Below are 141,451 nucleotides of genomic sequence, written 5' to 3'. Positions count from 1 at the left end.
CTTATGGTCTGCAGATTTAAACAATAGTGTTGCAAGTGTTGCAGAAGTTACAAACATGCTTTGGAGTAAGAGTTAATTTGTTTTTTATTTAAATGTTTTCAGTCACTAAGAAATACATTCACATGAGCCACTTTATTTGGTACACCTGTCAATTATTGCTCAATTCTGACTGACATTATCAGAGAGGTTGTAGTTTTCAGTGATAATGAAGTGGATGTAGGGGTGGGCGATATGGCAAAAATATCATATCACGATTTATTAAAAATAAAATCACGATTTCGATTTTATCACGATCTTAAATCAAAAAAAGAAAAACAGACAATTTAGGCCAAAGAACCTTTCTGAACAGATTTTAATTTAAATAGTTGCAGTTTTGCCAACATGTGCAAACAACGTAAACATACTAAAAGGTAAACAACAACACTCTGATAAAGTGCACTCTTGCAACATAAAAGGTAACTTTCAATAAACATGAAAGTAAAATATCAATGAAGACATTACTGTTTGTTTTATTCAACACAGTCATTTTAACAGGATTTAAGTATATCAAAACACTAAATAGCTTATTGAAAAGGGTCCGTCAGTGGTCGGACTATCCGACGGGGGGGGGGGGTCGCGGTAATTTGAACACTGTACAATTAGCGCATTTACGGTTTATTAGCGGCCAAGCGCGACCTATCCATGTGTGCGTGCGTGCGTGCGTGCGCACCCGAGAGAGGCGGCAGGTGGAGGGGCTAACTGGCAGAGATGAGAGATGGTGAAACGCTGTTTTTTTGTTTTTTTTAAAAAGCGACCAACTCCTCCGTTTGGCTTTCAGCCATGGCTCTGCATGCGGCTACCGCTACACACATAAACAAGGAGGCGGGTAAGAAGGCGCGTCACTGCCCGTAATTCGCTATGATGGGTCGGTCAGGTTGACGACGTAATACGTTTGGTGCGTCGGTGCATCAGCATAGAACTGCAATGTATAGACTGTGCCCTAGAGACGATCCCTACGATCTCTGCACTTTGGCAGATCGTCTACACATTCTAATCCTTCACGATCTAATATCGTCATATCGCACACCCCTAAGTGGATGGCATCATACTTCTAACATTTTACCCACCCCATTTACAAAAATGCAGTCTAGTACAACAGGCAGAGGTTGAGTCGTGTCAGCAATAATAAAAAATGCCCATACTTGGTAGTAGCACAGATGGCCTCTGTATTTCCAACCTCTAATTCCAGGTTTCTTACAAAGACTGTCTCACTTGCAAGTATTTCAGAAACAATCCTCAAATAAATGCCTCTGTGTGGTGGAAATGTTTTCATTCGGAATGATAGAGAATGACAGGGATTTATTGATTTTGGTATTGTCTTCTTCAGTCACATAAACTATTGAGTCTTGCATTTCTAACAAATGAAATGACATTTACACGATGCATTACCTCCCATTGATAGTTTTCTAAGTTTCTCATCCCCTTGTATATGAAGAAATCAAGTTTCTGTTTCAGTGTGTCCTCTTTAGACATGTAGAAGGTTTCATTGTTTTTTTCATGGCATTTGTAAGAACCACCTCACAATCATGAAAAGCTTGCTGAGGCATGCTGGCCAATGTTGTGTCACACTTCTGTTTCTTTGATCTCATTGTAGATTTTTGAAAATTGTTGCATCCATATGTGTATCAGGCGTGTTTTTCTTTTTTCAGACATACTTAACAGTACATGAAATTAAAGTGTTTGCAGCATTTTAGCCAACTGTGCTAATATGTTTTACCATAGCTGCTCCTGTGTAACATAAACATCTTAATGCAAAGTTGTTGTGGATTCAGTTAATACCTTTATTTGCACAATTAACATAATTATGGTTAAAGTCTCCTTTTTGTGCTCCTTCTTTTGCTGGGTTACTGCTGGGATTTAAAAAAAACTTTGCTAAGGAGTGCTGCTGCGCTTTTTCAATCCACTGAAACTACTGCACTGATTCAACTTAATGTTTGATTAGGTATGAGTAAACAACTATGGGTGTAGTGGCTATTTTCTGTGGAGATTGGTAAGAAATCAACTCGATTAATTGCTTGCTGATTTTAGTATTTGTCAGGACGACTGAGACAAAGTGAACATTTCCTCTGTAAGCAGAGATTGTACAAGAGGACAGGTCTGATGGTCTGGTCTCTAACACCATAGATGAGAGAACTCAGACATCTTGGAAGGATAATAAGACACACATAAAACACAATCTGGAGGGGCAGAAGTATTGTCCTGTCTAGGACCTTTGAGAGAGCTATGAGCATTGGGCTGTATACAGTTGAGCAGAGACTGAGGCCCAGCTGCACCAGATGCAGCAGCAGTGTGTTACGAGCCTTTGAAGCTTTATCTGTGGAGGCTGACCTGGCTACTAAAATCACACCCATATAGGAGCAACTAATTGTCAGACCGGTTGATAGAAACAGACAATAAGTAAAGCATTTGTCATAAAGTTCAGACATTTGATCAAGCAACATGGTTTGTTTGCCACAGAAGCGTTTCATCTGCAGGCTCTGCAGTTCTTCAAATCTGAAATTTAATAGCAAAATAACTTTAGTGAAAATATTTAATGTACTGGAGGTCCAAACCACAATAATAGCAACCTCTGTGTTTCTGATGGTGACGATGGTAGCATGTTTCAGTGGGTAACACACAGCTACACATCTCTCCAGAGACATCACCAACAGTGTGAGAGGAGAGATCACAGTTGTGAGATTGGCGAGCATGATGAGAACACCACACACAGGATATGTCAGTGTTGCTCTAGAAGCAGCCAGTATGTACATTAACTGGCCGTGTACCAGCAGTACAGTGTCTGCAAAAAGGAGGTTATACAGAAGAATGTAACGGGAGGTCTCACGAAACACAGATTTACTCCTCAAGGTGAATAACATGGTGCCATTAATGAAAAGAAACACACAACATGGCACCGTGAACACAGTGGACATCATCACTCTCTCCAGTAACCCCCATCCAACAGTCATGTTGATCTGAGATTGAGTTGCACTTGACATCTTAAAGAAACACTGTAGACATATATAATTGTTAAACTCTTGATGTAATCGAACAGCAAAAACAAAAATAAACCTTGTCTAGTCTGTATTCAGAAAACAGTGAAGATATTTTATCTTTAGAGCAGAGAATGCCACTGATGCAAAACCTTAATTCATCCACTTACTTTCTAGCAGCAAAGAGGCCTGGCTTATGTATATGTGAGCAGATCTGGACTGCAGGGTTTGCCTGCCCTCACATATTGATCATGAGGTCTGTCCTCACTTCTTATAATATAATAACATGTCAGCATTGTAAACTAATTATTCATAGGTGACGCACTCTTTCTACCACCACCCCCTCAATATCCTGATCCACATCAGCATATCCATGATGCAGTAGCACCATCCCAACATGAAATAATTATGAGAAATATACTCTCAGATATACTTGTTCTCTTGTTCTCAGTTTTGAGTGTTTGGGGTTATTTTGCTGTTCAAATTGGCATCTGCCCATTCCCAGAAGTCTGCAATCTTGGTGTCACTCTGGACCCTCTCGTTCAAGTCGCACATCAAATTCATCACCAGATTTAATAACAATAATAATAATAATAATGATACATTTTATTTCGAGGCGCCTTTCATGGCACTCAGGTTCACCTTACAAAACAATAAAACAACAATAACAACAACAAAAAAATAAAAAAAAAATAAAAATAATAATAAAAATACTAAATCACTAAAAACAAATCTGCAATCTTCAATAATGAGAGATGCAGGAGGGGAGTTAGAGGGAGTAGGCCTGTTTAAAAAGCTGGGTTTTCAGATGGGATTTGAAGGTGGAGAATAGGGATGTAATGGTATGAAAATTTCACACCACGGTAATAGTGACCAAAATTATCACGGTTATCGGTATACCGCGGTATTTTTAAAATGTCTTCAAAATGTTGAAAAAACATGGATACACTGATAAATTGAAATAATTTCACCAAGATTTATATTTAAATAGATTTATTATATATTAAAATGGTTAGGGTATAAGCAGCCTGTTTTTGAAACGTGTCCTGTAATGTCTGCGTTACAGAGGTAGAATGAGATGTACTGGCAGTAGCACTCGATTGGCCAGCAGACCCTCTCTGTGAAAAAAATGAATAGAAAATGTCATTATTAATTATTACTGTCATTGTTACTTAATACTAAGGGTGCAACCAACAGATCACAAAACTCACAATCTAGATCATATCACTTTTGTGAGAAACAGGTTGGATAATCTTTTAGATCAAAACAAAAAGGATTATTGTTAAATTAATTATGAATGCTCTATTTTGGCTCTTATCTCTATCTAGACACTTGTTATATTCACCATTTTATATTATTCTTTATATATAGTCTATTCTACAAATAATCCACAAGTATTATATATTTCTGATATTACTTATATATATTGGCTGTCTGTCTCTGTCTGCTTGCTCGTCTGTTGTCAATGGACTCTGTCAATCTGATTGGTCTAATGGCTGCTGAGCCACAGGTGGACGCTGCTCCGGTGAACGGAGCTGAGATGAAAGTCAGTCATCTCAGTCAGTTTGCATTCACTAACTCAGTCCACCCAGTACGTGTTTGTCTCAAATCCTCCTCACTGCAGCTCTGCATCAATATCTGGGTAATTATTAGGTCGACTTTAAAAAGTGAAATCTACAATTAATAAGCGGTTCAGATAACGTGCAAAAACACGGATCAACTTCGTTCAGTTATACCACTATCTGGTCAGTTTACATTAGTGACAACAGCCAATTTGACAGAAAACTCGACATACACACATCATGCACCTGAGCTTAAGGTTAATTTATTTTGCATTCGCTAAGAGAGCTAACAGTTGAGGGTGATGGTTGCGCAAATGAGTAAGTAAATTGGATGTGTTGCCGCCCCTCGCAACAACTTTCTTCTTGCAGCTCCTGCAGATAGGGCTGCCATCCTCGACCAGCTGTCCCTGAGCATTCTTATAATAACCAAAATACGCCCAGACTTCAGATTTGGTTCTCTTTGAAGGCGGAAAAATGCCTTGAGGGCCGCTACTATCACGTCCTCCCTCCGCCATGTCTTCTTCACTACATAACAAGCGCACGTTGCATGCTGTGCCTGCGTAGGGAGACTTGGATAAAGTATTTCGCGAGTTTTCCACACCGTAGTTATCGACCGCGGCGGTTACCATGGTAATTAAAACTTAAAGGGTAACCGTCACCGCCGGGAATTTTACCGTGGTTTACCGTGACACCGGTAACCGTTACATCCCTAGTGGAGAATGAGTCAATGTTCCTGATGCTTGGGGGGAGGGAGTTCCAGAGACGCGGGGCAGAGCGGCTGAAGGCTCTGGCCCCCATGGTGGACAGATGGGCAGGAGGCACAATGAGGCTGATAGATGAGGCGGATCTGAGTGTCTGGGAAGGGGTGTTGATGTGGAGGAGGTCAGAGAGGTATGGGGGAGAGAGGTTATGGATGGCCTTGAAGGTGTGGAGCAGAATTTTGAAGTCCATGCAGAATTTGACTGGAAGCCAGTGAAGCTGTTGCAGAACAGGTGTGATGTGATTGATGGATGGGATCCTGGTGATGATGCGGGTGGCAGAGTTCTGAACCAATTGGAGTTTATGGATGAACTTGTGGGGGAGTCCAAAGAGAAGGGAGTTGCAATAGTCCAGGCGGGATGTGACGAGAGTGTGGACCAGGATGGCAGTGGAGTTGGGAGTAAGGGATGGACGGAGGCGGTTGATGTTGCGTAGATGGTAATAGGCTGACCGGGTAATGTTATTGATGTGGGTTTGGAATGAGAGAGTACTGTCAAGGACAACACCCAGACTCTTAACCTGTTGGGAGGGGCAAACAGAGGAGTTATCGATGGGGACGGTGAAACTTGGAGTGTTAGTGAGAGTGGATTTGGAACCAATGAGGAGAATCTCGGTTTTATCACTGTTGAGTTTCAGGAAATTTGAAGAGAACCAGGTTTTGATTTCTTGTAAACAGTCACAGAGGGAGGAGGGCGGGAAGGTGGAGGTGGGTTTGGAAGAAAGGTAGCGCTGTGTGTCGTCCCCATAACAGTGGAAGTGGATGCTGAATTTACGGAAGATCTGTCCAAAGGGGAGAAGATAGATGATGAACAGGATGGGGCCAAGTACAGAGCCTTGGGAAACACCAGAGGAGAGGGGAGATGGTTGGGATGTGAAGGTTTTCAACTGGATGAACTGAGATTTGCTCTCTACGTCCTCAAAAACGTCTCTAGACTCCAGACTATGAATGCAAATTTTAAGCAATTTTTTGAATTGGTAGTCGGCTGCCTTAACAATCGATTATCTGTTGATCATTAATGGTATTATGTAACAGTTTGAAGCACTGACTTGATTTATGTTTAATGCAAAATCAGAGAAGGCTACATTAGGAGTAAGAAGAACAGATAAAGTAAATGCCAAATTACTTCGAGATAAACTAAAAAACAGGAAATAATGACTTCATTTTAGTTGTGGAGCTCCAATCTGTGACTTTACAATATCCTTTTGTATTTTTTAAATTAGAAATTGCTGGTATTTGATTAAATACATTTTCTCATGCCATTATTTTGTACTTTATTTTGATTTTTTTTTTGATAAGCAAGTATGGTTTAGATAACCGTGATCAAACGTTGGCTTCTTTACAATCCGTCTGCTTGTCTGGCTGCTTGTTCTTCTTGACACGTTGGACTACATTGTAGCAATGTCGCAGCACTGTCATGTCTCAGCAAATACTTTGTCAGCTACCAGAAATGATGGCCAAAGTCAGCAAAGTAAGACCCAAGGATGAAATTAAACAGAATTATCCTTTGTGCATCCTTTCATGGGATTCCAGAAAATCCATTGAATGTAATGGGTTCGTCTCAATCGCTGTGTTTTGTGCATCTTTTGTTGAAAAACAAATCTTTTCTGATTGTTGAAAAACAGGCAAGACTACAGATACCTTAACATGAGAATACTTTTAAAAGGAACATCAAATAATATCTATGGTTTCTTTGGTTTCTCATATAATCACAAACGTTGTGAATGCACTGTGAGTTGTGTGAGGTGATTGAGACAACTTGCTGGTACAGGAAAAGACTTGAGTTTATCTTCTTTTGTGTCCACAGTCTTTTAAATAGCTCACATAGTTTCATTAGTGTAGTTCATTATTTTACAAGTCTGTACAAGTCATTTATTCTAGTGTTTTTAATTGGTGCTACTGTGCTTGAAAAAGAATTTCAACATATTCTTTAATTGTGGACCTTTGTGTTTGTTAAATGAGTTCATGTAGATGTTTGTAAATAGTTTGCAATAAAGTTACACATTTGTAAATATGTAACACATTTTGCATTTGAACCTTATGGTCTGCAGATTTATACAATGGTGTTGCAAGTGTGCAGAAGTTACAAACATGCTTTGGAGTAAGAGTTAATTTGTTTTTTATTTAAATGTTTTCAGTAACTAAGAAATACATTCACATGTGCCACTTTATTTGGTACACCTGTCAATTATTGCTCAATTCTGACTGACATTATCAGAGAGACATCATGTCAACCATACTTTATATTTATTATGAGGTTGTAGTTTACAGTGATAACGAAGTGGATGGCATCATACTTCTAACATTTCCAACCTCAAATTCCAGGTTTCTTACAAAGACTGTCTCACTTGCAAGTATTTCAGAAACAATCCTCAAATAAATGCCTCCGTGTGGTGGAAATGTTTTCATTCGGAATGATAGAGAATCACAGGGATTTATTGATTTTGGTATTGTCTTCTTCAGTCATATAAACTATTGAGTCTTGCATTTCTAACGAATGAAATGACATTTACACGATGCATTACCTCTCATTGATAGTTTTCTAAGTTTCTCATCCCCTTGTATATGAAGAAATCAAGTTTCTGTTTCAGTGTGTCCTCTTTAGACATGTAGAAGGTTTCATTGTTTTTTTCATGGCATTTGTAAGAACCACCTCACAATCATGAAAGGCTTGCTGAGGCATGCTGGCCAATGTTGTGTCACACTTCTGTTTCTTTGATCTCATTGTAGATTTTTGAAAATTGTTGCATCCATATGTGTATCAGGTGTGTTTTTCTTTTAACAGACATACTTAACAGTACATGAAATTAAAGTGTTTGCAGCATTTTAGCCAACTGTGCTAATATGTTTTACCATAGCTGCTCCTGTGTAACATAAACATCTTAATGCAAAGTTGTTGTGGATTCAGTTAATACCTTTATTTGCACAATTAACATTATTGTGGTTAAAGTCTCCTTTTTGTGCTCCTTCTTTTGCTGGGTTACTGCTGGGATTTTAAAAAAAACTTTGCTAAGGAGTGCTGCTGTGCTTTTTCAATCCACTGAAACTACTGCACTGATTCAACTTAATGTTTGATTAGGTATGAGTAAACAACTATGGGTGAAGTGGCTATTTTCTGTGGAGATTGGTAAGAAATCAACTCGATTAATTGCTTGCTGATTTTAGTATTTGTCAGGACGACTGAGACAAAGTGAGCATTTCCTCTGAAAGCAGAGATTGTACAAGAGGACAGGTCTGATGGTCTGGTCTCTAACACCATAGATGAGAGAACTCAGACATCTTGGAAAGATGATAAGACCCACATAAAACACACTCGGGAGGTGCATAAGTATTGTCCTGTCTAGGACCTTTGAGATAGCTATGATAATTGGGCTGTATACAGTTGAGCAGAGACTGAGGCCCAGCTGCACCAGATGCAGCAGCAGTGTGTTACGAGCCTTTGAAGCTTTATCTGTGGAGGCTGACCTGGCTACTAAAATCACACCCATATAGGAGCAACTAACTGTCACACCGGTTGATAGAAACAGACAATAAGTAAAGCATTTGTCATAAAGTTCAGACATTTGATTAAGCAACATGCTTTCTTTGCCACAGAAGCGTTTCATCTGCAGGCTCTGCAGTTCTTCAAATCTGAAATTTAATAGCAAAATAACTTTAGTGAAAATATTTAATGCACTGGAGGTCCAAACCACAATAATAGCAACCTCTGTGTTTCTGATGGTGACGATGGTAGCATGTTTCAGTGGGTAACACACAGCTACACATCTCTCCAGAGACATCACCAACAGTGTGAGAGGAGAGATCACAGTGTTGAGATTGGCGAGCATGATGAGAACACCACACACAGGATATGTCAGTGTTACTTTAAAAGCAGCCAGTATGTACATTAACTGGCCTTGTACCAGCAGTACAGTGTCTGCAAAAAGGAGGTTATACAGAAGAATGTAACGGGAGGTCTCACGAAACACAGATTTACTCCTCAAGGTGAATAACATGGTGCCATTAATGAAAAGAAACACATAACATGGCATCGTGAACACAGTGGACATCATCACTCTCTCCAGTAACCCCCATCCAACAGTGATGTTGATCTGAGATTGAGTTGCACTTGACATCTTAAAGAAACACTGTAGACATATATAATTGTTAAACTCTTGATGTAATCGAACAGCAAAAACAAAAATAAACCTTGTCTAGTCTGTATTCAGAAAACAGTGAAGATATTTTATCTTTAGAGCAGAGAATGCCACTGATGCAAAACCTTAATTCATCCACTTACTTTCTAGCAGCAAAGAGGCCTGGCTTATGTATATGTGAGCAGATCTGGACTGCAGGGTTTGCCTGCCCTCACATATTGATCATGAGGTCTGTCCTCACTTCTTATAATATAATAACATGTCAGCATTGTAAACTTATTATTCATAGGTGACGCACTCTTTCTACCACCACCCCCTCAATACCCTGATCCACGTCAGCATATCCATGATGCAGGAGCACCCTCCCAACATGAAGTAATTATGAGAAATATACTCTCAGATATACTTCTTCTCTTGTTCTCAGTTTTGAGTGTTTGGGGTAGGCCTGTCACGATAATCAATAAATCAATTAATCATAAGATAAATTAAAATGAGCTCGATAATTTTGCCGACCTCGATAATTTCCATTTGCATGCTTGTTTGTTTTCCTCGTGTCTCTCACTAGAACCCTCTTGTCACTGGCCCCATTCACACTGCCGTTTGCATGTGGGGATACCGCGCCAATTCTCCGCAACCGCCTTTGTGTGAAAGTTTCAGATGTGGTGAGGGGTGAAATTTCGCTGCGCCTCCGGAGGTATCAGAGGGGAACCGAGCCGGCGGCGCGGAGCGAGGGCGTGTCGATCTGATGGTGTTGGTGTCTGATAACTTTACAGATGCGTCACTCAACAAAATAAAAATAAATGTCCCACAAAGCAATGTTACAGGACCAAACAACAGGAACGTAGTAACTGGTCGTGTCTTTGGCAACTTATGTGAGGAAAAAAATACCACAGTTATTCGTGGAGAAGCGTCTGTCAGCCTGTCGGTCCGACCGACTCTTCGTCACATTTCTGCCCGAAAAACAGCGTCTGTCCCTGGCAAAAAACTTTAACTCACCATGTGTTTGTCGCGCGACGGTCAGTTACTGTTGTCATGGTGACGGTGAGCCCTCCCGACCAAGACTTAGTGAACTTAGTGAACCCCGAGAGTGAAATAGTCAGACAGCATCCAGTTTACTGATGGCGATTATGTAATTATGTAAATTATAGAAAAACGTAACTTTGTCACTTTCCAGGATGTTTGGTGGGTCAGGATCTCAATCACAACACATTATAACAGCATCCATATGATTATAAACAGTCAGCGGGTACATGTTTAGGTTAACAGGGGGACACCGGGGAAACATCTTGAAAAAAACCACATACGTCATCATCATGACGTGTACCGGCCAGGAGGCACTGTTGGCTTCTGGGCCGTGTAGTTCTTTTGACTTGCGTAACAGTATAGGCTTATGGAAAGAAAACTACAAAGTGGCGGCATGCCTGTCCTATGTTTTTTTGTTGTTGTTGTCCTATTGCTTGGTTCCTGCTCCTGTTAACTTTTTTATCCTGTACCGTCCCAATCGCGTGATTAATAGTAAGGTTGACTCCCATCCCGCAGGATTCCCGCGAGAATCCCGCGACCTGTGGGATTCCCAAACAAATGTCAGCCTCTACTCTGAATGAATAATATATATAAATATATATGTATATATATATATATATATATATATATATATATATATATATATTTATATATATATACACACATATTTTATCATCACTGCTTTAGGCCGACAGTGATTCTTGCATTCTCCTAAACTAAAAATGCGTAGCCTACACACAGAATTGTATCTGTTCTATCAAGTTGTGATTAATTAAATGATCCTGAGTTAACACATTGTGTTTAATGTTTAAGCCCGAGGGTTGATTGCTGTATGTGGCCAAGGATAAAAAAGAAGGATTAACTCACACTGAAATGGACTAAAATAAATTTAAACTGTCCTTTTTTTACTTTTACTGCCTGCCACTATGTGTTTTATTTATTATCAAAAGAGGCTACTTTTTATTTTGTACATTTTCACAAACACAGGGAGGACTTAAGTAGGTCTGCATATATAGTTCTGTATTGCTACTCTATTTCTATTTATTGTAGGTTAGTTCTTCTATTTCACAAATGCACCAAAACATGGCATCATTGAAATGGAAATGCAAAGTTCAAGTACCTTATACTGTAAGCATAAGTAGCCCCCTGCAGAGTTGCCACATCATGTGGAATTATAAATGAACGCTCATTGAGGCTGATTAATAATCTTGATAGGCTAATTTAGACTTTCTAGGCTGTGTTACCTTCATTATAAGACACAAATATGTTTTGTGGCTCCAGACATATTTTTTTGGCGATGGACGGGGGCAAAAATGGCTCTTTTGATCGTAAAGGTTGCTGACCCCTGCTCCAGACTATAAATGCAAATTTTAAGCAATTTTTTGAGTTGATAGTTGGCTGCCTTAACAATCGATTATCTGTTGATCATTAATGGTATTGTGTAACAGTTTGAAGCACTGACTTGATCTATGTTTAATGCAAAATCAGAGAAGGCTACATTAGGAGTGGCCATGGCCGCTGTTGCCCCACACTTTGGCCTTGATGCCCTGTGAAAAAAAAATCATCGTACAGCCACAGTAGCCTTTGTGCCCCTGGTCCTGTCCGATCCTGCGCCAATTCTCCGCATCTGCCTCTGTGTGAAAGTTTCAGATGCAGCAAGGGGTGAAATTTTGCTGCGCCTCTGATGCGCCTCCAGAGGTAGTATCAGAGGCGCAGTATTGGCAAACCGAACCAGTGTGAATGGATAAGCCTTCGGCGCGGAGCGGGGGTGTGTCAATCTGATGGTGTTCACTGTCGGATAACTGTACAGATCCTTCACTCAACAAAATATAGATAAATGTCCCACAAAGCAACATTACATGACCATACAACAGTAACGTAGTAACTGGTCGTGTCTTTGGCAACTTATATGAGGAAAAAAATACCGCAGTTATTCGTGGAAAAGTGTCTGTCCGACCGACTCCTCGTCACATTTCTGCCCGAAAAACAGCGTCTGTCCCCGGCAAAAACTCAACAACTGTTTGTCGTGGTGAAAAAAATCACCGCGATGGTCAGCCCTCCCGACCGAGACTTCAATGAACTTTCCCCCACAAACAGCCTCCCTCCCCGCAAGTGAAAGAGTCAGACAGCGTCTAGTTTACTGATGGCGATTATGTAATTATGAGAAAAACGTAACTTTGTCATTTTCCAGGATGTTTGGTGGGTCAGGATCCCAATCACAACACATTATAACAGCATCCATATGATTATAAACAGTTAGCAGGTACATGTTTAGATTAACAGGAGGACACAGGGGGAAACACTTTGAAAAAAACACACACGTCATCATCTTGACATGTACCGTCACGCCTCTTTTGGAGCAGTGGCGCCGGCTTTCTGTGTGAATTACATTCTGGTTCGTCTTTTACACCGGAGCTGCTCGGCTCTGTGTGAACAACCAACGGCGGAGAATTGGCGAACCACTGCTGCGGCGATAATGTGGCGTCTCTGTGTGAAAAGGGTTTACTGTCTCTCACTCTCTCTCTCACACACACTCTGTTTCTAAATCTTTTGTAAGATTTAATTTGAAAAAAAAAGTTTTTCAATGTACTATTAACTTGATATTTATATAAGATTTAATACATAATATGTATTGCTTATTGCTTTCAAGTAGTAATTCCTTTGTAAGATGTACTTTAAAAAAACTGTTCTCTAATATAACATTAACTTGCTATTGGTATTGAAAAATGATTTAATACATAATCCATGTCTTATTATAAATTAGGATGTTATGGATTCAATCTGAAAGGTAAAACCATCAAATTTTACTCAATGGCCTTTGTGCCCTGTCATGTGGCCTTGGTGCCCCTAAAAAAAAAAAAAAAAGAAGTGAAGGCCAAATGGCCTTGCCCCTAAAATGACGAAATTCCAACCTTGGTGTAGTGGCTATTTTCTGTTGAGATTGATAAGAAATCAACTCGATTAATTGCTTGCTGATTTTAGTATTTGTCAGGATGACTGAGACAAAGTGAGCATTTCCTCTGAAAGCAGAGATTGTACAAGAGGACAGGTCTGATGGTCTGGTCTCTAACACCATAGATGAGAGAACTCAGACATCTTGGAAAGATGATAAGACACACATAAAACACAATCTGGAGGGGCAGAAGTATTGTCCTGTCTAGGACCTTTGAGAGAGCTATGAGCATTGGGCTGTATACAGTTGAGCAGAGACTGAGGCCCAGCTGCACCAGATGCAGCAGCAGTGTGTTACGAGCCTTTGAAGCTTTATCTGTGCAGGCTGACCTGGCTACTAAAATCACACCCATATAGGAGCAACTAACTGTCACACCGGTTGATAGAAACAGACAATAAGTAAAGCATTTGTCATAAAGTTCAGACATTTGATTAAGCAACATTATGTCTCCGCCACAGAAGCGTTTCATCTGCAGGCTCTGCAGTTCTTCAAATCTGAAATTTAATAGCAAAAGAACTTTAGTGAAAATATTTAATGCACTGAAGGTCCAAACCACAATAATAGCAACCTCTGTGTTTCTGATGGTGACGATGGTAGCATGTTTCAGTGGGTAACACACAGCTACACATCTCTCCAGAGACATCACCAACAGTGTGAGAGGAGAGATCACAGTTGTGAGATTGGCGAGCATGATGAGAACACCACACACAGGATATGTCAGTGTTGCTCTAGAAGCAGCCAGTATGTACATTAACTGGCCGTGTACCAGCAGTACAGTGTCTGCAAAAAGGAGGTTATACAGAAGAATGTAACGGGAGGTCTCACGAAACACAGATTTACTCCTCAAGGTGAATAACATGGTGCCATTAATGAAAAGAAACACACAACATGGCACCGTGAACACAGTGGATATCATCACTCTCTCCAGTAACCCCCGTCCAACAGTGATGTTGATCTGAGATTGAGTTGCACTTGACATCTTAAAGAAACACTGTAGATATATATAATTGTTAAACTCTTGATGTAATCGAACAGCAAAAACAAAAATAAACCTTGTCTAGTCTGTATTCAGAAAACAGTGAAGATATTTTATCTTTAGAGCAGAGAATGCCACTGATGCAAAACCTTAATTCATCCACTTACTTTCTAGCAGCAAAGAGGCCTGGCTTATGTATATGTGAGCAGATCTGGACTGCAGGGTTTGCCTGCCCTCACATATTGATCATGAGGTCTGTCCTCACTTCTTATAATACAACAACATGTCAGCATTGTAAACTTATTATTCATAGGTGACGCACTCTTTCTACCACCACCCCCTCAATATCCTGATCCACGTCAGCATATCCATGATGCAGTAGCACCCTCCCAACATGAAGTAATTATGAGAAATATACTCTCAGATATACTTGTTCTCTTGTTCTCAGTTTTGAGTGTTTGGGGTTATTTTGCTGTTCAAATTGGCATTTGCCCATTCCCAGAAGTCTGCAATCTTGGTGTCACTCTGGACCCTCTCGTTCAAGTCGCACATCAAATTCATCAACAGATTTAATAACAATAATAATAATAATGATAATAATGATACATTTTATTTCGAGGCGTCTTTCATGGCACTCAAGGTCACCTCACAAAACAATAAAACAACAATAACAACAACAACAAAAAAATAAAAAATAAAAATAATAATAAAAATACTAAATCACTAAAAACAAATCTGCAATCTTCAATAATGAGAGATGCAGGAGGGGAGTTAGAGGGAGTAGGCCTGTTTAAAAAGGTGGGTTTTCAGATGGGATTTGAAGGTGGAGAATAGGGATGTAATGGTATGAAAATTTCACACCACGGTAATAGTGACCAAAATTATCACGGTTATCGGTATACCGCGGTATTTTTAAAATGTCTTCAAAATGTTGAAAAAACACGGATACACTGATAAATTGAAATAATTTATTTATATTAGATTTATATTTAAATAGATTTATTATATATTAAAAGGGCTAGGGTATAAGCAGCCTGTTTTTGAAACGCGTCCTGTAATGTCTGCGTTACAGAGGTAGAATGAAATGTACTGGCAGTAGCACTCGATTGGCCAGCAGACCCACTCTGTGAAAAAAATGAATAGAAAATGTCATTATTAATTATTACTGTCATTGTTACTTAATACTAAGGGTGCAACCAACAGATCACAAAACTCACAATCTAGATCATATCACTTTTGTGAGAAACAGGTTGGATAATCTTTTAGATCAAAACAAAAAGGATTATTGTTAAATTAATTATGAATGCTCTATTTTGGCTCTTATCTCTATCTAGACACTTGTTATATTCACCATTTTATATTATTCTTTATATATAGTCTATTCTACAAATAATCCACAAGTATTATATATTTCTGATATTACTTATATATATTGGCTGTCTCTGTCTGCTTGCTCGTCTGTTGTCAATGGACTCGGTCAATCTGATTGGTCTAATGGCTGCTGAGCCACAGGTAGATGCTGCTCCGGTGAACGGAGCTGAGATGAAAGTCAGTCATCTCAGTCAGTTTGCATTCACTAACTCAGTCCACCCAGTACGTGTTTGTCTGAAATCCTCCTCACTGCAGCTCTGCATCAATATTTGGGGAATTATTAGGTCGACTTTAAAAAGTGAAATCTACAATTAATAAGCGGTTCAGATAACGTGCAAAAACACGGATCAACTTCGTTCAGTTATACCACTATCTGGTCAGTTTACATTAGTGACAACAGCAAATTAGACAGACAAAACTCGACATACACACATCATGCACCTGAGCTTAAGGTTAATTTATTTTGCATTCGCTAAGAGAGCTAACAGTTGAGGGTGATGGTTGCGCAAATGAGTAAGTAAATTGGATGTGTTGCCGCCCCTCGCAACAACTTTCTTCTTGCAGCTCCTGCAGATAGGGCTGCCATCCTCGACCAGCTGTCCCTGAGCATTCTTATAATAACCAAAATACGCCCAGACTTCAGATTTGGTTCTCTTTGAAGGCGGAAAAATGCCTTGAGGGCCGCTACTATCACGTCCTCCCTCCGCCATGTCTTCTTCACTACATAACAAGCGCATGTTGCACGCTGTGCCTGCGTAGGGAGACTTGGATAAAGTATCTCGCGAGTTTTCCACACCGTGGTTATCGACCGCGGCGGTTACCATGGTAATTAAAACTTAAAGGGTAACCGTCACCGTCGGGAATTTTACCGTGGTTTACCGTGACACCGGTAACCGTTACATCCCTAGTGGAGAATGAGTCAATGTTCCTGATGCTTGGGGGGAGGAAGTTCCAGAGACGGGGGGCAGAGCGGCTGAAGGCTCTGGCCCCCATGGTGGACAGATGGGCAGGAGGCATAATGAGGCTGATAGATGAGGCGGATCTGAGTGTCTGGGAAGGGGTGTTGATGTGGAGGAGGTCAGAGAGGTATGGGGGAGAGAGGTTATGGATGGCCTTGAAGGTGTGGAGCAGAATTTTGAAGTCCATGCAGAATTTGACTGGAAGCCAGTGAAGCTGTTGCAGAACAGGTGTGATGTGATTGATGGATGGGATCCTGGTGATGATGCGGGCGGCAGAGTTCTGAACCAATTGGAGTTTATGGATGAACTTGTGGGGGAGACCAAAGAGAAGGGAGTTGCAATAGTCCAGGCGGGATGTGATGAGAGTGTGGACCAGGATGGCAGTGGAGTTGGGAGTAAGGGATGGATGGAGGTGGTTGATGTTGCGTAGATGGTAATAGGCTGACCCGGTAATGTTATTGATGTGGGTTTGGAATGAGAGAGTACTGTCAAGGACAACACCCAGACTCTTAACCTGTAGGGAGGGGCAAACAGAGGAGTTATCGATGGGGACGGTGAAACTTGGAGTGTTAGTGAGAGTGGATTTGGAACCAATGAGGAGAATCTCGGTTTTATCACCGTTGAGTTTCAGGAAAATTGAAGAGAACCAGGTTTTGATTTCTTGTAAACAGTCACAGAGGGAGGAGGGCGGGAAGGTGGAGGTGGGTTTGGAAGAAAGGTAGCGCTGTGTGTCGTCCCCATAACAGTGGAAGTGGATGCTGAATTTACGGAAGATCTGTCCAAAGGGGAGAAGATAGATGATGAACAGGATGGGGCCAAGTACAGAGCCTTGGGAAACACCAGAGGAGAGGGGAGATGGTTGGGATGTGAAGGTTTTCAACTGGATGAACTGAGATTTGCTCTCTACGTCCTCAAAAATGTCTCTAGACTCCAGACTATGAATGCAAATTTTAAGCAATTTTTTGAATTGGTAGTCGGCTGCCTTAACAATCGATTATCTGTTGATCATTAATGGTATTATGTAACAGTTTGAAGCACTGACTTGATTTATGTTTAATGCAAAATCAGAGAAGGCTACATTAGGAGTAAGAAGAACAGATAAAGTAAATGCCAAATTACTTCGAGATAAACTAAAAAACAGGAAATAATGACTTCATTTTAGTTGTGGAGCTCCAATCTGTGACTTTACAATATCCTTTTGTATTTTTTAAATTAGAAATTGCTGGTATTTGATTAAATACATTTTCTCATGCCATTATTTTGTACTTTATTTTGATTTTTTTTTTGATAAGCAAGTATGGTTTAGATAACCGTGATCAAACGTTGGCTTCTTTACAATCCGTCTGCTTGTCTGGCTGCTTGTTCTTCTTGACACGTTGGACTACATTGTAGCAATGTCGCAGCACTGTCATGTCTCAGCAAATACTTTGTCAGCTACCAGAAATGATGGCCAAAGTCAGCAAAGTAAGACCCAAGGATGAAATTAAACAGAATTATCCTTTGTGCATCCTTTCATGGGATTCCAGAAAATCCATTGAATGTAATGGGTTCGTCTCAATCGCTGTGTTTTGTGCATCTTTTGTTGAAAAACAAATCTTTTCTGATTGTTGAAAAACAGGCAAGACTACAGATACCTTAACATGAGAATACTTTTAAAAGGAACATCAAATAATATCTATGGTTTCTTTGGTTTCTCATATAATCACAAACGTTGTGAATGCACTGTGAGTTGTGTGAGGTGATTGAGACAACTTGCTGGTACAGGAAAAGACTTGAGTTTATCTTCTTTTGTGTCCACAGTCTTTTAAATAGCTCACATAGTTTCATTAGTGTAGTTCATTATTTTACACGTGCAGAAGTTACAAACATGCTTTGGAGTAAGAGTTAATTTGGTTTTTATTTAAATGTTTTCAGTCACTTAGAAATACATTCACATGAGCCACTTTATTTGGTACACCTGTCAATTATTGCTCAATTCTGACTGACATTATCAGAGAGATATCAAGTCAACCATACTTTATATTAATTATGAGGTTGTAGTTTACAGTGATAACGAAGTGGATGGCATCATACTTCTAACATTTCCAACCTCAAATTCCAGGTTTCTTACAAAGACTGTCTCACTTGCAAGTATTTCAGAAACAATCCTCAAATAAATGCCTCCGTGTGGTGGAAATGTTTTCATTCGGAATGATAGAGAATGACAGGGATTTATTGATTTTGGTATTGTCTTCTTCAGTCACATAAACTATTGAGTCTTGCATTTGTAACAAATGAAATGACATTTACACGATGCATTACCTCCCATTGATAGTTTTCTAAGTTTCTCATCCCCTTGTATATGAAGAAATCAAGTTTCTGTTTCAGTGTGTCCTCTTTAGACATGTAGAAGGTTTTTTTGTTTTTTTCATGGCATTTGTAAGAACCACCTCACAATCATGAAAGGCTTGCTGAGGCATGCTGGCCAATGTTGTGTCACACTTCTGTTTCTTTGATCTCATGGTAGATTTTTGAAAATTGTTGCATCCATATGTGTATCAGGCGTGTTTTTCTTTTAACAGACATACTTAACAGTACATGAAATTAAAGTGTTTGCAGCATTTTAGCCAACTGTGCTAATATGTTTTACCATAGCTGCTCCTGTGTAACATAAACATCTTAATGCAAAGTTGTTGTGGTTTCAGTTAATACCTTTATTTGCACAATTAACATAATTATGGTTAAAGTCTCCTTTTTGTGCTCCTTCTTTTGCTGGGTTACTGCTGGGATTTAAAAAAAACTTTGCTAAGGAGTGCTGCTGTGCTTTTTCAATCTTCTGAAACTACTGCACTGATTCAACTTAATGTTTAATTAGGTATGAGTAAACAACTATGGGTGTAGTGGCTATTTTCTGTGGAGATTTGTTAAGAAATCGACTCAGTTAATTGCTTGCTGATTTTAGTATTTGTCAGGACGACTGAGACAAAGTGAGCATTTCCTCTGAAAGCAGAGATTGTACAAGAGGACAGGTCTGATGGTCTGGTCTCTAACACCATAGATGAGAGAACTCAGACATCTTGAAAAGATGACAAGACACACATAAAAAACACTCGGGAGGTGCATAAGTATTGTCCTGTCTAGGACCTTTGAGAGAGCTATGAGAATTGGGCTGTATACAGTTGAGCAGAGACTGAGGCCCAGCTGCACCAGATGCAGCAGCAGTGTGTTACGAGCCTTTGAAGCTTTATCTGTGCAGGCTGACCTGGCTACTAAAATCACACCCATATAGGAGCAACTAACTGTCACACCGGTTGATAGAAACAGACAATAAGTAAAGCATTTGTCATAAATTTCAGACATTTGATCAAGCAACATGCTTTCTTTGCCACAGAAGCGTTTCATCTGCAGGCTCTGCAGTTCTTCAAATCTGAAATTTAATAGCAAAATAACTTTAGTGAAAATATTTAATGCACTGGAGGTCCAAACCACAATAATAGCAACCTCTGTGTTTCTGATGGTGACGATGGTAGCATGTTTCAGTGGGTAACACACAGCTACACATCTCTCCAGAGACATCACCAACAGTGTGAGAGGAGAGATCACAGTGTTGAGATTGGCGAGCATGATGAGAACACCACACACAGGATATGTCAGTGTTACTTTAAAAGCAGCCAGTATGTACATTAACTGGCCGTGTACCAGCAGTACAGTGTCTGCAAAAAGGAGGTTATACAGAAGAATGTAACGGGAGGTCTCACGAAACACAGATTTACTCCTCAAGGTGAATAACATGGTGCCATTAATGAAAAGAAACACACAACATGGCACCGTGAACACAGTGGACATCATCACTCTCTCCAGTAACCCCCATCCAACAGTCATGTTGATCTGAGATTGAGTTGCACTTGACATCTTAAAGAAACACTGTAGATATATATAATTGTTAAACTCTTGATGTAATCGAACAGCAAAAACAAAAATAAACCTTGTCTAGTCTGTATTCAGAAAACAGTGAAGATATTTTATCTTTAGAGCAGAGAATGCCACTGATGCAAAACCTTAATTCATCCACTTACTTTCTAGCAGCAAAGAGGCCTGGCTTATATATATGTGAGCAGATCTGGACTGCATGGTTTGCCTGCCCTCACATATTGATCATGAGGTCTGTCCTCACTTCTTATAATACAACAACATGTCAGCATTGTAAACTAATTATTCATAGGTGACGCACTCTTTCTACCACCACCCCCTCAATATCCTGATCCACGTCAGCATATCCATGATGCAGTAGCACCCTCCCAACATGAAATAATTATGAGAAATATACTCTCAGATATACTTGTTCTCTTGTTCTCAGTTTTGAGTGTTTGGGGTTATTTTGCTGTTCAAATTGGCATCTGCCCATTCCCAGAAGTCTGCAATCTTGGTGTCACTCTGGACTAGAGGGTGACACGGGAGTGGATTTTCACTCCTGTCCCATCCCACAGAAAAAAATCTTGTCCTGTCCCAATCCCGGGCCAGAGTAAAAAAAACATTCCTGTCCCATCCCACTCCTGGTTAAATGACTCCCACTCCCATTCAGAATGACTCCCACTCCTGTACCGCTCCCATTTTTTTTCTTCTTCTAGTGTTTAGGCAATACATTGAATTTGATTTTATCTTCTCCCCATTCTTTTTAGATTACTTTCTGCAGTGTTATTTCAAAAGAGGAACAGTTCATCTGTGGTAATATAGGGAGGCATTTATTGCCTTAATCCAAACAAAAAACCTTCACTAAAGGGCACAAAACATAAATAATACATGGCCTGTGGTCCCTATAGTTTTTCCATGGAGGACCACCTGCTAAGTCCCTGTTTCTAGCTCTTTTGGAGGTCAGTTACAGTAAAAAAACAACAAACAAACAAGAAAACAATACATGGGTCACACCATGCCTTAGTTGAATAAACCCAAACAGAATTTGCCTTGCAAGTGTGCCTCTTATGCATTCCAGATACATGGGAGACCACTCGCCCGAGTTGCAAAGTGGGAAATCTCGCAGCTGTCTCGCAACATTTCACCGAGGCACGCCCCCTTTTGGTCGGAATATCAACTTTCCGACTCGGGGCTCCTGAGAGTACACAGAGTCGGACAGTTGATATTCCGACGGAAAGCAGCAGAAAGCGGCGGCCAGAAGCACTGTTGGCTTCTGGGCCGTGTAGTTCTTTTGACTTGCGTAACAGTATAGGCTTATGGAAAGAAAACTACAAAGTGGCGGCGCGCCTGTCCTATGTTTTTTGTTGTTGATGTCCTATTGGTTGGTCCGTCTGCTCCTGTTAACTTTTTTATCCTGTACCATCCCAATCACGTGATTAATAGTAAGGTTGACTCCCATCCCGCGGGATTCCAGCGGGAATCCCGTGACCTGTGGGATTCCCGAACAAATGTCAGCCTCTACTCTGGACCCTCTCGCTCAAGTCGCACATAAAATTCATCACCAGATTTGCTTTCTATGTCCTCAAAAACGACTCCAGACTCCAGACCAGGGGTCTGCAACCTGCGGCTCTGGAGCCACATGTGGCTCTTTTGCCCCACTGCAGTGGCTCCCTGTGGCTTTGACATTTTACATGAAAATGAATAATATATGTATGTATGTATGTATGTATGTATGTATATATATATATATATATATATATATATATATATATATATATATATATATATATATATATATATATATATATGTGTGTATATATATGTGTGTGTATATATATATGTGTGTGTATGTGTATATATATATACATATTTTATCATCATCACTGCTTTAGGCCGACAGTGATTCCTGCATTCTCCTAAAGTAAAAATGCGTAGCCTACACACAGAATTGTATCTGTTCTATCAAGTTGTGATTAATTGAATGATCCTGAGTTAACACATTGTGTTTAATGTTTAAGCCCGAGGGTTGATTGCTGTATGTGGCCGAGGATAAAAAAGAAGGATTAACTCACACTGAAATGGACTAAAATAAATTTAAACTGTCCTTTTTTTACTTTTACTGCCTGCCACTATGTGTTTTATTTATTATCAAAAGAGGCTACTTTTTATTTTGTACATTTTCACAAACACAGGGAGGACTTAAGTAGGTCTGCATATATAGTTCTGTATTGCTACTCTATTTCTATTTATTGTAGGTTAGTTCTTCTATTTCATAAATGCACCAAAACATGGCATCATTGAAATGGAAATGCAAAGTTCAAGTACCTTATACTGTAAGCATAAGTAGCCCCCTGCAGAGTTGCCACATCATGTGGAATTATAAATGAACGCTCATTGAGGCTGATTAATAATCTTGATAGGCTAATTTAGACTTTCTAGGCTGTGTTACCTTCATTATAAGACACAAATATGTTTTGTGGCTCCAGACATATTTTTTTGGCGATGGACGGGGGCTAAAATGGCTCTTTTGATCGTAAAGGTTGCTGACCCCTGCTCCAGACTATGAATGCAAATTTTAAGCAATTTTTTGAGTTGATAGTTGGCTGCCTTAACAATCGATTATCTGTTGATCATTAATGGTATTGTGTAACAGTTTGAAGCACTGACTTGATCTATGTTTAATGCAAAATCAGAGAAGGCTACATAAGGAGTGGCCATGGCCGCTGTTGCCCCACACTTTGGCCTTGATGCCCTGTGAAAAAAAAATCATCGTACAGCCACAGTAGCCTTTGTGCCCCTGGTCCTGTCCGATCCTGCGCCAATTCTCCGCATCTGCCTCTGTGTGAAAGTTTCAGATGCAGCAAGGGGTGAAATTTTGCTGCGCCTCTGATGCGCCTCCAGAGGTAGTATCAGAGGCGCAGTATTGGCAAACCGAACCAGTGTGAATGGATAAGCCTTCGGCGCGGAGCGGGGGTGTGTCAATCTGATGGTGTTCACTGTCGGATAACTGTACAGATCCTTCACTCAACAAAATATAGATAAATGTCCCACAAAGCAACATTACATGACCATACAACAGTAACGTAGTAACTGGTCGTGTCTTTGGCAACTTATATGAGGAAAAAAATACCACAGTTATTCGTGGAAAAGTGTCTGTCCGACCGACTCCTCGTCACATTTCTGCCCGAAAAACAGCGTCTGTCCCCGGCAAAAACTCAACAACTGTTTGTCGTGGTGAAAAAAATCACCGCGATGGTCAGCCCTCCCGACCGAGACTTCAATGAACTTTCGCCCACAAACAGCCTCCCTCCCCGCAAGTGAAAGAGTCAGACAGCGTCTAGTTTACTGATGGCGATTATGTAATTATGAGAAAAACGTAACTTTGTCATTTTCCAGGATGTTTGGTGGGTCAGGATCCCAATCACAACACATTATAACAGCAGCCATATGATTATAAACAGTTAGCAGGTACATGTTTAGATTAACAGGAGGACACAGGGGGAAACACTTTGAAAAAAACACACACGTCATCATCTTGACATGCACCGTCACGCCTCTTTTGGAGCAGTGGCGCCGGCTTTCTGTGTGAATTACACTCTGGTTTGTCTTTTACACCGGAGCTGCTCGGCTCTGTGTGAACAACCAACGGCGGAGAATTGGCGAACCACTGCTGCGGCGATAATGCGGCGTCTCTGTGTGAAAAGGGTTTACTGTCTCTCACTCTCTCTCTCACACACTCACTCACATTCTCTCTCTCTCTTTCTCTCTCTCTCTCACTCTCTCTCTCACACACACTCTGTTTCTAAATCTTTTGTAAGATGTAATTTGAAAAAAAAAAGTTTTTCAATGTACTGTTAACTTGATATTTATATAAGATTTAATACATAATATGTATTGCTTATTGCTTTCAAGTAGTAATTCCTTTGTAAGATGTACTTTAAAAAAACTGTTCTCTAATATAACATTAACTTGCTATTGGTATTGAAAAATGATTTAATACATAATCCATGTCTTATTATAAATTAGGATGTTATGGATTCAATCTGAATCAGAAGTGAAGGCCAAATGGCCTTGCCCCTAAAATGACGAAATTCCAACCTTGGTGTAGTGGCTATTTTCTGTTGAGATTGGTAAGAAATCAACTTGATTAATTGCTTGCTGATTTTAGTATTTGTCAGGATGACTGAGACAAAGTGAGCATTTCCTCTGAAAGCAGAGATTGTACAAGAGGACAGGTCTGATGGTCTGGTCTCTAACACCATAGATGAGAGAACTCAGACATCTTGGAAAGATGATAAGACACACATAAAAAACATTCTGGAGGGGCAGAAGTATTTTCCTGTCTAGGACCTTTGAGAGAGCTATGAGCATTGGGCTGTATACAGTTGAGGAGAGACTGAGGCCCAGCTGCACCAGATGCAGCAGCAGTGTGTTACGAGCCTTTGAAGCTTTATCTGTGCAGGCTGACCTGGCAACTAAAATCACACCCATATAGGAGCAACTAACTGTCACACCGGTTGATAGAAACAGACAATAAGTAAAGCATTTGTCATAAAGTTCAGACATTTGATTAAGCAACATTATGTCTCCGCCACAGAAGCGTTTCATCTGCAGGCTCTGCAGTTCTTCAAATCTGAAATTTAATAGCAAAAGAACTCTAGTGAAAATATTTAATGCACTGAAGGTCCAAACCACAATAATAGCAACCTCTGTGTTTCTGATGGTGACGATGGTAGCATGTTTCAGTGGGTAACACACAGCTACACATCTCTCCAGAGACATCACCAACAGTGTGAGAGGAGAGATCACAGTTGTGAGATTGGCGAGCATGATGAGAACACCACACACAGGATATGTCAGTGTTGCTCTAGAAGCAGCCAGTATGTACATTAACTGGCCGTGTACCAGCAGTACAGTGTCTGCAAAAAGGAGGTTATACAGAAGAATGTAACGGGAGGTCTCACGAAACACAGATTTACTCCTCAAGGTGAATAACATGGTGCCATTAATGAATAGAAACACACAACATGGCACCGTGAACACAGTGGACATCATCACTCTCTCCAGTAACCCCCATCCAACAGTCATGTTGATCTGAGATTGAGTTGCACTTGACATCTTAAAGAAACACTGTAGATATATATAATTGTTAAACTCTTGATGTAATCGAACAGCAAAAACAAAAATAAACCTTGTCTAGTCTGTATTCAGAAAACAGTGAAGATATTTTATCTTTAGAGCAGAGAATGCCACTGATGCAAAACCTTAATTCATCCACTTACTTTCTAGCAGCAAAGAGGCCTGGCTTATGTATATGTGAGCAGATCTGGACTGCAGGGTTTGCCTGCCCTCACATATTGATCATGAGGTCTGTCCTCACTTCTTATAATACAACAACATGTCAGCATTGTAAACTTATTATTCATAGGTGACGCACTCTTTCTACCACCACCCCCTCAATACCCTGATCCACGTGAGCATATCCATGATGCAGTAGCACCCTCCCAACATGAAATAATTATGAGAAATATACTCTCAGATATACTTGTTCTCTTGTTCTCAGTTTTGAGTGTTTGGGGTTATTTTGCTGTTCAAATTGGCATCTGCCCATTCCCAGAAGTCTGCAATCTTGGTGTCACTCTGGACCCTCTCGTTCAAGTCACACATCAAATTCATCAACAGATTTAATAACAATAATAATAATAATAATGATACATTTTATTTCGAGGCGCCTTTCATGGCACTCAAGGTCACCTCACAAAACAATAAAACAACAATAACAACAACAACAACAACAACAACAACAACAAAAATAAAAATAAATAAAAATAATAATAAAAATACTAAATCACTAAAAACAAATCTGCAATCTTCAATAATGAGAGATGCAGGAGGGGAGTTAGAGGGAGTAGGCCTGTTTAAAAAGGTGGGTTTTCAGATGGGATTTGAAGGTGGAGAATAGGGATGTAATGGTATGAAAATTTCACACCACGGTAATAGTGACCAAAATTATCACGGTTATCGGTATACCGCGGTATTTTTAAAATGTCTTCAAAATGTTGAAAAAACACGGATACACTGATAAATTGAAATAATTTCACCAAGATTTATATTTAAATAGATTTATTATATATTAAAAGGGTTAGGGTATAAGCAGCCTGTTTTTGAAACGCGTCCTGTAATGTCTGCGTTACAGAGGTAGAATGAGATGTACTGGCAGTAGCACTCGATTGGCCAGCAGACCCTCTCTGTGAAAAAAATGAATAGAAAATGTCATTATTAATTATTACTGTCATTGTTACTTAATACTAAGGGTGCAACCAACAGATCACAAAACTCACAATCTAGATCATATCACTTTTGTGAGAAACAGGTTGGATAATCTTTTAGATCAAAACAAAAAGGATTATTGTTAAATTAATTATGAACGCTCTATTTTGGCTCTTATCTCTATCTAGACACTTGTTATATTCACCATTTTATATTATTCTTTATATATAGTCTATTCTACAAATAATCCACAAGTATTATATATTTCTGATATTACTTATATATATTGGCTGTCTGTCTCTGTCTGCTTGCTCGTCTGTTGTCAATGGACTCGGTCAATCTGATTGGTCTAATGGCTGCTGAGCCACAGGTAGATGCTGCTCCGGTGAACGGAGCTGAGATGAAAGTCAGTCATCTCAGTCAGTTTGCATTCACTAACTCAGTCCACCCAGTACGTGTTTGTCTCAAATCCTCCTCACTGCAGCTCTGCATCAATATTTGGGGAATTATTAGGTCGACTTTAAAAAGTGAAATCTACAATTAATAAGCGGTTCAGATAACGTGCAAAAACACGGATCAACTTCGTTCAGTTATACCACTATCTGGTCAGTTTACATTAGTGACAACAGCAAATTAGACAGAGAAAACTCGACATACACACATCATGCACCGGAGCTTAAGGTTAATTTACTTTGCATTCGCTAATAGAGCTAACAGTTGAGGGTGATGGTTGCGCAAATGAGTAAGTAAATTGGATGTGTTGCCGCCCCTCGCAACAACTTTCTTCTTGCAGCTCCTGCAGATAGGGCTGCCATCCTCGACCAGCTGTCCCTGAGCATTCTTATAATAACCAAAATACGCCCAGACTTCAGATTTGGTTCTCTTTGAAGGCGGAAAAATGCCTTGAGGGCCGCTACTATCACGTCCTCCCTCCGCCATGTCTTCTTCACTACATAACAAGCGCACGTTGCATGCTGTGCCTGCGTAGGGAGACTTGGATAAAGTATCTCGCGAGTTTTCCACACCGTAGTTATCGACCGCGGCGGTTACCATGGTAATTAAAACTTAAAGGGTAACCGTCACCGTCGGGAATTTTACCGTGGTTTACCGTGACACCGGTAACCGTTACATCCCTAGTGGAGAATGAGTCAATGTTCCTGATGCTTGGGGGGAGGGAGTTCCAGAGACGGGGGGCAGAGCGGCTGAAGGCTCTGGCCCCCATGGTGGACAGATGGGCAGGAGGCACAATGAGGCTGATAGATGAGGCGGATCTGAGTGTCTGGGAAGGGGTGTTGATGTGGAGGAGGTCAGAGAGGTATGGGGGAGAGAGGTTATGGATGGCCTTGAAGGTGTGGAGCAGAATTTTGAAGTCCATGCAGAATTTGACTGGAAGCCAGTGAAGCTGTTGCAGAACAGGTGTGATGTGATTGATGGATGGGATCCTGGTGATGATGCAGGCGGCAGAGTTCTGAACCAATTGGAGTTTATGGATGAACTTGTGGGGGAGACCAAAGAGAAGGGAGTTGCAATAGTCCAGGCGGGATGTGACGAGAGTGTGGACCAGGATGGCAGTGGAGTTGGGAGTAAGGGATGGATGGAGGCGGTTGATGTTGCGTAGATGGTAATAGGCTGACCCGGTAATGTTATTGATGTGGGTTTGGAATGAGAGAGTACTGTCAAGGGACAACACCCAGACTCTTAACCTGTTGGAAGGGGCAAACAGAGGAGTTAGCGATGGGGACGGTGAAACTTGGAGTGTTAGTGAGAGTGGATTTGGAACCAATGAGGAGAATCTCGGTTTTGTCACTGTTGAGTTTCAGGAAATTTGAAGAGAACCAGGTTTTGATTTCTTGTAAACAGTCACAGAGGGAGGAGGGCGGGAAGGTGGAGGTGGGTTTGGAAGAAAGGTAGCGCTGTGTGTCGTCCCCATAACAGTGGAAGTGGATGCTGAATTTACGGAAGATCTGTCCAAAGGGGAGAAGATAGATGATGAACAGGATGGGGCCAAGTACAGAGCCTTGGGAAACACCAGAGGAGAGGGGAGATGGTTGGGATGTGAAGGTTTTCAACTGGATGAACTGAGATTTGCTCTCTACGTCCTCAAAAACGTCTCTAGACTCCAGACTATGAATGCAAATTTTAAGCAATTTTTTGAATTGGTAGTCGGCTGCCTTAACAATCGATTATCTGTTGATCATTAATGGTATTATGTAACAGTTTGAAGCACTGACTTGATTTATGTTTAATGCAAAATCAGAGAAGGCTACATTAGGAGTAAGAAGAACAGATAAAGTAAATGCCAAATTACTTCGAGATAAACTAAAAAACAGGAAATAATGACTTCATTTTAGTTGTGGAGCTCCAATCTGTGACTTTACAATATCCTTTTGTATTTTTTAAATTAGAAATTGCTGGTATTTGATTAAATACATTTTCTCATGCCATTATTTTGTACTTTATTTTGATTTTTTTTTGATAAGCAAGTATGGTTTAGATAACCGTGATCAAACGTTGGCTTCTTTACAATCCGTCTGCTTGTCTGGCTGCTTGTTCTTCTTGACACGTTGGACTACATTGTAGCAATGTCGCAGCACTGTCATGTCTCAGCAAATACTTTGTCAGCTACCAGAAATGATGGCCAAAGTCAGCAAAGTAAGACCCAAGGATGAAATTAAACAGAATTATCCTTTGTGCATCCTTTCATGGGATTCCAGAAAATCCATTGAATGTAATGGGTTCGTCTCAATCGCTGTGTTTTGTGCATCTTTTGTTGAAAACAAATCTTTTCTGATTGTTGAAAAACAGGCAAGACTACAGATACCTTAACATGAGAATACTTTTAAAAGGAACATCAAATAATATCTATGGTTTCTTTGGTTTCTCATATAATCACAAACGTTGTGAATGCACTGTGAGTTGTGTGAGGTGATTGAGACAACTTGCTGGTACAGGAAAAGACTTGAGTTTATCTTCTTTTGTGTCCACAGTCTTTTAAATAGCTCACATAGTTTCATTAGTGTAGTTCATTATTTTACACGTCCGTACAAGTCATTTATTCTAGTGTTTTTAATTTGTGCTACTGTGATTGCAGATTTATACAATGGTGTTGCAAGTGTGCAGAAGTTACAAACATGCTTTGGAGTAAGAGTTAATTTGTTTTTTATTTAAATGTTTTCAGTCACTAAGAAATACATTCACATGAGCCACTTTATTTGGTACACCTGTCAATTATTGCTCAATTCTGACTGACATTATCAGAGAGACATCAAGTCAACCATACTTTAAATTAATTATGAGGTTGTAGTTTACAGTGATAACTAAGTGGATGGCATCATACTTCTAACATTTCCAACCTCAAATTCCAGGTTTCTTACAAAGACTGTCTCACTTGCAAGTATTTCAGAAACAATCCACAAATAAATGCCTCCGTGTGGTGGAAATGTTTTCATTCGGAATGATAGAGAATGACAGGGATTTATTGATTTTGGTATTGTCTTCTTCAGTCACATAAACTATTGAGTCTTGCATTTCTAACAAATGAAATGACATTTACACGATGCATTACCTCCCATTGATAGTTTTCTAAGTTTCTCATCCCCTTGTATATGAAGAAATCAAGTTTCTGTTTCAGTGTGTCCTCTTTAGACATGTAGAAGGTTTTATTGTTTTTTTCATGGCATTTGTAAGAACCACCTCACAATCATGAAAGGCTTGCTGAGGCATGCTGGCCAATGTTGTGTCACACTTCTGTTTCTTTGATCTCATGGTAGATTTTTGAAAATTGTTGCATCCATATGTGTATCAGGCGTGTTTTTCTTTTAACAGACATACTTAACAGTACATGAAATTAAAGTGTTTGCAGCATTTTAGCCAACTGTGCTAATATGTTTTACCATAGCTGCTCCTGTGTAACATAAACATCTTAATGCAAAGTTGTTGTGGTTTCAGTTAATACCTTTATTTGCACAATTAACATAATTATGGTTAAAGTCTCCTTTTTGTGCTCCTTCTTTTGCTGGGTTACTGCTGGGATTTAAAAAAAACTTTGCTAAGGAGTGCTGCTGTGCTTTTTCAATCCACTGAAACTACTGCACTGATTCAACTTAATGTTTGATTAGGTATGAGTAAACAACTATGGGTGTAGTGGCTATTTTCTGTGGAGATTTGTTAAGAAATCGACTCAGTTAATTGCTTGCTGATTTTAGTATTTGTCAGGACGACTGAGACAAAGTGAGCATTTCCTCTGAAAGCAGAGATTGTACAAGAGGACAGGTCTGATGGTCTGGTCTCTAACACCATAGATGAGAGAACTCAGACATCTTGAAAAGATGACAAGACACACATAAAAAACACTCGGGAGGTGCATAAGTATTGTCCTGTCTAGGACCTTTGAGAGAGCTATGAGAATTGGGCTGTATACAGTTGAGCAGAGACTGAGGCCCAGCTGCACCAGATGCAGCAGCAGTGTGTTACGAGCCTTTGAAGCTTTATCTGTGCAGGCTGACCTGGCTACTAAAATCACACCCATATAGGAGCAACTAACTGTCACACCGGTTGATAGAAACAGACAATAAGTAAAGCATTTGTCATAAATTTCAGACATTTGATCAAGCAACATGCTTTCTTTGCCACAGAAGCGTTTCATCTGCAGGCTCTGCAGTTCTTCAAATCTGAAATTTAATAGCAAAATAACTTTAGTGAAAATATTTAATGCACTGAAGGTCCAAACCACAATAATAGCAACCTCTGTGTTTCTGATGGTGACGATGGTAGCATGTTTCAGTGGGTAACACACAGCTACACATCTCTCCAGAGACATCACCAACAGTGTGAGAGGAGAGATCACAGTGTTGAGATTGGCGAGCATGATGAGAACACCACACACAGGATATGTCAGTGTTACTTTAAAAGCAGCCAGTATGTACATTAACTGGCCGTGTACCAGCAGTACAGTGTCTGCAAAAAGGAGGTTATACAGAAGAATGTAACGGGAGGTCTCACGAAACACAGATTTACTCCTCAAGGTGAATAACATGGTGCCATTAATGAAAAGAAACACACAACATGGCACCGTGAACACAGTGGACATCATCACTCTCTCCAGTAACCCCCATCCAACAGTCATGTTGATCTGAGATTGAGTTGCACTTGACATCTTAAAGAAACACTGTAGATATATATAATTGTTAAACTCTTGATGTAATCGAACAGCAAAAACAAAAATAAACCTTGTCTAGTCTGTATTCAGAAAACAGTGAAGATATTTTATCTTTAGAGCAGAGAATGCCACTGATGCAAAACCTTAATTCATCCACTTACTTTCTAGCAGCAAAGAGGCCTGGCTTATGTATATGTGAGCAGATCTGGACTGCAGGGTTTGCCTGCCCTCACATATTGATCATGAGGTCTGTCCTCACTTCTTATAATACAACAACATGTCAGCATTGTAAACTAATTATTCATAGGTGACGCACTCTTTCTACCACCACCCCCTCAATATCCTGATCAACGTCAGCATATCCATGATGCAGTAGCACCCTCCCAACATGAAATAATTATGAGAAATATACTCTCAGATATACTTGTTCTCTTGTTCTCAGTTTTGAGTGTTTGGGGTTATTTTGCTGTTCAAATTGGCATCTGCCCATTCCCAGAAGTCTGCAATCTTGGTGTCACTCTGGACCCTCTCGTTCAAGTCACACATCAAATTCATCACCAGATTTGCTTTCTACGTCCTCAGAAATGTCTCTAGACTCCAGACTATGAATGCAAATTTTAAGCAATTTTTTGAATTGATAGACAGCTGCCTTAACAATCGATTATCTGTTGATCATTAATGGTATTATGTAACAGTTTGAAGCACTGACTTGATCTATGTTTAATGCAAAATCAGAGAAGGCTACATTAGGAGTGAGAAGAACAGATAAAGTAAACGCCAAATTACTTCGAGATAAACTAAAAAACAGGAAATAATGACTTCATTTCAGTTGTGGAGCTCCAATCTGTGACTTTACAATATCCTTTTGTATTTTTTAAATTAGAAATTGTTTTTATTTGATTAAATACATTTTCTCATGCCATTATTTTGTACTTTATTTTGGGGTTTTTTTGATAAGCAACTATGGTTTAGATAACCGTGATCAAACGTTGGCTTCTTTACAATCCGTCTGCTTGTCTGGCTGCTTGTTCTTCTTGACACGTTGGACTACATTGTAGCAATGTCACAGCACTCTCATGTTTCAGCAAATACTTTGTCAGCTACCAGAAATGATGGCCAAAGTCAGCAAAGTAAGACCCAAGGATGAAATTAAACAGAATTATCCTTTGTGCATCCTTTCATGGGATTCCAGAAAATCCATTGAATGTAATGGGTTCGTCTAAATCGCTGTGTTTTGTGCATCTTTTATTGAAAACAAATCTTTTCTGATTGTTGAAAAACAGGCAAGACTACAGATACCTTAACATGAGAATACTTTTAAAAGGAACATCAAATAATATCTATGGTTTCTTTGGTTTCTCATATAATCACAAACGTTGTGAATGCACTGTGAGTTGTGTGAGGTGATTGAGACAACTTGCTGGTACAGGAAAAGACTTGAGTTTATCTTCTTTTGTGTCCACAGTCTTTTAAATAGCTCACATAGTTTCATTAGTGTAGTTCATTATTTTACACGTCTGTACAAGTCATTTATTCTAATGTTTTTAATTCGTGCTACTGTGTTTGCAGATTTAAACAATGATGTTGCAAGTGTGCAGAAGTTACAAACATGCTTTGGAGTAAGAGTTAATTTGTTTTTTATTTAAATGTTTTCAGTCACTAAGAAATACATTCACATGAGCCACTTTATTTGGTACACCTGTCAATTATTGCTCAATTCTGACTGACATTATCAGAGAGACATCAAGTCAACCATACTTTATATTTATTATGAGGTTGTAGTTTACAGTGATAACGAAGTGGATGGCATCATACTTCTAACATTTCCAACCTCAAATTCCAGGTTTCTTACAAAGACTGTCTCACTTGCAAGTATTTCATAAACTATTGAGTCTTGCATTTCTAACAAATGAAATGACATTTACACGATGCATTACCTCCCATTGATAGTTTTCTAAGTTTCTCATCCCCTTGTATATGAAGAAATCAAGTTTCTGTTTCAGTGTGTCCTCTTTAGACATGTAGAAGGTTTCATTGTTTTTTTTCATGGCATTTGTAAGAACCACCTCACAATCATGAAAGGCTTGCTGAGGCATGCTGGCCAATGTTGTGTCACACTTCTGTTTCTTTGATTTCATTGTAGATTTTTGAAAATTGTTGCATCCATATGTGTATCAGGCGTGTTTTTCTTTTAACAGACATACTTAACAGTACATGAAATTAAAGTGTTTGCAGCATTTTAGCCAACTGTGCTAATATGTTTTACCATAGCTGCTCCGGTGTAACATAAACATCTTAATCCAAAGTTGTTGTGGTTTCAGTTAATACCTTTGTTTGCACAATTAACATAATTATGGTTAAAGTCTCCTTTTTGTGCTCCTTCTTTTGCTGGGTTACTGCTGGGATTTAAAAAAAACTTTGCTAAGGAGTGCTGCTGTGCTTTTTCAATCCACTGAAACTACTGCACTGATTCAACTTAATGTTTGATTAGGTATGAGTAAACAACTATGGGTGAAGTGGCTATTTTCTGTGGAGATTTGTTAAGAAATCAACTCGATTAATTGCTTGCTGATTTTAGTATTTGTCAGGACGACTGAGACAAAGTGAGCATTTCCTCTGTAAGCAGAGATTGTACAAGAGGACAGGTCTGATGGTCTGGTCTCTAACACCATAGATGAGAGAACTCAGACATCTTGGAAAGATGATAAGACACACATAAAAAACATTCTGGAGGGGCAGAAGTATTGTCCTGTCTAGGACCTTTGAGATAGCTATGAGCATTGGGCTGTATACAGTTGAGGAGAGACTGAGGCCCAGCTGCACCAGATGCAGCAGCAGTGTGTTACGAGCCTTTGAAGCTTTATCTGTGCAGGCTGACCTGGCTACTAAAATCACACCCATATAGGAGCAACTAACTGTCACACCGGTTGATAGAAACAGACAATAAGTAAAGCATTTGTCATAAAGTTCAGACATTTGATTAAGCAACATGCTTTCTTTGCCACAGAAGCGTTTTATCTGCAGGCTCTGCAGTTCTTCAAACCTGAAATTTAATAGCAAAATAACTTTAGTGAAAATATTTAATGCACTGAAGGTCCAAACCACAATAATAGCAACCTCTGTGTTTCTGATGGTGACGATGGTAGCATGTTTCAGTGGGTAACACACAGCTACACATCTCTCCAGAGACATCACCAACAGTGTGAGAGGAGAGATCACAGTGTTGAGATTGGCGAGCATGATGAGAACACCACACACAGGATATGTCAGTGTTGCTCTAGAAGCAGCCAGTATGTACATTAACTGGCCATATACCAGCAGTACAGTGTCTGCAAAAAGGAGGTTATACAGAAGAATGTAACGGGAGGTCTCACGAAACACAGATTTACTCCTCAAGGTGAATAACATGGTGCCATTAATGAAAAGAAACACACAACATGGCACCGTGAACACAGTGGACATCATCACTCTCTCCAGTAACCCCCATCCAACAGTCATGTTGATCTGAGATTGAGTTGCACTTGACATCTTAAAGAAACACTGTAGATATATATAATTGTTAAACTCTTGATGTAATCGAACAGCAAAAACAAAAATAAACCTTGTCTAGTCTGTATTCAGAAAACAGTGAAGATATTTTATCTTTAGAGCAGAGAATGCCACTGATGCAAAACCTTAATTCATCCACTTACTTTCTAGCAGCAAAGAGGCCTGGCTTATGTATATGTGAGCAGATCTGGACTGCAGGGTTTGCCTGCCCTCACATATTGATCATGAGGTCTGTCCTCACTTCTTATAATATAATAACATGTCAGCATTGTAAACTAATTATTCATAGGTGACGCACTCTTTCTACCACCACCCCCTCAATATCCTGATCAACGTCAGCATATCCATGATGCAGTAGCACCCTCCCAACATGAAATAATTATGAGAAATATACTCTCAGATATACTTGTTCTCTTGTTCTCAGTTTTGAGTGTTTGGGGTTATTTTGCTGTTCAAATTGGCATCTGCCCATTCCCAGAAGTCTGCAATCTTGGTGTCACTCTGGACCCTCTCGTTCAAGTCACACATCAAATTCATCACCAGATTTGCTTTCTACGTCCTCAAAAATGTCTCTAGACTCCAGACTATGAATGCAAATTTTAAGCAATTTTTTGAATTGATAGACAGCTGCCTTAACAATCGATTATCTGTTGATCATTAATGGTATTATGTAACAGTTTGAAGCACTGACTTGATCTATGTTTAATGCAAAATCAGAGAAGGCTACATTAGGAGTGAGAAGAACAGATAAAGTAAACGCCAAATTACTTCGAGATAAACTAAAAAACAGGAAATAATGACTTCATTTCAGTTGTGGAGCTCCAATCTGTGACTTTACAATATCCTTTTGTATTTTTTAAATTAGAAATTGTTTTTATTTGATTAAATACATTTTCTCATGCCATTATTTTGTACTTTATTTTGGGGTTTTTTTGATAAGCAACTATGGTTTAGATAACCGTGATCAAACGTTGGCTTCTTTACAATCCGTCTGCTTGTCTGGCTGCTTGTTCTTCTTGACACGTTGGACTACATTGTAGCAATGTCACAGCACTCTCATGTTTCAGCAAATACTTTGTCAGCTACCAGAAATGATGGCCAAAGTCAGCAAAGTAAGACCCAAGGATGAAATTAAACAGAATTATCCTTTGTGCATCCTTTCATGGGATTACAGAAAATCCATTGAATGTAATGGGTTCGTCTCAATCGCTGTGTTTTGTGCATCTTTTATTGAAAACAAATCTTTTCTGATTGTTGAAAAACAGGCAAGACTACAGATACCTTAACATGAGAATACTTTTAAAAGGAACATCAAATAATATCTATGGTTTCTTTGGTTTCTCATATAATCACAAACGTTGTGAATGCACTGTGAGTTGTGTGAGGTGATTGAGACAACTTGCTGGTACAGGAAAAGACTTGAGTTTATCTTCTTTTGTGTCCACAGTCTTTTAAATAGCTCACATAGTTTCATTAGTGTAGTTCATTATTTTACACGTCTGTACAAGTCATTTATTCTAATGTTTTTAATTCGTGCTACTGTGTTTGCAGATTTAAACAATGATGTTGCAAGTGTGCAGAAGTTACAAACATGCTTTGGAGTAAGAGTTAATTTGTTTTTTATTTAAATGTTTTCAGTCACTAAGAAATACATTCACATGAGCCACTTTATTTGGTACACCTGTCAATTATTGCTCAATTCTGACTGACATTATCAGAGAGACATCAAGTCAACCATACTTTATATTTATTATGAGGTTGTAGTTTACAGTGATAACGAAGTGGATGGCATCATACTTCTAACATTTCCAACCTCAAATTCCAGGTTTCTTACAAAGACTGTCTCACTTGCAAGTATTTCATAAACTATTGAGTCTTGCATTTCTAACAAATGAAATGACATTTACACGATGCATTACCTCCCATTGATAGTTTTCTAAGTTTCTCATCCCCTTGTATATGAAGAAATCAAGTTTCTGTTTCAGTGTGTCCTCTTTAGACATGTAGAAGGTTTCATTGTTTTTTTTCATGGCATTTGTAAGAACCACCTCACAATCATGAAAGGCTTGCTGAGGCATGCTGGCCAATGTTGTGTCACACTTCTGTTTCTTTGATTTCATTGTAGATTTTTGAAAATTGTTGCATCCATATGTGTATCAGGCGTGTTTTTCTTTTAACAGACATACTTAACAGTACATGAAATTAAAGTGTTTGCAGCATTTTAGCCAACTGTGCTAATATGTTTTACCATAGCTGCTCCGGTGTAACATAAACATCTTAATCCAAAGTTGTTGTGGTTTCAGTTAATACCTTTGTTTGCACAATTAACATAATTATGGTTAAAGTCTCCTTTTTGTGCTCCTTCTTTTGCTGGGTTACTGCTGGGATTTAAAAAAAACTTTGCTAAGGAGTGCTGCTGTGCTTTTTCAATCCACTGAAACTACTGCACTGATTCAACTTAATGTTTGATTAGGTATGAGTAAACAACTATGGGTGTAGTGGCTATTTCTGTGGAGATTGGTAAGAAATCAACCCGATTAATTGCTTGTTGATTTTAGTATTTGTCAGGACGACTGAGACAAAGTGAGCATTTCCTCTGAAAGCAGAGATTGTACAAGAGGACAGGTCTGATGGTCTGGTCTCTAACACCATAGATGAGAGAACTCAGACATCTTGGAAAGATGATAAGACCCACATAAAACACACTCGGGAGGTGCATAAGTATTGTCCTGTCTAGGACCTTTGAGAGAGCTATGAGAATTGGGCTGTATACAGTTGAGCAGAGACTGAGGCCCAGCTGCACCAGATGCAGCAGCAGTGTGTTACGAGCCTTTGAAGCTTTATCTGTGCAGGCTGACCTGGCTACTAAAATCACACCCATATAGGAGCAACTAACTGTCACACCGGTTGATAGAAACAGACAATAAGTAAAGCATTTGTCATAAAGTTCAGACATTTCATCAAGCAAAATGCTTTCTTTGCCACAGAAGCGTTTCATCTGCAGGCTCTGCAGTTCTTCAAATCTGAAATTTAATAGCAAAATAACTTTAGTGAAAATATTTAATGCACTGAAGGTCCAAACCACAATAATAGCAACCTCTGTGTTTCTGATGGTGACGATGGTAGCATGTTTCAGTGGGTAACACACAGCTACACATCTCTCCAGAGACATCACCAACAGTGTGAGAGGAGAGATCACAGTGTTGAGATTGGCGAGCATGATGAGAACACCACACACAGGATATGTCAGTGTTGCTCTAGAAGCAGCCAGTATGTACATTAACTGGCCATATACCAGCAGTACAGTGTCTGCAAAAAGGAGGTTATACAGAAGAATGTAACGGGAGGTCTCACGAAACACAGATTTACTCCTCAAGGTGAATAACATGGTGCCATTAATGAAAAGAAACACACAACATGGCACCGTGAACACAGTGGACATCATCACTCTCTCCAGTAACCCCCATCCAACAGTGATGTTGATCTGAGATTGAGTTGCATTTGACATCTTAAAGAAACACTGTAGACATATATAATTGTTAAACTCTTGATGTAATCGAACAGCAAAAACAAAAATAAACCTTGTCTAGTCTATATTCAGAAAACAGTGAAGATATTTTATCTTTAGAGCAGAGAATGCCACTGATGCAAAACCTTAATTCATCCACTTACTTTCTAGCAGCAAAGAGGCCTGGCTTATGTATATGTGAGCAGATCTGGACTGCAGGGTTTGCCTGCCCTCACATATTGATCATGAGGTCTGTCCTCACTTCTTATAATACAACATTATGTCAGCATTGTAAACTTATTATTCATAGGTGACGCACTCTTTCTACCACCACCCCCTCAATATCCTGATCCACGTCAGCATATCCATGATGCAGTAGCACCCTCCCAACATGAAATAATTATGAGAAATATACTCTCAGATATACTTGTTCTCTTGTTCTCAGTTTTGAGTGTTTGAGGTTATTTTGCTGTTCAAATTGGCATCTGTTAGAGACCATAAATATGATATATGGGAAATATACATAGATACACACACACACACATATATATATATATGTAGGAGATACACTAATAATAAATGTAATTTATTAATCACTGGCGATTAATAAAACACTCGTTAATGGGGCACCACCTCCGTTGTTTTGTCTATTTGAATAATCTGGAGGTAATTAATCAAATTCGACTGGACGAGTTTAACTTGTATCAATTCTAATCAATTTCAGGTCAATCTCATAAATGAAGTAGTGAATCCTACACATATCCATCGGTTCTCCACATTAAAAACAAACCTGCACAGACAACGACATACGGTTAAATATGTTTATTAACTAAATAATTCAGATTAAATAAATGAAATGGCAATTTAAATGAATAACAACAGGTAACAGGAAATGTGGAATAACTAAGTAATGGGTTACTGGTGGAATATGGGCTGATGGTGAGATCACGAGTTAGGTTGAAGCATTTAAATATTACGGGAGTAATTTTAATACTACCAAAATCCTAACCGAATTTCTCTTAAACTAAAAGATCAGAATCAGAGCCTTAGACACCATCTCATGTATCATGTGTGAATCCAGCTGTTGTGAGTGATGGAGAGCCTACTTTCTTAGCAGAGTTGCAGAGTCCGCGGCGGCGGATTCCCTCGGGTGATTTGCGGCTCTAGCTGGCAGTCCCGGTCCAATGGCCAAGGGTCAGCTCGTCCGGTATCAGTCGGTTGGGCACCTCGGTCCGATGTCTTAGGAAGAGAGCAGCTGGTCCCGTACCGATCCGATGAGATCTTGGCTCAATGCCCAGCGGGATGGTACTGCTAGCGAGCGCTGGGGGCTTGTCAAAGAGTCTGTCTTTCGTTGGAAACCTCTTGCACGGTTTCGGACACAGCAAGTTGCTGTAGTGTCGTGATGATGATTTTGATAAAGATGTTCTTCGTTTCTTCGAGTGGTTCTCAGGCTCTGACTTTGTAAACTAAATTTAACTTCTTGAATAAAATAACTGAGGATGATACGTTGATCAGGCGGATCTTCCGTTGTTAGTTAATGCAAGATAATCTAGATTGAGTTCACTTCTTCCAAAGCAGGTTACGATACTTAACTGTATAAAACAAATTAAAACAGAACTTCATTCTGGCACAAACTTAATAAAAGAAGCTAATCAAAAGCGAAAAATATAAAAGTGAGAAAAATCAACGCATGAGCACTTCTGCCGAGATAGCTGTCTTGAGGCGTGAGCTTCAAAAATAAGTTACAAAAAACAAACAAACTGGAAAACCAAAACTTAAAACTGACTAAAACTAAAAACCAAAGAAAAACTGACACGAGAGAAGCGATGTCTCCCTGTTTTATTATCTCCAAATGGCGGGCGTGCTGTGGGCTGGACTTGCCGGCTTTTGTCTCCAAGATTTAGTGGAAGTGTGAAAATTCACAGAAACTCACTAAACTAAACTTATAGTTTTAAACGTTTCAAAACCGTGCTTCACCTTTTCACAGAATCTCACCATGGCTCAATAGATGTACTTTGTCTATCATGAAAAGGATTATGACGTGATTAAACATTAATTATACATATTTCTCCTAGTTCTAGCTTAATACTTGTTGAAACAAAGACATATCAGAGACATTTACTGGTTATAACCATAAACATATTAAACAGAATATTTCTCGTCCAACTGTACCAGGACTCACCATCAGGAGGTGCTGTGGTTCCACCGAACACAGGACAGATTAAACATTAAAACTTGATCTCAGTCAATCTTAATCGTAGAGAAACGGGGAAAAGATCAGTTTTATGAACTTCTTTTACTGTTCCTTAATTTGTTAGAATTAAGAGGGTGAGATACTGACTTAGTGGTTAATTATAAATGGTCTGAAATCTGGAAGAATACAGAGGCCATTTGAATGGAATGTCCCACAGATAGTGAGACCAGATGTGTCGTAAATAACAAAAGACAGAGTAAGAGCATAGAACAACAAGTCAGAAGGTGTCTGGTGTCCACTCTGGAGAGTGTGTTTGTGGATCAGAAGTCAGAGAGACAGAGAGGGTGAGAGAGAGAAAGACATCAGACGTGTTACTTAATTTGCAAATGTAAAGACATTAGTAATAACACAGTCTCTGATGACCAGATAGCTCCGGTCCCTCCTGATGTGGAGAGAGTAGGTGACTCCATGCTCACTCAGACTGACCTGTGAGGGAAGAATTTATCTGTTTGGAGGGGAAAGAAAGTTCAAAAATGGGAGTTTAGATTGTAAATCAATTAAAACTATCCTCATCTGAAGACTTTATGGTCCAGGAAAACACTGTCCTCTCTGCCAGGAGATAAGGTGGCAGACTTTAGGGCGCCTTCTTCCTGTGAATAGTCTTCATCCTGATGAAAAGAGTTAACAAGAAAAACAGGGCCTCAATGTAATGCAGAGGCGATGGACATGTGTTCCTACACATATATATATATATATATATATATATATATATATATATATATAGCCCTTTGAGTCCGATCATCAGAGGGAGGAGTTGTAAAGTTTAATGGCCACAGGTAGGAATGACTCCCTGTGGCGCTCAGTGATGTATTTGGGAGCAATTAGTGCTCCTCTGTTTGACCAGAGCGTTGTGGAGAGGGTGAGAGCCATACTGCAGTATCGCCCGCAACTTCGACAGCATCCTCCTGTCTGACACTGCTCTCAAAGTGTCCAGCTCCACACCCACAACGTCACTGGCCTTCTTGATCAGCTTGTTGAGTCTGTTGGCGTCTGCTACTCTCAGTCTGCTGCCCCAGCACACAACAGCAAACAGAATAGCACTGGCCACCACAGACTCATAAAACATCCTCAGCATAGTCCGGCAGATGTTAAAGGAGCGGAGCCTCCTCAGAAAATAGAGGCGGCTCTGTCCCTTCTTGTAAAGGACTTCAGTATTCTTAGTCCAGTCCAGTTTATTGTCGATGAACACCCCCAGATATTTGTAGTGTTCAACGATGTCCACGTTATGCCCCAGGATAGTAACTGGGGTCACTGGTGTCCTGGTTCTCCTCAGATCCACCACCAGCTCTTTGGTCTTTGTTGTGTTGGGCTGCAGGTGGTTCACCTCACACCATGTGACAAAGTTGTCCACCACAGCCCTGTATTCAGCCTCCTCACCCTTGCTGATACATCCAATGACAGCAGAGTCATCAGAAAACTTCTGAAGATGGCAAGACTCTGTCTGGTAGCTGAAGTCCGTGGTGTAAAGGGTGAATAGGAAAGGAGAGAGGACAGTCCCTTGTGGGGCCCCGGTGTTGCTGACCACAGCATCTGACACACAGTGCCGCAAGCGCACGTACTGTGGTCGGCCAGTGAGGTAATCCACTATCCAGGACACAAGGGGGGATCCACCAGCATCGCCGTCAGCTTGTCACCCAGTAGAGCAGGCCTGATGGTATTGAAAGCACTGGAGAAGTCAAAGAACGTGACCCTCACAGTGCTCCCCGGCTTGTCCAGGTGGGCCTAGACACGGTTCAGCTGGTAGATAATGGCATCCTCAACTCCAATCTGGCTGGTAAGCGAACTGGAGGGGATCCAGGTGCGGCCTGACCATAGGCCTGAGCTGCTCCAGGACGAGTCTCTCCAGGGTCTTCATGATATGTGACGTCAGTGCCACCGGTCGGTAGTCCGAGAAACCATTGGGCTGCGGCGTCTTTGGCACTGGAATGAGGCAGGACGTCTTTCATATCACAGGGACCCTCTGGAGGCTCAGGCTCATGTTGAAAACACGATGAAGCACTCCACAGAGCTGTTCGGCGCAGGCTCTGAGAACCCGTGGGCTGACACCATCAGGGCCTGCAACCTTACCGGCGGGGAGTTTGCTCAGCTGTCTCCTAACATGAAGCGGTGTAAACAGTGCAGGTCAAGGAGGGGGAGAGTTGGAGTCCATAGTGAGAGGAGGGCAGGTAGCATGGGAGCCAGAGGAGGTGTGAGGAGTGGGGGATAGGTGTGAGGGGCTCATAAAGTTGGATGGGGTGCTATCAGGAGGAGGAGGGGGGGTCAGAAGCGGTGGTGGCTGGAGACAGTCAACAGGAGAGCCAGCAGGGGCCAGGGCTGCAGTATCAAACCTATTGAAGAACAGATTCAACTCATTGGCCCTAGCCACACTACCATCAGCTCCACTGCTAGTTGGTCTGAAACAGGTGATGGTCCTCGTACAACTCCAGACCTCCCTCATGTTATTCTCCTGGAGTTTCCACTCCAGCTTCCTTCTGTAGCCGCCCTTAGCCTCTTTGATCTTGGCATTCAGGTCCCTCTGAATGTCCCTCAGCTCCTCCCTGTTGCCACCTCTGAAAGCCCTCTGACTATCTCTCCACCTAGCTACATATTCCATATGTACTCTTTGGTCGCAAAATAAGAGTGTGACCATATATGTATATGAAATACACACTACCCTATATATGAAATGATAAATAAATAAAAAGAAGAAGATGGAAATGGCAAAAGGTCACCCAAGTGCAGGCTGGGGTGTGCATGTGCCTGCAGGAGCTGGGCAGGAATAATAATAATGAGAAACTTTTTTTCTGTAGCAGCTTTGTGAATGTTTGTCTTGCCTCGGCAGCCAGGCCATGACAGCCCGTAAGGACCCTGCCTCCTGCATGAATTGCTTTATCATGCCAGCAAAGTCACATCAGGGAGGCAAGGTGCCCCTTGTTTAAAGGGAAAAGGCCTGCCTTTTCCACTCCAGTAGCTCAGCAAGCTAAGCGTCCCAAGAAGAGCTAAATGAGCTAAGCTCGCAATGACGGCCAGGGTCACAGGCAGTTACTGAAGCTTACCTTCAAAGACAAAGTTTACTATTCTGCTGTAAACGAGTCCTCCCCCTCTGAGATGGAGGAAATCTCGATGGCCCCCCGTACCCTCACGGAAAAGACAGGTGCATGGATGCAGCCTTTGGGCCTCTGAGGTGAGAAGGGACTCAGAATTCTAAACTGCCCGGACGATTGGCTGATATGGGCTCGGAGAGGAGACCAGGGTCACTACCATGTAGCCAAACTCTTAGAGCATATTCAGGGCCTAGGTCTTCACCTCAACCATGAGAAGAGAAGCTGGTACCATGTCAGGTTAAACATTTGCTGGGCATGGTTATAGACCTGGGGCCTCCACAGTGGCTCTGACCCTCGAGAGACAGGAGACTTTCAGGGCCTGTCTAGCACACTTTCGCTAGACACTGTTTGTCACCTGGAAATGGTGCCTACGGCTCTTGGGCGGCAGGATTCCAAATAGTTCCATTGGCCCTTTTTACATGCACCCAGTACAGAGATGCCTCCTCAGCCATAGGCCCCACCAACAGGTGCGGCTGCAGGCCAAAGTGTGAGTCGCTCACATGTTACATCTGGTGCTCCACTGGTGAGACACTCAAGAAATCATGCCAGGAGGAGCAGGCTGGGTCCAGTGGCCAGTCGCTGACTGGTGTCGTCCAACATGTCCCTGGTAGGCTGGGCTGCACAAAGGCAAAGGGATATTGGGCAGTTGGGATAGCCTGCTTGAGACTGCTTCATAACCAGTTAAAAGTTGTTTGTAGTACATTTAAATTCCACTAACAAAACAATGCTTTCATTTATGTATAACTTCTGTGCTAAGACTCACGTGTCACTATTAAACACACTGTCAGACAAATTTAATTAATGTAGCAAATGAAGCTGTACACCTTGCAGGCCTCTTTTGAGGACTTAATTTTGATAAGACTAAAGGCAGGTCTAGCACAAACAAAGTCTTAAATATATTTCTTCTGTCAACAAAGGGCTGTAGCCTCCAACAGAAAATAACTGCTAATACCAAAACAACAAAAAATATCCTTCACATATCAACAGACTGCAGCCAAGCACAGCTTCATAGAACCACAAGCTGGCTGTTAAACCTACATGCTGCCCTTGTGTTGTTTTTCCTTCTATCACAGTACTGTAATAATACTAATTATTATTATTATAATTAGAATCAGAATTAGAATTAGAATTGTGATTAATTCATAGAAAACATAAAACAATAGTATTTTACATGATACAGTACATTGGACAACATCAACATTAAATGTAAAACAAATTCAGTCACACAACAACAATACCAATGCAATACTGGGGGAACTGGACAGATTTTTTTATTGTCATTTTTACTGTATACTGACACAAAGCATGTTGTGTCATAGAGATAGACTGGCAAATGTTATACAAACATACTTCCATGCATTCATACATGCATATATAAATGTAATGTCAGTACATTTGATTACTTGAATACAAGTACTGTACTTGAGTACAATTTTAAGGAACTTTTATTTTACTTGTAACTTGTATTTTATTATTTCCATTTTCTGCTACCACTCCATTACACTCTGAAAGCAAATATTGTACTTTTTACTCAAATACATTTATTTGATAACTTTAGTTAGTTACTTTGCTGCTTACATGCAGCATCAGAGCCAAAGCAAACCATTTTTAAAATAATTTATCTGCAACCTTATAATGAAAAAAAAAACAGATAGTTTAGGTTTAATTTACTTGTACTTATATTTTTGATACTTAAGTACACTTACTGCCATAATGTTACAAGATAAATACATTTAATATGTTTCCCCTGCATAGATGACTTAGGTGGGCTGACCAGGTATATCAGTGGCTGCCCACGTATATTTGGCGACCCAAATACTTGTACATACTTCTTCCACAATTTTACATTTGTATTTTCATCTGTACAGAGTCATAACTCTCTGAGGACAGCTGGCAGACAAACAGAAATAGTGACTGATGTGACATTATACAAGAACTAACTAATCATCACTTTTGTAAATGGTAGGCTGCATAAACACAGAATATTATTATTGTTGTTGTTATTATTAATATCATTATTATTATTATTGTCATTTTGAATATGTAGTAAAAGTTGGGTGTATTGAAAAGCATTCGCGTGAAATTGTTACTGGTTCTTGTTTCGGAAAAGTGAGCATCTCCATCGACAGCACAGATTTTGCATGAGGGCAGGCCTGATGGTTTGATCCCTGAGGCCATAAATGAGAGCACTCAGACATCTTGGTAAGATATTCAGGCACACAAAGCATAAATTGTAAACCCGCATGAGGGCTAATCTCCCTACTGTTCTTGCGATGGCTACCATGATGGTGGTGTTCAAGGTGGAGGTAAGAATCAGGCTCAGCTGAATCAGGTGAAGCAGAAGTGTTTGAAGAGCCTTTCTAGCTGAGGCTTTGTCTGTTGAGGCAGACCTGGCTACCAGCGCTACACCAATGTAAGAGGCAAAGATTACTACACCAACTGACAGAAAGAGAATGCTGGCATACACTTCTTCAAAATCATTAAAGATTGGTGCAAAAAACATTGCTTCCTTACTGCAAAAGTCATTCATATGCAGATCAGGGGAGCTTGTTGTGAACACATATAACAGCATAAAAACTCGAATGAGGATGTGAATAAAACTGAAGGCCCACACCAGAGCGATGATGATGCTCATGCTTCTCATGGTAAAGATGGTAGCATGCCTCAGTGGATAGCACACAGCCACAAATCTCTCAAGTGACATCACAGCCAAGGTGAGAGGGGAGATGGTGACAGTGAAAACTGAGAGCAGAATGAGGGTACCACATGCATAATATGAAATTCTTATCCGTAAAGAAGACAGAAAGTAGAGCACAAGGTTGGATACCAGTGCAGCAGTGTCTGCGAAGAGCAGGTTGAACAGCAGGATGTAACGGGATGTCTCACAAAACACCTGCTTAGACCTCAGGGTGAACAGCAAAACACTGTTAATGTAGAAGAAAGAGCAGCTTGATCCCACAGATAATGTGCCAAACAACATTATCTCATGTGATTCTAGATACTGAAAATAGGTGGTGACATTGGTCTTAGGCTGCAACACAGACAACATTACAGAAGGATATGTGAAGAAAAAAAGACTATTGGCTTGTACCAGTAAACTGCAACACATACAAAGTAAAGTTCATCATGTCAAAGAAGCTCAAAATTATTCATCAAAGTTGAACAGTCAAGTCAGCAAGTTAGAGGACGTTTGTTTGCACAGAGAGCAGAAGTGGTGTGCTGCTGGTGTTTCCCTCAACACAAGGTATATATGCTTTGTCCTCAGGTCAGTCCCACATGATATCATTACATCAGCATGGTGTTCAGATTAGAAATTTGTAATGTAACTCTTTACCACTGTCTTTTTCACACTTGCCCCATTTTCTCCCACTACATACAAGATCAAGGTCATCTTTATTATACCGTAGGGGGCAATTTGTTTCATCACCAGCAGTAATAAAATCATTACACTAAACTGCAGACAAACAATTTACTCAAAAACAAGAAAACATACTGTTATAATGCCATAAAATTGGCACAGTGTTTTTCTCCACATTCTGTTGATAATATCAGTTCATGTTTTGAATGTTTTAAAGGTCCTATTTGTAAGAAAAGTAGATTTTTGAGTTTTATTCCCAACTCATCAAATACTGACATTTTGGGGGCGACCTACCATTCCAAAGCGTCAGTATTTGACGAGTAGTTAATGACACTCAAAAATGTACTTTTCTTAAGAATCGGACCTTTAAACTATAATTCTGGCCATGAAAATGCTGAAAATCGCACCTGATAATTGGCCAGGACCATAATCGGTCATCCTATAATATACAATATTACAAACATGTAAATATATGTATAGTTTACTTTAGTGGTACTTTTGATACTAAGGTACATTTATTGCCAGAAAAATTACTTTTAATACTCAAGTACATTTAATATCAGATACTTAAAGACTTCACTCAAGTATGACCATTGGGTACTTTATACAACACTGAGTAAATGAAGCCGTACGCCTTGCAGGCCTCTTTTGGGAACATACATTTGATTAGACTCAAAATACCTGGCAGATCTAGCATAAACAAAGCCTAACCCATATTTCTTGTGTCAACAAAGGGCTGTAGCCTTCAACAGAAAATAACTGTCATCACCAAGTAAATATGAAATATCCTATACAGATCAACAGATTTTAATCTTGATTTCTTGCTCGTTTATAGTATCTCAGACTAATTTCTACACTTCTCTACATGCGTAGGTAAAATCTGTCTCAATTTGAAATCAGAGAATATTTGAAGGTACTTGTACATACTTTTTACACAATTTAACATTTGTGTTTTTCATCTGTTCTGTTTTGTTTCACCGTCTGATTGTCATGATCATAACTGTCTGAGGATATTTCACAGACAAACATAAATAAACCACTGTTACATTATGCAAGAAAAACAAATTTATTGAATGAATAATTAAGAGACATGTAGTCATGGGTGCAGATCCCGGGGGGACATGTCCCCCCCAATTTCTGAAAAACATGAATTGTCCCCCCCAATAAAAAATACCCTGAATTATTCAAAATTGAACAAATGTATTTTCAGATGTCACATTCTTCACATTTTAGATTCACATCTAAAAAGAAATGATTGAAATGGTGGAACATTCATCCATATCAATTAATCATGCATAAAGTAGTCCCATACACTGGGAGAAAAGGAAGATGGTGAGAAGAATTGGGGATCTGGGAGGGTTGGACGGAGACGAAAGATAAGAACATGAGTAGACATTACATGCCCGAGACCCTTAAAATTATGATTTACTAATATAACAGTTAAGTAAGCAGTGATAGGCGCTGTTGGCTGTTGAGGACAAATAAACAAGAAAGGTAAGCACAATAAATGATTCCCTGTGCAGTACTTTTTGAATGATATGGCGAGCCTTTACGAAGTTGTGATTTATGGTGGCATGGTATGAGTTGCATACGGGCAAAAAAAAAAAATCACTTTTGTGTCCCCCCCAATCATTAATTAAAATAATAATAATAATAATTATTATTATTATTATTATTATTATTATTATTATTATCATCATTGTCATTTTGAATATGTAGCAACACGGTGTAACATGTTGAAAATAGAGTGTATTAAAAAGCATTCACTTGAAATTGTTACTGGCTCTTGTTTCGGAAAAGTGAGCATCTCCATCGACAGCACAGATTTTGCATGAGGGCAGGCCTGATGGTTTGATCCCTGAGCCCATAGATGAGAGCACTCAGACATCTTGGGACGATAGTCAGGCACACAAAGCATACATTGTAAATTTGCATGAGGGCTAATCTCCCTACTGTTCTTGTGATGGCTACCATGATGGTGGTGTACAAGGTGGAAGTAAGAATCAGGCTCAGCTGAATCAGGTGAAGCAGAAGTGTTTGAAGAGCCTTTCTAGCTGAGGCTTTGTCTGTTGAGGCAGACCTGGCTACCAGCGCTACACCAATGTAAGAGGCAAAGATTACTACACCAACTGACAGAAAGAGAATGCTGGCATACGCTTCTTCAAAATCATTAAAGATTGGTGCAAAAAACATTGCTTCCTTACTGCAAAAGTCATTCATATGCAGATCAGGGGAGCTTGTTGTGAACACATGCAACAGCATAAAAACTCGAATGAGGATGTGAATAAAACTGAAGGCCCACACCAGAGCAATGATGATGCTCATGCTTCTCATGGTAAAGATGGTAGCATGCCTCAGTGGATAGCACACAGCCACAAATCTCTCAAGTGACATCACAGCCAAGGTGAGAGGGGAGATGGTGACAGTGAAAACTGAGAGCAGAATGAGGGTACCACATGCATAATATAAAATTCTTATCTGTAAAAAAGCCAGAATGTAAAGCACAAGGTTGGATACCAGTGCAGCAGTGTCTGCGAAGAGCAGGTTGAACAGCAGGATGTAACGGGATGTCTCACAAAACACCTGCTTAGACCTCAGGGTGAACAAAACACTGTTAATGTAGAAGAAAGAGCAGCTTGATCCCACAGATAACATGCCAAACAACATTATCTCATGTGATTCTAGATACTGAAAATAGGTGGTGACATTGGCCTTAGGCTGCAACACAGACAACATTACAGAAGGATATGTGAAGAAAAAAAGACTATTGGCTTGTACCAGTAAACTGCAACACATACAAAGTAAAGTTCATCATGTCACCACAAACACCTGTTGAGTTCAGAACAACGAATTATTTGAACTTTTTTTTATTATATAACATAATATATAATAATTATTTTTAAATAATTGTATATCATGCCCGCCCCATTTTCTCCCACTGCTTACAAGGTCAAGGTCATCTTTATGATCCCTGACTGGTGATCCAGTCAGCCTTCATTTTCATGTAAGATTTTGTGGCAGACAGAATAGTAAAGTGAAATTGTGGTTTATAGGGAACCAATCTAACCGCCGATGGTATAGATGATGGGACGAGAGTACTGGCAGCTTATGTGAAGTGCCGGTACACAAAAAAAAGTCAGTCGAGCCAAAGTTTGTGAAAGAGCAAAATGTAAAAGTGCTGGTCCACTTCGAACACTAGCCCCATTCACACTTCCCTTTGAGTGCAGGGATCCTGCGCCAATTCTCCGCATCCTCCTCTGTGAGAAAGTCTCAAAAATACCGCAGTTTTACGTGGAGAAGTGTCTGTCCTCCTGTCTGTCTGTCCTACCGACTCTGTGTCACATTTCTGCCCGAAAAACAGCGTCTGTCCACGGCAAAAAACTTTAACTCACCATGTGTTTGTCTCCTTCCACTATTGTGTTGTTGTAGTTACTGTCGACTGCGACGGTCAGCCTTCCCGACCCGAGACTTCAGTAAAACAGCATCCCTCCCCGCAAGTGAGAGAGTCAGACAGCGTCCTGTTTACTGATGGCGATTATGTAATTAAGTAATTTAGAGCGAAAAATGTAACTTTGTCACCAGGATGTTTGGTGGGTCAGGATCTCAACGACAACACATTATAACAGCACCCATATGATTATAAACAGTCAGTGGCTACATGTCTACATTAACAGGAGGACACCGGGGGAAACGCGTTGAAAAAAATACACAGACGTCATCATCATGACGCGTACCGTCATGCCTCTTTTTGATCTGGAGCGCCGGCTTTCTGTGTGAATTGCACACTGGTGCGTCTGTACGCCGGAGCTGCTTGTCTCTGTGTGAACAAACAACGGTGGAGAATTGGCGAACCGCCGCCGCTGCGGCGATAATGCGGCGTCTCTGTGTGAAAAGGGCTACTGGCAGGGACCCATCAGTGTTTGAATCTATTGGTTCTGCATCTCAGCCGATTATATCTGCAACAAGGTGAAAGCAATTTAAACTCACAGAGCAATGGGTGACCAGAGTCAGCCAGGATTGACTGTGCTTTCTTCTTGGCCCAAATGATGCAGTGCGTCTATACCTAAAATTCACGTCATTGCTAGGCTAGGCAATGGCTAGTTGAAAATTTCAAGAAAAAAATGTAATGTGTTGTGTGTGGAGGACCAGGAGCGACAGCTTCTGCTCAGCTGCTCAAAGCTGTCAGGCTCTGGAGGTGTCTGGTGCAGAGCCAGAACTTCTGGAGGAATAAACATACAAGACATACAACCGCAAAACATTAATTCTAGTTTGTCAGTTGTAATTGTGTTTTCTGCTGTTATTTATGACTTTGTTGTGCTGAAAACCCAAGTCTGCACAGGGTCTTTCATTTTGAAAATGTACCAAATGCTCTATTTCCGTTTTTCCATTACATCTGCTAGTGCTGGGCGGTATGACCAAAAATGTATATCACGGTATTTTTCAAAATTCTAACGGTTTCACGGTATATGGCGGTATTTTTTTTTTCATGCATAATCAGGTGTTCACAGCATTTTCTACTGGTTGAGAGAGGAATTACTACAGTAGATTGACTAAGGATGGCCTATTTTACTGTCATGATGAGTGAATATTGTAGAATAATTCCACACTAGTAGTGATACAGGTTTGCATGGCCCCAGGAAATGATGCTGTTTACAAAAAAAGAGCCACTCATGATTCTAATGAAGTGAGGAATCAGAATGCAAAGACAACTGCAGTCAAAATACAGAATTTTGACTGTGCAAATCTCACAGACATCTTTTATAAAACCAATACAAAAAGTAGTGCAACTTGTAATAATTATACTTTTGCTTCAAGTTCAAGCCCAGGTACATTACACAGTATTCAAGTAAATCTAAAAAGGAAATATAAAACAAGTGTGACTTAGTGAAGAGGCTGCGGCTCCAAAGGAGGCGTGACGGTGACGTCATGATGATGACGTATGTGTTTTTTTCAAGGTGTTTTCCCGGTGTCCTCCTGTTAATCTAAACATGTACCTACTGACTGTTTATAATCATATGGATGCTGTTATAATGTGCTGTTATTGGGATCCTGACACACCAAACACCCTGGAAAATGACAAAGTTACATTTTTCTCTTAATTACATAATTACATCGCCATCAGTAAACGGGACACTGTCTGACTCATTCACTTGCGGGGAGGGAGGCTGTTTATGGGGGAAAGTTAACTGAAGTCTCGGTCGGGACGGCTGACCATCGTGGTGATTTTTTTCACCACGACAAACAGTTGGTGAGTTAAAGTTTTTTGCCGGGGACAGACGCTGTTTTTCAGGCAGAAATAGTCGGTCGGACAGACACTTCTCCACGAATAACTGCGGTATTTTTTTCCTCATATAAGTTGCCAAAGACACGACCAGTTACCACGTTACTGTTGTATGGTCATGTAACGTTGCTTTGTGGGACATTTATCTATATTTTGTTGAGTGATGGACCTGTACAGTTATCAGACAGCGAACACCATTAGACCGACACACCCTTGTGCCGTGGCGCCGGCTTATCCATTCACACTGGTTCGGTTCGCCAATACTGCGCCTCTGATACTACCTCCTGAGCCGCATCAGAGGCGCAGCGAAATTTCACCCCTCGCCGCATCTGAAACTTTCACACAAAGGAGGATGCGGAGAATTGACGCAGGATCCCCGCACATAAACGGCAGTGTGAATGAGGCTAATGTCCATCCTATCCATCTTCACCGTAACGTAACACCAGAGCACTACTGTTTTCCCTCACCACGCCTCGCAGTCGCACCATGCGTGTTTACAAGCGCAACATTGAAAAGGGTCCGGTCTGAAACAGTGTCGCGCGGCGCAGCGTAGCGTTCCGAACGTTGTGTAATCAATTACACTGGTATGGCGGTACATTAAAAATTCATATCATAACTAAAATATACACCGGTATTCGGTGTGAACCGGTATACCGCCCAGCACTAACATCTGCCTGCCTGGCTCTACTTGGTTTGACTCGCAGCGGCTTGAAGGTGTGTCTTAAATCAATGACGTGCTTGTCCCGATCCCGTTGTACTTTCGAAGACTCAAAAATAACAAAGTGGCTCTGCTAATTCAGTTACAAACATGTTTAATTTATTATAACTTCTTCACATTAAAAGCCCCCCATTATTTAGTCATTTAAAAACTTTTATTATGAACGTTGTGTTTTCACCAGCAGTAACTAAACTGTAAACATGATTCAGTTTCAGTTAGAAGCTACAAAAGTATTGAGAGCTGAACACACTGACTTTTAAAAACCTCTTTCTTCCAGGTGTCCTGCACAGACATGAGGTGATTATCAATTTCGGGTTGAGACGGTTATTGTTACAGGTTGGCTGCAGTAGTGAGACGTCACCGCAGCCCGCTTAGAGACAAGCTGGCCACGACTTGGCCCTACTCCGGAGCAGGTCCATCACTAGTGCGGCGCCAGTAAAACTGGTGTTGCAAAAGGAAATCAGCGCAGCTTGGTTTGACTCGGTGCGGCCAAAAGTGCTAGTGGAAAAACAACATTATACTCCTGTGCATGGGGCGGGAGGTCACCCTCCAACGGCATATGTCATTCCTGTGTCTGACTTCCTGCTTGGCTCAATCTGCTCTTTGCTGCTTGATGCGGCTATTGTCTGCTTCTCTCAGAAATAAATCTAGCAAGTCTTCTCCGCAGAGCAGAGTGGAGAGCAGCTTCTGGAATATTTCTGAAACGCGCTGTTGAGGGTATGGTGGAACCACAAGCATCGAAGACAATGGGCGTGTTGTTATGAATATTATATTCCCTTTCTGCCATCAGATCTCCCTAAATCCTCCACACTGGTCCTTTAAACACATGTACTTGATTGACAGGTGCCTCAGCAAAACCATTTCATTTTCTGGGGCCAAATTTGGATATGATATCTGATGGCCATGTGTTGTTCCTCCACCAGTCTTAAAAATGCAATGCTACTTTATAGCTGTAGAATGTCTACATTTCTACATTAGGTTTTATTTTATTCTACTTGAACATCTGATACCCAAAACAAAACAGAAAACTGAGATGCAAGATAGTAAAAGTAAAACTTTGGTGAACTAGAAATAATGAGGAGTGTTTTTGTTGTTATGGAAATATTGTTTTTAGTTTGGTGAAATACTCTGAGGTACCACAGAGAGAAATCCCCACATCTCAACCAATCCCCTGATAACTCATTTAGAGGCATTAAACATTCAGACCTGTACATGTAAATGTTTTCATTAAATATTGATATAATTAATGCCTCCTGTGTTTGTCTTTCAGTAATCTCAGTGGAAAGGGGATGATGTGTACCTGTGTGGAGACACTATGGCAAAGTTCAACAAGCATAAACAAGTCCAAAGTTATTAGAGAAAACTTCTATCGTGTCCTACGAAAGTTAATTTGAATCTTAAATGTCTGAACTCGTAAATAAGCATGACCGTGATTAACTTTTTTATATTATGTAAATAATGTTTCACATTTCAAGCTGCCCTTCGTTAGACTATTGTTGAAAAATAAAAACTGTCCTCTAAGCCCTAAGTAGGGCTTGGACAGAGACAAACATTTGCTGCGTCTGACTGTTCATCGTCTGTTTGCCAGCCCAACACGCTGTAGTGCACAATTCGGTAAACTCTACAAAGTAATGAAAGCATAGCATGTGTTATTTGGAGTTAGTAGGATACAGTATTTATGAATATAACAGTGGCTGCATAGTTTTTTCCTTGATAATCCTTTAGATATACAACAAAACAATATCACAAAGTCATAAAGGCTCTTCTGAGCTGTACCGCCTTCAAGTCAGATCCAGTGAGAACAGGCTTACCCAAAGAAAATGAGACACACCAAGGTCTTCTAATCCTTGGCTTACTTTGTTTTTTTCTTCATTGTTCTACACATTTGCACCACTGATCTGGATTTCTGAGTAGTGAGACTTATAGTGATGTGTGTCTATGCAAGATTATGACATACACTTAGTACATGTATTATCATACCTGAACAATCTCTCGTAACCTTTGTTTATTTTGTTTTGTTACAAAAGTGCACCATTTCCCACTGAACTGCTAATTATGTGCCACAATCCCTCATAGTAAGTAGTAAAGGTCTGTGTAGGATTTATTGGCATCTGGCGTTGATGTACACTCCTGGTCTCACCCTCTCCCACAGTGGCCACTAAAAAAGCAAAAGGCCTTCTAGTGTCAGTGTTCGGTTTATGGATTTATTTTCACTCCTGTAATGTACTTAAGCTCTCTCTTATTTGACTGCTGAGTGGAGGGGAAATGCACTTTACTTTACTTAATGAACGTACGAATAACGTGATTCACATGAGGCGTAATTTGCTAATCTTTCTTTGTGAATACAGATAGCTTGTTAGCCTTAGCTAGTAGCCGTAGCTTCCTGTTAGGTGGGCTTGGTTAATGAGCTAGGTTCACTTCAGCTCCAACCACCCTCCACCACTTTGCCCATTTTGATTAGCTGGGAGTTAGATGGTGTCAGGCACTGCCAAGATGGCGACGGCTGCTACCACCAACTTTGAGCTTCATTTTGGCTCTAAAGAAACCCGTGGATGACGTCACGGTGGCTCTGTCCACTATTTTTACAAAAACACAATTATTTTGTGTATTTTACATTTCTGCCCTTAAATCCACCTGCTCATGGGTGAAACTGTTACAATACAGCTGTAACAGTTTTTTGGATTAGCATTTTTTGTATCATCCATATCAAATAAACATGAATAAATGCAAATTTTAATGAAAAGAAAAGAATTGCCTCCCACTTAAACACTGACCCCTGCCGTATTACCTCTAATCTTCTTACAAAATATCTACAACTGCAACTGAGTGTTGAAACCACTGCTGTAAAGGTGTAGATCCTCTAATGGCCAGTGGGCACTTTAATCAATCAAAACATCTTTTGAATAATATCTTGAAATACATAATAAAAAAAATTAAAGGGAAGGTGTAGGTGTCTGTAGTTGATTTCACTTCTGCCCATGTGTCTTTTTTCCCAAAGTTTAGAATCGCTGGTCTTCATGTTCTGGGACATGTTTCTTTAATTGACCAGAGCCCTTTCCTGAATCTCAGTGTAACTGTTGTTGCTGCAATGTTGTTTTTCAGCTTCTGAAAACACTCTGAGGTGATAAATCCCTCCCATCTGACCTAGTCTCCTGATAACTCATTTAGACACATTAAATATTCAAACCCTAGCTCATTAATGTTTTCAGTAAATATTGACATGATTAATGATTCCTGTGGGTGTTTATCAGGACTCTTCTTGGAGACATGATGACATACCTCTGCGGAGACAAATGATGGCAAAGTTTACCAAGTTAATCAAGTCCAAAGTAAATAGAGAAAACTTAACTTCAGTCTTCAAGACATGAACATAACACCTTTTTGTTCAAAATTGTACACCAAGCTGCACTTGACCAGATTTTCATAAAAAATAAAGTGTTGGTACAACACGACATTTGGTATATTTTACACAGTAATACATGAGTTTTTTTATTGAAGCCTTTATCTAACCAGGCTTGTCCCACTGAGATCAAGGATCTCTTTAACAAGGGAGACCTGGCCAAGAATAGCAGTGACACAGAGTTGGAACAGTAAATGAACAGACAAACACATAGATTTAGGTAACATTAAAATAATCAAAATAAAACATTTGCACAAGGACACATTCGAGTATGGATTTCACTATTGAATGTATTGAGGGTTACAATGTTTTTGAGTTTAAGATGTCGTATCTTCAGTGGTGATGCAGTCGAAGATGTTTGAAGAAAAACTCCGCCAACACTGTCTTAGTTGTATAACAAATTTATTACAATAAGTTCAGTATCGTAAACAAGTAACTCGTTACTTGAAGAGTCTCCAGCCGAATAATGAAACTCCGACGACAATATGCAGACAGCTCCTTATATACCGAGCTTGTTTTGGTCAAAAACCTGTTTATAACATATGGTTCATGTTAAGAGAAGGACAGAAAAATAGGAGAGGCCCCTCAGTTTGGGTGTCTCCACATATTGCTCTCGACCTCTGACCTAGGGTCTCCATGCCTCTGCTGATCTAAAACCTGGTATATATTAACTTGACAGCAGCACCATCATGTCAATATTCTGGTACCCCTAACCAAACAACCTCCAAGTCAGGAAGGCCCAAACAGCAACTAACATTCCAATATATTCTCCTAATACATACCATTTGTATAAATATGCTGCATCTAACAGCAGACACCTCAAAGATAAGTCGGTATATTGTTCTGTGCAGTAGGTGAGGAACAATATACCGACTTATCTTGAGCTGGACCAGACCATGTCCCAGAAAACTTAAAAGCTTTCATTCCCAGTTCAGTTTTGAATTTTGGAAAACAACAAATTAGGAACAATTTATACTACACATCTCCATAATCGCTCTCGGTGTGAAAGATAGACTCAACCAATTGCTGTTTCACACCAAGAGAACAACAGGACTTTTTTCAATACTAAAATCTTAGAAATACCTTTAGCTCAGGGCGGTGGTTAGCTCAGTTGGTAGAGCAGGGGTCCCACGTACAGAAGTCCTCGCTGCAGCAGCCCAGGGTTCGGGTCCAATCTGTGGTCCTTTGCTGCGTGTCGTCCCCCCTCGCTTTCATCCCATTTCCTTTCACCTCTCTGAGCTGTCCTGTAAAAATAAAGCCATAAAGGGCAAAAAAAAACATTACTAAAAAAAAAAGAAAACCTTCAGCTTATCGTTACATGCTGAATATACGCCTTTAAGAGGCTTCAGCCACTGAATCAACATTTTGTGCCAAAACTGCTGGGAGGTCTGGGGGTACGCCACAGCAGAATTGCGAGATAGTTTGCAATTACTCTAATACACATGAAATATTTAAGTGAAAAAATGTTGGCTCGTGAAGAGTTTTGGGAGACCACAGAGAAACATTTGTTTGGCTTCAAAGAGCCTCTGGCAAGCTTACGGATGAGAACTATTCAACCTCAATAATCTTATGCTTGGACAGATGAAGGAACACTATCGGGAACTCCTAAACCCGATCACACCCTTACTAAGGAAGCTGAGTTGGAAGAAATGGGGGAATGGTAGCCAGTCTCTCAGAAATAGGTCAGTGAGGCAGTCAAAAAGCTCCTTGCCAAGGTTATATGATCATTAGTGCACAGTGGAGAGGTCGTCATACTGTGTGGCAGTTAGGGGGCTTAGTTCTGAGGAAGCCTCTTGGATGAGAGGTGAAATGTCAGAAGAAACTGAAAGAACTGGACTGCAAGAAACTGAAGTCCAGTTGTCTACGATACAGCACTTAGATTTACCATGACCTGGATGACTGAGAACCTTCATCAACATCCACCATAATGATAACTCTCACCATCCTGGAAAAGGATGTTCACAGACTGTTCAAGAGACAGAACCCTTGCAAAGGGGTGTCTTGTGTTCAACCACCTCAAAGCCATAACTGACCTACTCCTGGATGCCCTGCAGTTCAACTTTGTGTGTAGAAAGGAGCTAGTTTAGCTGGTTCAGCATGGGATTTGGATGCCTTCTGGATTGTATTCTGTGGAGCTATTCCTTGCATGTCCAGCTCAGAGCCCTGACACACCAGTCCAACAGTCTGCCGTTGAGCCATCAGTGTGCATCTGTGGTCCTAGTAGTTGCGGTGTGTCCGTTGGCACAATCAGCCATTTAGACCAACTGAGCATGTTGGATCAGGGCGGAGCCAGATGGTGAGATCGATCTATCGATCTATCGATCTATCTATCTATCAATCTACTTTAAGACACCTCAGCATCTGCTTAGTCTGATCCTGCAATTATATTTATATTTATCTTTACTGGACATTTAACAAAGTAGGCTTACAATGCATTACACATTTGTTTTATTAACTGTTTTATCTACTAACCCTCTCTCTATCTCCAGGAAGTAGACTGACAAGATGGAAGCAGTGAGGAAAAAAAACAAAAACAAACTACTAGCTTCCTCATTATTTCTTAAAGTTGGGCAAAGGCTGTTCTCTTCTGACGTGATTGTGTCACGTGAATTTGGTGTGAGGACAGAGATCATAAAAAATACATGAGGTCTGGGAAACCATGCAGAACAGCTCTGCCTATTCATGGCATCCAACCTGCTACCTCTCTGCACAGAATAGTATGTTTGTGGATGTGTTTTAATTTTGCTCCAAAGACCAATCTTCAATGTTTTACCAATATAAACTGGACAGAATTCATTGTGCTTTTATGCTCCATAAGTAAGTATCGCTTGAAGATGTCATATACAGATCAGTCTCAGATGAACGTCACTGTTGGAGTGCAGTATCATGGGTTACTGGGATTACTGTTTTTTTCCACTGTGACTACGGTGTTATGTTGTGCATTCCTCTTTATTAATGGAACTTTAATTTTCACCTTGAGGAGTAAATCTGTGTTTTGTGAGACCTCCCGTTACATTCTTCTGTATAACCTCCTTTTTGCAGACACTGTACTGCTGGCACTGAGTCAGTTACTGTTCATACTGGCTGCTTGTAGAATTACACTGACATATCCTGTCTGTGGTGTCCTTACCTTGTTCTCTAATCTCACAAGTGAAATCTCTCCTCTCACACTGGTGGTGATGTCTCTGGAAAGATATGTAGCTGTGTGTTACCCACTGAGGCATGCTACCATCATCACCATCAGAAACACAGGGGTGGCTATCAGCGTTGTTTGGGCCTTCAGTTCACTAAATGTCCTCACTCGACTTCTTCTGCTGATACATTTTCCATTTGAAGACCTGAGGATGAAAAATTTCTGTTCTAAAGTAGCTATGTTTCCTGGGCCAATATCTGATCTTTATGACAAAGCCTACACTTGTTTCTTGTTTGTATTAGCTGGTGTGGCAGTCATTTCCTCCTATATTGCCGTGATGGTAGCAGCCAAGTCAGCCTCCGAAGACAGAGCTTCAGCCCAAAAGGCTCGTAACACACTGCTGCTGCATCTGGTGCAGCTGGGCCTCAGTCTCTCCTCAACTATACATAACCCAATGCTCATAGCTATCTCAAAAAATGCAACAAGGATGGAACAGGCGCATATCCAGGTTATTTTGTATGTGTGTGTTTCGCTCCTCCCCAGATGTTTGAGTTCTCTCGTTTATGGCATAAGAGATCCAACCATCCGACCGGTCCTCATGTACCATCTCTGCTGTCGAATGAAACGATCACCCATCTCAGCAAAGGCTAAGAAATGAAGCTTTGTCAAGTCTTCAGGGAGGCCTTTTTTAGTGGCTGTTGTGCTTGAGCAAGACAGACTCAGTTCCATTGTTCTGAGAAGAACTTTGATCGTTTGTTTAACAACTACTGTTTGAAATTCCCTGAGGCTGCATCCAGCTCTCTAAATACATATACTGCAAATCATTGTGTGTGGTAATCAGTTTTAATTTATCACATTTTTATAGTTCAGTATAGACAGAATTATTATTTTTTAATTAAAGTTGTTTTGGTACACCAAACCGGTTTATGTTTCAGTTTACATTATTTATGATTAAAGGAAACAACAACACGAAAGAAGCACTTATATCGTCAAAGAACATAAAAGTTAAGTTATTGGTAATACTTTATTCGAAGGTGTGTGCATAAGACTGACACAACACCTGCCATGAACATAAAAGAGTCTTAACAATGTTTATATTGGTTGTCATTATGAGTCATTCGGTCAGTTATGTTATTTTTAATACAAAGTTTACATTGTTCGAGATGTCTTTTTTGACACCCTGACATTAACTAAGACAACAGAACCTGTCATAGCAGGCCTAATTATAGTTAGCTGTCATGAGACCATTATAACTGTGTCATGAATAATTTTCTTGACCTCACATAGTTTGACAGTTTGGACTTAACATGAAGAAGTCATTAAATGTTACACACAAATTGTTATGTATGTTATATGCATAGTTGTAACTTCTAACATATATTACTATGGGTCAAATGCTTTAGTAGGAGGGCACTTGAAGACTTACTAGATATTTATACGAAAAGAAACTGAAGAAGAACTGAAGGGTAAGACATTGGGAAAGTTATTCAGCAAACATCCTTGAGCAGTTGCAAACTGAGAACATTATGTTTCAGGATCAGCGCCAAAACGTCGTCAGTGCACTTCAGAACATGTATTAATTTTGATCATATACTGTTGTATAATGATAAAATTGATTAAAATTATATGGTTTATAAGTGTAACGGATTATTAAAAGGATTATTGACACAGAATTGTCACTCTGCAGCATTCATCTGTCGTGGTAATAAGAGCCTGGCCAACATAGGCCGCCCCCAGTTTGCTTTAGGTGCAGCTAGAATTAACGAAACTGTACAGGATAGGAAATAACACATTCAGATTATATACTGTTAACACTTTGCAGTAAAATGTCAAGAATTTTCTGAGACACTTTAATGTAAAAGAAATATTTTAGATAAAAATTAGATATCTTAAAGATAAGTCTGCAAACTCATGAGACTCGTGGACTAATAAAATCAGAAACTAAAACAAAACAATAACAGAAACCACAGCTAACCCTAGCCCTCTATCCCAACAAGAATTGAAGCACCTGACCTCTAGGCACGAACATGCAAAATGGAGGGGTAGGGTCAAGTGGTGGAGGCAAGGGGTGTACTGGGATTGGGCCTTGGACTCAGGGATGAACTGATAAGATTTAGGTGGTCAAAGGTAAAGGTCGCTGTGACCATACAATGATTATGACAAACATTTCAAACAAATGTCTAACAGGATGAAATGATGCAGTGATTCAATTTCACATCTATCCATATAAGGTCAAAGGTCAACTTGACATCATAACATACTGCATAAACACTTTTCTCTGCCGGAAAACAGTAGATTTCTCCCTCCTAGTATGCTGCCCTAGTATTTGCGGTGTGTCCGTTGGCACAATCGGCCCTTTTGACCGACTGAGCATGTTGGATCAGGGCATAGCCAGATGGTGAGAAAATCACTTTGACTGTTCAGTCCGCAAGAAGTGAAATGGAAAAAAAGAATAGAAAGCCTGAGCCTGTCATTATAGTATCCATGATTTCACCAATTTTTAGTGCTTTTTCTTTATGTTTTGCCTCTACCTCTGCCAGTGCCATTTCCAGCTCTTTATCAGACACGGTTAATATAGTGTGTACAGAATACGGTTACCTGGTGGTATGGACAGTGCAGGAGAGTCCTTTAGTGGTTTGAGTAAATGGGTAAAGAGAATAGAAGGATTGGACCAAATTCGGACTCCCTCTCTCTATCTCCAGGAAGTAGACTGACAAGATGGAAGCAGTGAGGAAACAAAAACAAACTACTAGCTTCCTCATTATTTCTCAAAGTTGGGCAAAGGCTGTTCTCTTCTGACGTGATTGTGTCACGTGAATTTGATGTGAGGACAGAGATCATAAAAAATACATGAGGTCTGGGAAACCATGCAGAACAGCTCTGCCTATTCATGGCATCCAACCTGCTACCTCTCTGCACAGAATAGTATGTTTGTGGATGTGTTTTGATTTTGCTCCAAAGACCAATCTTCAATGTTTTACCAATATAAACTGGACAGAATTCATTGTGCTTTTATGCTCCATAAGGAAGTATCGCTTGAAGATGTCAGATACAGATCAGTCTCAGATGAACGTCACTGTTGGAGTGCAGTATCATGGGTTACTGGGATTACTGTTTTTTTCCACTGTGACTACGGTGCCATGTTGTGCATTCCTCTTTATTAATGGAACTTTAATTTTCACCTTGAGGAGTAAATCTGTGTTTCGTGAGACCTCCCGTTACATCCTTCTGTATAACCTCCTTTTTGCAGACACTGTACTGCTGGTACACGGCCAGTTAATGTTCATACTGGCTGCTTGTAGAATTACACTGACATATCCTGTGTGTGGTGTTTTCAGCATGCTCGGCGAGCTCATAACTGTGATCTCTCCTCTCACACTGGTGGTGATGTCTCTGGAAAGATACGTAGCTGTGTGTTACCCACTGAGGCATGCTACCATCATCACCATCAGAAACACAGAGATGGCTATTGTTGTGATTTGGGCCTTCAGTTCACTAAATGTTCTCATTCAAGTACTTCTTGTGTTAAACTTTCCATTTAAAGACCTACAGGACCTGCAGATGACAGACTTCTGTGACAAAGAAAGCATGATGCTTGATTCAATTTCTGATCTTTATGACAAATCCTTTACTTATTTTCTGTTTCTTTCAGCTGGTGTGGCAGTCAGTTTCTCCTATATTGGTGTGATGGTAGCAGCCATGTTAGCCTCCACAGATAAAGCTGCAGCCCGAAAAGCTCATAACACACTGCTGCTGCATCTGGTGCAGCTGGGCCTCAGTCTCTCCTCAACTATACACAATGCCCTGCTGGACTATGTCTCCCAAAACACGGACAGGATAAAAATTGTGCGTATCCAGATTGTGTTTTATGTTTGTCTTATTATCCTTCCAAGATGTCTGAGTTCTCTCATCTATGGTGTTAGAGACCAGACCATCAGACCTGTTCTCTTGTACAATCTCTGCTTTCAGAGGAAATGCTCACTTTGTCTCAGTCGTCCTGACAAATACTAAAATCAGCAAGCAATTAATCAAGTTGATTTCTTAACAAATCTCCACAGAAAATAGCCACTACACTCATAGTTGTTTACTCATACTTAATCAAACATTAAGTTGAATCAGTGCAGTAGTTTCAGTGGATTGAAGAAGCACAGCAGCACTCCTTAGCAATGCACTCAGGGATGAACTGATCAGATTTAGGTGGTTTAAAGGTAACAATTGCTGTGACCATACAATGATTATGACAAAAATTTCAAACAAATGTCTAACAGGATAAAATGATTAAGTTTTACATCTGTCCATATAAGGTCAAAGGTCAACTTGACTGTGACATCATAACGTTCTGCAAAAACACTTTTCTCTGCAGGACAACAGTGACCTCCCGCCTCATGTGTAGGAGTGTAATGTGGTTTTTTCACTAGCACTTTTGGCCGCACTGAGTCAAACTGAGCCGTGCTGATTTCTTTTTGCATCACAAGTTTTACTGGTGCCGCACCAGTGATGGACCTGCTCCGGAGTAGGGCCAAGCTGTGGCCGCACTGCCTCCAAGTGGGCCGCAGTGATGAATCACGACTGTGACCAACCCGTAACGAGTACCTGTCTCCCCCTCAGATGGATACGCACCTCATGTCTGTGCAGGAAACCTGAGAGAGAAAGGTTTTAAAAAGTCAGTGTTTTCAGCTCTCAGTACTTTTGTAGCTTCAGTAACTGAAACTGAATCTGTTTCATCGTGTTCACTTTCAGCTGTTTCAGGAGTCATATCGTGTTCAGCTCTCAGTACTTTTGTAGCTTCTAACTGAATCTATTTAGTTTCTCGTCCTGTTTGTTCTTTCGAACATTTTACTGTTTCATCATGTTCACTTTGTGCCGTTTCAGGAGTCATTTTATTGTGAAGAAGTAAGAGAAATTTAAATGTGTTTGTAACTGAATAAACAGAGCCACTTTGTTAGTGGTGATTCTGCACTAGTACTACGGGGATCGGGACAAGCACATCATTGGTTTAAGACACACCTTCAAGCAGGTAGTCCAGTTGTGGTGGAAATGCAAATCCCTTCTGTGCTGGGATTTCACATAATGGAACAAGCAGAAACTTAAAGTAAGCAACATAAACATTTTCACATTAAAGAAACAAGCTTTTGACTTAAAACAATCAGCAAATTACATCAATGCAATGAGTTTACCTGTGTTCATTAACACCCTTTTTTAAGCCAAAACCTTGTAGTGTAAGTGTAACTGCTAAGCCAAAACACACCACGTTTGAAGTAGCTTCACGAGCTTGAACGTACGTTGGGGGTGTAAATAAAACCTTTTCAAATCTGTTTTGGGAGACTGGGGCTTTTAGAGAGTAGGATTACTAAAACCTTCAAATCAGACTAAGATAAAGACGTTGTCACATTACAACCACAAACGTAAATGTATTTTATTGGCAAATTTTTTTACAAATAAAAAACTGAAGAGTGTGGTGTGCAAAAGCATACAGCCCCCCTGAGTCAATACTTTTGTTGAAATTCAATGGGGAATATTAATTGATTATTGACTATTAATCAAGTTATTAATGTTAATCAATGAAATGTATGTTATCACTATTCATTAATAATCACCAGAGCACCACCCTGACTTCAGGGATCAATAATCAAATGATATGCTTTTAGTCCGAATGCCTGAAGTTTATCAACAATTGTTTATATTACAGAAATATCAATAATTAAAGAAATAGAAGGCGTAAACCTGAACACTGAACTTCTCAACCAGCTGTTATTATAACATCAAATTGTGAAAAATAATCACAGAAAACCGCTCAATTATAATCAACAGTGTTTATTAACGCTCGTCCTCAATCCACAAACCACTTACTTTAACAAACAACAGTCGCTTACTACAACTAGCAGTTCTACAAAACAACATAAGCAAGCACAGATATATGAATGGATGTAGATCTGTGTGTGTGTGTGTGTGTGTGTGTGTGTGTGTGTGTGTGTGTGTGTGTGTGTGTGTGTGTGTGTGTGTGTGTGTGTGTGTGTGTGTGTGTGTGTGTGTGTGGCTGTGTCCAAATTCAGGGGCTGCATCCTTCGAAGGACCCAGCCTTTGTGGACTCTGAAGGCCGGGTCCTTCGGAGAGACCTTCAACGGCCGCGTCAACCATTGTTAAATGGGACGGTCTCGCCTTTGGAGTATTTCCTGGTTGCGTTACTAGATGTTCCTGCCCTTACCCTTACGTCACGATTGCTGCTGCCCAGGACCGCGAAAGAGAGTTGACTGAATGGATTTTATGGTTTTCTGAACATCTAACATTTTGAAAGTGAAGGCTTTTAAGGCTTTATTTCCAACAGCATAATGCTAATTTATGCTGTATGCTAATGCATTACCAGCGTCACGTATTTTAACTGAAAGTCCGCTGAAGTTTAACATATCTGGCGTTGGATGTTCAAATGACTAAAAACCGAGTATAAACCCAATACTTACATTTAAATGTCAAGTCTGCGCCACTTGATGTCGCCATTTTTCTTGCTTTCCCTCTTCTTTTTTGGGACTGAGGAGTGGCGCGCAAAGGATCTTGGGATATGGGAGGCCGCGAAGGATAGTAGCGGTGCGTCCTCCGACAAGAGGGAAAAGAAGGCTGCATTTGAAGGAGCCTTCGAATTTGGACAGCCTTTGCACGGCGTTGTGACGAATTGGCCTTCAAATGCGTCCTTCGAAGGATGCAGCCCCTGAATTTGGACACAGCTAGTGTGTGTGTGTGAAAATGGCCGACAGTGAGTCCCTTGAAAAGACTACAAAAAAAGGCCGAATGTGATTTTCGAAGTCATGTTAGTCGGACTACAAATTTGCATGACGTGACTATGGGGAAGTCACGTTCGTAAGACTACCAAAATGGCCAAACGCACGGATACGAATTCAAAGAGGATGATATTGATTTTGCTGAATCGTGTACCTTGAATTCAAAAATGGCGGACTGAATACATCAACCAAAGGTAGTCACTTTAACGAGCGCGTGAGATTTGAAACAACAGTGATGGTTACACCACCATTGGCCTCATATGCACTTTGATTGGACACAAGATGAATTTGGAGGGAAAGTGACTCACTGTTTCAGAAAGTTAGCTGTGCTACCATGAGGCGTCCGCCTCTAAAGTTATGAATGGAAGATATCACGAGACACACGTATCTTATGTTATAGCGAGGTTATTAACCGTAAGTCTCCAACACGTCGCTCATAAGATTACGTCATCCCGAATATGTATATATGGATGTGTGTGTGTGTGTGTGGAGGTTAGTAAAAGGGAAAGAAGATAAGCAAACGCTTAGCAGACAACAAAGAATAACACAGCAGCCGTTTCTCACTCAATCGGAGGTCGGCAAGCGGACTGCCCAAACAAAAGCCTCTTACTTGGGTCGCTTGTTGCGACTAGCGTGTGTCCCGTCCAACTCGAAACTCCAACTTGTTTTGGACGCGAGCGCGGGATCAGCTGCAGCGTCCTGGCAGCGAATGATGGCAGGCTGTTCTCCCGTTAGTGGAAGCAAAACAGCGGGATCGATCAGTTTGAAGGACCGGACCTCGTGGTTCTGTCTCCTTCTGAAGAAAAATGTTCTTCCTTCCGCAGGCGGTGAAGAATGGCTGGGTTGTGCAGGGTTCATCTATGGATCTGAAAAAAAGTAATAAAGAATATTCTTACAAAAAGAAAAAGAAACACAGTCTCTGTCTCATCCAGTGAGTTAGGAACTGTAGCCTAGGTCATCGCTTTTTCTTGGAAATGCGACGGGCAGCGGGGCTCCCTGACCTTTAAGCCCTGAGTGTCGTCATGGTCGTCTTGCCGGAGTTTTATGGCTTGCGGCAACTTTGGTCCAATAGGGAGCGGATTAGAGTTTTGGGACGGACAGTACCTCGAAGCACAGTTTTGCCAGACCTGTGGGCGTTGGCTCAGTTCCTTTGTTCTAAAAAAATCATGCTGGTTTAAGAGGGCCTAGTAGTAAGGCTTCTGGTTTTCCTTACGGGCCTCTCCTTTGTTTGCAATATCTGGTGGAGGCCCAACACTTTGTAGAACCACCTTTCGCTGCAATGACAGCTGCAAGTCTTTTGGGGTGTGTCTCTACCAGCTTTGCACATGTAGAGACTGAAATTTTTGCCCATTCTTCCTTGCAAAATAGCTCAAGCTCAGTCAGATTGGAGAGCGTCTGTGAACAGCAATTTTCAAGTCTTGCCAGAGATTCTCAATTGGATTTAGGTCTGGACTTTGACTGGGCCATTCTACCACATGAATATGTTTTGATCTAAACCTTTCCATTGTAGCTCTGGCTGTATGTTTAGGGTCGTTGTCCTGCTGGAAGGTGAACCTCCACCCCAGTCTCAAGTCTTTTGCAGACTCTAACAGGTTTTCTTCCAAGATTGCCCTGTATTTGCCTCCATCCATCTTCCCATCAACTTTGACCAGCTTCCCTGCCCCTGCTGAAGAAAAGCATCCCCACAGCATGATGCTGCCACCACCACGTTTCACGGTGGGGATTGTGTGTTCAGGGTGATGTGCAGTGTTAGTTTTCTGCATCACATAGCGTTTTGCATTTAGGCCAAAAACTTTCATTTTGGTCTCATCTGACCAGAGCACCTTCCTCCACACGTTTGCTGTGTCCCCCACATGGCTTGTGGCAAACTGCAAACAGGACTTCTTATAGCTTTGTTTCAACAATGGCTTGCACGAGTGCACGACTAATATTTGTCCTGTGGACAGACTCTCTCACCTGAGCTGTGGATCTCTGCAGCTCCTCCAGAGTTACCATGGGCCTCTTGGCTGCTTCTGTGATCAATGCTGTCCTTGCCTGGCCTGTCAGTTTAGGTGGACTGCCATGTCTTGGTAGGTTTGCAGTTGTGCCATACTCTTTCCATTTTCAGATGATGGATTGAACAGTGCTCCATGAGATGTTCAAAGCTAGGGATATTTTTTCATAACCTAACCCTGCTTTAAACTTCGCCACATCTTTATCCCTGACCTGTCTGGTGTGTTCCCTGGGCTTCATGATGCTGTTTGTTCACTAATGTTCTCTAACAAACCTCTGAGGCCTTCACAGAACAGCTGTATTTCTGAGATTAGATTACACACAGGTGGACTCTAACCCTAACCCTACTAATTAGGTGACTTCTGAAGGCAATTGGTCGCACTGGATTTTATTTAGGGGTATCAGAGTAAAGGGGGCTGAATACTTTTGCATGCCACACTTTTCAGTTTCTTATTTGTAAAAGAATTTGAAAACCATGTATCATTCTCCTTCCACTTCACAATTATGCGCCACTTTTGTGTTGGTCTATCACATAAAATCCCAATAAAATAAATTTACTTTTGTGGTTGTAACGTGACAAAATGTGGAACAGTTCAATGGGTATGATTTATTTTTGCAAGCCACTGTATCTACCTGTCATTGACGCGATAGAAGATATGTTTCAATATTGTGTGAAATTCTGTTCCCCAGTCAAATGATGCCACGATGTAAGAATTGTGTTTCCTGCAAAGCCGCCCAGCGGTGCAGGTTAGGGCAGGTAAATGATTCAAACAAATTCAGGACAACAGCAGATAGAAATAAAGTCAGATAAATAAAGAATAAAATGTCATTTAACTCCGTTGTTTAATCAATTCTGATTACTTTTTTAAGTGTAAACATTTAATTATCAAACATTTTTATGGTCATTTAAATTAATGACAAATTAAAAATTTTAAGTTTTTATTATTGTTTACTGGCCTCTTTGCCATAGGCCACACTTCATACAAATAAAGTTTACTTGCTTATATGCTCACTAAGTTCACACTTTATAAGACATGATCACATCAACCAGGGCCTGGGGAAATAGACAACAGATTACGTCATGTATTACTGATAACCCTGCTGACATGTGATGGTGTGACGCGTTGTGTTGTTGTAGGGCAAAGCTGATATACAATAAGTGATTGCAGGTTAGATCTGCTGTGATCACACTGATAACAGGCAAAGACTCTAATCTGCCAATGAGGGAAAATGTTTGTGGATGATTTGAGGTTGTGGACGGGAATCAACAGGAATCTGTGCTTAAAAGACTTTTTCATTTTCTTTTCACTGTTTTCAGAATACAAACTGGAAGATATTTATTGGGCTTTTGGGTTTCGATAACATCAACAGGTTCATATTTCTCGTGTCTTAAATGCTTCTCTGAGATGTCCTATGCAACTCCATCTCACACCAATATCACTGTTGGCCTGGGATTTCTGGAGAGGGTGATGCTTTCCACTCTGACTACAGTACCCTGCTGCCTATTCCTCTTCATTAATGGCACCATGTTATTCACCTTGAGGAGTAAATCTGTGTTTTGTGAGACCTCCCGTTACATTCTTCTGTATAACCTCCTTTTTGCAGACACTGTACAGGTGGCACTGAGTCAGTTACTGTACATACTGTCTGCTTGTAGAATGAGACTGACATATCCTGTGTGTGGACTTCTAGTCATGCTCGCCAATCTCACAAATGAAGTCTCTCCTCTCACACTGGTGGTGATGTCTCTGGAGAGATATGTAGCTGTGTGTTACCCACTGAGGCATGCTACCATCATCACCATCAGAAACACAGGGGTGGCTATTGTTGTGGTTTGGACCTTCTGTTCACTAAATGTCCTCACTCGGGTTCTCTTACTGTTAAATTTTCCATTTGAAAACTTGGAGAGCCTGCAGATGAAAGAATTTTGTAGTACACTTATCATGTTTCTTGATACAATATCTGATCTTTATGATAAAGCCTACACTTGTTTTCTGTTTGTATCAGCTGGTGTGGCAGTCATTTCCTCCTATATCGGCGTGATTGTAGCAGCCAGGTCAGCTTCCACAGACAAAGCTTTAGCCCGTAAGGCTCGTAACACACTGCTGCTGCATCTGGTGCAGCTGGGCCTCAGTCTCTCCTCAACTATACATAACCCAATGCTCATAGCTATCTCAAAAGTAGTAAAGAGGATAGATCTTGTACGCATACAGAATATTTTCTATGTGTGTATCATCCTTTTCCCCAGATGTCTGAGTGCTCTCATCTACGGACTAAGAGACCAGACTATCAGACCTGTTCTTGTGCACTATTTATGCTGTCGACTGACACGTCCCAGTTAAGGCTGAGGCCTAAAATACATGGATTGAATTAATGAAAGTCTATATATTTGTTCAACTCGTGCTGTCCTCAGACAGGTCTTCAGCATATCCAAAAATCTTAACAGAGCAGGAAAGAAATGGAAACTCATTTGCCTAAAGATTTGTCTTTTTGATGTTCAGTTGTAGTTGTATCAGTATTCATTTAAGTCGACTTACAGAAGCCTGTCAAAATGATCATTCTGACAACATGCAGAAGCTGATAATCACAATGATTTAAAAGGATTTGTTCAGTCTGCTTTCATTTCACATTAAATTATATCCTAAAATGTGTGGTGTAGTTGCAACTCCTCTATTTCAAGGAATATTAGGATATTAGGGCACATAGAGCAAATGCATTACTTTCTTGATAAAAGACAGTGATAAAACAATAAATAACAATGATTTAATTTATATATATATGTATATATATATATATATATATATATATATATATATATATATATATATATATATATATATATATAATCAAAAGCATTTTGCTTTGTTCATGGTCTTTACAGATAGCATCACATGTTGTTTGCACTGTCACCTCACAGCAAGAAGGTTCTGGATTTGATTCCCTGGGTCTGGGCTTTTCTGTGTGCCGTTTGCATGCGTCCTCGGCCACCATCAAAAACATGTATGCTAAGTTAATTCTGCTTAGGATCGGCTAAAAGCAGAGAAAGATTGTCAGTATAGATTTTAATGTGTATGATTGTGTATGTGACAATAAACACGATTTGATTTTAAGAACATAAACTCAAATTTTAAAGTACTATCTATTTTAAGCTTCTTTATACTTCTCTTCTATGATGTTTCAGAGTGAAATAATGTACTCACTACATTTATTTGATGATTTAAGTAACTAGATATTTTCCAGATTTCAATTATAGAACAAAATCTATTCAGAAAAATGATGATGTAATATTATAATTGAACTACCCAGCAGTATATAACATAAATTAAAATCAGCTCCACCTTCACCAGCTCATAATTCTTAGAATGCGTATACTTTTTTACTTTCAAAGAAAGCACAGAACTTTCTTTTGAATTCATGACTTTTATTTGAAACAGAGTATTTCTACACTGTTGTATCGCCGGTTATAATATCTTAGTAGTTCTTCCTTCACTGCTCATCTGCCTGGAGGAGACAGGAGTCAGGATTATACAGGCAGCCCCTGGCCACCGATATTCAACAACACCGGCTGCATCCAAAAGACACTGACCTCCCCTTCCATAAAAACTGCTTTTTTTCTTTGACACTGTAAAAGAAAGTATGTTGTAGTATAAAGGTTTGGTCCACAGTGGCTACTCACCAATGAACAATCTACTAAACATAATTTACACGTAAGTGATAAAAGTGTAATTCAGTGAAGTTGTTGATCTCAAAATAGCATCACTGATGTACAGCGTATACAACAACATGTTGCCGGACTGTATCCAGAGGTTGTTCCAAATAAGAAAATGTCCATATGAACTGAGAGGGAACTGCATATTCACAAACAAAAGAAAAAGACCAGAACGTGATGTAATGTAAAACAAAGATGTGTCTCAGCACATGGAGTAAACTTGTGGAATGATTTGGAAAAGGAAATGAAAGAGTGTAATACCCATAATAGATAAAAAAATAAATGAAACACAAGATGATTCACAAAAATAAAACAGAAGTATGAACAGAGTGTACATGAAATGAGTTTGGTGTTTTTGTATTTAAAAATGTGTATATTCTTAGTTGCTGTTATTTTCTTTTATTGCTCTGTATTATTTAAAGGCAGCTGACAAAATATAATTCATGTTAGGGTAGGTTTAATAAACTAAAACTTCAGCCTGCACCTTTTTGGTCCTGTTTTGTTTATTTGTTTGTTTGTTTGTTTGACTTGTTTTTCTGAAGCTAGAAAGCATTAAGTTAATTATTGTCTAAATACCAGTGTATCTGGGTTTTTATAAGTTGGAAAATGACTGAAATAAACTAAACTAAACTAAGTGTGCATGATGGTACTGTTGACCTACACTCTGCACGTATACACCAGAAGGTGGAGGAAGAGAGCCACTGTGGTTGTGAAAATAGTCCAGCTTCTATGTTTAGAAGATACATCCAACGCAGAGAGACACAGAAAAGCTTCCTCCTTGAGGCGGTCAGGATGGTGCACGCTGACCTCTGCACCTTTGTCTTGTCTAACATGTTGTCTTCACTGAGTCCTTTTCACTGACCTTCACAATGTATTTTTACCCCTGTGACATGTCAATTTTAAAACATATTTTTCTGTGCTGAACATCGGATCCAGGCCGATAATCGGTCAACCAATGGTCTACAATATTTACATATGTGTAAATATATGTATAATTAACTTTTTATACTTAAGCACATTTAATATCAGATACTTAAAGACTTTTTTTTACTCTTCATCTGGATGAATTTCACTTTTAACAAAGTCATATCTTAACACCATATTTTTGCTTTTACTCAAGTATGAATTTGGGGTACTTTATACAACACTATACATAAAATGCTGCTATGACCAACATCATACAATGTCCATCTACAATTAAACTGTTGCTGTAAATTGTAAACAATCACAAATAGTGCGTGAGGTAATTATCTATTCTTTGAAACACAGATGAAGGTCTTCTTTACAATGATAATACGATCAAACTGACTTGAATAAATATTAATTAAACTGAAAGAAATGCAGCAATAATTCAACAAATAAAGGTTTTTTGGTTTTCAAACGCAGCACTCGTAACATCGACGTCATGACGTATGACGTTTGAAAGTGCGTCGTGACGGCAGAGACGTTAGTCGACAGTTTTCCCTCCTCGCGACAAAGCTATCCGGCTATGCCGACGTTTAGCTAAAGACACTTTTATCGCTGAACACTTGTGACTCTGTACATTTAACACTGTAGGAGGAAGGTCGACACGAAACCGAACATCCGTAGCAACGTAGTTAAAGGTAAATGTTTGTAATTACAAGTATTCTTTGTCTGTCTTGCTTTTTGTTTTGCTAACGTTTACGTAGCAACGCTAAGTAGTTAGCGGGAGAGCTAGTTGCTAACTTAACATTAGCTTGACACACGTAACTTCTAACTAGTAACTGTCTGTTAAATAATAACTGTCCCATAGCAGGATGTTTGTTTATTGGTTTAAAAGCTCATTCCTCCCATTAGTAAGGAGCAGTGGACTCGCTGATAGCCCTCTTTGTGCGGTGAAATAGCGCTAACGTTGTCATGTTGTTAGCTGACGCGGACATTACGCTACGGGCATGTCGGTGTTCGCTGTCTCTGCCTGTGTTGATTTGCGGTTCATAACTGGTTTTGTCTGGCTTTGACTTGCTAATGAACGGGCTTGATTTCCATGTAGATTAAACTCTAACATCTACCACGGCCTGTCGTTAGGGTTATATTTCGGATTAACGGCTCTGACTAATGGCACAGCCTGGTTAGCTGCACGTGGAGCTGGGGGTCAGGTAACCGAGCGAGGGTCGGCTGGTGTTGTCTTCTGCGATAACTTTACTTTGTGCTCCCAGAGTTCAGGCCATGGCATCCTGCTTTCATCTTCAAACAGTGTTGGGCTCATTTCTTTTCACCTCATCCAGTCACCATCATACAGCCACACCTTCTACACCTCAGTTCAAAGTTGGCTTAAAAGCAGATCCAGCCATATGTGTTTGACAGTGAAGAAATAAGACAAGCAGTTTTTAAAAACCTCACTTTTTATTGTTTTTTAATAGACTTCTATAGTATCTGTATAGTATATATATATACAGTATATAGTATCTGTGGAAAGAGGAGCAGCCATAGCATCAGTTGTGAAAGAAAGATTTACAAAATACCAACCAGATTTAATGAAATACCAAATTCAAGTTTTGTTTTTGAGCCCACAGCCGCACTTCAGATGTGTGGTCCAACTGAGAAATCCCACTTCAGCAGAGAGAAAGTGATTAATTCTACAGATCTAAACTGTTTTTCTGTTTGGTACAGATGCAGGTCGTGTTTACTCTTTCCCTACATCTACAAGACAAGATCCCATGCACTAGAATTATTGCGATTTTGTTGCCCAAAACTTCATGTAATCCTCTGGCTGTAATAATTCTTGGCCTTTTCCAAACACATCATTTATTGCATTAAGAAACTGTAAATTGACTGAGATTCATTTCTTAGCAGAGAAGTGTTTTGATTTGAGTTCAGAATGTGAAACGATTATTTTGATTTGGGATTTAATCTTCTTGGGGATTCTGTCTTCCATTCTGGGCTGGATAAGGAAAAACTTCATGACTGCAGTTGTCAAGTCTTACAGTGTTTATAATCTGAAATTATGTATAATCATGTACTATAATTGTCAGTTTGGCCAAATGTAAACTGTTCTACTGACTACTTTTGACTGTTGATTTTATTGTCTTACAGTTTTCGTCTGCCAAATGTCAACAGAGCAGACGTTGCTACAGAAAAATGCCGCTGTTTAACTTGCTATTTATATTGTTTGTCTTCACACAGAAGACATATGCGGTCCTGCTAGCAGGGCAAGATGTTCAACAAGTCATTTGGTACTCCCTTCGGTGGAGGAACAGGGGGGTTTGGGACCTCATCGACCTTTGGAGCACAAAGTAAGTCATTTCATTTATTTGTTTAAGCTTTAAAATTTTGGGAATTACTAACCAAATAATTTTCTTGTGGACCTAAATGTACTAAATTTGTATCTTTCACTCATCATCATCAGATGATGGTCCAAACGGTAGCCATACCAATTAAACATAACATGCCATTTTCTGTGTGAAATGGCACGTTACTCAGATTGAAGTTGATATTTTATGTCATACAGCCAAAACTGAATTTAACACAACATCACAACAAGCAATGATATCTGATTGCGATCAAATTTATGTAAATTTCAGTGATAAGCCTCTTTTATTTTTAATCTATGGAGAGATCGAAGAGCCTATCACTTGACAAAAATAAACGCGACTGCAGCCATGGACCAAGCGGGCTAACTTCCGGTTTAGTGCCGGGCTATCTCGAATGAGGGTAAAATAACTTAATCTGGCTGCTTTTCTACACTTTCCAAATTTTATTGGACCAACTGGCTCAAATTCTGCCAGTAAAACGAGTCATTTCACAGGGTTGTGAGGCTCAAACACAATACTGACTGTTCTGCAGACGCTTCTGTCACAGTGTTAGCTTCTGGGCCCGAGTGCATCACGCACAATGTAATTACACGGTTTGGCCACTAAGAAAACTGGCTTCAATGCCTGGCGCTCTTCCTTGATCTCGACGATGAGGCCAATCACGTCTTTGCAGAGGAAGTTCTGGTCAAGCCAACAGCGTTTAATGCTACTCCTCCTCTTCTTCATTGGTTTTACCGGAGGACTAAAAACCACACCGCCATCCACTGTATAGGATTATATAACGTCATGCTATTCACTGACGGGTGCGCTGTGTTGAGTGAATGAGAACAGGATAGAAAATCAATAAGTGGTGGCCGATGTAGATATTGTGGCAGACCGCCACAAATATCTTTATTTTATTTTACAGTTGTCCTTAAATATGCCAGGACTTTTGTGATCCACTTTTTTTGTCTAGGTTGTAGAAACATTTGCGATGTTTGCTGCCCTGCCAAAAGTACTTGTTATGGCAGTCAAAGGTTTTAGTTCTTTAAGTTAGTAAAGTTACAAGGCAAGCGAACGTCTATTGTTTTCTAAAGGGAGATGTTTGCACGGATAAATGTTTACATCATGCAATTTTTTCACACTTTTTACTCAGATTTATAGCTCTGAAACATTTAAGAGTTGAAAACTTAGCAGGATAAATATTTTATAAACCTCCTGGTTTCTTCAGACTTCAGTCATTATAGTCTTCCAACTGGAAGCAAGATCAAATAATATGTTGTGATAAATAATATATCGATCAATATGGGGGGGATTTAGATTTTTTTGCCATATCAGCCGGCCCTAAACCAGAATGAGGAAAGCAATAACGTACTTCTTCCTTTTCTTCCTCTAATATTTTTTCTACTGATGAGAATTTGACATTTTTCTGTGATGTAGATTTCAGGTTTCAGTATTCTAGGTTTTATTCCTGGTGAATGAAGTTGCAACAGTGAGTCTGTCATGTCGCCTCTCCTCACGTGAACTCTGTAACTACAGATGCAGGTTTTGGGACGGCAGGAGCCTTTGGGACGTCTGCGTTCGGGGCCACCACCAACGCTGGAGGACTGTTTGGCACCACACAGAATAAGCCTGGTTACGTTTTGCTAATAAAACAATCCAATGTCTGTATTTCAATGTCTGGGTAAAGTTTCATGTGCTGAAATGACATCAGCCTGCAACTTGTCTGAATCCAGTCCTGCAGTGAGGATTAGATTTATCAAACCTTCTGTTCTATATTCAAGCGCTGAGTAGTTATTTAAAAGACAGTTCAGTTATATCGTGCAGAAAAATGTATTTTAATATAAAAAAAAACTTTTCAAGATTTATAAATAAATGTTTTGCTCTAATCTGTCACTGTTTTCTTTCCTGCAGGCGGTCTGTTTGGATCCAGTACATTCAGTCAGCCAGCGACTTCCTCCACCAGCACCGGTTTCGGTTTTGGTGCAGCGAGCGGCACTTCAACAAGCCTGTTTGGCAGCAGCGCAACAGGCACCACTGGGGGACTCTTTTCCCAACAGAACAATGCTTTTGGAGCCAACAAACCCACCTCGTTCGGAAGTGAGAACCCTTTTTATGTCACTGTTTTTCTGTACAGATTGCACCTTTTAGAAGTATCAGAGAAAAATGTATGAACTCCGTTGGGTTCATCAGAATATCCATGAACAGAGGTGAATATCAGAAACCTAAAAGATAAAAGCACCAGGGAAATTAAGCAAATGTGAAAGTATGTAATAGTATAAGTAGTTTTATAAGTATGAAATAACACCACAAAAAGCAACGTCTTCATGCTTGAAATATGTCTGTTTAGAAAAACAATGTTGCACAACTACAGGTTTGTTTCCAAACTGCTCAGTTGAGTTGTCACTCACTTTTTTTTTTATCTAATGAAAGTCTGCTTCACTTTGTGTCCTTAAGGCTTTGGGACAAGCACCAGCAGCGGCGGGCTGTTTGGGTCGACCAACACCACCTCCAACCCTTTTGGTGGAGCAACCTCCCTGTTTGGAGGCTCTGGGTTCTCCGCCGCACAGCAGCCAGGAACGACCGTAAAATTCAACGTGAGTAATTTGTGGACGGGATGCAGAAGCACGTTTCCTTCCTGCTGTAAAGTGACGTATTGTCTGTAGCCGTGACTCAGTTCCAAACTCCAAAAAAAATTTACCTTGTTTTTATTGGACATTATTTTGCTCACAAGTCAATTCTCAGAGGAATTGGAGCTGCTGCTCATAGCTGGACAGCATTATGGCTGAACTGAAAGTTTTGTGAAAACATTTTTCAGTCTCTTTTTAAAGATTAATTGGCAGCTGCGTTCTGAATTTGCAGTTTGACTTCTGACATTCGTATTTTTATAACTTCCTGTCAGTAACAAATCATAAGTATGTTGATTAGTATGTAGGTTTTTAAAAAAAATGTTTAATGGACACGAACACTCAAGTGTGTTTATATATTTTAAACTTTTTACTTTTCTTTCCCCTTCAGCCTCCAACAGGAAGTGACACAATGGTGAAAGCAGGCGTGACCACAAGCATCAACACCAAGCACCAGTGCATCACAGCCATGAAGGAGTACGAGAATAAATCTCTGGAGGTGAGTTTGGCGCCGCACCTGACCAAATCCTGTTCTGAGCTTTGCAAACTGCTGTTTGTTTTTAAATAGTGCTGTAGTTTTTGCATTGTCCCTTTTTTATGAAATTGTAAAAGTAGAATTTCAGCTAAGAAACCTGCAGAGCTCCCAGCTAGCAAGAGAGGAGCAGGCAGACGTTTCGGTCCCTAGTCGGCTGGTTGCTGCTCATTAAGTTAACGTGAAGATGTAGAGATGAGTCGAAGTGAAATTGATGTCATAGAGTGGAGACGTGTGGAAAAGGTTTTGCCAAAGATTTTTGTCGGAGCAGCTGAGAACAGATCAGTTTTGGTGATTTGCAGGTGATAAAGACATCTACCCATCTGTTGATCTGGACTACATTTCATTTTGTTAAAATAAAACTTATTTGTTTTTAGTTCATGGCTTGTTTTTTGGTTGCATTCTCTCAATTGTTGCATTTCTCTTTGTGTCTGTTTGCAGGAGTTGAGGCTGGAGGACTACCAGGCGGGCAGGAAGGGTCCGACCAACCCGATGGCTGCAGGAACGGGCAGTTTGTTTGGATCAGCCCCGGCCACATCCAGCACCGCTACCGGCCTGTTCGGCTCCGCTGCCCCCAACGCCAGCTTCTCCTTCGGACAGAACAAGAGCACCTTTGGAGCAGCACGTACGTGGTGACGAGAACAAAAAACCAACAACAATAAGTGCTAACTGGAGTGAGTGAAGCAACATGCTGTGTGTTTGTTGTCTCTCTAGCTGCAGCCACCGCCGGGTTTGGTACAGCCACAGGTGGTCTGTTTGGACAGACTGCGCAGCCACAAGCCGCCAGCCTCTTCAAGCCCTTCGGTCAGGCCACCACTACACAGAGCACCGGCTTCTCCTTTGGCAACACCAATACGATGGGACAGGCCAACACTAGCAGCATGGTGAGTTGTTTTGTTTTCTCTACACAGCTTCGCTCACAAACACTTCGAGGGTTTAACTGTCTACAAGTCCTTGGAAAATATGTATTTTTTTTAAATGTGTATCTTAAATTCAGTTTCCGAGGACAACATATTTTTAACCTCAACACTGGATCTGTCCCATAGATATCCATTAATGAACTCTGACTCCAATTTAACAACTAGGCACCTTTTCTAGCTGCCTGCAGAAAAGTGAATGCATTCATGACTTTGATTCTGCAGGAGATGAAGAAAAAAGATGAAACTGTCTAAATCTGCAGTTTTAATGCAGTATGAGTCAAAAAGCACTTACTCCTCATTATGAGTTTTGAGGATGTTTTATATCTCACCCATCCGCTCCTGTGATTCAGGGTCTGTTTGGGAACACGGCAGCACCTCAGTCGAGTGGGTTGTTTGGCGCCGCTCAGACGAGCACCGCCACCGGCTTTGGGACAGGCACCGGGCTGTTCGGGCAAACCAACACTGGATTTGGAAACGTCGGCACTCAGGTATGAAACGCAATGCTGTTGCAATTAAATAAGAAATAAATAACCCAGCACATACCCAAACAAAACGAGACATTTTATAACCTGTAATGACGTCACTTGACCCAGACGGTCAGGTTTACTGTGGGTGTTCTCTCACAATCTCATGGAAAAACTCAGCTTCATAAAATGGAGTAGATAAACTCATAAAGATGTTCTTGGATCTCTGAAAGCAGGGAACTAAACTATAAACTGAAACGTCGACAACAGCAACATTTGAAATGCAATTTTCACACAGAGGGGAACAGAATAGAGACCCTGTAGTTCAGTGTTGATGCTTATTGATGTTAGAAAACATAACTGCTGCAAAACACTCACTGTGTGTGAACATCGTTGTAATGTTTCTCTGTGTGTTTGTCGTCTATTACAGCAGAGTTTATTTAATAAGACAGCTGGGTTCGGCACCACCACCACCAGCGCTCCGTCCTTTGGCACCGGCACCGGGCTGTTTGGCAACAAGCCCACCCTCACTCTTGGGACTGGAACCAACACCTCCACCTTTGGTGAGTCTGCTGGTGTTCAGAGAGGAGATGGGTGTACACCAGCAAAGTGAAACACCTAAAACACCTGATGGTAAACTGTACAGATGCTTCAGGCTGCTTTAGTATTAAAGTTGATTTATTTTGATAATTGATGAGTATTTTTGTGTTTTGCAGGTTTTGGTGCAAACCCTGCTGCAGGGAGTCTGTTTGGGAACAAGCCGGCCACCGGAGGACTGGGGACCGGACTGGGAACCAGCTTTGGAACAGGTACTGGAGCCGGCGTAAAATCGGGAAGGGTTAAATCCTGTGTATGTAAAATAAAATGTACTTAGGACTTCTTCCCTGGTATTGCATGACTGCTTCACATCTAGAGGATGATTAGAAACCGTGGCGATCAGTAGTTGAACCTTTTGTGCCTCCGACTGCGATAGCCAGGCCGGAGGCATTATGTTTACGGATTGTCCATAAGTATGATGAAAATGAAATTTGGCACAAACCCACACTCGGACTCAACGATGAACTGATTACATTTTGGAGGTCAAAGGTCAAGCTCACTGTGACGTTGCATATTATGAAAGCAGAATCTCAAGAACGCTTTGAGGGAGTTTCTTCAAATTTGGCACAAATGTTGACTTCGACTCGAGGCTGAACTGACTACATATGGAGGTCAAAGGTCACTGTGACCTCAAATATTGTGAAGACAATATTTCAAGAATGCTTTGAGGGATTTTTTTGTCAAATTTAGCAGAAACCTGCACTTGGACTCGAGGGTGAACTAATTACATTTTGGAGGTCAAAGTGCACTGCAACCTTACATATTGTGAGTTCGCAGTGACCTTGTACCATATTGTAGCTTCTTAGGAGCTTTACCTTCTTTAGAGCGGAGGCATATAACCGCCAGGCGGTAATTCTAGTTTGTTTTGTTTCTTTGCCTCGCTCTGGTTATTCTTATTTCTCCCAGATAAATCTCCTTTAACTGGTTACAATGTGCAGCAGACCTGTCAATCAGGCAGGTGCAGGTTACAAATGAGGAGAGACTGTGGTAACACACTGAGAGAGTCCTCACAAAAATGTTGATGTTTTGTGTGATCAGCAGTGGGCACAGGACAGACGACTCTGTTTGGGAACAACCAGAACAAACTGGGCTCCACACTGGGAGCGATTGGAACGTTTGGAGCGACCGGATTCAACAGCGGAGCGAGTACGCTGGGCTTTGGAGCTCCACAGCAACCCATTGGTGAGCAGCTGACAACTGACTGTCTGATCCGATCAGAAAAGCTGAAAGGCTTCCATAGCTACAGTTGCATGAGATTCATTGTGGGAGTTTAGGATGCATCCTGTTCGTTGTTTCCATGTTTATCAACACTCAGAGCACTGAGGAAGACTTTCCTCGAAGCGTCTTTTAGCTTTGTGCTTCTAAACATCAGGAACAAACTTCAACTTCATGTCACAGGTCTGTTGACCTTCTTTAGCTCCTCCCAACGATCACACCTTACACCTGTGTGACTGTTTGATCTCAAGTTTTTATGTGAGAACTATTCCTTCTCCTTCCTGCTGAACCAGCTGCTGGGAATTAAAACTCCAACCAATAAAACCAGCCAAAATTTAAAATCGCCCTTGTTCTCCCGTCAAACAACATCTCCTTGATTGACTGAAACCATCAGTGTTTATGCTACAGTTGACCTCTCCCAGGACAGGTGAAGCAGTGTTGATCTGTTTTTCCATTTCTCTTCTGCAGCTCTCACAGATCCGAGTGCAGCTGCTGCCCAACAGGCCGTGCTTCAGCAGCAGCTCAGTATTCTGGCGTACTCACCGTATGGAGACTCGCCACTGTTCAGAAACCAGCTGTCAGACCCCAAGAAGAAAGAGGAGGTGAGCCAACTGCAGTCTGCTGGTTTATTCACCATGTTGTTGTTGTAGTTTGTCTTCAGTAACTGAAGCAGCTGCTCTTGTTTGTACTTTCTTCTCTAATGAAGTGTTCACGTAATGTAGGTCATCTCTCTGAAAACAAACAAGATGTAAGAATACATTTCTGCTGATTCAGTATTCAATCACAACTTCTGTGCTCTGACAGCGTTTGAAACCAACAAATCCCACGGCCCAGAAGGCTCTGACCACGCCCACTCACTACAAGTTGACCCCCCGACCTGCGACCAGAGTCCGGCCCAAAGCGTTGTCGTCGTCAGGCGCCTCCAAGTCGCAGCTGTTCGACGGCCTCGATGACGACGAGCCGTCTCTGACAAACGGAGCCTTCGTACCCAGGTAACCATCTGATCACCATGGTGACAGTGTCCGAATGTGCTCTCGGACATCATCTGGTAACACGCTCACTTGTTTTATCACTCAGCCTGTCATGATAAAGTATGAATAGACATTACTCGGATCATTTTTGTTGACCTTTTTTGCTCATTGCGTCTACATGTGTGAAAGAATCTCGCCAACATGAGGCGGAAATGACTTGCAGGGTTTTCCCACCATTATAACACTTTCACATTTCAGTTATTGTTTTGGTTGTGTGGTTTTATTTATTTATATTTTATTTTATTTGGGGTATTTTAATGTTTTTAATGTCTGAGTTTAAACAATTGAAAGTTTAATGCTGGTTGACGGGGTGCACTTGCGTCAATATCATATTTTCTTTATTTTCATAATGTTAAACTGACAGAAACTTTGTATATCGCGGTTATTTCTGGGACAATAAATCGTCCCAACACTTTAAACTAGCAAATTTTAAAGAAAGTACAATCATTTGTAATGAAATAAAATCCTACACAACTAGTGTCTGACACACCAAACCAGCCAGTGTGTTGTGGTGACCGAGTTTGTGTTTTGTTTACAGGAAGAGCATCAAGAAACTGGTGCTGAAGAACCTGAACAGCAGTCAGTACAGCAGTCCAATCAACAAAGAGACAGACGACCTCGCCTCACCGTCAGACTATCCACAGAACGGACACAGGTCTGAACACACACACACACACACACACACACACACACACAGGTCTCTGCTCTTTGATTGATGCTTTGGGGCTTCGAACTCAGCAGCACAGTGACATCTGCTGGTTTGTAGGAGGTATTGCAGCGCTTGAAGATTGAAGCTGCACAGTAACAAGACCTCTGATTTTAATAGTTTTAATCTTAAATGTGAGCAGTAGGGTTAGTCTGCGTGTTTTTAATAAATCTGTAATATATTTGTTCAAAAGTGCTGCAGTAAATGTAGATGCTATCATTCAGCATTTTACAATAAAATAATATATTTCTTGTCAAAGGGTCTAGGTCAGACCTAAACAACTGGTGGCCTGTGGACTGTATGCGGCCCTTTAACAACCTTGTCCCAGTCCTGTGATCATTTTACTAGTAGGTTTATAAGCCCATTCATCAGTTTATGTCTGCTGGTAATCACAAAAATTCTCATTAAAAGTATTAACAGACGCTGTTTAAGTTGAGGGAGTTTATGCCGATCAAACTGAAAACCAACTTCTAAGTTTCATAAAATGAAGTGTTATTTTGACACATTTAAATTCAGAGCTTTACAGGTCCGACATGGAGAATGTAAAAGTCCGGCCCTTTGGTGCTGTACTTCAAGTAGTTGAGTAGATGTGGTCAAGTATATAAAGTATTTTTATACTGACATTAAATAATAATGTACCTTATTGGTGTAGACTTTTTGCCTATAAATTAGCCGTGGGTGGAAATGTTCTCACTTGGTTTTCTTCGTTCCAATTATCTAAGACAGTGACTTCACAGGAGAGAAACGAGCCTTCACCTTCTAAACAGACAGACGACAGACACACTGCAGAATATGCAGGATGATTCAAACAGCCTTTTTATTCTGCAGTCATATGGAGGAGGAGGAGGAGCTGAGGGAGGAGCCGGGCCCCAGCCGGGCAGACGACGACCCAGAGGTCACCCAGTTCTACGTCAACCCCATCGCTAAGCCCATCCCGCAGGGCCGCGTCCAGACCAGCCTGCAGGACACCATCAGTGACCTCAACATGCACAAACCGGCCAGGAACGGACTCGAGGTCAGCAGCCAGAGTTTCTGATGTTCATGTGTCGGTTCAAAAAGCACATTGCCTGTAACAGTTTGATGAGCAGAGGCAGCTCAGAAGGCAGCGTGACAACAGCTGACATCCTTATTTTTATTCTGTTCTCATTCAAGATATTTAAATATTCTCCTGATACAAACAGACATTTTATATCATCATCATAGAAAAACCACAGATCAAGTTTTCACATATGATGGATCTTTATCGAGTCGGAAACATTAAAAGTCCAGAAGGTTCGACTGTTCTGAAACTTCAGTCTCACTCTCAGATCTCAGAGATTGTAGATTTAAATCATGCGTTGTGTGCTGATTTTTACTGTCGTTATGATTTTTCCACAGCTGAGCAGTGAGGACGTGTCGGCGTCCCTGGGGGAGGAGTCCCTGCAGGAGGACAGAGAGGAGGAGCAGCAGGAGTCCCAACAGGCTCCTCACCCAGCAGGTCAGAAACACTTGACACTCCTGTTAAACTGTAAAAAAAATTAAGACCACCTTTACCCGAACAATAAGAATGACGGGGCGAAGTATTTATCTTTTAAAAGACCTGATCTTCTTCGAGTGGTTGCAGAATGAATTAGGTTTTCTTTTTCTGTTTTTTCAGGCATCGTTCTGAACCGTGTTGGTTATTACACCATCCCCTCCATGGAGGATCTGGCTGACATGGTGGATGAAAACGGAGACTGTGTGGTGGAAAACTTCTCTGTTGGCAGGAAAGGTAACGTCTTCACCTGACGTCCAACTTTAAAGATATTTCTGCTCTAAACTCAAAGTTCAATCCAAACAGAACAGCTCAAAATGTTATAAGAAATGCAGATAAGATTAACTCCAGTTTACCTGCTGGGCCTCAGTTAAACTGAGCCACTTGTTGTCATGCAACTCTTAACTGGACAGACGTGTTCTGATTGGTCCGAACAGGCTACGGCTCCATCTTTTTCCCCGGCGAGGTGAACGTGACAGGACTGAACCTCGACGAGATTGTTCACTTCAGACGCAAGGAGGTCATCGTGTACCCAGACGACAAGAACAAGCCGGTGGAGGGGGAGGGGCTTAATAGGTGAGCAACAGGAGAGCAGGTGAAGCCAGCGGCTGTAACGCAACACGCTTGTGATGGTTGACTGGGTCGTCTGTAGGATAAAAGAATTTACCTCATGCTGGCCAGTTACATGTTGCTAATCTAGTTCCTGATCCTATCGTAGGCGGGCCGAGGTGACTCTGGACGGCGTTTGGCCAAATGACAAGACGACCTGCACTCAGATCAGGAGCCCCGAGCGTCTGACTGAGATGAACTACGAGGGTCGGCTGGAGAAAGCCTCACGCAAACAGGGAGCTCGTTTCCTGGAGTACAGACCTGAGACCGGATCCTGGGTGTTTGAGGTCAGTTACTGCCACTCACACACCTTTCAGAAAATAACACCTCAGCTTATTTACATCCAGTGATAACGTGTCACCTAAAGTTGTATTTTTACTGTGACTGAGATGACAGAAGAAGCTGAGAACACTGTGAATATGGATGTTATTTAAATTAAGATCAGTCAGATCAATCAGTTCTACTGGTGCTCAGGTGTAACCGACTCCTCCCTCTCTCTCAGGTGGCCCACTTTTCCAAATATGGGCTCCAGGACTCTGACGAGGAGGAGGACGTCCCGCCAAAAACTGACCCCAAGAAGCTGAAGACGATGACACTTCCTCCCTCCAGGCTGCAGCAGCAACTGCCCACCACCCAGCAGCAGGTGGCGCCACAGGCTCAGGTAGAGCAGCCTGCCACCATCAACACTCATCATCATCATCATCCTCACTGACACATCTGATGATTAAAGGAGCATTTCACTCAAACTTGTGCTTATATTCAGCTGTTTGGTCGTAGTGGGGGACCATTAGTCAGTGGTTCACCTGCAGCTGCAAAAACATAAAAAAGATTCATCTGCTTTCCTCTCCAGTGACGGCACTTTCTATCCTTTAAATAGCTTCCTAGTTATGTCATTTTCATGAACAATGCTAATCCAAAGGCAAGTGTCTTGAGTTTTCCCACAAAAGCTTGAGACTTTTCAGAACATGAAATCTTCTGACGTGTTTATAACACTGGTTTTTGTGATTAGGAGCTTTTTTTTCGGTCATCAACCAAATAATGATCAGTTTAGTATCGATTAGTCAACCAGCTTGAAAAGACGAGATATTTAAGAGAACTGGGGTTTCCAAAGGTGGAGGTTTTTCTGATGCAGATTGAGATTTTTTGAAAGTTTGATAGGTGTCAGAATGTCGTAAGCAAACAGAATAGTGAACAGAGTGAGAGCTGTAAATGAGCTGAGGTCAGACTGCCGGACAGGATTTTACAGATGCACTTTGCACTAGCAAAGGTGTTGTTCTGTTTCCAGCAGGTTTACAGGAGTCTGTCTTGCAGTTCTGATGTCTTTAAGTTAAGGCTGAACAATCAATTGGAATTGTGCAATATACAAATCAGCAGAGCAACATGTTTTTATAAAGGAAAAATGTGTCACAACATGTTAAAGTTCTTAGTCCGGACAGAAGGGAGCATTCTGGTTTGTTACAGACTGCAGTAAAAAAAACATTTTTATATTTTTTTACAGTGGAAATGATGCTGCATAAGTTACCTTTCCTGCTAAAATTGTGATTTATCACAATATCGATCGATATAATCAGAATATGATGTTATAATCGTTATTATTATTATTATTATTCTGCGTTACTTTGAGTCAAATGTATTGAAAGTAAAAACAATTCAGTGTTTGAACAGAGATTGTAGAGAGAAGGACGGCACAGAAAACTGCAAGAGAAATTACAGACGGTGTTTCTGTGATGTGAGAATCAATCATCTCTTTACAGAACATGTTGGGAGTCTTGTGTCTGTGGCTGATTCATATTTGGTGAAAATGTTCCTCTGGTTAAACCCACGGCTGCAAGGAACAATTATTTCTCTGTACCAATTAAAATGTAGATTAATTGTTGGCATCGAACTGAACATGACTCCTTCAAATGCCTTCAACTCAAAGATAATCAGTTTACTGTGATATAAAACAGAGACGCAACAAATCTTCACATTTAACAGGATGGAAGATTTAAATTTCTCAGTATGTTGCTTAAAAATGAATTAAAGTAATCGACTACTGGTTTCACCTTTAGTTAGAACCACACATCCATCTGTTACATCAAACATGAGTTCTGGTTTCTGCAGTTGAACCACAACGAGATTTCAGTCTTTGAGTCACTTCAGTCGTGTGAACAGAGGAGAGGAAAATTAACTAAATGTTTGGATTCGTTTGTCAGCAGACAGAAGAATTTACTGTTTCTGTCGTCATAGCTCTGAATTCTGTCTCCACATCTGACGTTGTTTTGGTGCCAGCTGTTCTGTTGCAGATCTGACACTGTTCTACTGTCACAACATGAATAATGAGTATTGAGGGAATGATTTCTTATATTATTGTAAAACTAACAGTTTAGCTTTGTGTCTCTGCAGAATGAACAGAGGAAACAGTTTATAACTGGATCTAATGTGTTCATCAGATACTTTCTGTGAGTCCAGCAGCTCTGATTTCGACGCTGCTTCAGCTTTAACTTGAACAGAGAAAAAGAGGAAATATTTTCAGTATTTAGGAAACTAATGAGATGCTTAATGTTGAGGTTTGTGCATGAGTTCTTACAAAGAATGTCTGTGTTGGTGTTTTATTAGTACATTATAGTGAGCTTATATCCTGTTTAAAGTTGGTGGATAATATTAGACTCTAACATGCTTCAAGATGTGTGACATAATCTGTACTTATTTTCATTTTTCAAGAAAAACTAATAAAGTTAATGAAGATGATAATTTAATCTTTGGTCTGTTAAGTTTCTGTGAAGAGCAGCTTCTCTTTGTGGTCGTAAACAACCAGAAATCTGAGCTGGTGGGAGTTCAACTTTCAGCCTAAACAGTTTTCTTGCTAAACTTTGAGATTTTTAGTTTTTTAAAGTATAAAATGTGAGTTTTTAATCTGGATCAGGACATGTATCTAATCTAGAGGAGGGTTTATACTCTGACCTCCATCAACAATCAGCAAACAATACAACTAATGACTCTAAACACAGTCAAAGGATCTGTGAGTTGATGCAGGTCAAGCAGAAATTAATGTAATGTCTGTTACATGTTAAATAAAGTTGTTCTATTGCAAAGAACAAGCCAGCAAGAGTTAATAATGAAAGGAAATAATGAGTCTTTGATGATCGTTGATAAACTGTTGGGTTTAATTTTTGTCTGTCAGACTGAAATGACTCATAATGAAGCAACTTTTTCGTCATTCACTCTGATTGTGTGTGTGTTCAGTCCACCATTGTCGTGGATCTTCCGGGTGGCATGGCGGAGCTGGACAGCGACATGGCCGACATCACCCAGAGCTTCCCGACAGAGAGCATGTTGGGAGGAGAGGAGGACGGCGAGCTGCTGGCGGGGGAGATGGACACATCAGGCGGAAAGCTTGGAGGTTTGATCTCTACGGAGCACGACGGCATCTCTGCCTCCAGCCACATCGCATCCTCTCTGGGGATCAACCCGCACACCCTCCAGGTAGAGCCGCAGTCCTTGTCGACAGACATGAAGTGCATCGCTTCATCACACTGCTGTCGGAATTAAACCATCAAATCTTCTCTCTCTTTGTCGGCAGATCATGAAGGCCTCTTTGTTTGCGGAGGATGAGGAGGAGAGCGAGATGTTTCAGGATCACGGAGCAATGAAGGTCACCCCTGACGTCTCGTCTCCCCGCATCATCCTGCCAGGAACCCAGAGCCGACCGTCCGGTAGGAAACACAGATCTCCCTCACCTTCGTCTGTTTTTCCATTGGAAACCCTTCATTTTCTTTCACAGAGTCTTAAACTCTGTTTTGAGGCAGTTAAGGGGAAAAGTGATGGTAATAAGGCCACCGTCCCCACCCAGAACCATCCTGTTTTCATTATGTAAATGAATAAAGTGCTCTACAGATGATACAGAGATCATCCTGTTAAATGTCCGGCGGTGTTATCATAAGTTTCTTAACTGGTGAGAAAATTTCCTCTGTTATCCCGACCTGCTACTGTTGTGGTTAAAACACTAACATGAACAGTTTTCCAACCAACAATCAAAAATTCTTGTTAACTAAAATAATCAATGATCAGAAATGTTGCTGACTAAAAGATTTGGCTATAATTCAGTCCTTGAATTTGTTGTTTGTGCAGGTGAGAATGAGTTCATGAAAACATGACAACATGTCCTTTTATTAGACAACAACCACATCACAGATATTTAATTTATTCAGCAAAGTTAAACTACATGAAAAATAATCAGGATGAGCAGGTTTTTGTCTTGAACCAAAAGAAAAACTTCTTATCAAGCAAACATATTATTAACATGTTATATTACTTTAGAAAAACATGATAAAGGAGAATATTCACAAGACAAATCTCTCTCTCTCTCTCTCTCTCTCTCTCTCTAAGTGGGAGGTCTCCTCCAGGCTCGTTTTACCTCCGGCCTCCTTTCTCAGCTGTCAGATTCTCCCCGCCCACCTCCGTCTCGGGGGTCTCCAGCAGCTGTCGAACCCCCTCGGCAGTTACACTGGGCTGGACCGGGCCCATCGTCCTTCGTGCTGCCCCCTCGAGCTCCAGAGCCTTCGATCAGGACAGTTGGCGTCCGGCGGCTGGGCGGCCCCGTCCCCTTCAAAGAGTCGGTGACTCAGGGGAAGGTTGGTACTGATTCATATCTATCTGATGTCTGAGTCGGCCTCGGATGTTCCTCTGGGAAGTTTACTCTGACCTGAAACATGACACAAAATGACAAAGAAAACGAAATAATTCATGTTGTGTTGTTGTTGTTGTGTAGGGGAGTTTGTTGATGGACGCTGGACTGTTTGTGGGTCGTTCCTTTCGGGTCGGGTGGGGTCCTGGCTGGACACTGGCACACTGTGGCCAGCGGCTGAGCTCGCCACTGGGCAAACAGCTCGAGCACCAGGAGCTGATGGCCAAAACTGACTTCAGCTTCCCACCAAAACCTGCCAGGAGCAAACCGTAAGACACTGACCTGGCCTTTAAAAAAAATTCTTCTGAGCACCTGATGTGTAGATGTGAAGCATGAAAAAGTTCTGTAAAGACAAAAAAATATATAAATCGCAGTAAATGAAACGGGCTGTAAGTTCATGTTGAGTCGTCTCCTCCTGCAGACTGATAGAGAGCTCCTATAAGGTGGTGTTGGAGCAGCTGGTGGGTCTGGAGCCTTCAGCAGTGAAGACCAGTGAGGAAGAGGAGGAGGACGAGTGCCAGGCGGTGCTGCAGCGCCCCCTGGAGATCTGTCTGAAGCACAGCACCGTCGACACAACAGACGCCTCCACCTGCCCTCTGGTTCGACCGCAGACCGGCGTGGCGGCACTGCACGAATACGCCGAGTGGATCACCGAACTGAACGACAAGCAGGGTGACGCAGACTGTAAGAGAGAAATGATCTGGACAAGTTAGAAACTAGTTCATGTACATAAGTTGACACAGTAAAATAATTGGTTTGAAGTTCATGTTGAAATAATGTTTCTTCAGAATTTCTGAATATTTTGTTTTGTATTCAGTATTGTTGTGTGTTGGTCATAGCTTTAAGAGTTTTACTCAAAATAACACTTAAATAACACTGACGGCTTCTTCTGATCCTCCATCCTGCAACATATACTCTTAATGTTTAGTTGTAATAGTTTAAATGAGTCTTGACTCGATTTTACCCTGTATACTATCAACAGACACACGGCCGAACACAAATAAACAATCTACCAGCAGGTCTTTTTTTTGGGAAACACGAGCTGTTTTTGACCCGTCTCTCTCTCCTTCAGCCGTCCTGGGTTACTGGTCTGAGGTCTGGACCTTGTGTGAGGCCTTGTGGGGCCGGTTGGGCCCCACAGATCAGGAGCCAGATGTCGAGACGCCCAGCGAGTATGAGCAGCAGCTGGAGAGGAGGCGGACCTTCTCGGCCTGGCTGTCCCGCGGAGCAACCTCCAGGGTGGAGGAGGAGGTGGCGCTGGCGGGGAAGGGCAGCCACACGGAGGCCATCTTCAGCTACCTGACGGGCAACCGCATCAGTGAGGCGTGTCGACTCGCACAGAAGGAAGGTGAGATTTATAACGAGACGAGAGAGAGGAGCTGGTTCAAAGCTAAACAGATTTCACAAACATTTTTTATAAATTCAGCACAAAGAAAGTGTCAAAGGTAGACTGTGGATAGTAATAAACTGACAGATATGTAGCATAAGCTGCTGTCACAGTGAATCTGTTCAACTTCACATGATGCTTTAAGAAGCAGCACAAGCTGGAGGTGCTACATGATAAACAGACAAACACGAGGGGGGTAGTTAGTAAAATGTTTCATCAACTGTCTCTGTTAAAACTACCAGCTCTGCTAACACGCAACTGTTTGTCCTCAGGAGACCACCGTCTGTCCCTGCTGCTGTCTCAGGCTGTCGGCTCTCAGTACTGCCGGGACCTGCTCGCGCTTCAGCTCGCTGACTGGAACCGCATGCAGACCGACTGCTACCTGCCCGAGGAACGACTGCGCATCTTTGCGCTGCTCGCCGGGAAACCTGTACGACAACTAGCCAAACAGAAACGCTTTTACTGGCTCAGAGAGATTCACAACACACGTTTGTTGTAGTTTGATGCTGATTGTGTCTCCTGTCCGTCCCTGCAGGTGTGGCAGTCGTCTGACTCTGTGGTGAACGTCTGCTCCGAGTTGGACTGGAAACGCTCCGTGGCCGTCCACCTCTGGTTCATGTTGCCTCCGACCGCCTCAGTGGCCGACGCCCTCGCCAAATATGAAGCTGCCTTCCAGGTGAGCTGCTGCCTCTCAAACTGCAGTCACATGATAGTTTTACTTTTATTTTGTCTTTTACTGTGTTGTTTCACTCTGTTGACCCTCCTGCCGTCCACTGAACATCATTATTTCTGTCCTGCAGGGCTCATGTGAGGGGGGAAAGTATGCCTGCGCCCCCCTTCCTCCGTACATGGAGGCGGAGCAGCTGGACATGGAGGACGAGGAGGAGGAGGAGTCTAAACGACCACTGCACGACCTCTGCTTCCACCTGCTCAAACTCTACAGTGACAGGTAAACCAGCCTCATCATCACTCACCTGCAGCAGGAACAAAGTTCATATGAATGAGGATGTAAGACGCATTATTATTATTATTATTATTATGATTATTATTAACAACAGATTTGTGTTTTCCTGAACTGGATAAAAATTCTGAATGATGAAGAAACCCAACATGAATTTAAAACAGACGTTCATCTCGTCTCATCCATCAGATTTAAGTTCTCCTCTTTCAGGCTCAACTGGTTTGGAGGTTCAGGTCAGCACATAAAAACATTCAATACTAGAAATCGGATGGGTGGGCGCAAAAGATCTCCAACAGGTGGAAACTTCTCAGAAAGGTTCTTCGAAAAGACAAAAATACAACTCCAGCATTTTTTTAAATGAGCGCAATACAGACTTTTGGCAGCAGCCATGGTGGAAAATCTGATCTCAGAGCTGCTCAAACTGCAGAACGTCTGACCTGCTAGAAAACCATCAGATTGCTGATCAGAGATGTGGTTAATCAGAAGGTGTGACCTCAAACTGAACATCCAGCATCAACTGATCTGACTGAAATTCAGCCTGATTCTAAAGTAACTTTATAGTGAAGGTATTTTATTTTATTTTATAAAGAAGTTTTACTCATGATAGTCAGATTATAACAATGCATGTTTGATTTCTGTGCAGCAGAGGCCGACAATATTAGCTTTTAGTCCCTGATATGATTCAAACTAAATCAAATATACTGGAAGTATACTGGAAGAAGTAAAACAACTAGTCATTAAATGTAACAAATCCCCAAATCACTTGTTGAGAACAAGCTAAACTGCTAAAAATAAATAAATACAAACTCTTTGATTCCTTCTTCTGAGATGTTTCTTGCTTCTTTGTCTCATCTGATGAAAAAGTGACTGTTGGCCCAACGTTTGAAAACATTTTTGACTATTTTCTTACATTTTATAGACAAAAAACTAAATCAATTAATCAAGAAAATATCCAGCAAAATAATTGAAAATGAAAAAAATTGCGAATTGCATCTCCCACTTTTTGCCTTAATGCAGCTTAAAGTTTGTCTCATAACCTCCAATTTGTTTTTTGTTTTTTTATACGATTTTATTAAGATTTTCGATATATACAACAAACAACCACAGGCTTGATGACAGAACAAAACAATAAAGGCCAAAAATACAACAAAACCAAACAAAGACACACGACAATACATTGCTCCACACATCCAACAGGTTCAATATCAGTGTCGTCATCTAAACCTTCAATACAGGTAGGAGTACATTTGCACCAAATATCATTCCTCTTTATGGAACACCTCAATTTGTAACGCAGGCCTGCTGTTACTAATCGTTAGTTTCAACACCAAAGATGACGTGACTGAGGACATCTCTAAAACATCATCAGGGTTATTTTCTCCTTCAGAATATGATGATGAATTATAAACAGATCTCTGATGCTCCAGTTGTCTCTGTGTCGTCCTGCAGACATTACAGCCTGCAGCAGCTGTTGGACCCGCTGACCGTCACCTGGGAGCGGCTGGATTACCGTCTGAGCTGGCACCTGTGGGGCGTCCTGCAGGCGCTGCACTACAGCCACCTGAGCGCCCCACGGCAGGGACTCCTCCACGCCAGCTACGCCGCACAGCTGGAGAGTGCTGGGCTGTGGCACATGGCCATCTTCATCCTCCTGCACATCCCCGACCACACGTACGTTCAAATGTTCAAACTGGATTAAACAGTTGTTCTGTTTTCTTTCATCTTTCAACACCTGTCCCTTCTACATTTGTTAAATTGTAATTTGGATTAAATCCTAAATGTATCTGCTGATGCGTGAAGCATATTGATCACTTTATTATCGATGTGTCGAGAGGAGTGTTTCTGAAGTTTACAAACTGTAACCAGAATAATGTCGGTTTAATATGAGCGTCAGTTGTAGTGAGAATGTTCCAGCAGCAGTGAGATTCAGTCTCATCTTCTTCACCTCCTCCTTTGTCTGATTCTTCATGATTTGGTATTATTTCAACGTCTTTAGCTTTTATCAGCCTCTGTCGTCTCCACTCATCCTCCCTGATGAAAAAACAATCTTCATTCTTCTTCACTGTGATGTTTGTGTCTTCAGTCAGCGGGAGAGAGCGGTGAGGGAGATGCTGACCCTCCACTGCCCCCTGCAGGAGACTGACGAGTCGGTCCGGAGGGAGCGCTTCCTGACCGAGAGGCTCCTGATCCCGGAGCAGTGGATCCACGAGGCCAAAGCTACCCGAGCCCGCCGCGACAGCGACAGACACCAGGAAGCGCTGCACCTGTACCGGGCCGGGTACTGGAGCCAGTGTCACCGGCTGCTGATCCAACACCTGGCCTCAGGTCTGCACACTCTGAGGGACTCTGTGTACCCTGGTTTTAATGGACAATACAGAAAAACTGATCAGTTTCAACTGGTTTTCAGTTTTTAATGTTCGTATGTCGTGTTTCTAACTGTCAGGAGACACGTCTGAACTCGGTTTACAGGAATCAAGGTTTTCTTGTGATGAAAAAACCTCAATAAGTGTCTGTTTCTGCAGCAAAAAGTGTTTATTGTAATTCAGTAGATTCAATCTATCATCTGTATAATCCCTCTGTAGACTGCATCATCAACGACAACCATGACTACCTGCTGGAGTTCCTGGAGGGGCTGGCGATCCCTGAACACAGCGCCACCATCCAGGACTGGGACACTGCAGGGAGGGTTTACCTGGACTACATCCGGGTCATCAAGACTCTGCAGGACATCCAGCAGGTACGGACGCCGTCTCTGTTTCTAAATGCTTCAAATATAAACGTTATTCTTTATTTGAGTTGTCACAGTGTCACATGAGCAAAACAGACTTTTATATTTGTTTCTGTGCAAAATGATGAACATAAAACTTATAAGATGGAGGAGTAGTTTAGTTTTAAGTCTGTCGCCGGCTAACATGTTAGCATGCTGCTAATGCAGTGTTGAGTGGTCACTGAGTACTTCAGGTTAGTAAGGTTATAACTTGTATTTATTATTTTTTTCTTACTTATTATTTAAAAGAGTAGAAATAAAAGTTTGATGAAGACAAGATGGCAGCCGTACGCTTCAGATTATTTACTTGAGTAAAGGTGACAAAACAAAACTAATAAAAATAAGTCGTTCCTTCAAAAATGAACTTAATTTATAGCTCAGAAGTGTTGGCAGCAAAATGTACTTCAACAACAAAGCTACTTTTACATAACACAGAATGAATACTTTATATATTTTTATCAGTATTATTTAAGTACTTTATTGACTTTTGGCTGGTTTGACCTTTAATGATGTGACATGTTTAGTAAAGTGATCTTGTGTTTTATATGGAAAACTTTAATCTGTAAACTAATGACAGCTGTGAAATAAATATAGGACAATATAAAGTACAACATATAAACGTGTAATGTACCATAAAATGAAAATACTCAGTTAAAGTCAGAGTACCTGAGTAAATGTACTTAAAGAAGCGACTGTTGATGTCTGATGTTTGTGTCCTCGCTGACAGATGGACAACGCTGGTTACGAGCTGGAGCGTCTTCACACCGACGTGACGTCTCTCTGCAGCAGAATCGAGCTGCTGCCCTGCAGCACCGCCAGAGACCGGCTCGCCCAATCAGGTGAGAGCACGACTGCTTCATGTTCATCAAGTTTAACCAGTGACGACACGCTGACGTCCAGAAACAACAGCAGCTGGATTCACTCACACATCTGTCCTCTGATTGGCTGGCGTCTGATTTAAGACTCATGTCTTTGTGAGATTATGTTAAACTCTCTGTCCTCAGTTGATCTGACGGCTTTTGAAAACAGATCAGAAGTAGATCATCTGAAAACAGTGTCACAACATGAGGCTGCAGTGTCTGAAGTGATAGAATATGAGTTTATATGTGAGAAGGAGATATGATGGCGAGTATTTGCTCTCTGAGGAGGTTCTGCAGGTCTAGAAGTGATTTTTGAAGACAGGAAAGGATTCAGCTGACTGATTCGAGTTCATTCACTCGAGGGAACACAGAAGAAGAGTTTGTGTTGAGACTTCCTGCCTCACAGTGACGGCAGGAAGTCGTCATTTGTTTGCAGATCGTAGTAAACAAGAAGTTCAGGTAGGTGAGTGAAGTCAGCTCTTGTTGTTGGATAAGAATGAAAACCTGCAGACGTTTCCCACAACACACAACCTAACCAAGCCCCGCCCCCACCCCCGGCCCTCCCTCCCTCCCTCCCTCCCTGCAGAAATGGCGAAGCGTGTGGCCAACATCCTGCGCGTGGTGCTGAGCCTTCAGCAGGGCGACGTGGCGTCCGACTCCCTCAGCATCCCGCTCACCCAGCTGGCGCCGCACATCACCCGCCTGCCGATGCCGGAGGACTACACGCTGGAGGAGCTGCGAGGCCTCACGCAGTCGTACCTGCGCCAGCTCATCGTCAGCCAATGAGAGCGCACATTGACAGGTGTTTTTTTTTGTGTTGAGATTTAAGACGCTCAAACATCACGAAACTCTGATGCAGAAAAGGAGCGCGAAGAAAGTCTGTCGTCTTCAACCGAGGAGGAGAACAGTTTGAGAACTTTAACCTGGAGAGTTTATTTACTTTGAGCTTCTGCGGCGCCTTCAGTTTGTCCAGAAAACAGCAGAGAGCTTCGATACGTCATTCCTCATCGTGTGTGTGTGTGTGTTTGTGTGGGTGTGTGTTTGTGCGTGTGTGTGTGGCTTCAGAGGAGCATTTGAAAATGAAACAACAGTCAATGTAATGACTCCTGATTTAAACCTCCAGACCAGTGAAGTTTTATTTACTACAGTCTACAAATCTCATATTCTGAACATCACAGTCAACTTTTAAAACCATTTTACTGGTTCCCAACCTGAAGGTGCAGACCCCCAACAAGACACGTCTGTGGGGTCGTTTACCAAATCATCTTTAATTTTTCAGATTCTAAGTTCATGATTTACAGGATTCTTTTACCCAAAACATTTAAAAACAATTTGAGAAACTGTGTAAACTGAATCACTCAAACTCGAACTGATCGTAACTGACTGGTTTCATCTTGAAGGGGTCACAAGACATTTAAATGTTTTTTTGGTTTGGATTACAGCTGCAACTAAAGATTATTTTCATTGTCGACCATTTTCTGGATTAATCGACAAAAAAAAATCACAAAATGGTGAAAAATGTCGATCAATGTTTTTGTCCTCAAACGTCTTGTTTTGTCCAAAACTCAAAGATGTTCACTTTACTGTCACAGAGGAAAGAAACCAGAAAATATTCACAATAACAAACTGGAGTCACAAACATTTGGACATCACTAATTGATTATCAATTAGTTGATGATTAATTACGTTTTGAGTTTGAATTTCAGACTAATCAATCAACTATCTTCCCCCAGAATCACCGTTCCTACCTTTTAAATAGTTGACAACTAATCGATTAACCGGCTGATCATTGCTCCTCCAGTTTCTCTTCAGTATGAAAATCAATCAGTGTTTATGGAGTCCATCATTTTATATCAATGTAAAAAAAAACACTGACAGAAAATAATCATTCAACTGTAAACGTGAGACCAAACGAAAAGAAAGGGCAGATTAAAGTCTTCACAGCCTGCAGATCTTCTGTTCACACCTGAGCTTTTATATATTTTGACACAGATTTGAACCAAGATTCAAGAGCAGAAATTAAAGGAAACCAAATGATGATGTCAGGAAAAGGATGTGAAATATGAAGCATGTGGAGTTTGTAGACACGCTGGTACGGCCCTTCTTTATCACTTTATTTGACCTGAAGAGGTCGGACTGAAAGTAAATTCACACTGAAAGTCATTTCTGTTCCGTCGTTGTTTATTATTTTGAAATGCTCCCTGAAAACAGAATTATCTCCATCTTTAGCAGTTTCTTTCTGTTTGAATAGCGTCTTTGACACTGTGCATGTGAGTGTGTAAATGTGACCCTCAGTCACTCGTTTGATCTCCGACCCCAAAGAAAGCTCCAAGATGTTGATTAGCTCTGACAAAAAGAGGTTGGAGGGCAAAAATCCTCTCTGACTGCTTGTTTTTCATTTAAAGATTTGGATTTGATAAGCAAATAAAAGCAGGCGTTAGCTTAGCATAGTGTGACCGTAGCATCTGTTCATCTGTCGATATGTGAATAAAGACGATTATCTTAATATTAAAGCCGAGCGGTGATGTCGTACAAACGGGTTCGATGTGCACAAAGTTTCATTTTTGGAGACGACTCAGAGGAAAGCTCAACATGCAAAGTGTAAAATGCCTAATGGTCTATTTTTGTAGATTTCTTGTTCTTCTGTTTGATTTGAATGTAAATCAGAAGTGTGTGCGTGCGCGTGTGTGCACGTAAACCAGAGAAACGACAACAAACAAGCGTGTTATTTTTTATTAGCACTTCATCAGAGTTAGTGAAGAGTTTCCTTCCAAAACGAGCTGCCAACCAGAGATTTCGCTGCATGTAATTATATAAATATTGTATATTTTTGGAAAATCAAACAGGGAATATCAGGTCGTTTTTATCCTCCACCTTTAATTATTAATAAATTGGATGCAAAGAGTTTTGGAATGAAACCCTTCACTGATCGATCGATCAATGGATCATCTTTCTTTTGTCCTGTAGAGTAACTGTCCGCTTGCCAAGAATGTTTTTTTTTCTTCTTCAAAATAAAATCAGTTTAGTTGTTTCTCGACAAACAGGAAGCTCTATATGATGTCTGTTTTTTCTCCTGTTCAACAGAAACAGTGTATGTGTGTGTATGTATGTGTGTAGTTTATATGGATGGATACTGCTTTGTGTGGTTGTGTGTGTGCGTGTGCGTGTGCATGTTTCTGGATGATTTTGTTGATGATATTTTTTAATAAAGTCAAGTAGAAATAAAGTTGTTTTTTCATGTCTTTTCTTTCCAGTCTCAACAACTATTAAACTGTCTGAAGCTCTGAACCATGAAGACGAAGATGAAAACTCAACAAGTCGAAACTAAACTCAAATTTTATTATTTTATAAAAACTGAAAGATTTTCTTCCACTGCAGTAACTTTTCGATGGGACCAAGAACTTTCTGTGCTGCTTCATTTATAAAACAAGAAAGTTCAGCTTCTTACTAGAATTCGCATTAGGACAGGAACTGGACTTTTATTGTTGTTTCTAAACTTAGTCGAGTGTATACCTCCGCCAAAGCTCAACAGTCCCCTTTAATTCAATCACGTCTAATCCATCATCAATAAAACATATTTTAATCCGCTAGATCCAAATTGTAGTAGCCCCGAGTCAAGTTGTACTCACTAAGAGATACCAGCCACCTAAATATACCTCATTTTCTTCCTGATGATCCGTGTGTCATTTCCTGAGTAAAAATTCCTGGATCCGTCCCTCCACACCAAAAGTTATTGGGCTCTATTCTGAGACTTATTGTTTTTTCTGTGAAGCTGCTGACAAACCAACCAAAACGAACTAGTGAGTGTAAATTTATTGTATGATTGTTTTAAAAACAGTTGAATATATTTTCCTCCAAACACTCGACAGCTCGTCATCTGTTGTGGAGACTGAAGTTTTCAGCCAGGTGCACAAATTTACAGAAAATCAGAAAAGTGATCTCGATCTCTGTCATCGTTCTTCACGGGTCGTTAAATGTGGCAGAAACAAAACCGTGTTAAAGGGGTTCTCTTAGTATCTCCTACGAGCGTCATTTACACTCTGGACTGAGAATTTTAAAGAACCTACCATTGATACTTCTACTGTGCATTTGTTTTGAATGTAATACTAAATCTTTTTCTTTTTACTACAATTGATATCAGCTTAACAGTCTGAGTCGTCATCTTTGGAAAATGTCCATGAATGTGAGAATAAATGTGTACTTGGTTTGTCCCACTTTGCTTGTTATGACAGCACGTACTCGAGCTGGCATGGACTCCACAAGTTGGCACAAAACCAGATGAATGTTTGGCTTTCTCCATCTTCAAGTGCCCCCTGTAAATGTTCACTGTTACCCATGTCCCAACATCCCTCACTCATTTTGAATAATGCAGTGAAATCTTTCATTTAATCTTTATCACAGAGGAACTGTGCTGAGAGTTTGACAGTCTGGAGTTTTGTTTTTGATAGACGAGTTTCCAGTTCCAATTTTTGTGTGTTCACGGTGGAGAAAAAACTGAAATAAAACTTGAGTTTAAAACCTCCAGAGCTCTGCCTCCAGGCGGGCGCTCTTCTAAATGGCCTTTTTGATTCCTGCAGTTTTCTTTGTTCCAGGCTGGACAGCAGCACTCTGAGCCTGCAGGAGGACAGATTGAGATTCATGGTGAAGGTTTGAGACCAGCTGACAGGTACAGAAGAAAACTCACTCATATAAAATGGTGGAATAGTTCACTGGTTCCCAGAGTGGGTGTGTTAAGGGCGAGCCACAGGAGGTTTTAAAACATATCCAAACAGGAAATAAGCGATAGAAATTGACATCACAGTGAAAATGTGCTGATAGGTGAGATGTTGAGAGTCCATCTCAGCCCTGATAACAGTCTGAGACATGCAAACCTCAAAATATTAACAGCTCAACTCTTTTGGTCGACTGTCTTTCTTCTGGAAGTTACATTTTCTTGCTTTAAAAACTTTACTTAACAGGTATTTATTTAAAATGTTTTGGTAAACTCTGTCGGTTGATTAGTACAATACGTTTTTTAAATTAAAACACATTTCAGCTTCAGTAGAACAGAGACGACCTGCAACTACCTTGGAGGTTTTGGTGGATCCGTTTGACTCTTGCTTCTCGGTCTTCTTCTGTTTGGGCTTCACAGGTTCAACAGGATCAGCCTGAACAAACCAGAGACACAACATTTGAATATAATGACATATATCATGTTCATTGATGATGACCTTTAAACAACGCAGGTCGTCAATGGAGGGTTTTACTTTTAAAGTACTGGCGGAGACCCTGCTGTGAAAAATGGGACACCTCAGGGAAGTGTGTTCAGTCCTCAAATCTTCTGATTAAGACCGATGTTAACGATAATAAACAACCAAAGCTGACTGGAGAGGAAATCAGACAGATGTTAACATCAGGAGAACAGAGGTGTTCTGCTGTGACCTTGGAGGTTTTGGTGGATCCAGCTGGTTTCAGGGACAAATCTTGCTTCTGGGTCTTCTTCTGTTTGGGCTTCACAGGTTCAACAGGATCAGCCTGAACAAACCAGAGACACAAAATTTAAACACTACTATGAAGAATATTTCCAAAACTTGAAAAAGTTAAATAAAATATAATTCAACAGAACCACAGACTACAGATGGTTTGTGGTTCTGTTGAATTATACAAAGAGTTTCAACAAAACTGATCGTTAAAACCTTGATGAAGACAGAACTTCTGTCAGGGATGTTTAGTTTTAGCTCTGTGTGGTCAATAAACTGTTAACTGATCCAAAAGTTTAATTAGAGAGATACTGCTGCCATTCTTTCTCTCCCGAGACCGATTCAGAGCTGAACTTTGTGTATCAGCTGATAAAATACAGAAAATACACATTATTATATTTTAAGAGCTGTATACTATGAGCCCTGTATGGATGTGCTTCAAGGTCCAGTTTGTACGAAAGTGGATTTTTGAGTCTCGTTCCCAACTTGTCAAATACTGACTGATTGTAGGTCAGGTCGCTCACCAACCCACAGGGTCAGTATTCGACGAGTTTGAAAGATTCGACTTTTCTTACAAAGTGGAGCTTTTAGTTACACGAGTCACTTGCTGTTTATGAATATTGGCTACTTGTGCAGTTAGAAGAAATCTTAAGTTGTATTCAGGTGTAAAGGACACTGCTGCGAAGTGGCCATTTCTAATTAATACTGTAAATGATTTGGTATCAGATCAGTGCTTAGATTTGTGTTCTCGACTTGACCTGATTTCAGTATTTTGGCAGCATCGAAGGCGTTTTGAATATCGGGTTTTACTTTTAAAGTACTGACGGAGACCCTGCTGTGAAAAATGGGACACCTCAGGGAAGTGTGTTCAGTCCTCAAATCTTCTGATTAAGACTGATGTTAACAATAATAAACAACCAATCTCCGCCATCTTGTGCAATATTTATATTTTATATTTTTTCTGTCTACTTGCTACTGTCACAAGTGAATTTCCCCGATGTGGGATGAATAAAAGTCAAAAGTCAAAGCTGACTGGAGAGGAAATCAGACAGATGTTAACATCAGGAGAACAGAGGTGTTCTGCTGTGACCTTGGAGGTTTCTGTGGATCCAGCTGGTTTCAGGGACAAATCTTGCTTCTGGGTCTTCTTCTGTTTGGGCTTCACAGGTTCAACAGGATCAGCCTGAACAAACCAGAGACACAAGACAAAAACGGTTTGATAACAGATACTGGTTTGTTGATAGACAACTGGACACATACAGAGTAATCAAACTACTTTAGCTGTTAACACTCACAGACAGATAAAAACTCTACATCTGACACTCTCTTCTGGTGTCTCGTCTTGTCACTGTTCTTCCTGGAGCCAATCACATTTTTGTAATGTAGCTATGTGGTTTGGGAAAAAGATCAGAAAAATAACCGAAGTACTTTTATTGCCTGAACTGAACCAAAGTGCAACAGACAACTAACAAAAAGTAAAACATAAACTAAATGTTTTTCACAGAAACCCGAGGGAAGGTGTTTTAATTCTCTCGTCAGGTGTCATGTCCTGATGAGTGTGATTAAACATGACTGTTGACTTTAAAGCTGAGTTCACTGCCGCCTCTCAGATTACTGATGGTTTCCTTCTGGATACAAAAGGAGAAGGTAAAGAAACAATAATTCTAATTAAAATAATAAAATATTTTAATATCAGAGAAAAGAATGAGACTGTGTAAAGTGTTTTTTAATAATCTCATGCTTTCTTTCACTCTCACCTTCTTAGGTTTGCAGCTCTTCTGTTGATCTTTAAGAAAAGAAACAAACATCAGTGTGTTGATGGTCTTCAGGTAAAACTGTTTCTGTGTGTCGTGTGTTTAATTTAAAAGATTTCAGCTGATGATTCATGTTATTTATTTGTCTTGCAGGTCACAGAACAGACTGCAGGTATTAATGACGTCCTTCTTTCCTCAGTGTGTCCTTAATACTCTGTCACAGTGATACAGAACAGACACACTCATGATGTGTTCACTGTCCTGTCAGAGTATTTGATTTCTGAAGTGGTTCAGTGTGTTTTGACTCACCAGCTGCAGGTTTTTGCTTCTTGTCCACTGATCCTGAGGCAGCTGCAGCTGCAGCTTTGCTCGCTGCCTCTGAAAAAGATGTTTTAAAAGTTAAACACAGGAATTAAAAGTGTCTGACGGATGTCGAGTCTAAATAAAACCATAGTCTGCGAGAACATCCAAACTCTGGACCTGATGATACAAACTCACCCTTTTTTTTCTGCTGTTGTTTCTTCAGTTTGTCCACAAAGGGCCGCAGCAGGTCCTGGACTGCAGCGTCCATCCTCGGTATCTGCTTCATTTGTTTTTCTATCACAGTGATGGACTGCTCAGTCCCAAAGTGCTCGATGATGATCTGAGGGATCTCTTCTCTCACCTTATCACTCTTCACACCCTGGGGGATTTTGTCGAGATCGAACAGCATCTTCTTGAACTGTGACTCGGTCAGCTCCTCCAGGATGGAGGTCAGGGCTGTTTTCCACTTTGACTCTAAAGTCTTTACTGACATCTGCAACACAAATTAAGAAGCAGTGATGGATTAACCAAATAACTACAGAAGTAAAGTGTTTAATAAACTCTTACCGTCACTTTCCTCTCAGATCTTTTGTTCTTCGACGTCCTCAGGAGCGGTTTTTTATGGCGGGAAGATTTAATTGTCTTCCGGGGTTGAATACAGGTAACAGACTCCAACTTAAAATATCTCACCGACATGATTGCAGCTCTCTTTATCTTGAATTTATTTTTGAAAAATATGTGGACAGATTTTTCATCATCAAACATTTATTTTTTCTACCTTTGATTGCTAATCCTCTTAATATCCAGTTTCAAAGTTCACGTCACCCCTCCAGTTAACAATGGTTTAGCCCGCTCTGCCTCACTACAAGTCAATGCGAGAATCAACCACAGACATTAAAAATAACTAATTAACTCCTGCTTTCACTTTCCGTTAGTGTGAAGTCACCAACTAACTTTCAGTTAGTGTGAAGTCATTACTAGTCATTACTACAGCAGGTTGTCTTTAAAAATACACTGTTAAAAGTACTATATTAAAAATGGAGATTACGTAGTGTAGTGTAGTGTAGAAGTATTGGCAATAAAATATATTTGAAATATGAAAAAGTATTTTTATACAGAATGGCCTATTGTCAAATCAAATCAGATCTCTCCTTCTCAGTCACATGTATGCAGGCAGCAGCATGTTAATGTTGTAGCTTGTCTCTTTTCTTTCACTTTATTTCAGACAGAACAGTCACAGTGAAGAGAACGACCTGCTCTTATGACAACAGATGGACAAAAGGGAATGTCATTTTAAAGAAATGATATTTAATGCTCATCATACAGATATAAAAAAATGACAACTACAAACAAACTTACACACAAACACACCCTTAAAAATCAACACGACAGTAGTCCCCCCAAAAAAGATCTAAGACAACAATGTTTTGGCTCAGATAAAATGTGAAGAACGACACGACTGAGTGTCACATAGCAGTGACTTAAATGTGCGCTGTGTAGTTCTGGAGAAGAAATCAAACTGAGAATTTTAATATTTACAATATTAATGAGGTAATAATAAAAACACATATTTATTATATCATAAATTAATAAACAAACTGTTCTCAGAGGAAAATAAGGTCCCAGAACCTTATATATGTTTGTTTATATGTGGTGGACCCCGCCACCTTTTCTACCTTCAAAGTAATTACGTGTCCTGTTTGTTCAGATTGTTTAAGCGGGAAAAAAATCGGTCTGTGAAGATCTTTCTCTTCTCATTAAAATCACTTCAACAAAACTACAGAGAGCTCCTTTAAGCGTCCAAGAAACGAGAGAATTAAAGTGTCTCAAATTTATCATAAAACTCATTTGTGTTCCTCGGAGCCTCTCGAGATGGATCCCTCAGACTACTTCCCGAACCCACCTAGAAATGCAAAGAGCAGTGGTGGCCTCCTCTCCTGTACAATTATTCTCTGTGCCACTAAAATACCAAACATCAGAGTCTCCTGTGAAGAACTACATGAGGGAATCAATGCATCAGGTTCAACCTGTAAATCATACATACAGGTAAAAGGTACATCAGGACACACAATGCAGATTTTTTAACTGAAGGAAACACAATTTAAAATAAAACAAAGAAAGAAAAATAACATTATTTATAAAAACAGTTAGCACTAGGGGGCGACAAAGATCTGTACAAAAGTTCATAACACAGACGTTACAGTTTTAAGTGCTTTTTGTTTTTGATTGTTAAATTGAACAAATGTTGTTGGAACTGATTGCTTTAAGCAGAAGCTTCTGTAAATTTACACTGATGACATTTAGCAATCATAATAATAATACACTTAATCATGATATCGTGAGGTTTTCTCTTATGTGTTATTTTCCAGGAGACAGAACAACAACCTTCACTTGTAGCTCGTCTTTATGGAGCCGATGCCTTCACTTTAGTTAAAACTGTTTTCAGACACACGACAAGATCGATCGTAGCAGAAAGACAAACAGAACAATAATCAATACATTTTTCATGATGACGGATCGATTCTTCAAAAAGTGAACATAATAAAAAGTATGAGTATAAAATAAGTTGCTGATTTGAAAACACTTCCATAGTTTACATATAAAAGCACTTTACATAAATCTGCACTGAGATTTTCAGAACATTAATATAAATGTTGCACCCGTATGTTTAACACAACGACAGAAAACAAGAAGAGAAAATGTGTCACAATACTTTGTACTGAAACACAAACAGTTATTATTATTATGATTGTGGAGAAGGGGGGGATCTTAAAAAGCATCATTATTTATACCACTGAAGCAGCCGTAAGTTTTTTAATTTTACCTCCTTGTATTACTGCGTCTGCTGAGACAGGAATCATGTCAAGGAGCGTTTCTTTTATATCACCGTCCAGTTCGAAGCCAAAAGCCTCTGCCAGAAGTCGAGAAGCCACAACACACCCACGCATCTTGTCTCCAAAAAATGCGTCCAGGTGAGTCTTCGTCTTTGTGGCTTTTGTGATTCCTTCAATCTTAATTCTCACGCTCTGGCTGCCAGCACTTTGAACCTGTGTAAAGATTAACAGTCATGGTTCAGGAGATGCTTAAGAAAACCTTTAAAGTCATTCAAGAGATTTAACAGTTGCCCACTCAGAAACTTTGCAGTGAGGTCGTATCGAAGACCATCAGTGACATTGTTGGTGCCCAACCACCGTCGTTATTAACCTTTTGTGTTTTTCACTATGATTTTTCACTATGAAACAGGATGTTGTTGCAACTCAAATACACAGTGTTTATTCTAATCTGACCCCAAATTTCACATGTTTGATGAGAATCCCAGCCTGAGGACAGCGATGTGTCAATTAAGAGTGGTAGTACTCGCAGCGTGCTCATGTTTTTCCAACGCTACATGTAGATGTGCCTCATTCCTCCCACATAAACAACAAACAGCTGACTTGTGACTGCAGAGAGCAGCAGCTACCTTCTGAATTTTGGTGTATCCAGTTGAGTTCAGTGAGATTATGTCATGGTACCGGTTGATCTTCATGTTGGTAGCCTGGATGACGTCACCAACTGATAATCCTTTGCACTGCTTGGTGTCTTCACCCCACATGCAGATGCTGATGGAATCGGAGTCATCTTTTATCTGGAAACGCTGCGTCTTCTTCTGTTTGTTCTTCCCTGCAGCTGGTTCGATAGGATCAATCTGAACAAACCAACAGCACGTGATTAAAACAACAATTGAAAGAAAAGACCAAGTTTTTTTTCAGATTAAAAAACAATTTGTTTGGTAAAGATGTGGCTCCATTAGTGCTGCACTTTCAGATCAGGTATCGTGTGTAATCAACAACTTTGTCTTAGTTTTCACTTCAAATAGAAAAAGTATCTTTTTTGGTGTTGGTCTGTGTATCATCTGTTCATTCAAAGCCAGTGTACACGACCTGCTGAACAGCAAACCGCAGACAGACAGAACGAGACGAGCTGGTGAACATAGAGGAGCAAAGAGGCAGATGTTTCCCTCAGGAGCTGCTGGAGGCTGAAATCAGCTGAAATCAGCTGAAATCAGCTGAAATCAGCTGAAACAGAGAATGTTGAGTTCTCCAGTTTTGACTCACCTCTGTAATGGTGCCTTTAACAGTCACACGGCTGTCAGATAGTTTGGCATCAGCAATGGAGTAATCTGGACTCTTGGGATAAATTAGCTCCTGAGCTTCCACCTGGAGCTCGACTGGAACTTGAACAGATCTCGTCTGTGAGAATTTACTCTGTGAGTGAAACTTAACAAAACCATTCTCATCTTTCGTTAACTGTCTGAACAAGTAGGTCTTCTCTTCCAAGATTTGTTTATACAACGGTTTTCCATACACCATCAACTTAATGCTGGCCGTCTCATCGGCGACTGCCACGTAAAAAAAAAACTTTTTTACATTTTCTTTGGTTTGATATCTGCGCACACCGGACTTCTGAACAACTTTCCCAACAATGACGTCAGTGTCGAGAAGGGTACTGCTGGATTTCAGATCACGGATGGATTTCTTCTGCACACAAACAAGAGAAAAAAATCTCAAAGAAACATCAATACAAACATTAAAGTTGTGACCACTGAAAGAAAATTCAAAGAAAACCACTTACCCAAGGATCCGTGTTCGCCTCCTGGAAAACAAACGTTTCGTTGATGCTCAGTTCTCAGTAATGAAGAAACAAACCATTCAAACCACCAATCATTCCTCCTTTTCAGCTACACAGTCAGAGGCATCATGTGTTTGAAATATTTGGATATCATATCTTTTATATATGCATCTGAAAATGCATGCAAGTGGATTAATTCAGCAATAAACTAACAGGTTTATTTAAAAAGTCCTACCTTGACAGGTTGACTGCTCTTCTCTTGATCTGTAAAGGAGAAACAAACATCAGTCAGTGTTTCTGACAGTGTGAGGCTGTAGCATATTAAAGCTGAGCTAAAATCAACTTTAATACACTACAGCCTCACATGCTGATTCAAAAAACTGGTTTGTTAACGAGCTGGCTGGTCGTCTGACTGCTCGTGATCTCAGATCTCAGATATTAATATTAACTTGAGCACATTTGTATTATTACTGGTAGAAATTATGGATATAGCTACAAAAATGAGACCCTGGTTGACATTAATCAGAGTTTTCCATCGTTAAATATCTAAGAAATTACACAAACTACCCAGGAGTGTAAAGAGACGTGGGGCCAGATCTTAGTGTTGACCCCTTCGTACCTTCTGCAGGCGTTTTTTTCTTCTCCACTGGATCACATTTCCTCTTCCCTGAAAATAAAACATAAACTATAAATGTAAACACAAACGCAGAGTGGATACTACACCAAAAGTAGTTTCAGTAGAAATGACACTAAAATAAAGAAACGGGAAAGCTGATTTTCAACCAGCTTAGATTCACTACAGTGTTGGTAATATATGCAACTGAACAATGCTAAAATTCTCATCTCCTCACATCCTCCCAAATGACATGTTTTACATCATCTGGTGGATTTTAGGGCCGTTGTATCAACCACAGATCGACGGACTCAAAGAGTACCGTCGGATCGAGAGAGGGCTGCCAGGTTGTCTAAACTAGGTCGTGCAGAAAAACTATGAACCAAGATTGTGTTCCTGAACTGCCCACTTCTGCCCACAGTGTTTTCAGAAACATACTTTGGTGTTCTGATTAGATTCAGTAGAGAAAGATGTGGGCCTGATCAAATATTTACTGTGACTGTTTCTGGGGACGTTTTAGCTTCGATGTTTGTTACCAGCCAGCTGACTACGAGCCAAAACCAAGCACCAAATTCATAGTATGCCATCCGTCAGCCGAAGTGTTTTTTGGTCCGGTGCAGTGAATTCTGGTTTTCTATCTTTGGAGCAGCAGCGAATACCACAGCCCTTTATCTCTGTCCTCTCTGGTCATAAAGTGCCAATTTCAAACACATTTGTGTCTTTCTGCTGCAGAGACAGACCAGTTTCATGCAAGAGCCAGCAGTGAAATACTTCTTTAAGTGATGTGGTCTGTTAACCTACCTGCTGGAGGATTTTCTTCCTTCTCCACTGGATCACATTTTCTCTTCTCTCCTGTAAATAGATTTGACACTGAATGTAAGTAAAGTTCCTGAGACACCTGCTGTCCACTCAGTGTCCACACTTCACCCTGACAGTGTGGACAGTTTAGTCGCTTCACAGCTGTGACCTGCAGCCGGAGGTGTCTCTGCTAAATAAAGCCTGAAGGGGGTGAATACTTCATCATTTATTGTTCAATATTTATATTTATTGTTTAGATATTGGTTTACATCTTGACATTAAAGTATTTCTACATCCTCCATCTGTGATCCATTGAAACATTTAAAAAGTCCAATATTTCAAAACTTATATTATATGAACTCACCTTTTCTCCCTTTTTCTTTGTTCCTCAGTTCTTCAACAAAGGGGCTCAACAGATCCTGCATTTTGTCGTCCTTCCTTGGTAACTCCTCCATGATATCATGTATTTCAGAGATTGATCCGTCACGTCCGTAGTGCTCAATGATTCTTTGGGCCATCGTTGCTTTAGATCTGCCTCTCTGCTGACTTCTGGGGATTTTTTCCAGATATTCCATCGTCTCTCTGTACTGTTTGTTGTCCAGCTCTCCCAGGATTTTAGTCAGAATTGGTTTCCACTTTTTCTCTGAAGTAACCGACATCTCTGTCACACAGAAACATGAGTGAACAGAAATGAGACCGTTCCTGCTGTTTTTTCCGATGTGATGTGAACATCCTCAAATTAAAGATGAACGTTGGTACATTATCGCTGTCGTCTTGATTTATTTCACAGAGCTCAGCCAACAGTCTGCTGTATTTACTGTACACACACGTTGTGCTGTTCTTACCTTACATGTGTACTGAAGTACAGAACTTGAGTAATGTTTTAAGTTAAAATTACAGTTAAAGGTTTTTTTGGACTTCATTATGTCCTCGTTACTTTTTAAATCTTTGCCCTGTAGCTTAAAGTCAACAAACAAGTCAGCACCAGCAACGACCACCAGACCTGTAACTGTTGAACATTAACAAGTAAAGACGAGATAAGACGACACCAACGATGAACCGTCTGCTCCTTCAACCTTTAATATGATCTTAGTACAGCTAACAGCTAACAGAGAGCTAACAGGGAGCTAACAGGAAGCTAACAGGAAGCTAACAGGGAGCTAACAGAGAGCTAACAGGGAGCTAGCGTCAGCCACCATTAAAACAAACAACAAACTAACCCTCCTCACAGTCCGTTCAATGTTCAGCACAAATATTTGTGTTGTCATTAAAGTTATAAAGTGGTTTAAAAAGGTTTTACCTCACAGTGGATTCACTTTTCAAAATAAACGAGTCTTAAATTAATACTTATTATTAGTCTTTATTAATGATTCATACTCACTTCATCAACAGGCTGTTTGCATCCGAGACCTGTGAAGGCTGTAGGTCTGTCAGTGGCGGGAACAGGAAACACGGCACATACCAACTTAAATCATGTGTCACCGACCCGCCTGCAGCTCTGGTATCTACAATACATCTAGAAATATATATGAAGACAGTTTTTAATCACCATAGATTTGATTTTTTCCAACTTTGATTCTTAATCGTCATTACATCCAGTTTCCAAGTTCACAGGCCACCCCTCCAGTGAGCAATGGTTCGGCCCGCTCCCTCCCGCCCAGAAACAGGGCTGAACCAGAACACCACAAGTGGACAAACTGCCGCAGAGCAACAACAGAGATCATTTACAGCCGTGTAAAATGATTTAAAGCTCATTTATAACTGCTGTAAGTTTGACTTTTAGAGGAGAGGAGCTGTAGGATGGAACAGAAAGCTTTTATTATCATTGTACAGAAGAACACAACAGCACCAGGATCAGTACTCCTGATCGGTGCAGCACAGGAAACATACAAATATAAATAAGTATACAAATATAATATGGATATAAGTATAAAAACTGCCACAGTAAACAAACATACAGCTGACTGGTTGTCCTGGAATATATCTCATAATCAAGAGTAAGAAAATCAATAATAAACACAGTGTGTGTTGAATATGTGTTTTAATCCTCCAGAATAGTTGCAGTATTTGAATGTACTTAATACACAGAGAAATATAGGTATTTTAGAGAAATATCACAATTTTCATATAACCGTGATATTAAAAAAATGAAATGGTATTATGTTAATAACACACACATGATTTTATAGTATAAATAATCCAGTGAAGATGCTCGGCCTCAGTCAGTGAGTTAATCTGGTTTTCTTTTCACTTGTGATTGAGTGTAGTTGTTGTTTTTGTACACCTTTTTTTTTAAAAAGAGACAAAACACAGTTAATAAAGTTACAGATAGATTTGATTTCTTGTATATTTTTCTGATTATATCGTTACCATGAATTCGTTTGGCCTCGATAGTCGTGTAGTGAAAGTCTGATACAGTAGTTCAACCCTGACGCTGTGTAAAACATAAATAAAACAATGTGATCATTTCTATTCAACTGAAAAGTTAACATATTTCATATTTTTATATATTCAGTGATTTTTTTGTATTTATCTGCTTATTCTGACTTTGACGGCAGCAAATCAAACAAGTTGTGACTGAAACAACTAAAGACTGAAAGTTGAGCAATTCTTTGTTTTTAATGAGGTTTTAAACAAAGTTTATTAACTACAAAATGTAAGTTAACAGAACTTCTTATGAGCGGCTGGTTTGAACTTCGGTGGTGGAAAGTAATGATTTACTTCAGTACAATATTGAAATATTTGTATTTCCATTTTCTTCTACGTTTTACTTGTACTGCTCCACTACATTTACTTGACACCTTTGGAGATCGTGTTACTTTATATAGAGACACGATTCTGCTTCAGACTCCAGACTGAACTTTAAACTCATAACTGCTTCCTGGTGAAACATTCAGTGTTTATTATGAACAAGTTCATTGTTGGTTAACTTTTACACCTGAAGTTAATTATTGAGCCATTAAATCAAAAACCAGTTTAAGTTCCTGTCCCGACTTATTCACTTAAATGTAATTAACAGGAGACTTTGCACCAAACTTCATTCAAATAAAGAACAATTTCTACAGTTCTAAAAATAAAGACAATTATCTCTTAGTTACATTCACACACACTTTATTGCAAAGGATCATCCACCATAATTTTTGTAACATTAAACATCTTTCAGTTTGATCCACAGTCGCATTAATAACAAACAGTCTGAACACACTTTAATATTTTTATTTCTTCTGGAGGTTGTTTCACAGAGTCGACACCCTGACGCGTTCGTTTCAACAGGTACAAAATAAACACTGACCCAGTTTACAGCGTCGAGGCGTCGACAGGATGTTCAGTCAGCCGACAGAAAATCTAACATTTACTTTTATTTCTTATTTTCCCCGTTAATTTAAATCCAATTCAGTGATGATACAAATGTGATGTTTCAGGAGTTTTGAAGCCAAAGTGAATCAACGTTTGGTCGTTTTCATGAGAAAGGAATGATGCAACGTTTCATTCAACAACAACAACAACAACACATCACAGCAGACGACAAACACATCGAGGATTTCATCTTTAAAATAAATAATTCAGGTGCCGCCTGACCACCATCACAAACGACTCTCCGGTGACTTCAGCTGCTGATCGGTCGGCTTTAAAGGAAACGTAAACTTTATGGACAGAAAACGACCTCCAGCTGCTGACGTCAGGTCCTCGGGGGGGTCAGAGGTCAGATCCCGGCCGATTATGTCACCATGTACTCCTGGCGTTTGTTGAGCCGGACCTGGCAGAGCGACACGGCGCCCACCGCCACGTAGATGCCCGCCGCGATGAAGCAGTTGATGCCGACCTGGTTGTAGAGACCGTAGATGTTCCCGGGAGGATTTTGACTGCAGCAGAGAAAAGAGACGAGTTACTGAAACTGAACGTCTGAAAACCTTCAGCTGAAGTCAGACACAAAAAATATGATGAAGACTCCTTTAATGTGTTTACTGAAGAACTGTAGACGAGCTGAATTATGTCTCGTGTGGTCGGCTGCAACGAGCGATTACTAACATGATGATTATTTTCTCAATTAATCGTTTCGTCTATAAAATAACAAAAAAGAAACAGTCTTCAAACATCTGTTGAATAGTACAAACACATTCAGACAAAGAAAAGAGTTAAATCTGTTTAAGAAGCTGCAGCCATTCAACATTTTGTGTTTTTGGTTAAAAAATGATGAGAAATGTTTCGTTTTCTTTTTTTTGTTTCGATCCACATGAAAAATTGCATGTGGATTTTCCGTATTGTTTGTAAACAACTTTAAACTTTTATACAGATATTTATCACAGCTGAAAGCACCGACGCATGTTGGAGCTGATGGAAACAGTACTTTGTTTCATTCTGTGTTTGTAAAAACTCAGTGAATCTGAATCTAAACGCTGCAGCTCACGGAAAAAAAATGCTTTGGATATTTTATAAAGAATTAAATTCCCAGTGAAGTTTCCTGCTGTGAGACGTCCTGCCTCTGTTTGACAACAACATCTGAGGAATCGCTGCCAAAACGTGCGTGTGTGTCGTCCAATATATTAATATGTTGGAATTTTTTTAACTTCCTCATATCAGCGTTGGCATTTCATGTGGACTCACTCGTTGCGGATGTCCTCCTCAGTGAACGGGACGTCCTCGATCAGGACAGCCGACTTCGCGCTGAAGAAGATTCCCAACATCGCCTGGAAGAAAAGAGCAGAGCGGATCAACACCAGGTTTCACTTTACATCAGCTGCTTGTGGTCGTTTATTTGGAAAAGTAAGTCCCATCTGGTGTTTTATAAAGAAGCTTCATGGATTAAAAGGTCAATAAAATAATCAGAGTCACATCCTCTGACCTCTCTACAGGTGAACACAAGGTCCAAACATGATCAATATTTCAGAACTTCTTCATCTCCGTGTTGATTTCAATGATCAGAACTTTATTATCAGTTTTCTTTCAGGATCAAACAGCTGATGGACGTGTGACGAGTTCAACACGTGAAAATGAAGCCTGATGAACAAATAATTCACATTTTATCCAAGATGGCCTCACGACGCGCCGAGTGAAACGAGTTCCTAATTAGAAATGAAATCATTACGATTAATCTGCAACAGTTTTAATAATCAATGATATTTATTTAGTGCTTTTCATGACACTTTACAAGATTACATTAAAAAAAAGCTGCTGAAGTCATTTTCATGTCTATTTTTTTGCCTTTATTCTACTTTAGTCATCGTTCAGCCTTTTATTTGTAGTTTATGGTTTCAGCCTCCAAGACGCTTAATATGAAAAATAATAAACATATGAATTCATAATGAAACTAATCATTAGTTGCATCTCAGATGTAAAGAAAACACTTTATGATCTGAGGCTCAGCTGCTCTGACTAACGTCCTCCTGACTTCCTGCTCTGAACATCACGAGGCATCAGTCACATGATTCACTCAAACATGAACAGAAAATAACTTTACATGCTTTAATATTCTGTCATCAGCTGATCAGGATGCTTCTGATCAGAAGTCCTGCTGATCGATAACAGCAGCGCGTGCGTGTGTCAGTGACAGCTGTCTGTCTGTAACACAAACACTCCTGTCAGTAACATCATGTGTCCTCACGTTTCACCACCTGTCTGACTGAAGCTCCAGGCTGTAGTCGGCTCCATCACGTTAATTACACAGGCACAGACGCCTTAATTCAAGCTAATCGATCCAAGTAGTCATGTATTGATCACTGGTGCAGTGTTGTTACCGAACACACACTTAGCTCGGCCTGCTCGGGCTCCGTCTATGCACCGGAGACGGGATTACTTTAAGACAGACGCTTTGTTTTCGCCATTTTCATCGTCTCACGAGCTGCAACACGCACATGAAGTCGCAGGAATGATCTTTAATGATATTTGTGTTTTATTTTTAGCTTTAATGAGACCTGAGGTTTGTTTTTAAGGAACAAGTCGACGTCACCGTGAGCGCTTCGCTATCTGACCAGTATGATCCGGGAAGTAGTCGCCCCCCGGCCCGAGTCCGTCTCTTACCAGCATGATGACGCCCCAGATGCTGATCACGATCCCGCACGCGGCCATCTTCGGCCCGCAGAACAGCAGCGACGGCATGTCTGTGTCGGAACCAGCCGATGGATCAGAGAAGCTTTTTATCTTTGAGTCACTGAACTGAGAAACGATCCATCGAAGGACGAGCGCGTCTCCCGTCAGCTGATCCGCGTCACTCGGTTACACTCGGCGACCGTCGACTAATGTCGTGACGCGCAGCGCAGCGACCAATGACAGCGTCCGACGCGCTGGCCCCGCCTTTTCCGGTGAGACTGACCAATGGCGTTGAACCTCCAAACTGGCGCAGCGCTTCCTTTCTCCCGTCACCTTTGTTGCACGATATTAATATTTTTCTTCTGAATATGTTGAATATAAATAATCCCGACGTGTTTCACGGTGTTTAGCCGCACGCGGACCCTCCGAAGCTCCGTCTGTTCAAACCGCATCGAGTTTCATATGGAAGCGCGCTAACAGCAGCGAGCTAGCTAACGTTACAGGAGCTAACTGTAGCTAGCGGCTAGCTGTGTGTTTTCCTGTCTGTTTTGAGTGAAAACAAGTTTAAAGAAAAGAGCTTCGACTCTTTCACTAAAATGACGTCTGCCTCAGCGAAGGTGAGTTCTTACCTGGTCGTTACCTGGATATATGGACTTAGTTGTAAGTAAATCTTAACTGTCGGAGAGCAGGTCATACATCTGTACACAAAACTCCGTTCAAAAATCTGATGATTTTAAGCGTTTGCTTATAACTCAAATAAAGACGTAATGAAAAGTGCTTTAGCTTGTTTCTCGTTGATAAACCATGTGTAGTGGTGGATTCGGCATATAGAAATGCACCAAACATTTAATATGAAACAGAAATCCAAACTTTATTGATTAGTTGTACTAGCGAGCTGTGGTCTGATGTGTATACTGTCATTTCCTATGTGGTTTGCTGCTCTTGTATTTATTTATTATATTGATTTTGTTTTTATGTGCTGTGTAAAGTGTCTTCAGGTGACTTGAAGGCACTTATAAATTAAGTGTGTTATTTTTATTATTATTATTATTGTTGTTGTTGTTGTTGTTATCCCATCAGATTATTCCAGCACAGATACAATAATAAAGTCACATCTGTCTGTTGAGGCCGTCTTGTGACCTGAACTGTTGCTCTGATGAAACAAACCAACACTTCGTCCTCTTCACTGCAGGTGGGAGAGATTTTCTCAGCAGCAGGAGCTGCTTTCACCAAACTGGGAGAGCTGACCATGCAGCTGCACCCGGTGTCAGACTCCAGCCCTGCAGGGTGAGACACGCACACACGCACACACACGCACACACACACACACCTTTTTTCCTCTAGTTTATTTATTACTTGAATATCTGTCTGCATCTTATATAAGGTATCTTAAAGCTTGACACTTTGTCAGCATCCCTTTTCAGGTTAGGTTGTGTTTATCTGCCATTTTATGAGATTATCAGTTAAATGTGATCTCATCCTGACCTGAACTCGTCACACACAGTCCCTGCTGTAGATTACTGGTGTTGTGAGCAGACAGACCTGGACTGCATTAGTTTGAGCAGGTGTACCTAATAATCAGGACTCCGGGTGTTTGCTGTGTGTAGCAGTTCAGATTGTGATCAGAGTGTGATGACGTGTTAATGTGACGATGAAGCTGAAGAAATGTTCTTGTTGCACAGTAATTCTGTCCTCAGTGATGACACAACGCCGACACATTTATTCAGTAAGTAATGAGCTGAGAGTGAAACAGAAACGGTAGCAGACGTCCTCTCTGTGTCTTCGTCCTCAGAGCCAAATGGACGGAGACAGAGATCGAAATGCTGCGTTTGGCGGTGCGTCGATTTGGAGACGACCTCAACAACATCAGCACTGTGATCAAAGAGCGCACCGTGTAAGTCATAAAGGAGCAGTTCGTCTACCATTCATCATGTGTTTTAAGGTATTTTGAATGAGGTTTCTGCACATTTAAGGTGAAGATGCAGCGATGGCTTCAGCTCTGTTTGATAAATCTCAGATGGTTTGTTCAACGACCTCTATATAAAAGAATGGGTTCAGTTTGAAACTTTTACAGAGTGTTAAATCCACCTCTGAACACTTTAATAAAATATATAATTGGTAAATTATTTAAGTTTTAAGTCTCTAATTAATGTATTTTGAAATACATTAGTTGCTTGTTAAAAAACCACAAAACTGGGGACCACCGTGTAACATTTGACCAAATCTGTCCCTAGAAAATGAAAATAACTTTGAGGAGAAATTCAGAGATTTAATGTTAATGTGAAGAATATTTGTCCCCATTTTAGAGCCTGAAGATCTGTGCTCAGGTCCTGATTCAAACTTTATATCTCATGTGTTGAATTAGTACAAATACTGAAGTGTAAAAATGAGTATAGATAGAAAGGTTTTGTGCCAGGCTATTTATTGGCTGGAAACAGTTGCCAGGCAACCAGCGGTGACTCCAGGAAGAACAGACCAAAAAATCCTCTTAAAATGTTGAATTGTTGTGTTTGTCAGTGAGCGTCGGAGCTGCTGGTCGGTGGACTTTTGTCTCTGTTGGACAGAGCCAGGCTAGCTGTTTCCAGTCTTTATGCTAAGCTAAGCTAAATGCTATCTAGCTAACTAGCTGCTGCTGTGTTTACTGAACACATGAGATTTCAATCTGAACATCTAACTCTGCAAGAAAGGGAAGAAGGAACGCTGGACAAAACACTCAAACCATCAAAGTACCTCAGTGTCGCCAGGTTGCCAGGTTTGTTCTCTGCTCTCACCACAATCAGCTGACTGCAGGACGGACTGCTGACTCACCTGTAGATCAGGTGTCCTCATGTTGTTCAGGTGTCCTCGTGTTGTTGTTCAGGTGTCCTCGTGTTGTCCAGGTGTCCTCATGTTGTCCAGGTGTCCTCATGTTGTCCAGGTTTCTTCATGTTGTTCAGGTGTCTTCGTGTTGTCCTCCTGCAGAGCTCAGATAAAGAGCACCGTGAAGAGGAAGTTGTACGAGGACAGCAGAGTCCCCATTTCCTCTGAGTCCCCGAAGAAGACCGTCAAGAAAACCGCTATCGCCATGACGCCAGCGCAGACGCCCACTGCTCCCGCCATGATCGCCGTGCCAACTTCACAGGTCGTTGTGGCAACAGGCATGCAGAACAGTCCCTCGCTGGCCCCGCCCATCAAGAAACAGAAGACGGCAGGTGAGAGACAACAGGAAGTGACTTCTGCCAAATCAGATTTATACGTGATGATGACACACTTCCTCTTCCTCCTCCTCCTCTTCCTCTTCCCCCTGCAGACGTGACGCTCAGCGCTCTGAACGACTCGGATGTGAACAGCGACCTGGTGGACATCGAAGGACTCGGCGACGGCTCGTCCAACAAGAAACTCAACTTCGACCAAGGTCAGTGTCTCTGAAGGACGAGTGCTGCAAATAACAACAATTTTTATTTTCTATTAATTGTTCAGTTGTCTGGTTTATAAAATGTCAGAAGGAGTCGGAAAACCCACGACGACGTCCTCCGATGTCTTTTTGGATCCTCAGCTCATTGCACGTTTAAGAAGCTGGAATCAGTTTTCACCTTGTTTTTCTTTAAATTTGTCAAATCGATCATCAGAATAGTTTTAGGCTATTAATTGATTTATGGTTGCAGATCTCTTTTTTTTTTTTTTGCCTTAACTCCGCACACTCTCCTTTACTGCACGAGAGGACTGAGCCTCCTCCTGCTCTCAGTCTCCGTCACAGTGTGAGCGTAAACATGAACATCGTCTTAATCGTGCTCGTCTCTTCCTGTTTCCTCAGAGAGCCTGAACCTGGACTCCAGCCTCATCATGAACTCCAGTGACCTCCCCCTACTGTCCCGCTGACCTTTGACCTCCAGAACATCCTGCGGCTTCACGTCGAGCCGCCTCTCAAACATGTACTTTTTACAAAGCCTCTGTTACCGTCCTGTCACCTGAAGCTCATCTGTTCATAATCACACACGAGTCTCTGCATCCATGTGTTTCAGTTCAGATACGAGTCGAAGGCACCGAATTCAAAACAGTTACATTTTCTTTATAAAGAAACTGATGAGCTTCAGGTCAGGACTTAGTTTGTTGCTTTTTGTTTAGCAGAATCATGTTTTCATCAGATTTTAGTTTCTGAGCTCTGAGCAGTTTTTAGAAATCAGACAAAAAGTCTCAGAAAAGAAACATGAGTCAGTTTTTTACGTCCTGTGTTGATCATGCAGAATAATCTGCTTTAGATGTACAGACGCTTTAATATGAAGAAACAACGTGTCAGGAGGAGGAAGAGCCGATCAGCTGTTCACTTAAATTAGTCATTTGTGCTCAAAGTACTTATTTCATCTTTAAACTAATGATCTATCCCTCGTTTTAATTATCATGCATCGATATGAAGCCTCTCTTTAAACACGTGTCACCACCTGAACATTTGAGTCACAGCTTCTGTTTTCATAAAAAAAACTTCCTGCTGTTCTGAATCCTGAACGACTCTGGATCAAAAAATAATAAATATTTTGTGTGGGTCAGTGAACTTTTACAGACCGAACAGGAAACAATATAAAACAAAAACACCAGAGTGACACAGTGTTTGTAACACCGGCTACATTATATTTATTTTAGGTCAAAAAAGCTAAAATATCAGAAGAAACACCAACTTTAACCAATAAAACAACAATAAAACTACATTCATTAAAATGTTGGTTCATGTTGTAGAAATCCAGCGAGTGTCGTTTTTGGCCACCATCTTTGTTTGGATCAGGAAAAAGTAAAAAAGTAGATCTCAGTGAGGTTTCAGTCAGCTGATATCAGATCTATCAGATATCAGCTGATATGAAAACATTTGGATTTAAAGAACACGGTGCAGAAAACATTGGGTTTACATTTTATGGAAATTTGGAAGTTTAGTGCAATGACTTGAATGTGACAGAAACACAGGAGAGGCACAAAACAGTCAGTTATCCTGTAAAAAGTTGTGTTTAACAGACAGAATGTGAATTTGATCCACATATCAAACTGCTACAGACTTCAGAGCGAGGACGAGAGCGCAGCAGGACAAAGATGATGAAAATCAGCTCACTGAACGAACAGGTGACTAACTTGAGGGGACAGTTGATCAAATATTCTCCCAGAGACCGACCTCGACTTTAAAGTGTAACTCTGGTGTTTTTCTACGGTTTTATTGTAGTCAACAAATCTCGTGAAAAGACTCAAACCAACAACATGCGAGTCCCGACTTCCTGTCTGTGGCTCATTGGTTCCTCCTGAAGATGTAAATCTTTAAAATCACCTCACAATATATAGTTTCATTTTAAAAAAAAGGTTCAACAGCTGCTCACTGCAGTTTTTAATCAATCGTTACTCAAACAGGAGGGAATAATACATTTGTTGGGACTATTTTCAGCAGCGGATGAATCCACATGTTTGTGGCAGCAGCAGTTTTTGGTTTGAGTCTGAACATTTAGTTTTGTCAAAGATAAAATGTCGTAGAAACCAGCAGACTTCTTCTGTCAGTTGACTGATGGTTGGTGATCATGATGGTAGCTGCCGCTGTGAGTTAGAAATCAGGTTTTTGACTTGAACATTTTCTCAACCAGTGGCTGAATGATGTACAAACACCGTTTTGATTATGTTAGTAAAAAAAACTAAACTCAGATCCGTGTGTTCGTCTTTATTTCTTTGTGTTGGAGGATGTTTGATGAAGTTTCAATCCGCTGTCGGTTCGAGCGATCTGATGATTGTAATCAGCGGTCGAGCTTGAAGGCGTCCACGTTCTTGTCAGGTGCACTGTGGAGGTTCTGCTATTAAAGGAACAGTTCACCCAAAACTGAAAATCCAGTCATCATCTACTCGCCTCCAAGATTAACATGGCAATTGTTTTTTCCATTAGTTCTTAACTCACAAACACAGAAGAGGAAACAGTTTGTATCAGACTTCAGACTTTGGATCACCGGAATATAAAATTCTTCACTTAGCTGCACCATGAATCCACAAATCTGTCGAGTGCAACTATAAAATGTCAGTGGTTGCATGTTAACAAACTCATCAAACAGGTGAATTTAAATTAAGTTCGGTGCACCAGTGTAAAATCTTCTTCTGGAGCCTGTCTGGGAAACTGTTTTTGTTCTAAACTGGAACCTTTTAATTCATAAAATAATCACCAAAGTGCCAGTTTACATATTCAGTAAGTCCAAAACCCAAAAGATGTTTTCAGTTTTAATGTGATAAAACATACAGAAGCCCTGAGGGTCAAATGAAGATGGTCAAAAAAATCCTTAAATTTTCAGAAATCTTCAGAACTGAAGCCAACACAAAACTTAAAAACATAAAAAGTTTGATGTTCTGGGAAAATTCTTTATTTGCTTTCTTAAATGAGATGACAGATACCAATCTCACAGCTGGTTAGCTTAGCTTAGCATAAAGACTGGAAACGGGGAATCAGCTAGAACGTTTTTTAAAAACTTTTTTAGACGACTTTTTAGAGGCATTACAATCTAAATTTTACAATTGTGTTTCAAATCACAGAAAACAACTATGGAAGACGATTAGGGCCACGGGAAAGAGAAAATATTTGAGTTTTCGACTGTTTTTAAACTCAGAATTCATTCCGACATTATTATTATTATTATTATTATTTTATTATTATTTTCACATGCAGGTTATGAGATCACTTCTTTCAGATTGGGATAAAACAACAAATCAAATGTTTTTAAGTGCGCAAGTTTATATTTTGACCTTGGAAATAAATAGTTTGACAAAATAATCTAAACTTCAGGATGGAGGATCAGCATCGTCCCCTTTCTACATCCACCTGTTAGATCACGACTCCATGACGACTAAGTGAACTCCACTCATTGATTCTGACTGTAATCTGCGGTTGAAAGCTGATAACAGCCACAAACTGTCTTTGAGTTTAGATTGTGAGGGTCACTTTCGGTGTTTGCGTATTCGTGCTGAGAAATCATCGTATTTTGCCAGAGTGAAAATGTCGCTTTAATACTGAGAAACGTTGACTGGTTCCTCGCTACATGCTCACACTTCTGTCTGAAAAACACAAAGAGAGAGAGAGCGGAGGGGCTGCACTCTCCTCAGGATCGACTCAATCACCTTTTCAAAGACTGAAGTATAACTGGCATCACGTGGAGAAAAGGTAAAGTTTATAACAAAGAACGACCGGAACAGAAAACTTGAACGTGTAAAATCTTAAATCCACGTTGTAAAGAAGCTAAAAATAAAACGGGGCGCTGATTCCTGAAAATGATATTTTGAGGGTAAAGAAAGCGTCACGAGGGCCAAAGTCAATTAAATAACATACAATTCCAGTGTGATTGCAGGATTTTCATATTTTTTAAAACCTGTTGTTACAAGAGCCTGATGGATACAGATATATATTTCATATATCGTCCAATTTTATCTTTTTTAGAGCTGCAACTAATAATTATTTTGAAATAATCCCTAAATTGTTTTGCCTGTAAAACCCAGGCTGATGTTAAAATGTCTCTGATATTCAGAAAAATGATCAGTAACACCTGATTAACTTTACCTCTATGTAACAAGTTTTACATAGTTTTCCCCGGACAAATCAGAGCACAGCAACATCCAAACACTTTAATTTTGAATGCTAACTGCCCTTTCACACCTCAAAATTCTGACTAAAATGTAGGGCTTTTTTCCTCAAAATTTTGACTTTTTTTCTCAAAAATCAGATTTTTGAAGGAAAAAAGTCAACATTTTGAGGGAAAAAGTAAATTTTTGTCAGAATTTTGAGAAAAATCTAAGTTTTACTCAGAATTTTGAGGAAAAAAGTCAAAATTTTAGTCAGAACTTTAGTTAGAATTTTTAGTAAGAAAAAAATCAAAGGAAAAAAGTCAATTAGTCAGGTTCTGACAATTTTCCCCCTCAGAATTCTGACTTTAATCTCAGAAAGAGAAAAAAAAGTCTGATTTTTGAGGAAAAAAAGTCAAAATTTTTAAGAAAAAAGCCAGATTTTTTGTCAGAATTTTGAGGAAAAAAAATCAAAATTTTAGTCAGAATTTTAGGGAGAAAAGTTAGAATTTTTTCACATTTACACAAAAGTCAGGTTTTTGAGAAAAAAAGTCAAAATTTTTAGGGGAAAAAGCATGGATTTTCGTAAGAATTTTTAGTAAAGAAATAAACAAAAAAATCAAAGGAAAAAAGTCAATGAATCAGGTTCTAACTATTTTCCCCCTCAGAATTCTGACTTTAATCTCAGAAAGAGAAAAAAAGTCTGATTTTTGAGAAAAATAAGTCAATATTTTGAGGAAAAGAGTCAAAATTTTAGTCTGAATTTTTAAGAAAAAAGTCAGAACTGCTGCTGCCCTTTCACATTTACACAAAAGTCTGATTTTTGAGAAAAGAAATCAAAATCAGAATTTTAAAAATTAAAAATTAAAAAAAAAGTCAATTCATCAGGTTCTAACTATTTTCCCCCTCAGAATTCTGACTTTAATCTCAGAAAGAGAAAAAAAGTCATATTTTTAAGAAAAATAAGTCAATATTTTGAGGAAAAAAGTCAAAATTTTAGTCTGATTTTTAAGAATTTTTTGTTAGAATTTTGAGGTGTGAAAGGGCAGAACTGCTGCTGCCCTTTCACATTTGCACAAAAGTCTGATTTTTGAGAAAAAAATAAAAATTTTAGTCAGAAATGTAAAAATTAAAAAAAAAATTAAAAAGCAAAATAGTCAGGTTCTATTTTCCCCCTCAGAATTCTGACTTTAATCTCAGAAAGAGAAAAAAGTCAGATTTTTGAGAAAAGTCAAAATTTGAGTCAGAATTTTAGGGAAAAAAGTCAAAATTAAAGTCAGAATTTGGAGGAGAAAAAAGTCAAACTTTTTGTCAGAATTTTTAGGAAAAAGGTCAAAATATTAGGGAAAAAAGTCAGAACTTTAGGGAAAAAAAATCAAAATTCAAAGGAAAAACGTCAAATAGTCAGGTTCTAACTATCCCCGCCCCCCCCCCCCCCCCCCCCCCGCCCCCTCAGGATTCTGACTTTAATCTCAGAAAGAGAAAAAAAAGTCAAAATTTTGAGGAAAAATGTCAGAATTTTAGGGAAAAAAGACAGGATTTTCGTTAGAATTTTTAGTAAAAAAAAAAAAAATCAAAATTCAAAGGAAATAAGTCAATTGGTAAGGTTCTGACTATTTTTCCCCTCAGAATTCTGACTTTAACCTCAGAAAGAGAAAAAAGTCCGATTTTTGAGAAAAGTCAAAATTTGAGTCAGAATTTTAGGGAAAAAAGTCAAAATTTGAGTCAGAATTTTGAGGGAAAAAAAGTCAAAATTTTAGTCAGAATTTTGAGGAAAAGGGTCAAAATTTTAGAGAAAAAAGGCCAGAATTTTCGTTAGAATTTTTAGTAAAAAAAGAAATCAAAATTCAAAGGAAATAAGTCAATTAGTCAGGTTCTAACTATTTCCCCCCTCATAATTCTGACTTTAATCTCAGAAAGAGAAAAATAAAGTCTGACTTTTGAGGAAACGAAGTCAAAATGTTGAGGAAAAAAGTCGGAATTTTTTGTTAGAATTTTTTGTAAAAAAACCCAGAAAGATCTAAAGTCAAATGACAAAAGTAAATTAGTCAGGTTCTAACTATTTTACCCTCTCAGAATACTGACTTTAATCTCAGAAAGAGAAAAAAAAGTCAAAATCTTGAGGAAAAAAGTCAGAATTTTAGTCAGAATTTTAGGGAAAAAAGACAGGATTTTCATTAGAATTTTTAGTAAAAAAAAAAAAATTCAAAGGAAATAAGTCAATTAGTAAGGTTCTGACTATTTTTCCCCTCAGAATTCTGACTTTAACCTCAGAAAGAGAAAAAAGTCCGTTTTTTGAGAAAAGTCAAAATTTGAGTCAGAATTTTAGGGAAAAAAGTCAAACTTTTTGTCAGAATTTTGAGGGAAAAAAAGTCAAAATTTTAGTCAGAATTTTGAGGAAAAGGGTCAAAATTTTAGAGAAAAAAGGCCAGAATTTTCGTTAGAATTTTTAGTAAAAAAAGAAATCAAAATTCAAAGGAAATAAGTCAATTAGTCAGGTTCTAACTATTTTCCCCCTCATAATTCTGACTTTAATTTCAGAAAGAGAAAAATAAAGTCTGACTTTTGAGGAAACGAAGTCAAAATGTTGAGGAAAAAAGTCGGAATTTTTTGTTAGAATTTTTTGTAAAAAAACCCAGAAAGATCTAAAATCAAATGAAAAATGTAAATTAGTCAGGTTCTAACTATTTTACCCCCTCAGAATGTTGACTTTAATCTCAGAAAGAGAAAAAAGTCCGTTTTTTGAGAAAAGTCAAAATTTGAGTCAGAATTTTAGGGAAAAAAGTCAAACTTTTTGTCAGAATTTTGAGGAAAAAGGTCAAAATATTAGGGAAAAAAGTCAGACCTTTAGGGGGAAAAAAAATCAAAATTCCAAGGAAAAACGTCAAATAGTCAGGTTCTAACTATCCCCCCCCAGGATTCTGACCTTTATCTCAGAAAGAGAAAAAAAAAGTCTGACTTTGGAGAAAAAAAATCCGAATTTTCGTCAGAATTTTGATTAAAAAAAAAAAAATCAAAATTTTAGTCAGAATTTTAGGGAAAAAAGTCAGAATTTCCGTTAGAATTTTTAGTAAAAAAAAGAAATCTAAAATCAAAGGAAAAAGTCAATTAGTCAGTTTCTATTTTCCCCCTCAGAATGCTGACTTTAATCTCAGAAAGAGAAAAAAAAAGTCTGACTTTTGAGGAAAAAAAGTCAAAATTTTGAGGGGAAAAGTCAGATTTTTTGTCAGAATTTTAGAGAAAAAAGTCAAAATTTCCATTAGAATTTTCAATAAAAAAAAAAAAGAAAATCTAAAATCAAAGGAAAAAGTCAATTAGTCAGGTTCTAACTATTTCCCCCTTCAGAATTTAATCTCAAAACGAGAAAAAAAGTTTTGAGGGAAAAAAAGTGAAATTTTTGAGGGAAAAAGTCAGACTTTTTGTCAGAATTTTGAAAAAAAAAAATCAAAATTTGAGTCAGAATTTTGAGGAAAAGGGTCAAATTTTTAGTCAGAATTTTAGGGAAAAAAGGCCAGAATTTTCATTTGAATTTTGATTTCTTTTTTTACTAAAGATTCTAAGGAAATAAGTCAATTAGTCAGGTTCTAACTATTTTCCCCTTCATAATTCTGACTTTAATCTCAGAAAGAGAAAAATAAAGTCTGACTTTTGAGGAAACGAAGTCAAAATGTTGAGGAAAATAGTCGGAATTTTTTGTTAGAATTTTTTGTAAAAAATCCCCGAAAGATCTAAAATCAAATGAAAAAAGTAAATTAGTCAGGTTCTAACTATTTTACCCCCTCAGAATGCTGACTTTAATCTCAGAAAGAGAAAAAAAAGTCAAAATCTTGAGGAAAAAAGTCAGAATTTTAGGGAAAAAAGACAGGATTTTCATTAGAATTTTTAGTAAAAAAAAGAAATCTAAAATCAAAGGAAAAAGTCAATTAGTCAGTTTCTATTTTCCCCCTCAGAATGCTGACTTTAATCTCAGAAAGAGAAAAAAAAAGTCTGACTTTTGAGGAAAAAAAGTCAAAATTTTGAGGGGAAAAGTCAGATTTTTTGTCAGAATTTTAGAGAAAAAAGTCAAAATTTCCATTAGAATTTTCAATAAAAAAAAAAAAAGAAAATCTAAAATCAAAGGAAAAAGTCAATTAGTCAGGTTCTAACTATTTCCCCCTTCAGAATTTAATCTCAAAACGAGAAAAAAAGTTTTGAGGGAAAAAAAGTGAAATTTTTGAGGGAAAAAGTCAGACTTTTTGTCAGAATTTTGAAAAAAAAAATCAAAATTTGAGTCAGAATTTTGAGGAAAAGGGTCAAATTTTTAGTCAGAATTTTAGGGAAAAAAGGCCAGAATTTTCATTTGAATTTTGATTTCTTTTTTTACTAAAGATTCTAAGGAAATAAGTAAATTAGTCGGGTTCTAACTATTTTCCCCCTCATAATTCTGACTTTAATCTCAGAAAGAGAAAAATAAAGTCTGACTTTTGAGGAAACGAAGTCAAAATGTTGAGGAAAAAAGTCGAAATTTTTTGTTAGAATTTTTTGCAAAAAAACCCCTGAAAGATCTAAAGTCAAATGACAAAAGTAAATTAGTCAGGTTCTAACTATTTTACCCTCTCAGAATACTGACTTTAATCTCAGAAAGAGAAAAAAAAGTCAAAATCTTGAGGAAAAAAGTCAGAATTTTAGTCAGAATTTTAGGGAAAAAAGACAGGATTTTCATTAGAATTTTTAGTAAAAAAAAAAAATTCAAAGGAAATAAGTCAATTAGTAAGGTTCTGACTATTTTTCCCCTCAGAATTCTGACTTTAACCTCAGAAAGAGAAAAAAGTCCGATTTTTGAGAAAAGTCAAAATTTGAGTCAGAATTTTAGGGAAAAAAGTCAAACTTTTTGTCAGAATTTTGAGGGAAAAAAAGTCAAAATTTTAGTCAGAATTTTGAGGAAAAGGGTCAAAATTTTAGAGAAAAAAAGCCAGAATTTTCGTTAGAATTTTTAGTAAAAAAAGAAATCAAAATTCAAAGGAAATAAGTCAATTAGTCAGGTTCTAACTATTTCCCCCCCATCAGAATTCTGATTTTAATCTCAGAAAGAGAAAAAAAAGTCTGACTTTTGAGGAAAAAAAGTCAAAATTTTGAGGGAAAAAGTCAGATTTTTTGTCAGAATTTTAGAGAAAAAAGTCAAAATTTCCATTAGAATTTTCAGTAAAAAAAAAAAGAAAATCAAAGGAAAAAGTCAATTAGTCAGGTTCTAACTATTTCCCCCTTCAGAATTTAATCTCAGAACGAGAAAAAAAGTTTTGAGGGAAAAAGTCAGACTTTTTGTCAGAATTTTGAAAAAAAAAAATCAAAATTTGAGTCAGAATTTTGAGGAAAAGGGTCAAATTTTTAGTCAGAATTTTAGGGAAAAAAGGCCAGAATTTTCATTTGAATTTTGATTTCTTTTTTTACTAAAGATTCTAAGGAAATAAGTCAATTAGTAAGGTTCTAACTATTTTTCCCCTCAGAATTCTGACTTTAACCTCAGAAAGAGAAAAAAGTCTGTTTTTTGAGAAAAGTCAAAATTTGAGTCAGAATTTTAGGGAAAAAAGTCAAACTTTTTGTCAGAATTTTGAGGAAAAGGGTCAAAATTTTAGAGAAAAAAGGCCAGAATTTTCGTTAGAATTTTTAGTAAAAAAAGAAATCAAAATTCAAAGGAAATAAGTCAATTAGTCAGGTTCTAACTATTCCCCCTCCTCAGAATTCTGATTTTAATCTCAGAAAGAGAAAAAAAGTCTGACTTTTGAGGAAAAAAAGTCAAAATTTTGAGGGAAAAGGTCAGATTTTTTGTCAGAATTTTAGAGAAAAAAGTCAAAATTTCCATTAGAATTTTCAGTAAAAAAAAAAAAAGAAAATCAAAGGAAAAAGTCAATTAGTCAGGTTCTAACTATTTCCCCCTTCAGAATTTAATCTCAAAACGAGAAAAAAAGTTTTGAGGGAAAAAGTCAGACTTTTTGTCAGAATTTTAAAAAAAAAATCAAAATTTGAGTCAGAATTTTGAGGAAAAGGGTCAAATTTTTAGTCAGAATTTTAGGGAAAAAAGGCCAGAATTTTCATTTGAATTTTGATTTCTTTTTTTACTAAAGATTCTAAGGAAATAAGTAAATTAGTCAGGTTCTAACTATTTTCCCCCTCATAATTCTGACTTTAATCTCAGAAAGAGAAAAATAAAGTCTGACTTTTGAGGAAACGAAGTCAAAATGTTGAGGAAAAAAGTTGGAATTTTTTGTTAGAATTTTTTGTAAAAAAACCCCTGAAAGATCTAAAGTCAAATGACAAAAGTAAATTAGTCAGGTTCTAACTATTTTACCCCCTCAGAATGCTGACTTTAATCTCAGAAAGAGGAAAAAAAGTCAAAATGTTGAGGAAAAAAGTCAGAATTTTATTCAGAATTTTAGGGAAAAAAGACAGAATTTCCGTTAGAATTTTTAGTAAAAAAAAAAGAAGTCTAAAATCAAAGGAAAAAGTCAATTAGTCAGGTTCTATGTTCCCCCTCAGAATTCTGACTTTAATCTCAGAAAGAAAAAGAAAAAAGTCTGACTTTTGAGGAAAAAAAGTCAAAATTTTGAGGGGAAAATTAAAAATTTTTGTCAGAATTTTGAGGAAAAAAATCAAATTTTTAGTCAGAATTTTGAAGAAAAAAATCAAAATTTTAGTCAGAATTTTAAAAATTCAAATTTTTTTTAAAAAGTCAATTCGTCAGGTTCTAAGTATTTTCCCCCTCAGAATTCTGACTTTAATCTCAGAAAGAGAAAAAAGTCATATTTTTAAGAAAAATAAGTCAATATTTTGAGGAAAAATGTCAAAATTTTAGTCTGATTTTTTAAGAATTTTTTGTCAGAATTTTGAGGTGTGAAAGGGCAGAACTGCTGCTGCCCTTTCACATTTGCACAAAAGTCAGATTTTTGAGAAAAAAATCAAAATTTTAGTCAGAAATGTAAAAATTCAAATTTTTAAAAAAAAGTAAAATAGTCAGGTTCTATTTTCCCCCTCAGAATTCTGACTTTAATCTCAGAAAGAGAAAAAAGTCAGATTTTTGAGAAAAGTCAAAATTTGAGTCAGAATTTTAGGGAAAAAAGTCAAACGTTTTGTCAGAATGTTTGGGAAAAAAGTCAGAACTTTAGGTAAAAAAAAAAACAAAATTCAAAGGAAAAATGTCAAATAGTCAGGTTCTGTCCCCCCCCAGGATTCTGACCTTTATCTCAGAGAGAGAAAAAAAAAGTCTGACTTTGGAGAAAAAAATCCGAATTTTCGTCAGAATTTTGAGGAAAAAAAACCAAATTTTTGTCAGAATTTTAGGGAAAAAAGTCTGAATTTCCGTTAGAATTTTTAGTAAAAAAAAAAAAGAAGTCTAAAATCAAAGGAAAAAGTCAATTAGTCAGGTTCTATTTTCCCCCTCAGAATTCTGACTTTAATCTCAGAAAGAAAAAGAAAAAAGTCTGACTTTTGAGGAAAAAAAGTGAAATTTTTGAGGGAAAAAGTCAGACTGTTTGTCAGAATTTTGAGGGAAAAAAATCAAAATTTGAGTCAGAATTTTGAGGAAAAGGGTCAAATTTTTAGTCAGAATTTTAGGGAAAAAAGGCCAGAATTTTCGTTTGAATTTTGATTTCTTTTTTTACTAAAGATTCTAAGGAAATAAGTCAATTAGTCAGGTTCTAACTATTTTCCCCCTCATAATTCTGACTTTAATCTCAGAAAGAGAAAAATAAAGTCTGACTTTTGAGGAAACGAAGTCAAAATGTTGAGGAAAATAGTCGGAATTTTTTGTTAGAATTTTTTGTAAAAAATCCCCGAAAGATCTAAAATCAAATGAAAAAAGTAAATTAGTCAGGTTCTAACTATTTTACCCCCTCAGAATGCTGACTTTAATCTCAGAAAGAGAAAAAAAAGTCAAAATCTTGAGGAAAAAAGTCAGAATTTTAGGGAAAAAAGACAGGATTTTCATTAGAATTTTTAGTAAAAAAAAAAAAATCAAGATTCAAAGGAAATAAGTCAATTAGTAAGGTTCTGACTATTTTTCCCCTCAGAATTCTGACTTTAACCTCAGAAAGAGAAAAAAGTCCGATTTTTGAGAAAAGTCAAAATTTGAGTCAGAATTTTAGGGAAAAAAGTCAAACTTTTTGTCAGAATTTTTAGGAAAAAGGTCAAAATATTAGGGAAAAAAGTCAGAACTTTATGGAAAAAAAATCAAAATTCAAAGGAAAAACGTCAAATAGTCAGGTTCTAACTATCCCCCCCCCAGGATTCTGACTTTGATCTCAGAAAGAGAAAAAAAAAAATTTCGTCAGAATTTTGAGGAAAAAAAAAATCAAAATTTTAGTCAGAATTTTAGGGAAAAAATTCATAATTTCCGTTAGAATTTTTAGTAAAAAAAAAGAAATCTAAAATCAAAGGAAAAAGTCAATTAGTCAGGTTCTATTTTCCCCCTCAGAATTCTGACTTTAATCTCAGAAAGAAAAAGGAAAAAGTCTGACTTTTGAGGAAAAAAAGTCAAAATTTGGAGGGGAAAATTCAATTTTTTTGTCAGAATTTTGAGAGAAAAAAAATAAAAATTTTAGTCAGAATTTTGAGGAAAAGGGTCAAAATTTTAGTCAGAAATTTAGGGAAAAAGGCCAGAATTTTCGTTAGAATTTTTAGTAAAAAAAGAAATCAAAATTCAAAGGAAATAAGTCAATTAGTCAGGTTCTAACTATTTTCCCCCCTCAGAATTCTGATTTTAATCTCAGAAAGAGAAAAAAAAGTCTGACTTTTGAGGAAAAAAAGTCAAAATTTTGAGGGGAAAAGTCAGAATTTTTGTCAGAATTTTAGAGAAAAAAGTCAAAATTTCCATTAGAATTATTAGTAAAAAAGAAAAAGAAAATCTAAAATCAAAGGAAAAAGTCAATTAGTCAGGTTCTAACTATTTCCCCCTTCAGAATTCTGAATTTAATCTTAGAAAGAGAAAAAAAGAAAAGTCTGACTTTTGAGGGAAGAAAAGTGAAATTTTTGAGGGAAAAAGTCAGACTTTTTGTCAGAATTTTGAGAAAAAAAATCTAAATTTGAGTCAGAATTTTGAGGAAAAGGGTCAAATTTTTAGTCAGAATTTTGAGGAAAAGGGTCAAATTTTTAGTCAGAATTTTAGGGAAAAAAGGCCAGAATTTTCGTTTGAATTTTGATTTCTTTTTTAACTAAAGATTCTAAGGAAATAAGTCAATTAGTCAGGTTCTAACTATATTCCCCCTCATAATTCTGACTTTAATCTCAGAAAGAGAAAAAAGTCCGATTTTTGAGAAAAGTCAAAATTTGAGTCAGAATTTTGAGGAGAAAAAAGTCAAACTTTTTGTCAGAATTTTTAGGAAAAAGGTCAAAATATTAGGGAAAAAAGTCAGAAATCAAAGGAAAAACGTAAAATAGTCAGGTTCTAACTATCCCCCTCCTCCCCCCCAGGATTCTGACTTTTATCTCAGAAAGAGAAAAAAAAAGTCTGACTTTGGAGAAAAAAAATCCGAATTTTCGTCAGAATTTTGAGGGAAAAAAAAAATCAAAATTTTAGTCAGAATTTTAGGGAAAAAAGTCAGAATTTCCATTAGAATTTTTAGTAAAAAAAAAAAAGAAATCTAAAATCAAAGGAAAAAGTCAATTAGTCAGGTTCTATTTTCCCCCTCAGAATTCTGACTTTAATCTCAGAAAGAAAAAGAAAAAAGTCTGACTTTTGAGGAAAAAAAGTCAAAATTTTGAGGGACAAAGTCAGAATTTTTGTCAGAATTTTAGAGAAAAAAGTCAAAATTTCCATTAGAATTTTTAGTAAAAAAAAAAAAAGAAAATCTAAAATCAGAGGAAAAAGTCAATTAGTCAGGTTCTAACTATTTCCCCCCTCAGAATTCTGAATTTAATCTCATAAAGAGAAAAAAAAAGAAAAGTCCGACTTTTGAGGGAAAAAAAGTGAAATTTTTGAGGAAAAAAAATCAAAATTTGAGTCAGAATTTTGAGGAAAAGGGTCAAAATTTTAGTCAGAATTTTAGGGAAAAAAGGCCAGAATTTTCGTATGAATTTTGATTTCTTTTTTTACTAAAGATTCTAAGGAAATAAGTCAATTAGTCAGGTTCTAACTATTTTCCCCCTCAGAATGCTGACTTTAATCTCAGAAAGAGAAAAAAAAGTCAAAATCTTGAGGAAAAAACTCAGAATTTTAGTCAGAATTTTAGGGAAAAAAGACAGGATTTTCGTTAGAATTTTTAGTAAAAAAAAAATCAAAATTCAAAGGAAATAAGTCAATTAGTAGGGTCTGACTATTTTTTCAGAAAGAGAAAAAAAAGTCTGACTTTTGAGGAAAAAAAGTCAAAATGTTGAGAAAAAAAGTCAGAATTTTTTTCAGAACTTTGAGGAAAAAAAAATCAAAATTTTGGTCAGAATTTTAGAGAAAAAAGCCAGAAGTTTCGTCAAAAAAATCAACATTTTCGTCAGAAAATTCTGACAAAAAGTTTGACTTTTTCTCCCTGAAAATTCTGACTCCAATTTTGACGTCTCAAAAATCAGACATTTTTCTCTTTCTGAGATTAAAGTTAGAATTCTGAGGGGGAAAATAGTTAGTACCTGACTAATTGATCGGTTTCTTCAAAATTTGGATTGTTTTTTTCCCCTAAAATTCTGATGAAAATTTAAGTCAAAACTTAGGTCAGAATTTTGAGGGAAAAAAATCTAAATTCTATCTATTCTATCAAATCTAAAAAAGTCAAAATTTTCGTCAGAACTCTAGGGGAAAAAAATCAACATTTTGAGGAAAAATGTCTAAATTTAGGGGAAAAAACATTTTTTTGAGAAAAAAAAACAAATTTTAGTCAGAATTTTGATGTGTGAAATTTTGAGGGAAAAATTCAGAATTTTTGTCAGAATTTTGAGAAAAAAAATCAAAATTTTAGTCAGAATTTTAGGGAAAAAAGTCAGAATTTTCATTAGAATTTTTAAGGAAAAAAGTCAAAATTCAAAGACAAAACTCAAAATTTTCGTCAGAAGATTCTGACTACAAAAACATTTTCGTCAGAAGATTCTGACTACAAAAAATTTTCGTCAGAAGATTCTGACGAAAATTTTGACTTTTCTTAAAAATTAAGACTTTTTTCTCTCTCTGAGATTAAAGTCAGAATTCTGAGGGGGAAAATAGTTAGAACCTGATTCATTGACCTTTTTCCTCAAAATTTAGATTGTTTTTTTCCTTAAATTTTGACTTTTTTTTGAGGAATTTTAAGTCAAAACTTAGGTCAGAATTTTGAGGGGGAAAAAAAATCTAAATTCTATCTATTCTATCTAATCTAAAAAAGTCAAAATTTTTGTCAGAATTTTAGGGAAAAAAGTCAAAATTTTTGTCAGAATTTTAGGGGAAAAAGTCAAAATTTTCATCAAACTTTAGGGAAAAAAAATCAACACTTTGAGGAAAAATGTCAAATAATCAGGTTGTAACTATTTTCCCCGTCAGAATTCTGACTTTCATCTCAGAAAGAGAAAAAAAAGTCTGATTTTTAAGAAAAAGGTCAAAATTTAGGGGAAAAAATCAATTTTTTGAGGAAAAAACCTACATTTTAGTCAGAATTTTGATGTGTGAAATTTTGCTGCCCTTTCACATTTGCACAAAAGTCAAAATTTTGAGGAAAAAAGTCAAAATTCTTGTCAGAACTTTGAGGTGTGAAAGGGCAGAATTGCTGCTGCCCTTTCATATTTACACAATATTTTGAGGAAAAAATAAAAATTTTAGTCAGACTTTTAGGGGGAAAATTCAAAATTCAAAGGAAAAAAGTCAAATAGTCAGGTTCTAAACCCCCCCACCACCACTACCACACTCAGAAAGTGAAAAAAAACTTTTTTAGACTCAAAATTCTGACAAAATGTTTGACATTTTTCCTCAAAATTATGACTTTTTTACTTCGAATTTTGAAATTTTTTCCCTAAAAAAAATATTAAAGGAATCTATCCTATTTTTTGTGTCTGACTTCAGCTAAAGGTTTTCAGACGTACAGTTTCAGTAACTCGTCTCTTTTCTCTCCTGCAGTCAAAATCCTCCCGGGAACATCTCTGGTCTCTACAACCAGGTCGGCATCAACTGCTTCATCGCCACAGGCATCTACATGGTGGTGGGCGCTGTGTCACTCTGCCAGGTCCGCCTCAACAAACGCCAGGAGTACATGGTGACATAATCAGCCGGGATCTGACCTCTGACTCAGTGTTTATTTTGTACTTGTTGAAACAAACACGTCAGGGTGTTGGCTCAAGTGAAACAACCTCCAGAAGAAATAAAAATATTAAAGTGTGTTCAGACTGTTTGTTATTAATGCGTCTGTGGATCAAACTGAAAGATGTTAAATGTTACAAAAATTATGGTGGATCATCCTTTGCAATGAAGTTTGTGTGAATGTAACTAATTGTCTTTATTCTTAGAACTGTAGAAATTGTTCTTTATATGAATGAAGATTGGTGTGAAGTCTCCTGTTAATAACATTTAAAGCTGGAGTTTGTAGAATATGTGAAAAACGCATGAGACTGGGATGGAAACAACTGCGCTCCCCCCTCCCCTCCCTGTTTCGACTTCATAGCTCCACCCCGTCTTTTGCCTGAATTCTCGTGGACGTGCGCGACTGTAGCGCTTGAAATATTCACTTCGGAGCTTTTCTGTCATACACTAGCCATGGCCGAATTCAGATAAGAAAGTACTTTACCTTTCTCGCGTGATAGAGACCAACAACAATTATTTCTTGCTAACGTCTCAGCATGACATAGCCTACATGTCTGGCAATAATAAAGCCATGATATGTGTCATACTGACATGATACTTATGCAGCATAATCTAATGACAACAGCAACACTTACATATCACGGGAAAAAGGTGTGAATGCTAAGAATAATAAAACAACATATAACGCTGAAGTAAACAATTACCCCCACATGCACAGACTATTGGAGACAACCACTTTATTCAGACACTTCTTTCTTTTCACCGTAACCTGAAAATAAATAATAACTGTCACATCCATATTTACACGGCACATGTCCTCTGTATGTCGTGTATATATAACGGTATTGACAATACATTTGATGTTGACTTTGGCTTTGACTTGCTTGTAGCTGTCGTGAGCCTTTGGCTACGGTTAGCATAAAGCTAATCAACTCACAACATTACTCGTCAATTGTGACCACAAACCGCCTGCTTTATTAGATTCACGGTCATTTCAACTACACAGCCAATTACTACCACACATTTAGATTATCAGCTACGTAAAACTTAAATTGGAGGCTCACCTGTCCAGGATGCTATCGCGAAGCTCTCTCCACCTCGGATATGCTTGTCCAATGTTTACACGCGATTTATTCCGTCTATTGTCACGCTCCCTTTTAGACTCTCGTTTCTCTACATCGGTCTTCCTTTTTTTGGCTTGCTTAACCGTGTACGCTTTTGTTGGTAATGCCGGGATAGCGGCTTTTCCTGCCGGGACGTCCGCCGTTGCACCTTCACCGCCGATGGAAGGTGAACGCTCATCAACTTTGGTCGAGCAACCAATAGGAACGGCCAAAACAGCTTGCTCTGTAAAATGAACTGTGATTGGCTGAACACTGCCGTCACGGCACTGATTTTTTAAAGTCTGAATACAGAGCCAAGAGGAGACACAGAAGTCCAGTGTTCTGTCGTAACACTATGAATTACAATATGCTGAAAGGTTATAATTGATTTTTGACCAAATGACGCCTAAAATAACTTACACACTCCAGCTTTAAGTGAATAAGTCGGGACAGGAACTTAAACTGTTTTTTGATTTAATGGCTCAATAATTAACTTCAAGTGTAAAAGTTAACCAACAATAAATTTGTTCATAATAAACACTGAATGTTTCACCAGGAAGCAGTTATGATGAGTTTAAAGTTCAGTCTGGAGTCTGATGCAGAATCATGTCTCTATATAAAGTAACACTATCTCCAAAGGTATCAAATAAATGTAGTGGAGCAGTACAAGTATAACGTAGAAGAAAATGGAAATACTCAAGTACAAATAATTCAAAATTGTACTACTTGTACTACCCTAAAAATTCTGACGAAAATTCTGACTTTTTTTCCTCCAAAGTCAGACTTTTTTTTCTCCAAAGTCAGACTTTTTTTTTCTCTTTCTGAGATAAAAGTCAAAATCCTGAGGGAGAAAATAGTTAGAACCTGACTATTTGACTTTTTTCCTTTGAATTTTGATTTTTTTCACTAAAATTCTGACTTTTTTCCCTAAAAGTTTGACCTTTTTCCTAAAAATTCTGACAAAAAGTTTGACTTTTTTTCCCCTCAAAATTCTGACTCAAATTTTGACGTTTTTTTCCCTAAAATTCTGACTTTCTTACCTAAAATTCTGACTTTAATCCCTAAAATTCTGACTTTTTTCCCTAAAATTCTAAAAAAATAGTTAGAATCTGACTATTTGACCTTTTTCCTCAAATTTTGGATTGTTTTTTCCTCAAAATTCTGACTAAAATTTTGACCTTTTCCCTAAAATTCTGAAAAAATTTTTGATTCCCCCCCTCAAAAATCAGACTTTTTTTCCTCAAAAATCAGACTTTTTTTTCTCTTTCTGAGATAAAAGTCAGAATTCTGAGGGGGAAAATAGTTAGAACCTGACTATTTGACTTTTTTCCTTTGAATTTTGATTTTTTTTGCCTAAAATTCTGACAAAAATTTTGACTTTTTTTTTAAATTAAAAATTCTAACGAAAATTCAGACTTTTTTTTAACCTAAAACTCTGACTAAAATCTCCTCAAAAAATTGACTTTTTTCTTTCAAAATTGTGAAAAAAAATCTAACTTTTTTTCTATAAAAATTCTGAAAAATTCTTTTTTTCTATAAAAATTCTGAAAAATTCTTTTTTTCTATAAAAATTCTGAAAAAATTCTTTTTTTCCATAAAGATTCTGATGAAAATTCTGACTTTTTTTTTTCTCTTTCTTAGATAAAAGTCAGAATTCTGAGGGGGAAAAAAATCCAAATTCAAAGGACAAAAGTCAAGGTCAGACTTTTCCCCTAAAAGTCTGACCAAAATTCTGACTTTTTTCCTTAAAATTTTGGTGTTTTTTTTAATAAAAAATTCTAATGAAGATTCTGACTTTTTTCCTAAAATTCTAACAAAAATTCTGACATTTCCCCCCCTAAAATTCTGACAAAAATTTTGTTCTCAAAAATCTGACCTTTTTTTCTCTTCTGTTCTTTCTCTGAGATAAAAGTCAGAATCCTGAGGGGGAAAATAGTTAGAACCTGACTGTTTGACTTTTTTCCTTTGAATTTTGATTTTTCCCCCTAAAATTCTGACCAAAATTCTGACTTTTTTCCTCAAAATGTTGGTGTTTTATTTAATTAAAAATTCTAATGAAAATTCTGACTTTTTTCCTCAAAATTTTGGTGTTTTTTTTATTAAAAATTCTAATGGAAATTCTGACTTTTTCCTAAAAAATCTGATAAAAACTTTTTACCCTCAAAATTTGGACTAAAATTTTGACTTGTCTCCCTAAAATTCTGACTATAATTCTGACTTTTTCCCCCTAAAATTCTGACTAAAATTTTTACGTTGTTTCTCAAAAATCAGACTTTATTTTTCTCAAAAATCAGACTTTTTTTTCTCTTTCTGAGATAAAAGTCAGAATTCTGAGGGGGGAAATAGTTAGAACCTGACTATTTGACTTTTTTCCTTTGAATTTTGATTTTTTTCCCCTAAAAGTCTAACTAAAATTTTGACTTTTTTACCTAAAATTCTGACTTTTTCCCCAATTTTTTTAAACCTTTTTCCTAAAAGTTCTGACTTTTTACCCAATTTTTTTTTTTTTTTTTTTTTAACCTTTTTCCTAAAAATTCTAACAAAAAGTGTTACAACCCAGCTTGCTAGGGCAAAGGAAGCAACATAAAACCAGATGTAAAGGGTGGAATATAAATAATTTATTTGCCAAAGTTTATCAAAGGAGAACAATACAAAAGCAGAGGACCTTGAAAGGGGAAAACAGGCCGGTGGATGCTGCTCAAATCAACAAATAATTATAACAAAATAAATATAACAAAAACAGACTCTGAACCCAGAGTAATGTCTACTCAACAAGGCAAACAAATGAAAATAAACCTACCTAGACCTTGTCTGGTTAACGGCGATAAAACCGAAATACAAAATGAAAAGCACCCCTAATTCTGGTGAAAACTAACAGTAAACCATCTAATGTGTGTGGTCTCAATATCGAATGCACTAACCCTGGCCCAGTACCCCGACACAAGCCACAGTCCACAGTAAAGAGCACAACCGTACAAAGCAAATGAGGTGAACTGGCCATCGGGATCAGTCGCCCCGACTGACAAGCCGACAGTCCATTTGAAAACTCCAGTCCCTGATTGTCGACCTCGGATTGGCGCACCTGCACCAGACGGAGCCGTACCAATCAGAAATTGCCACTGGCACTGGAGACGAGGGAGGAGCTTGATCCGGGGCCGGGGAGCAACTGAGCAGGAGAGGGAGACCAAACAAAGGATTTGACAAAAATGTGACTTTTTTTCAATAAACATTCTGAAAAAAAAAAAAAAATTCCCATAAAAATTCCGACTTTTTTTTCTCTTTCTGACATAAAAGTCAGAATTCTGAGGGGGGAAATAGTTAGAACCTGACTATTTATATTTTTTTTTAAATTCAAAATTCTAACAGAAATTTTGACTTTTTCCCCTCAAAATTCTGAAAAAAATTCTGACTTTTTTTCCATAAAAATTCTGACTCAAAATTTGACTTTTTTCCATAAAAATTCCCTAAAATTTTGATGAAAATTATGACTTTTTCCATAAAAATCAGACTTTTTTTTTTCTCTTTCCTAGATAAAAGTCAGAATTCTGAGGGGGAAAATAGTTAGAACCTGACTATTTGACCTTGTCATTTGAATTTTGATTTTGTCCCCCCCCCCCTCCCCTCAAAATTCTGACTAAAATTTTGACTTTTTCCCCTAAAAGTCTGACCAAAAACTTATTTCCTTAAAATTTTGGTGTTTTTTTAATGAAAAATTCTGAAGAAAATTCTAACTCTACATAAAATTCTGACTTTTTTCCCCTAAAATCCTGACTTTTTTTTCTCTAAAATCAGACTTTTTTTCCCTCCCAAAAATCAGATTTTTTTTCCTCTAAAAGTCTGACTTAATTTTGACTTTTTTACCTAAAATTCTGACTTTTTTCCCAATTTTTTTTTTTTAACCTTTTTCCTAAAAATTCTGACAAAAAGTTTGACTTTTTCTCCCTGAAAATTCTGACTCCAATTTGGACTTTTCTCAAAAATCAGACTTTTTTCTCTTTCTGAGATTAAAGTCAGAATTCTGAGGGGGAAAATAGTTAGAACCTGACTATTTGACCTTTTTCCTCAAAATTTGGATTGTTTTTTTCCTCAAAATTCTGAC

At 39.3% G+C, this 141,451-nt stretch overlaps 17 protein-coding genes and 1 pseudogene across 18 annotated transcripts; 5 read left to right on the top strand and 13 right to left on the bottom strand.

Moving 5' to 3' along the window:
* Positions 1–2,063: 2,063 nt before the first annotated feature.
* Positions 2,064–3,017, bottom strand: LOC141006720 (odorant receptor 131-2-like). The gene has a single exon (XM_073478940.1). It carries the CDS (start codon positions 3,015–3,017, stop codon positions 2,064–2,066), a length of 954 nt encoding a protein of 317 aa, XP_073335041.1.
* Positions 3,018–8,491: 5,474 nt separating this feature from the next.
* LOC141006719 (odorant receptor 131-2-like) lies at positions 8,492–9,445 on the bottom strand. The gene has a single exon (XM_073478939.1). The coding sequence runs from the start codon at positions 9,443–9,445 to the stop codon at positions 8,492–8,494; it is 954 nt and encodes a 317-aa protein (XP_073335040.1).
* A 4,022-nt stretch (positions 9,446–13,467) lies between these two features.
* Positions 13,468–14,421, bottom strand: LOC141006717 (odorant receptor 131-2-like). The gene has a single exon (XM_073478938.1). It carries the CDS (start codon positions 14,419–14,421, stop codon positions 13,468–13,470), a length of 954 nt encoding a protein of 317 aa, XP_073335039.1.
* Positions 14,422–19,685: 5,264 nt separating this feature from the next.
* LOC141006716 (odorant receptor 131-2-like) lies at positions 19,686–20,639 on the bottom strand. Its single transcript, XM_073478937.1, has one exon. It carries the CDS (start codon positions 20,637–20,639, stop codon positions 19,686–19,688), a length of 954 nt encoding a protein of 317 aa, XP_073335038.1.
* A 4,164-nt stretch (positions 20,640–24,803) lies between these two features.
* On the bottom strand, positions 24,804–25,757 carry LOC141006715 (odorant receptor 131-2-like). The gene has a single exon (XM_073478936.1). It carries the CDS (start codon positions 25,755–25,757, stop codon positions 24,804–24,806), a length of 954 nt encoding a protein of 317 aa, XP_073335037.1.
* Positions 25,758–28,585: 2,828 nt separating this feature from the next.
* On the bottom strand, positions 28,586–32,064 carry LOC141006714 (odorant receptor 131-2-like; annotated as a pseudogene).
* A 2,577-nt stretch (positions 32,065–34,641) lies between these two features.
* Positions 34,642–35,595, bottom strand: LOC141006713 (odorant receptor 131-2-like). Its single transcript, XM_073478935.1, has one exon. It carries the CDS (start codon positions 35,593–35,595, stop codon positions 34,642–34,644), a length of 954 nt encoding a protein of 317 aa, XP_073335036.1.
* Positions 35,596–38,170: 2,575 nt separating this feature from the next.
* Positions 38,171–39,124, bottom strand: LOC141006712 (odorant receptor 131-2-like). Its single transcript, XM_073478934.1, has one exon. It carries the CDS (start codon positions 39,122–39,124, stop codon positions 38,171–38,173), a length of 954 nt encoding a protein of 317 aa, XP_073335035.1.
* Positions 39,125–46,547: 7,423 nt separating this feature from the next.
* On the bottom strand, positions 46,548–48,247 carry LOC141006711 (odorant receptor 131-2-like). Its single transcript, XM_073478933.1, has 2 exons — positions 48,227–48,247; positions 46,548–47,492 (listed from the first exon to the last, which is right to left on the bottom strand). The coding sequence occupies exons 1-2, from the start codon at positions 48,245–48,247 to the stop codon at positions 46,548–46,550; spliced, it is 966 nt and encodes a 321-aa protein (XP_073335034.1).
* A 1,348-nt stretch (positions 48,248–49,595) lies between these two features.
* Positions 49,596–51,559, bottom strand: LOC141006709 (odorant receptor 131-2-like). Its single transcript, XM_073478932.1, has 2 exons — positions 51,554–51,559; positions 49,596–50,537 (listed from the first exon to the last, which is right to left on the bottom strand). The coding sequence occupies exons 1-2, from the start codon at positions 51,557–51,559 to the stop codon at positions 49,596–49,598; spliced, it is 948 nt and encodes a 315-aa protein (XP_073335033.1).
* Positions 51,560–60,052: 8,493 nt separating this feature from the next.
* Positions 60,053–61,009, top strand: LOC141006708 (odorant receptor 131-2-like). The gene has a single exon (XM_073478931.1). The coding sequence runs from the start codon at positions 60,053–60,055 to the stop codon at positions 61,007–61,009; it is 957 nt and encodes a 318-aa protein (XP_073335032.1).
* A 2,384-nt stretch (positions 61,010–63,393) lies between these two features.
* Positions 63,394–64,362, top strand: LOC141006707 (odorant receptor 131-2-like). The gene has a single exon (XM_073478930.1). The coding sequence runs from the start codon at positions 63,394–63,396 to the stop codon at positions 64,360–64,362; it is 969 nt and encodes a 322-aa protein (XP_073335031.1).
* A 6,160-nt stretch (positions 64,363–70,522) lies between these two features.
* Positions 70,523–71,458, top strand: LOC141006705 (odorant receptor 131-2-like). Its single transcript, XM_073478929.1, has one exon. The coding sequence runs from the start codon at positions 70,523–70,525 to the stop codon at positions 71,456–71,458; it is 936 nt and encodes a 311-aa protein (XP_073335030.1).
* A 2,830-nt stretch (positions 71,459–74,288) lies between these two features.
* nup98 (nucleoporin 98 and 96 precursor) lies at positions 74,289–100,157 on the top strand. 2 transcript variants are annotated; one of them, XM_073478971.1, is made up of 35 exons: positions 74,289–74,429; positions 75,970–76,079; positions 77,616–77,711; positions 77,991–78,176; positions 78,534–78,673; positions 79,095–79,202; positions 79,677–79,860; positions 79,950–80,119; positions 80,506–80,643; positions 81,050–81,182; positions 81,336–81,428; positions 82,258–82,398; positions 82,900–83,033; positions 83,236–83,423; positions 84,001–84,117; positions 84,997–85,183; positions 85,546–85,645; positions 85,805–85,918; positions 86,119–86,257; positions 86,400–86,577; positions 86,793–86,951; positions 89,516–89,755; positions 89,853–89,985; positions 90,659–90,903; positions 91,041–91,225; positions 91,378–91,640; positions 92,029–92,304; positions 92,616–92,773; positions 92,879–93,019; positions 93,144–93,292; positions 94,754–94,975; positions 95,388–95,629; positions 95,887–96,041; positions 96,799–96,910; positions 97,518–100,157. In XM_073478971.1, exons 2-35 carry the CDS (start codon positions 76,001–76,003, stop codon positions 97,715–97,717), a joined length of 5,505 nt encoding a protein of 1,834 aa, XP_073335072.1. In that variant the 5' UTR covers positions 74,289–74,429; positions 75,970–76,000; the 3' UTR covers positions 97,718–100,157. The 2 variants fall into 2 exon arrangements, with proteins under 2 accessions (XP_073335072.1, XP_073335071.1); XM_073478970.1 differs by having other exon boundaries at positions 82,255–82,398.
* LOC141006704 (uncharacterized) lies at positions 98,800–105,143 on the bottom strand. The gene is made up of 8 exons (XM_073478928.1): positions 105,138–105,143; positions 104,643–104,940; positions 104,454–104,522; positions 104,148–104,176; positions 103,481–103,573; positions 102,353–102,445; positions 101,998–102,078; positions 98,800–101,545 (listed from the first exon to the last, which is right to left on the bottom strand). Exons 1-8 carry the CDS (start codon positions 105,141–105,143, stop codon positions 101,483–101,485), a joined length of 732 nt encoding a protein of 243 aa, XP_073335029.1. The 3' UTR covers positions 98,800–101,482.
* A 592-nt stretch (positions 105,144–105,735) lies between these two features.
* On the bottom strand, positions 105,736–111,881 carry LOC141007690 (uncharacterized). Its single transcript, XM_073480074.1, has 9 exons — positions 111,848–111,881; positions 110,831–111,127; positions 110,470–110,520; positions 109,675–109,722; positions 109,291–109,319; positions 109,059–109,079; positions 108,542–108,964; positions 107,908–108,132; positions 105,736–107,494 (listed from the first exon to the last, which is right to left on the bottom strand). Exons 2-9 carry the CDS (start codon positions 111,123–111,125, stop codon positions 107,234–107,236), a joined length of 1,353 nt encoding a protein of 450 aa, XP_073336175.1. The 5' UTR covers positions 111,126–111,127; positions 111,848–111,881; the 3' UTR covers positions 105,736–107,233.
* Positions 111,882–113,560: 1,679 nt separating this feature from the next.
* On the bottom strand, positions 113,561–116,568 carry rnasekb (ribonuclease, RNase K b). The gene is made up of 3 exons (XM_073479273.1): positions 116,485–116,568; positions 115,072–115,154; positions 113,561–114,329 (listed from the first exon to the last, which is right to left on the bottom strand). Exons 1-3 carry the CDS (start codon positions 116,560–116,562, stop codon positions 114,185–114,187), a joined length of 306 nt encoding a protein of 101 aa, XP_073335374.1. The 5' UTR covers positions 116,563–116,568; the 3' UTR covers positions 113,561–114,184.
* bacc1 (BPTF associated chromatin complex component 1) lies at positions 116,567–122,141 on the top strand. The gene is made up of 6 exons (XM_073479272.1): positions 116,567–117,110; positions 117,686–117,780; positions 118,286–118,387; positions 119,455–119,684; positions 119,783–119,887; positions 120,287–122,141. Exons 1-6 carry the CDS (start codon positions 117,090–117,092, stop codon positions 120,349–120,351), a joined length of 618 nt encoding a protein of 205 aa, XP_073335373.1. The 5' UTR covers positions 116,567–117,089; the 3' UTR covers positions 120,352–122,141.
* Positions 122,142–141,451: the final 19,310 nt, after the last annotated feature.

Source organism: Pagrus major, chromosome 13 (assembly GCF_040436345.1).
Source record: "Pagrus major chromosome 13, Pma_NU_1.0".
Lineage (NCBI taxonomy): Eukaryota > Metazoa > Chordata > Actinopteri > Spariformes > Sparidae > Pagrus > Pagrus major.
Note: the sequence above shows the minus strand (reverse complement) of the source record. Positions and strands in the feature narration are given on the sequence as shown.

What these genes read in the sequence shown, in the direction of transcription:
- LOC141006704 (XM_073478928.1), bottom strand. An exon ending in GATCCACCAAAACCTCCAAG is followed by an intron (nt 102,079 to 102,352) that starts GTCACAGCAGAA and finishes TGGTTTGTTCAG; the next exon opens with GCTGATCCTGTTGAACCTGT. An exon ending in GATCCACCAAAACCTCCAAG is followed by an intron (nt 101,546 to 101,997) that starts GTAGTTGCAGGT and finishes GTCCTCCTGCAG; the next exon opens with GCTCAGAGTGCTGCTGTCCA.
- LOC141006720 (XM_073478940.1), bottom strand. Translation starts at nt 3,017, where the DNA reads ATGTCAAGTGCAACTCAATCTCAGATCAACATGACTGTTGGATGGGGG.
- LOC141006705 (XM_073478929.1), top strand. Translation starts at nt 70,523, where the DNA reads ATGTCCTATGCAACTCCATCTCACACCAATATCACTGTTGGCCTGGGA.
- LOC141006719 (XM_073478939.1), bottom strand. Translation starts at nt 9,445, where the DNA reads ATGTCAAGTGCAACTCAATCTCAGATCAACATCACTGTTGGATGGGGG.
- LOC141006717 (XM_073478938.1), bottom strand. Translation starts at nt 14,421, where the DNA reads ATGTCAAGTGCAACTCAATCTCAGATCAACATCACTGTTGGACGGGGG.
- LOC141006707 (XM_073478930.1), top strand. Translation starts at nt 63,394, where the DNA reads ATGTCAGATACAGATCAGTCTCAGATGAACGTCACTGTTGGAGTGCAG.
- bacc1 (XM_073479272.1), top strand. Translation starts at nt 117,090, where the DNA reads ATGACGTCTGCCTCAGCGAAG. An exon ending in TCAGACTCCAGCCCTGCAGG is followed by an intron (nt 117,781 to 118,285) that starts GTGAGACACGCA and finishes CTTCGTCCTCAG; the next exon opens with AGCCAAATGGACGGAGACAG. An exon ending in CAAGAAACAGAAGACGGCAG is followed by an intron (nt 119,685 to 119,782) that starts GTGAGAGACAAC and finishes TTCCCCCTGCAG; the next exon opens with ACGTGACGCTCAGCGCTCTG.
- LOC141006716 (XM_073478937.1), bottom strand. Translation starts at nt 20,639, where the DNA reads ATGTCAAGTGCAACTCAATCTCAGATCAACATGACTGTTGGATGGGGG.
- rnasekb (XM_073479273.1), bottom strand. Translation starts at nt 116,562, where the DNA reads ATGCCGTCGCTGCTGTTCTGCGGGCCGAAGATGGCCGCGTGCGGGATC. An exon ending in TCTGGGGCGTCATCATGCTG is followed by an intron (nt 115,155 to 116,484) that starts GTAAGAGACGGA and finishes CTTTTCTTCCAG; the next exon opens with GCGATGTTGGGAATCTTCTT. An exon ending in GAGGAGGACATCCGCAACGA is followed by an intron (nt 114,330 to 115,071) that starts GTGAGTCCACAT and finishes TCTCTGCTGCAG; the next exon opens with TCAAAATCCTCCCGGGAACA.
- LOC141006708 (XM_073478931.1), top strand. Translation starts at nt 60,053, where the DNA reads ATGTCATATACAGATCAGTCTCAGATGAACGTCACTGTTGGAGTGCAG.
- LOC141006712 (XM_073478934.1), bottom strand. Translation starts at nt 39,124, where the DNA reads ATGTCAAATGCAACTCAATCTCAGATCAACATCACTGTTGGATGGGGG.
- LOC141006711 (XM_073478933.1), bottom strand. Translation starts at nt 48,247, where the DNA reads ATGGTCCTGGCCAATTATCAG. An exon ending in TGGTCCTGGCCAATTATCAG is followed by an intron (nt 47,493 to 48,226) that starts GTGCGATTTTCA and finishes TCTGTGTTGCAG; the next exon opens with CCTAAGACCAATGTCACCAC.
- LOC141006713 (XM_073478935.1), bottom strand. Translation starts at nt 35,595, where the DNA reads ATGTCAAGTGCAACTCAATCTCAGATCAACATGACTGTTGGATGGGGG.
- LOC141007690 (XM_073480074.1), bottom strand. Translation starts at nt 111,125, where the DNA reads ATGTCGGTTACTTCAGAGAAAAAGTGGAAACCAATTCTGACTAAAATC. An exon ending in CAAAGAAAAAGGGAGAAAAG is followed by an intron (nt 110,521 to 110,830) that starts GTGAGTTCATAT and finishes ATCTATTTACAG; the next exon opens with GAGAGAAGAGAAAATGTGAT. An exon ending in TTAAAGGCACCATTACAGAG is followed by an intron (nt 108,133 to 108,541) that starts GTGAGTCAAAAC and finishes TGGTTTGTTCAG; the next exon opens with ATTGATCCTATCGAACCAGC.
- LOC141006715 (XM_073478936.1), bottom strand. Translation starts at nt 25,757, where the DNA reads ATGTCAAGTGCAACTCAATCTCAGATCAACATGACTGTTGGATGGGGG.
- nup98 (XM_073478970.1), top strand. Translation starts at nt 76,001, where the DNA reads ATGTTCAACAAGTCATTTGGTACTCCCTTCGGTGGAGGAACAGGGGGG. An exon ending in GGGAACCAGCTTTGGAACAG is followed by an intron (nt 81,429 to 82,254) that starts GTACTGGAGCCG and finishes TTGTGTGATCAG; the next exon opens with CAGTGGGCACAGGACAGACG. An exon ending in CTGCACATCCCCGACCACAC is followed by an intron (nt 94,976 to 95,387) that starts GTACGTTCAAAT and finishes TTGTGTCTTCAG; the next exon opens with TCAGCGGGAGAGAGCGGTGA.